Here is a 144179-nt window from a genome sequence, read left to right on the forward strand (position 1 = left end):
CTTTGTTGCAAAAACTTCTATATATCCTGGCTCCTTCCTTACCTCTTTGTAGCAATCTCTCAGAGCTATCTGAGAGGCTGAATCCTGGGCTTAAGTCCTCCGTTGTGTTCACCAAATAAAACATAATTCTCAAGTTTTAGGTTGTGCAATTCTTTTTCAGTCGGCATAGTCATTAGGGAGATGAATATCAAAACCATATATACTAGGATGGCTATACTAAAAAAGACAGATAACACATGTTAGAGAGAAAGTAGAGAACCTGGAGCTTTCATATAACACTGGTGGGAATGTAAAATGGTGCAGCTACTCTGGAAAACAATTTGGCAGTTCCCCAAAAGAATAAACATAGAGTTATGATAAAGACCCTGCACATCTACTTCGAGGTATACTCCCTAGAGAAATGAAAACCTATACACATATATTCATAGCAGCATTATTAATAATAACCCCCAAATGGAAACAACCCAAATGTCTTTCAACTGATGAATGGATAAACAAAATATAATATATCCAAACAATGGAATGTTATTTAGACATAAAGGGGAATGAAGTACTGATACATGCTACACCATGGATGAACCTTGTAAACATTATGTGAAGTGAAAGAAGTCAGTCACTAAAGACTGACTTTATATTATTCCATTCATATAAAATGGAATAGACAAACATTTGTCCAGAAAATACAAATATTTAGAGAGAAAGTAGATTAGTGGTTCCCTGGGACTGGGGAGGTTGGGGAGAAATGAAGAGTGACTACTAGTGCGTATGGGATTTCTTTTTGGGGTGATGAAAATGTTCTAAAATTGACTGTGGTGATAGTTGCCCATCTCGGTGAATATACTAAAAACCATTAATTATGTGCTTTAAATGAGTGACTTGTATGGTATATTAATTAATCCTCAATAAAAAATACATATAAATTGAAGGGCATGTTCCTGGTTTTGCCAAGAGGCAGTATTTCTGTTTCACCTGAAATGAAGTAGCCCCATCATTCCTCCCAGATTTTCCTCCTTACAACTAAAAATCTCTGGATATAATACAACAAGCATAGGAAAACTGAAAGGTGAAAATAAGGTCGGCAACCTAAGGACCTCAGAACTTTAGGAATGACACAGTGGTGACTTCTCTGGATTTCCTCATTGCTTCCCATATATCTCAGACAGAGTATTGCAGAGGCCTCCAACACAGAACTGTCAAACACACAGACAAAAAGAAAATAATAATAAAATAAAAAGGCTCCAAGGAAATTTTTCCCTTTAGGCAAAGTACTGAAAAAGTGTGTTTTAACAATAGAAAATTGTTTCGGCAATACCCACCTTACTCTGGCCAAACACCAGTAGAAAAATCACCTTCCTGCCTTTCATGCTTCCGCTATCTCTTCCTACCCTCTGCCCTGAGGAAGTAGGCAGCATGCTCTGATTCCCCCGCTGTGAGCTGTTGGTGGGACCTAGCTGGAAGCTGTTCTTCCATCTCTGCCTGGCAGAAGCAGGCAGCGGTTATCTGATTCCCCTGCTGGTGTATTATTGGCAAGATGGAGGGGGTAGTTGATCTTCCATTCCCCATCAGGCAGAAGTAGATAGTCCTTTGATTCTCCTGCCCAGGTAGTATGAGTGAGGCTGCCTGCAGGAAGTGGCTCTTATATTCCTTACCTGGTAGAAGTATATGACACTCCGATTCCCCCTCTCAGGCTAGTGATGGCAGGGTCTAGTGAGTGAGCCGAACCCTACTCAGCAGCAACAAGATTTAACGAGGTAGTGTGAGGTGCCATCTCATGTCCGCAGAGCCTGGTGGGGAGCTGAGCCTCCACCCGCACAAGGCATTATGAGGTAAATGTGGTGGCAGGCAGTGCTAGTTGGCACTCTGTTCTCATCCTCTCCCTTAGTGTCAGTGGGGCCCTGTGTGGAGCTGAGTTTCTGACCCCACCGTGTAGCAACAGAGAAGTATGAGTCAGCCCTCTGTTTACTCTGTCTCTAGTGGCAGTGAAGTCCAGAGGGGAGGTGATCTTTTTTTTTTTTTTAACGTCTTTATTGGGGTATAATTGCTTTACAATGGTGTGTTAGTTTCTGCTTTATAACAAAGTGAATCAGTTATACATATACATATGTTCCCATATCTCTTCCCTGTTGCGTCTCCCTCCCTCCCACCCTCCCTATCCCACCCCTCCAGGTGGTCACAAAGCACCGAGCCGATATCCCTGTGCCATGCAGCTGCTTCCCACTAGCTATCTACCTTATGTTTGTTAGTGTGTATATGTCCATGCCTCTCTCTCACCCTGTCACAGCTCACCCTTCCCCCTCCCCATATCCTCAAGTCCGTTCTCCAGTACGTCTGTGTCTTTATTCCTGTCTTACCCCTAGGTTCTTCATGACATTTTTTTTTTCTTAAATTCCATATATATGTGTTAGCATACAGTATTTGTCTTTTTCTTTCTGACTTACTTCACTCTGTATGACAGACTCTAGGTCTATCCGGGAGGTGATCTTAAAAGCCCCTTCAGAGCCAACAAAGCAGTGCAAGGCAGTGCTACACTTTTGCTGGCATGACGTTGGAAGAGCCCAGAGAGAAGTTGATCATATACACCCACCCGAGCCTCACACTATACCTAAAAAGGGGGACTGCCTACTGAAAAAAGATTCAATAGGACCCAGATTCTCATAATATAATATGCAAAATGTTCAGGGTATAACAGAAAATTACTCATCATACCAAGAACCAAGAAAATAACAACATGAGTGAGAAAAGAAAATCTGTGGACACCAACACTGAAGTCGATCAGATGTTGGAATTATTTAACAAGGATTTTAAGCAGCCATAATAAAAATGCTTCAAGAAGTAGTTATGAATTTTTAAAGAAAAAGAAAAAAATAGAAAGTCTAGATAAGAAATAGCAATTATTAGAAGGAACCAAATGGAAATTATAGAACTGACAAATATAATAACCAAAATAAAAACTCACTAGGTCACCTTGATAGTAGAGTGGAGATGACAGAGAGTAGAATCAGGGATCCTAAGTGCAAATCAGTAGAAATCACCCAATCTGAATGATAGAGAGAAAATAGACTGACAACAAGAACAATAACAACAGAATGTCAGGGAAAATAAATAAATAACAATAAAGCTAACATTTTATCATAAGATTCCCAGAAAGAGATTAGAGATTGAACCTGAAAAATCAGTTAAAGAAATAAAGGCTGAAATTTTCCAAATTTAGTAAAAGACATAAGCTTATGGATATAAGAAGCTGAGTGAAACCAGGATTGGATAAACCCAAAGAAATACATGCCAAGATGCACCATATTTGAACTTCTAAAAACTAAAGACATTAAAAAGTCTTGAAAGCAGCTTGAGAGAACAACATATTACTTATACGGAAACACCAATTTGGATAACAGTGGATCTATCATCTGATACTATGGAGGCCAAAAGGAAGTGGCATAACATTTTTTCAAGTACTGAAAGAAAATAAATGTCATCAGTGAATTCTATATCCTGGAAAAATATCCTTAAAAAATGGAGGGAAATAAAGACATTTTCAGATGAAGGAAACCTAAGAGAATTTGTTGCTAGCAGACCTACATTCAAGAATGACTAAAAGAAATTCTTTAAATAGAAAGATGGTAAAAGAAGGTCTGAAACTTTCAAAATGAAAGAATATCAGAATAAATAAAAATAGAGATAAATTTAATAGACTTACTTCTCATGAGTTTTGTAAATCATATCTGATGGTTGAAGCAAAAGGTATAATGCCAAGTGATCTGGTGCTTAATATATGTAGAGAGAAATACTTAAGACAATTATGTTTAAACAGTAGTTGGGATAAAGAGGCATAAATAGAAGTAGGTTTGAAGTGGTAAATTGTTGATATCACTAAAGCGTGATCAGTTGTGTATGTATGTACAATATGTAGAACCTAGAGCAACCACTAGGAAAACTACACAAAATTATATACTCGAAAACTATAAATAAATCAAGATGGAATCCTAAAATACGTTCCAATAACCTACTAGAAGATAAGAAAACACAACAACTGAAACAAACAGAAAACAAATAATAAAATGGTAGACTTAAGCCCTAAGAAGTCAATAATTACTGCTGTGGACTGAATGTGTCTTCCCAAAATTCATAGGTTGAAGCCCTTATGTAATGGTATTTGGATCAGGAGACTTTGGGAAATAATAAGGTAAGGAGGGTGGAAGCCTCGTGATGGAATTAGCATCCTTATACAAAGAGGATGAACACCCTCTCTTTCTCTTTCTTTGCCATATGAGGATACAATGAGAAGGTAGCCTTCTGCAGAGCAGGAAGCAGATCCTCATCAGACACTGGATGTGCCACCAACTTGATCTTGGACTGCTCATCCTCCAAAACTGTGAGAAATAAATGTTTGTTGTTTACACCACTCAGTGTATGGTATTTTTGTTATAGCAGCCTGAACTAAGACAATGACCTTAAATGGTAGTCTAACTGCACCAGTTTAAAAGCAGAAATTGGCATAATGGATTAAAAACAAACACCACCCCTCTAAACATAATCCAGTATGTCTCCTACAAGCTCACTTTAAATACAACCACATAGGTAGGTTGAAAGTAAAGGATGGAAAATATGCCATGCAAATGTTAACCAAAAAAATAAAAAGCAATAGTGGCTATTTAAATATCACATAAAAAGTAGACTTTGGAGCACAGAAAATTTCTAGAGATTAAGAGGGAGAATATATAGTGACAAAAGGATCACTCCACCTAACACTAAATAATAGAGCCCCGAAAAACATGAAGGAAAGACCACAGAGCTTTAAGGAGCAATAGAGGAAGACACAGTTATAGTTGGGAACTTCAAGACAACTCTCAGCAATTGATAGAGCTACTACACAGAAAGTAAGCAAGGATATAGAAAAGCTGTACAATAGAATCAACCAAGAGGGTTTATTTGACATATGTAGAACATCCCACCCAACAGCACAATAAATATTTTTTTCAAATGTCCTTGAAACCTTCACCAAGATACACCGTATCCTCTGCCATAAAACAGACCTTAATAGATTTAAAAATAATTGAAATCATATAGAGTTTGTCCTTTGATTATGATGAAAGCAAACTAGGAATCAATAACAGAAAGATAAAGGAAGCTCTCCAAACATAAGGAAATTAAACAACACAACTCTAAATAATCCATAGGTCAAAGAGGAAATCTTAAAGGAAATAAAAATGACATAAAACTGAATAAAACTAAAACACAACATATCAAAATATTTGAGATACAATTAAAGCAGTGCTGAGGGGGGAATTCCTAGTACTAAATGCTCACATTAGAAAAGAGAAAGATCTGAAATTAATAATCTAAAACTCTACCCCTGGAAACCAGAAAAAGAAGAGAAAAGTAAACATAAAGCAAGCATAAAGATGAAATTACAAAGGTTAGAAATCAGTGAAATTGAAAACAGAAAAACAATAGAAAAAATTAATGAACTAAAAAGATGCTTCATTAAAAACAGCAAAATTGATAATTTTCTAGTAAGACTAACAAAAATCCATATCAGGAATAAAATATGTGATATAATGTCATATTATGCAGGCATTAAATGGATAACAAGGTATTACTGTTAATAGCTTTATTTTCATAAATTCAAAAACTTAGAAGAAATAGACCAAAAAAATCTGAAAAACCATAAATTACCAAGCTTCAACTAAGAAGAAACGAGTAACCTAAATGGTCTTATCACCATCAAAGAAATTAAATTTGTTACTAAAATCTCTTGAAAAAGAAATTAGGCCCCGTGTTTTCACTGGAGAATTCTACAAACGTTTTAAATATTTGACACCAATTTTTACACTATTTATCCCTGAAAAAAGAAGAGGAGAGGAATCTTTTCACTCATTTCATGAGGCTAGTATTACCCTGACAACAAAATCAGATAAAGATGGTACCAAAAAAGAAAACTACAGACACAATATCTTCCATGAATTTAGACACAAGAATCCTTAACAAAATATTAGCAAGTGAAATCCAACAATACATCAAAAGAATTATATACCATAAACAAGTGAGATTTATTCCAGGAATACAAGGATAGTTCAACTTTTGAAAATCAACCAATTTAATCTACCCTATCAACAGGCTAAAAATGACAAATCATATGAATATGTCAATTGATACATAAAAAATATTGGACAATATCCAACAAATATTTATGATAAAGACTCTCAGCAAACAAAGAATAGAGGAGAACTTCCTTAAACTGATAGAGGCATCTACAAAAAAACGTATAGCTAGCATCATATTTAGTGAAGAAACACTGAATGTTTTCCCTCTAAGATCAGGAGGAAGGCAAAGATGTCTGCCTTTATCACTTTTATTCAACATAGTATCAGTAATTCTAGCCAATGTGATAAGACAAGAAGAAATCCAAGGCATACAGATTAGAAAGAAGGAAATAAATTTGTCTATACTTGTAGATGACATGATTGCCTATGTAGAAAATCCCAATGAATCAACATAAAATCTTCTATAATTAATTAGTTAGCTCATCAATTTCACAGGATACAATAAATCAATCACATCTTTATATACTATAATAATAATGGCTGTGTGGAAACCAAAATTTAAAATACAATACCATTTACAATCACCACAAAGAAAATGTAATATTAGATATAAACTTAATAAACGTGTAGGATCTATATGCTAAAACTTACAAGATGCTCATGAAAAAAATTGAAGACAACCTAAATAAATGGAGAGATGTATTATGTCCATGGATTGGAAGACTCAACATAGTAAAGGTGTTACTCTTCCCCAAATTGATCATTGGGTTAATGAGATTCTTATCAAAATCCAAGGAAAGTTTTTTGTACACATAGACAAGATTTTCTAAAAGTTATATGGAAAGACACAGTCTCCAGTGTAGCTAAAACAATCTTGAAATAGAGCAAGGTGGAAGAAGTCATTCTACTGATACTAAGGTCTCTTATATAGCTACCACAATCAAGACTATCTGGTTTTGGTCGGGGGATAGACACATAGATCATTGAAACAGAATGAGAATCCAGAAATAGATCCACACAAATATGCCCAACTGATTTTTGATGAAGGTGCAAAAGGAATTCAATGGAGGAAAGACAGACTTTTCAGCAAACGGTGCTGCAGTAACTGGACATCCATAGTCACAAACAAACAAAAAACCCTTAAACTAAATCTCACGCTTTTTTTTTTGTAATTAAAAATTTTTTTTGGTATCAGGATTGTGCTAGTTTCATAAAATGATTTGGTAAGTCTTCCCTCCCCATTTATTTATTTACTTATTTATAATTGAAGTAGAGTTGAATTACAGTATTATATTAGTTTTAGGTACACAACATAGTGATCCAGTATTTTTATAGATTATACTCCATTTAAAGTTATTATAAAATATTGGCCATATTCCCTGTGCTGTACAATATATCCTTGTAGATTATTTATTTTATACATAGTAGTTTGTACCTCTTAATCACCTATCCTTATCTTGCGCCTTCCCCCTTCCCTCTCCCCACTGGTAACCACTAGTTTCTTCTCTATGTTTGTGAGTCTGTTTCTGTTTTGTTATATTCATTCATTTGCTTTATTTTTTAGATTTCCCATATAAGTGATAACATACAATATTTGTCTTTCTACCTCTGACTTATTTCACTAAGCATAATACCCTCCAGATCCATCCATGTTGTTACAAATGGCAAAATTTCTTCCCTCCCCTTCTCTTTTCTGAAAATATGTAAGGTTGTTATTGTTTCTTTCTTAAAAGTTCAACACAGTTCACCAAGAATGTTATCTAGAGTGGAATTTCTTTATGGGAAGATTTTGGAGTATGAATACAATTGCTTTAGTTTGCATAAGACTATTTAGGTTTACTATTTCTTCTTGTTCTTAGTTTTGGTAATTTAAGTTTTCCAAGAAATCTGTCCATTTGACTAGGTTGTTGAATTTAATTTTCATAATTTTTCCTTATGATCTTTTTATATCTCCAGGGTCTTCAATGATGTCTTCTCTTTCATTCCTGAAATTGATAATCTTTGTGTTTTGTTTTCTTTTTCTTTAGAAGATTAGCTAGGAATTTATGAATTAAATTAATTAATAATTTAATTTTATTATATATTTCAAAGAACTGATTATGGCCCTATTGAATTTCTGTTTTCCTTTTCTTTTTATTTTATTGATTTTGTCTCATTTTACCGATACCTTCATTCTATTTTTTTTCAAATGATATGTTGTAGACCCTAGACACCATTATTTTTCTCTGAACAAGGTTGAGTTTTGTTCTAGCAGGCAGCTAAAATACTGAGAAATTACTTTAAGATGGTGAAGGCTTGGCTTTTGCCTTTGTTAGGTAGGTCTTTACTTTTATTTTGCTCTTGACTCTCAAGTCATGGTTCATTTTTGTTTCAATGGAAAGTCACTGTAACTTGGCAAGACCTGAACTCCATACCTCTTGCTATGGGAAGCTGAGGAAATTTTTGCTCAGCTTTCTTAGACTTTCGGCTGTTGATAACCCCCCTTGGGTCTTTGGAGTCTTGCTACATCATGAGCTGTTTTGCAGTCAACCAAGGATTTGAGGGGAGTTTCTACACAGATTTTGGTGTTCTCCACTGTGGGTCCCTCAATTTCCAGGGGCTCTAAATATGTTCTAAATGTGTCCTCTGACTTCTCAGGGAAATAAAAATGCAGCTTTCTCCTTGATCTCCATTTACGTACTTGGGTTGGGGAAAGCCTTAGGGAAAAGCCAAAAAATGTGATCTCACCTAGTTTGGTTCCTTTCACTCAAGAGTTGAATCCCCTCCAGTTTCAATCTGCTTTTGGTGGCTCTCCCGTGCCTTTCCACAGTTGCATTTTATACTTCATTTACAGTTTGTAATCGTTTGGGCAGGAGAATGACACTGATAACAAGTTACTCCATCATTACCCTTGGAACACAATAAACCTCATTTTTACTGTTAATATTACACTAAGAGAATTTGCATGTTTTTATCTTATTATTATTATGAACATTTATTATTACCAATTTTACCTCTGTTTCTCCTTCATTATCACTTTGGCTTTGATTTAGTAAATGTAATTGTGCTTTTATTACTAGAAGTGTTTTGGCATCATTCTTACTTGTGGACAAAATAGGTGTAAATTTATTATGGATAGTTTATCCATCCATTTTTTTATTACCAAAAGTTTATCCATAGGTGAGTTTAAAAATAAACCATCAAAAACAAAAGTCTCAGAACTCACAGGTATTTAATTCCTATGTCTATGAATGCATATCAGTAACTTGATGATTATCAATAGCAGTACTTACATAACGTCTTACAATTATCACTATGCATTCTTTGAGCACTGTAGTTAAGCAGCACTGGACTTGAAGATGTCAGCGTGATAGTTGAAATGGGGTTTTCACTTTGTTTTCCTTCTTGCTTTGGCTTCATAATCCCATGACTACTCCTGGTTAGGATATTTTTGTCTTCAAGCTTCAGTGAGCTGTGTTCATAAAGAAGCAGAACAATGGTGGACGAATGAGGAGGTAAATGAAGAGGCCATGGAGGAGGAGAAAGTCTATACTTGAATAATTATAAATTGTTCATGGGGAATGGTTGAATATATATTAGTGATCTTGACTTTTGGCAAGACATTTACTGAGAAAATAACTCCCATTGCTCTACAATGAGAGTGTTCAGCAAATAACAGCTCAGGGCTCCACTTCATTTTCCTTTTGAATTAATCTCCTCAAAGTCTTTCTTTAAGAATCCATTAGTAGGTCAGAGGGCTTAGCATCAGTTTCATTCTCCTCTATTCTTTTTCCTCTCATGGCTTCCCCCCACCCCCTGCTTAGACTCTATTTTTCCTTCTCCTTTTAGAAGCTATAAAAATATGTAAGTAATAAATTTTTTTTTCTCCATTGGTCATTACGTGCATATGGTACTTAGTGAAGACATGGTTATTTAGCAGAATGGATGTTTATAAAATAAAAGGAACATTGTTAATAACTAACATATGGATTTTCTAAGTAATTTACTAGTATAATGTAAATGTAAATATTTTAGGTGGAAGAAATGCAAATTTTCAAGCAACTGCCCATCCATCAGGGTTGCTGTAATTTTCATTAGGCTTGTGAAAAGTTAAGGAATGTAAGACTGTGCATTGTAACTTATGAAGTTCAATACTCAAGGGCAGTATTTTTATCCACTTGAAAACTGAAGAATATTGAAATGGCCCTAATTGCATTTAATTGTTTGTAAATGTTATAAAGCAAATCCTTTATCAGTCTCCATACTAAGTGTTCTAATATTTCCCATTTTCAACAAATGTAAATAGGACTTTGAAAACTTTGTCTGTCTAAAAGAAGGCTAGATGTTATTGTGCATACTAGTCACATGGACCTGGCTGAGAGCTTTAAGCTATGAGTTTTGAGAGTGTAAGCAGAAGATAAAAGTCTTATCAAAAACTAAAATTATAGACCCAATAAGTGGTATGAGCATCTATGCAACCAGATAAAAAGAGCACCACCAAAGAGGCTAGCTAGATCCTCCACCTGGCTCTCTGTATCTTATTCTCTAGTTGCCTGGCAATGGACAAGCTTAAGTTAGATTTTAATTGAAAGAGAAAGAGTTTCCTCAGATCATTTTATTCTTATAATATTCTATTTCTTTCAATTTCTCTATTAGTTTGTATTACTCTTTTTTATTGATATATATATATATATACATACATACATATGATTTATAAGCATTATTTTTAAATTATTGTAAGTGACATAAAGACCAAGATACAAGGATGATATAGCTGCAGCGGTGGTAAACCCACTGACAATTTGATCGATTTACCTAAGTGGCTGCCTTCCTCCCTCACTAGTTCCCCTGGATTCCTTTCAAAGAAGTAAATTCAAATGAAGAGGACTACCCTTTCAGAGCTTTTCTTTCATCAGTGGTTTGTGGTAATTGCACTCTTATTGCTAGAGGCTCAACGAGCACAAAATGTTTAGTTTTCTAGTTACTAAATTTGAAGCATATTTTTTTTAGGATCATAAGGTGAAAATTCTAGTTTTATATAACAGTTAAAATTTGAAATTGTGATGAGGTGAACCATTCACCAGAAAGTCCTTATCAGGAATATCTTATGAGAAAGACAGTCATACTGAAGGGAAGCGAGTAGTGAGGATGTACCAGGAGAGCCCAGCGTAAGGGGCAATTCTGACCACCCCTAAGCTGCTAGTGGGCAAGTATGGGTTGGGAGCTGAAGTCCTTTTGGTCTCTTCCAGTTCTGGAAGTAATGTGAAGTGAGACAGGGGAAATCAGAAAGTGAAATAGAGAGGTAAAACAGAAAAGCAGAGTGCCTGGAGAATTTTAGTAATAGCATTAAAAGTTTTTCTGGATTGACGGGTGAGACAATAGAGAATAGTTGTAATGCCAAAGAATGGAAGAGAAGAAAAACATGACTTGTATAATATTGCTGTTGTTTATAAATTAAATCACTAAAATTGTATTATATGCAAGTAAAGACTGTAATTCCTTTTAAATTCCTCTTAGTTGCTCAGTTGTGCTGCTTTGAATGTGACTTTGAGTTGAGCCTGAGCCACATGGGGTCCCAGATTTATTTTGTTCACAAAATTCCATGGTTTCTAAGTGTGAAAAGGTACATTAAAAGCTGATTTATCTTTTAGAATAAGAGGCACAAAACCAGGCATAGAAAGAACAATAGAGTCCTTGAGTTCTTACTCTGCTCTTCCACCAACTACCCGGAGGATTTGGGGGAATTTTTAACTGTTCTGGGCCACATTTTCTTAATTTGCAAAATAAAGGGCCAGGTGAGGTAATTGAAAGGTTAGCTTTTGCCTCTGAAAATCTGTGTTTTATTAGTTAAAATGTCAGCATGAGCAAATGGAGTTATTTTATTACTAATGACTATTAATACATTTATAAACAATAATGCCAACAATAAGACTAGCTGTCCCTTAATGAATCTTTTTCTCTATGTCAGGAATTATCTGTATATTATCTAACTATGTCTTATTTAATTTTGACAATAGTCCTTTAAGGTGGGTATTATTATCCCCATTTTATAGGTGAGGAAACTGAGACTCAGAAAGTTTAAATTAGCTGAGACCTCAAGCTTGCAGCTAATTGATGCTAGAAATGAGATCTGAACCCAGGTCTACCTGACTCTGAGGTCAGGATGGTGTCAGGAAATATGTCTACAAAAGAAGGCTTGAGCCCCCTGGCCTGAGTATCAGAACCAGCAACTCCCAGAAGGTATCACAGCAATTTCCAGCATCCCCAGAGCAAGGCTTGACAGTGAGCTGTCATCATTCAGTCAGCTAGCACCCCAGAGTGCCATCACAGCTAATCTTTTTCACTAGCTTTGTAGCATTCACTAGGTGAAGAATTGCTGCTGTTTCCTTCTCTCCCTAGAAATACCGCTATCCATATTCAAGGTGAACCTACAGCTTGTTCTGTGCAGGGTGGAACCAATGGATGGGTCCTGTTGGGTTGGCCAAAAGGTTCGTTCTGTTTTTTCCATAAGATGGCTCTAGTAGCACTTAGTTGTCTTTAACTTCATTTGAAACAATTTTGTTAGATTGTATGTGACAGTTGTCCTATCTGAGTGCATTTAAAAAAAGACTTATCAAAACTGGTGAAATTTTTGTAGCCATTTTAATATTGAAAATGGAAGAAAAAAAGCAACATTTGCAGCATATTATGCTTTATTATTTCAAGAAAGGTAAAAATGCAACCGAAACGCAAAAAAAGACTTGTGCAATGTATGGAGAAGGTGCTGTGACTCATCGAACGTGTCAAAAGTGGTTTTGGAAGTTTCGTGCTGTAAATTTCTCACTGGATGATGCTCCATGGTTGGGTAGACCAACTGAAGTTGATAGCGATCAAATCAAAATATTAATTGAGAACGATCAATGTTATACCACGTGGGAGATAGCCGGCATACTCCAAATATCCAAATCAAGCGTTGAAACTCATTTGCACCAGCTTGGTTATGTGAATCACTTTGATGTTTGGGTTCCACATAAATTAAGCAAAAAAAACCTTCTTGACCATGTGTCCGCATGTGACATACTTAAGCCTAATGCAAACGGTCCATTTTTGAAACAAATTGTGATAGGTGATGAAAAATGGATACTGTACAATAATGTGGAACGGAAGAGATCATGGGGCAAGCGAAATGAACCACCACCAACCACACCAAAGGCCGGTCTTCATCCAAAGAAGGTGATGTTGTGTATATCGTGGGATTGGAAGAGAGTCCTCTATTATGAGCTCCTTCTGGAAAACCAAATGATTTATCCCAAGTACTGCTCCCAGTTAGACCAACTGAAAGTAGCACTCGACGAAAAGTATCCAGAATTAGTCAATAGAAAACACATAATCTTCCATGAGGATAACACAAGACGGCATGTTTCTTTGATGACCAGGCAAAACCTGGTACAGACTGTCTGGGAAGATCCGATTCATCTGCCGTATTCACCAGACGTTGTACCTTTGGATTTCCATTTATTTAGGTCTTTACAAAAATCTCTTCATAGAAAAAATTTCAATTCCCTGGAAGACTGTAAAATGCATCTGGAACAGCTCTTTTCTCAAAAAAATTAAAAAAGTTTTGGGAAGTTGGAATTATGAAGTTACCTGAAAAATGGCAGGAGGTAGTGGAACCAAAGGATGAATACATTGTTCAATAAAGTTGTTGGTGAAAATGAAAAATGTGTCTTTTATTTTTACTTAAAAACTGAAGGCACTTTTTGACCAACCCAATATATTGAGAGGTGCAGAATGGCATTCTTACAGACTCCACGCTACTTTTTTTTTTTTTTCAAACTTCAGGCCTAAAGCATATCTGCTTGTGCCATAGCTACTCTTGAAAGATTCTGTTGGGTTTTATGTAATAGTTGCTCAGAATCTCAGTAAGTTTCTTAGGGAAAACAATTCTGAGGGTTCTGACTCTTTTTGTTAAACATAATTTAAAAATCAGTCCTCAGGCCAGGCAGGCTGTACATACACTATGATTGTCATCTTCCTCTCCTCTGTCCCTCTCCCCTAAAACAAACACATTCCCTCTTTCTCTAGTTAGCAAACTTAAGCCCCCATGCCTATCTAAGTATACAGACCCAGATGGGGAATGGAGAATGATGTATGGAGCTGTCTGCATCCATTTCAGCCAGACAACATGCCATCTTACACCCAAACCAAATTTATGGAGGAAACATCTTAGTTGAGTCCTAGACAGAAAGAGCAACAATAGGAGCTTGTTGTCCTGACCTATAAATAAGGTTGTAAAATTTTAGGGAATGCATCACGGTCTTCTTCCACATAAATTTTAAGGCATAATTGTGAGCTTTCCAGGTAGAATTAATTGTTCTCTCTTCTGTGGTCCTAGACCACATTTATTTATATCTCTATTATAATATGGATCCTACTTTTTTCTTGCATTACTGTGATTTATGTATGTGCCTTATCTCTCCTCCTAGACTGTAAACTTCTTAAGGCCATAGACCATATTTATAGACTCAAACTGAATATTTAAATGCTTAGAAACATAGCTTAAATCTTTCTGATATTCTCCTACCATATATCTGTGAAACATCTAAAATTTAAAGTTCACAATAATGACTTGAATTCAGAATTCAAAGTTGGTTAGAATGCTTAGGATTATTTCTTTGTAGAAAAGAAAATGTTAGTAAAGAGGATTATCAAGATATATAACATGTCCTTACCATTTGGCCAAGTCAGATCTTAACAGTAGGAGAAATTGTGTGAAATAGAAAGAAAAGGCATAATCCTTTTTCTATTGACAGACAATCTCTCTTCATAAAGCCAGGCTAGTTTCTCAACAGAGGACAGTGCTCCTAGGACCGTTGGAGGTTTGTGAAAGATTCAGTTTTCATTTCTGTCCCAAATTCTGTCCCTAAGAGGGTAAAGATATATAGGATAAATAATACATTTCAATCAAAGAGAGATAATGGCTTTGTCAGATTGTATGTTGTTAAAATTCTAAATGTTATTTATTTGATTCACTAGAGATGATCAGTTATATTGCCATTCCAAAGCCCTTTGGAGCTACAAAGCCACTTTTCCTACTATTTGCCTTTTTGAATTATATCCTTTTTCTGTCTCTCCATAAAGATCAAAATATGATGTTTTAGAGATTTTCACTGATAAATTCTGCAAGGTCAATAAAGTGACATTTTGCCCAGAGATCCTGATAATCAAGATTGTATCAGGGCTTTTCACTTGCTTATTATCTATTTATTATCTTTTTTAATCTCTGTCTAACTATCATTTATTTATCTCTCATCTATCCATCCACCCATTTATCTACCCTCTTTCTTAGTCCAAATCTGCCTTTGATAAACAAACAGTCCTCTAATTTTACAAGCATATTTTTCCTCCTCTCCCATGTTCCCTCTTTCCTTATCTCTCTTCCCTCTTTCATTCCATCTTTCCTTCCTTGAGATCCTACTTTAGGCCAGGCATTGTATATAAGGGAAATACATACAACCCATGATAACAAAGATTAGAGGACTTTACACTATGGTAGTGACACAGATTGGCAAAGAAGCCATTTTACAAAGCAAGAACAGCAGCTCTCATGAATATATTCAAAGCAAAATGAGAGTAGAAAGAAAAGAGCAGGTAAGAAAAAGGGATAACAGTTGAGTCAAAATTTGAAGGATGAGTGAGTAGGAGTTTTTATACAGACATTTCAGGCAGAGGGAATTATATATGCCAAGACAGAAGAGAGGTGTGACTCAACAGGACATGTTCAGAGCATTAGAGACATTTGATACTGCCTACAAGGCAAGTGTGTAGGAAGAGTTGGGGATAGGATGATGGGAGACAATGATCTTGGCTGCCATACCAGGCGGTTTGTCCTTTATCCCAAAGGCTCTAAGAGCCACTGGAGGATTTTGAGCAGAGAATGACAAGCTCTAACTTGCATTTTAGATGGATGCAAGGCAAGACTGGAGGAAGGGAACCAGAAAGGAAAGGTGGCCTTCCTCCTTGTGTCCTTACATGTCTTTATATCTCACTCCAGGTGAGCGATGCTGAGAAACTGAAAAAGGGTAGTGGCAATGACAGTGGAAAGCAAGGGAAAATGAAAGAATTACATAGGAGATAAAATTAACCTAGTGATTGGATAAGGGAGACAGTAAGAAAGACTCTATAGTCTTCTAGCTCTTACTGCACTCCTTGTATATTTCTCATTTGAATTGTAACATTTTACACACTGAACTTTTATTATTATTTTTTTTATTGAAGTATAGTTGATTTACAATGTTTCAGTTGTACATCAAAGCGATTAAATTATACATATATATATTCTTTTTCGAATTCTTTTTCATTATAGGTTATTTCAAGATATTAAACATAGCTCCCTGTGCTATATAGTAGGTCCTTGTTTTTTTACCTGTTTTATATATAGTAGTGTGCATGTGTTAATCCCAAATTCCCAATTTATCCCTCCCCCACCACCACTTTCCCCTTTAGTAACCATAAGTTTGGTTTCTGTGTCTGTGATAGACATTGAACTTTGCTATTTCATATGCTCTCCAGTAATCTATTGGTCAGAAAAGTCTATCAGCATTAGTTGAAAAAGCTCCATTTTGGGGCCTACCATCAAATTATAGAGTTAGACCTCTACTAAATTCCTGCCTGTCTGAGATTTTAATTTTTGAATGAGAGATTTCTCTGGAATACTTTGTAGGTCTATATTCCTAGTAGACTTCTCTGAGATGACTTGTTTTTTTAAAAGAAGTTTTGACCCTCACGCGGGTAGCTTCTACCTAGTGCTCTTAAGCTAGGTTGAGGTCGTCTTATTCATAAGTGTATAAAAATGCCTGATTCATCAAAGCAATCACTATCAGGAATCACCATGGTCTTTACAGTGTACTATAAAGATGTATGTTACCTCTGACAGGGTTGGAGATATATATTGGTTAATTTTTAGATATTCTGATCTGACATAATTAGAGCTATTAGATTCCCATAATTATCAACATATGAAATTTTTGGCAGTTTTAAAAGTTTTTTTTGTGGAGAAAATGTTGTAGTTGGCATGACTCCTGTTTTTAACTTGTGTTTAACATTCTCCTTTTGTTCCATTCTGAATAGTTGGAGGAGTGCATGATTGAGCCTGTCAATTTGAAATATGGTTTTTAGATTTCAAGATATTGTAGAGATTTTTTTTTACTCTTCTTTTCTTATGACTGAAGGAATTAAGTAGCTATTTTGGAAGATATTTTTGTTCCCATTTTGTGAGGCATTCCACCCAGGACATTCATTTCTTTTCCATTCCTTTAGTAATAATGGTAGTAAAATAATAATAATAATAACAGCAATTATAATAGCTAACAATTATAATACCTAACAATTGTTGAAATACAGGTATGTGCTGACACTATATAAATTGGTTTATATGAATTATCTCATTTATACTTCACAATAAGTCTATGAATCAATGTTTTTATATCCATTTTGCAAATGAGTAAACTGAGGCATTGAAAGTTTAGGAAACTTCTTTAATGCTAAGTAGCTTAAACAAACAGAGCTGGGATTTGAAACCAGTCTGTCTGAGGTAATCACTTTACTATATCAGAAGACCCTTTATATTCTTCCTTAAATATATATGTATATGTAATAATTATATATATGTAATATATCTATAAAACTTCAAAAGGAACATTGTCAAGACTGGAAATTAGAGAATTTCATGTTGGACTTTGTTTCTTGCTAAGTGTGTGATTTTAAAGAATCATTGATTTGCTTAAGCAAAACCTCTGGTAGCTGAAAATAGTAACAAATGAATATACACATGACAAACAGGTAGGGTCTGTCTTAAGAACATAGATTCAAGTTTTGACTTTTACAGAGTTCGGGCAGAAAAGAGTTCTAAAATGTGCATTCAACTAAGAGAGAACCTTTTAACAGTAAGAGGTCTGAAGTTTTTGACTTATAACCACAGCTCTATTAAAAACCTCAGGCATTTTTCTCACTTCAGTTGGTATTGAATAAATTTTTTTTTTAAAAAAGTGGGTATCTCCTGATTGGGGGACTTGCAAATACCCATTTTTATTCAAAAACTTTAGTTACAGCTTTACAAATGAGAAATATATCTTAATTCAAGAAATTTCCAGAAATATACAAACTCATATAGTGGAGAACATCACTAAAATGCAGTGAAATTAGGGATAGAAATGGACTGCAAGCAAAATTGTAAAGAAGACAGGTTGTGCTCTCGGTTACCAGCCTTCCCAATGATCATCTCTCCTTTTCGTCCTAGGATAGCAAGTGTACTAGGGTCCCATATCCACCAAGATTGTCTTCCTGATCTTTCATTAGATCTGACTTGCAAATGATTGAAATGGATACCCTTCCATAGATATTTCCATTTTAGAGGTATCAGAGATTTTACCTGAGGAGATAAATACATAACAAAATTTTAGGCAGGAACCAGGAAATAGAGGTAGTTACTTAAGCTCCTGGGAACTTTGTAAACTCTCTAGAAAGTACAGCAGTATTTGTCTGTATGCAAAGCTGGTCCTGTCTCTTTAGCTAATGTTATCTTTTTTCAGATTGAGCTAAGTCTGAGATTCTCTCTTCCTTGATCAATCAGTCAGTCAACCACATTCAAATGTCCAGTGTATACAAAGGAGATTATGGCAATGACTCATGTCTTTTAATTTCAGCTCATGGGAGAGAAACGAAGTACAGATAATAAAAACCACAATTAACTTTTGTTTACTGTGTCACAGTTTGCAAAACGCTTTTTACATGCATTATCTCATTTAATTTTCACCATATTTCTAAAAAGTAGGCATTTTCATTATATCTGTTTTACAGCTAAAGACACTAAGTTTTAGAGAGGATTGGAGCCAGTCTCAAGTCATCTGGCTTTTAAACTGCAAAGCGAGGGCTTGAACCCATGTCACTGCTTCCTGCAATTCTTGGGACATGGTTAGCTAGATAAATATTGATTTTCTTTCTCATTTCTTCACTTGCTCTCTGCCCACCTGCCCTCACTCATTGTTCCCTCCCTTCTTTGAATCTGTCAACTCACCAATTTCTCCTCATGGAAATAAATCACATAAATATGAAATATCATCAATATCATAAATAAATTTTAATAATAGCTTGTTGAGTAAAGGTATGTGTGAAACAAATATGTATAACCCTTAAACAACAAATATTAGTTGAGGGAATGCATTGTGAATGAATGAGTAAATCAACAAATTAGAGCAGTAGAGAAATCTGGGCAAGTTGAGGGTTTGTCAGCCCAAGAGAAGTAATTGTGTGAGTATCTGAAAGACTTTCTGGCCTTCCCTCTCTATTAATACAGGTCTAGTCACCGTCTAGCAAGGATCCCATTTACTTTGTCCTTAATGAGTTATTTACTCAAAGACAGTTTTCGCAAACAAAGCCTCTAATTTAGAACTGAGGCTTTTTCATATTTTGGTTGTAAGGAGTCATGAAAATTAGAGCACGATCTATACAATCAGAAATTGGTCATTTTTTATTTGACCATTTGCTTCACTCTGCTATGTGCTTCACTGTGCTGTGGAGCCAGGAAGAGAGAGGCTTGCTGCTGCTGCTGCTTCTGCTGCTGTGTGTGCATTGAAAAGAAGTCCAATCTCAGCTTAGGGCCTGGGAAAAGAGATGTGGCAGCTTGGTTCTCCATGTGGAGCAGGAGAGTGGGGAGAAAGAGATGAGTGTGCAGACTAAGAGGGCCAAGGCTACAGCTGGGAGTTGGGCAGGAGCAAGGTGAGAATTTTGTGTAGACACAGAAAGCACAAAGAGGTGTGCCAAAGGCAGGCAGGACAATCAGATGTGTCACAGTAGACCTAAGAGGACACAGCAACTAAGGCAGGTAAGAAGGAAAGGGTCAGATGACCTGAGTCCAAGGCTCAGCTCCACCATTCACTTTCCATGTGGAATCTAGTAAGTCACTTGTGTGTTATAAGCCACAATTTCCTTGTCTGTCCAAAGAGGGTATTGGCATCTTTGCTTTTTAGTCATGGTGATGGTCTTAAAGTTAAAAGTGTGTAATGCTGTACACACTTGTTCACCAACACCATTTGAAATGTAAGAGAGGACAGTTCCCAAAGGAAAATTAAGGTGTCTTACCAGTAGAATTGTGGAAAGATACTGTGCAGACAAAACCAAGAGATGTCCATCAAGGAGTTGACAGTATGCATCTCTTTGATACATTTTCCTTATTTATAACATAAGAGAGTTATGAAAGTGGGGTGCTGGCAACTGTTTAATAACTGGCTCCCCTTCCACTCCTCCTAAATACACATACACACACACACACAAGTAACTATAATTTTATAATATAAAGAATATGTAGCACAAACTTTTCTAATAGTATAACTTACAATACTCTTTGTTGGGAATCTCATATAGCCAATTGATCGTCATAAAATGTTTTCATTGATTTTTGTCATACTTTTATATCTGTAGCCAACCTATGATTGCAATTGCTGGATAAGCATAGCTCCAACAGGAATGTTTATGTTAATAACTAGGATGAAAGAGAAACAATGAAAATATATGCTGGAACTTCACTTGTCCTTAAGTGACATGAATGAGTTCTTTGCTGAACTAGGTAATAGCTTTCAAATAGTGGAAGAATATTTTCTCACAACATACTGGCTACAGACATAACACACTTTTAAGTTTAATCTGCTTTAGTAATGTTTTCTCTATCATTTTTTGCTATGGACTGAATTGTGTCCCCGGAAAGTTGGTATGTTGGAGCCTTAGTCCCCAGTATGATTGTATTTGGAAATAGTATCTATAAGGAGGTAACTAAGGTTAAATGAGGTCATAAGGGTGGGGCCCCAACACTTATAGGATTAGAGTCTTATAATAAGAGACACTAGGGCACTTGTTCTCTCTCTCTTTCCACTGTGTGAGGACATGGAAAGAAGGTCATTATCTGCAAAGGAGGAAAGCTCCCACTGAAAACTAAACACTGACAGACTTGATATTGGACCTTCCAGCCTCCAGAATTGTGAGAAAATAAACTTCTGTTGTTTAAGTCACCCAGGCTATGGTACTTTTTTATGCCAGACTAATAACACTTTAAGTTTAGTTCAAGGTTCAGCAAATTACGACCCTCAGGCCAAACCTGGTTGGCCGTGGGTGAAATCTGGCCATGTCTATTCATTTACATGTTGTCTATGGCTACTTGCAGGCAACAATGGTAGAACTGAATAGCTGTGACAGAGATTATATGACGTACAAAGCCTAAAATATTTCTTATGTGGTGCTTTACAGAAAACATTTGCCGACCCTGGTGTAGCCAATCTACAAATAATAAGTCAAGACTTGTGACATTTGCTGATTTCCTTGGTGTTCACACCATGGCTGATTTCAAGATGCCGATGTGACATCACTGAACACAGAGCTGGGAAGAGATGTGCAATAATAGATTTCCATCACAGACACAATAGATGTAATTTATAACCTTAAAAACACATGATGGTAAAGTGTTGTAAAATAACTGGGAATTGATGACTTTTGAATATTATTACCTTAGTTCTAATATAATTTATTTACTTGTAAATTTATATAATATAATTTTTAATAATGGCTATCTTAACACTCAGCTTGCAAAAATTCCTAAGTATTCAACAATCAACTCTCATGAGCCAGTAGGAGTCAGTTCTAGCTCATCACAGTTCACCTTAAATTCCAGATAGTATTTAAGGTTCCTGTTAGTTGCTACATTGTGGTAACCTCAAATATTGATGTCTAGAAGTTTCCATAACCTGGGTTTTGCAAAAAAGAAGAAAAATAATAATTTAAAAACAAAATTCCATTTGGTCTCTTATAGATACAAATAACTTTCACATGTTTCTTCTAATGATTTCCCAAACTTTCCTGATTGTAAGTATCATTTGCAATGTTTCTTAAGAGATATAGATGCCCAGACTGCTTTCCTGGAGAGTCTAATTCTGCAGGTCTGGGTTGGGACCTGGACATGTTTATTTTTAACTAATCCCTCAGTTGACTCCTATGAATGTTGAGAAACCTTGATTTTGGACTGTGGCTTTAATAAAGGACTGTTGGTAACTATTATCCATTTGTAAGAAAATAAAGTTGTATCCTTCTAACACCAAAATAAATTTAAGTAAATTGAAGATTTAAATGTAAAATCTTTAAAAGAAAACATGACTACTCCAAATGTTGGAGAACATCCAGCTTTTCTAAGCAAGAAAAGAACAATGCATTTTATAGCATAAATATGTTAAATGTACCTACAATTAAAAAAATGATTAACTGGGAAAATATTGTATTTCATGTGATAAAGGGTTGATATTGCTGATTTAGAAAGAGCTCTTTGAAATCAATCAGAACGTGCCATCACCCCAAAAGAAAATGGATAGAAGACCTGAACAGGCAATTCAAAAAAGTAGAAATATGAATAACCAATGAATTTATGAAAAAAAGTTGAATTGCATGAAAAAATAGAGATAAAATTTCTTCTTTCAGATTAGTGAAGATAAAAATAATATCAAAACTTTAAGTCAATAAAGGTATGTGAAAAACTTCAGATTTATGGACCATTAGTGGGAGAGTAAATTGGAAAAACTCTTCCAGAGGGTTTCAAAATGCAGAATGTTCATGATTTTAGATTAAACAATTCCATCTTATTAAATTTTTTTTCACTTTAAAGAGATATTTATATACAAATGTGAACTCAATGGGGTTGTGTTTTAATAGGACAAAAATTGGAACAAACTTAAATGCCAGTACATAGGGCACATAGATACCAAAGAGCCATTACAACAGATAACTCACATTATAACAGATACCTTTATTGTAATGAAGTAGAGCTTGCTTCTGGTTATTAACAGCTGCAGGTAGAATCTAGTGCTGGTTGTAGAACTTTTGCATAGGGAAGGTGAGAACAGCAATAGTTGGAAGTTGAGTGGTAAGGACTTGAGAGAACACTCCAGTTTTTCCTAGATTGTTTGTTTATTTAGGGTGGTTTTGGGGAGGAAGAGCTTATGGAGATTATAAGTGTTATTGACTAATTTATCCAGCACTCTCTAGATCCAATTTTGCAAATATAAAGTTTACCATGTTTTGCCTTCTTTGTAGGCCAGGACTCCTTGAAAGTTAATCATATTTTACAGGCTTCAGTTAGGCTAGTACCTTTTTCTTTTAAGTATTTTAGATTCTAAACTGAGGTCGTACTGTGTGTTGTATTTCTCTAAGACTGATCATATTTTATTTAGTTCCCATGTATCTCAGCCTGACACTCAAGGAAAAGTGCCCTCTAGATCACTTGAGCAGACTTTTTCTACATTATGTCAATTTTTTTCCCCCCAAAACATGTTATTAAGGAGAAAATCAAACCACTGATATGTCACCTACCTCACACTTTTTCTTAAAGACCGAGTCCAGAGGTTAGAACCCTGCTTCTCAGATTGGCAGTGGGTTACCCTTAGTGCACACAGAATAAACAGGCAAAGTTTATTTTGTGGAAAACAATTTTCGAATGACTTCATATTACAACCAATAAAGATTCATTCCAGGGCATGTTACTTATTTGTATTGATTTTTAAGTTAAACCAGGAGAGTTCAAAGATATTTTGAACTTGTTGCTAATAGATTTAGGGCTCTTTCATAACTCCCTGTCTCCATAGCCCCACCTAGACTATGGTCGGTTCCCATTGTCATTCTTTTCTGCCACTTAGGGTTTTGTTTTATGGAAGTTTTAGAAAAGTGCTGGGTTAGAGACTTGATTTCTGCTTTCTAGGATGATATGGTGCAATGTAGTTTGCATTTGGGTTCCTTTTTCTTATACTTGGCCTGCCCTCCCTAGATGACACTCAGGCATGTATAGACTTAATCCCTGACACCTCCCTGCAGCCACAGAGCGTCCTTAGAATTCACCTGTCAGACCTATGCACAGTGGTGCGTGCTGATTCCCCACCTGAAGCTTGTCCGCATACCGGTTTTGGCTCTACGAGGTCCTAAAGGCAGACATTTCCTTCATGGCTGGTGTCCTCCAGCCCTATTAATTTCTGTAGTTCAAATAAACTAATGTAAACACAGGCCCCCAATTCACATTGTTTCCTAATCCTTGTTTCATGGATACTAAAGATCAACTTGGAAAGTTAGGGTCACAGCAGAGGAGAAACCAATAGAAGAAGCTGTAGTATTTCTCCGGATGTTTCCCTCTCTGTAGATTGCTCAGCTTAGAGAGGACTTGAAGGGCATTAGAACTCGTTCATGATTACAGATACCTGCAAGAGACTTAACCTGCCATCTGTGACACCCACACAAGTGACAGTCTTATCCTTACTCTCATCATACCAGCAACAATTTTTTCTTGATTTTTTTCATGGTTCAGAGAATAGAGTTTGACTATTAGACTTATCTCTGTCCTAGTGTTGCTAGGCTATTTGGATTGGAAGTCACAGGAAAAGAACTTGTTGGTAATGTTAAAAAAAGTTTGGTTAGCTTTCAAGTATTTTACTCAGTAGGTGAATCAAAAAATCATTTTGGATCTGAAGGTTACTCATGTAATAATTAAGATGACACATTTCGAGCTCACCCTTCCTGACAAATGTTTCTTTAAAGAGACACTGATACCTCGTGGAAAACCTGCAAGATGTGACACATCAGCAGAAATTGTTTCTGCACAGAATGTTTTTTCAAGGATTTTTCCTGAGTAATCACTGGCATTTCCCCCCACCTTTTCTATAGTCTTTACAAAACCTTCTGTTGCTCCATGTTTGTTATTTTTGTGCTGTTAGTAAAGGTTTCAGTTTTGAAACAACTTCTAAAACCACAGTATATGTAAAATTGGGTTTAAAATAAGCCAAACACTCTGATTTGAATACTGATTAGGATAAAGCACACTCATCAATAAACATGGAGCCACAGTGACCTCAGGAGGGCGAGGAGCTTGCGATGTGCATCAATTGTGTTTGGGAAATAGCTTTTACTGTGACTCCAAAGTCTGCTTAAATTCAGGTTCTCAGATGCAAAGGACATAAAGCGTCTACCTCACCTGCCAGCACTGCATTAGGCATGGCTTCTATTTTAGTCAGCAAGTCAGGCAGCATAATAACAACATAGTCATTTCTCTAGGCTATCCTTTTCTTTTTCCTATCCCAAATTGCTTTTCGGGGTTTTGGGAGTGGCTTCGCATTCTGGACAGGCACTTGGGAAGGTTATGAATCATTATTCCTCAGGCTTGCTCTGATTCTATTGCACAGATTTAAAAACAAGAAAAAAAATTAAAATGTACTCATTTCCTGTCAGAGGAATAGGATGGTTTCGTGCAGTATGACTAGATTCTGATCCTGTAACAGGCTGGTGGAGGGCAGCAGCTGGGAAGTCGATGCCATGCACATGATTGTTGCAGGAGGGGCCTGTCTGGGGAAGGAGTCAGGGAACATCTCGTCAGCATCCATTTCAGCCGCTGTTTGGGGAGCTGATGGGTACATTTGTGTAATGTGTCCCGTTGGGCTTCATTGGCCAGTAGGGTGAGGTCAGCTGGAAGCTTTCTCCAGCCTGAAAGCCCAGTTCCAACAGCCTAGCACTGTATGTTCAGGGATGGGGTGATTCCAGCCCAGCATGAAGAGGGACGACCGTGACGGCTCCATTCTGCCCCATTGCTAACACTATGTGGCCAACTGGATCCCATGGGGAATGTGTGGGTGGCAGGTGACACTAAATTAGTGCAGAGGGAAAACCTGTCTCAATATTTGTGCCTGCAGGGTGCTACTCCCCTGCTCGTGCCCCCGCTCCACTCTTCTTACCCAGGCTGTTCCCCTCGTCTTCCCAACCCTCCAGATTCTGAGCCTTACTCCTCGCAGGCGAGCTAAGACTCGGAGCACAGAATTTCCTTGTTTATTTGCAGAGAAACCTTTCCACAATGCAGAGATTTCACACTAGTTTGAAACTGAAGAAAAATAAAATGGTGGTGGGGAGGGGGTAGAAAAGAGAATGGAAAGACAGAGAACAAGGGAAAGAAGCCACACACTAAACCAGGAGAAATCCCTGGAAGCAGCAACCCTGTGGGGACTTTACAACCTACTGATGGCTACTTAGTCACGAGTCTGAAAGATCCCGGGAAGGTTAATAAGCTTTGACAGCTGGTGGCTCCATCTCATTTTTTTTCACGGCTTTATGAAATACACTACAGACCCCACCTTATTGCTATGGGTATGGTAACAGCTGCACGGGCTCACCTGGTGTGTTATCAAACGCTCTGCACTCAGCCCTGCCGTGTGCTGTACGCAGGTCCACCTCGCAGGAGCTGTCCTGAACCTTCTGTGGATGTCTGCGGGGGCGGCGGGCAGAGCTTTCTGCACAGGTGTACTCTGTCACTTCCAAATGGGGATCCTGGTGAGATATTCAGATTTGACACAGTTTGGTAGATTTTAAGGTATAATATGTCCTGAATTACAGGTGCTATGGAAAAGATGTGCTTTGTGTTTGTCCCAGAAAGCTTTTTTGGCCTCAGTCTCACTAGGGAAGCAACTCATGGGAAAATAATTCAGTGCGTCTGCCTCTTTCAGAAAGGGAGAAGTGACTATCTTTTTTTAGCAAGTTTGATAGGCATGGTTGGGATGCATGAAGTGAGGTTTCACAGTATAAACACAGCCCTGAGAAGTACATTGGCTTACTTTTAAAATTTAAGCATTTTTCAAGGACTGGGTTTATCACTGAGGTCTTAGGAAATAGCAGATTATATTGGATTTACCAAAAATCACTTATAAGGAGTGACAGTGCAGAGGACATAGTATTCCTAGAGAATGATCTTAATACTGATTTCTGTTTGTGTTTCCTAATGGAAAATAGCTGCAGTAAAATGCAATAAATATTGATGGGGACAAAAAACTAGTATTGGAAAGGTCATTATAGCTTAAGGGTACTATAATAATAAATTAGTGATTATCCCCAAACATCAACAGTAGCCCATACAAAACAATCATGTGGAGAGCTAATAGTGACCCCAGATGGGGCACTGTGGAGGTCTGGGATCATCTTGATCTTTTCTGTTGAACCTTCCTTATTGTATGACATCTTTTATACAAATGTAGTGTTTTCACACAGAGGTGTGAAGACATTTATTTACATCCTGTACAGGAATCTGCACTGCAGGTACTGTGAATAAAAGAGAATCTAGAAGCTGAAGCATAGCTTGAGAAAGATGGCAAAATGATGACATACCACACATGCTGTTGGGAAGAGCAATGCCACAGGAGAATGTATCCTCCAAGAGGAGCATATCTGTTTTTGTTCTTGCCCATGCACTGCAATTCACTCTCCCATGATGGAACTTGGGGCAGGTCATTCCACCATTTGTGTTGAGTTATGCATCTGTAGAATGGGAATAATCATATGTACTCAACTTGTGTATGCAATACAAATAAGATAACATGAGGAAAAGCTTTTGAAAAGTTTATAAAGCCTTTTATAAACAACAGGGACCCTTGAGTAAGACAGTAGCATGAAAGTTACCTTGCACGTGACACTCTAGGATGGGGTGGGGCAATAGGAGAACAGACATCTCTTTTAGGGTTAGAGCAAAGGCAAAGAGGCGCAAACAGCAACATGCTTTGAATGATTCACTGATCATGGAATAACAGGTGAATGGTTTGCTGAGGTCTGGGAATATTGGTCCTTGAAGAATAAATAGAATTTTTATCAGGCAGCTAAAGGAGGCAAGAAGGGGCAGCACAGTGGAACAGTCACTTATGTTTTCAAGGCTCTGGGATACCTCTGCTACAAAATCTCTCCCTACTTTTAGTAAAATTGACTCCTTCCACTTTTCTGCCCCATTTGTACCCTTTGTAAGATTTTATAACAGTACTTATACCATATTTTAGAACATACTATTTACATATGTCTGATGAGTTCTACTAAATTGAGCTCCTGAAAGTTCGGGGGTGTGATTTAATTTTAAATGGCAAATTCCTACTATCAATACAATGCCTGCCATGTGGTGAGTACCTAATATGTATTTCTTGGATAAATTAATAAATGAGGTCAAAGGAGTGGGGGTCTAAAAACCAATATGTGAAATTGGCACATTTATGAAACTGTGCAGTGCAGTGAGTCTAATTTATAGGCCGCTTGGTTTGGGGAAAACAGAGCGTTATATACAGGAAGTCATGACAGGTACGATTAAAGAACGAGGATAGACACCTTGATCTTAGACTTCTATTTTCCTGAACTGAGACAAATTTCAGTTGTTTTAAGCCACCCAGTTTTTGGTACTTTGTTATGGCAGTCCTAGAATACTATGAAGACTTTGGGAAAGAAGAAACTTAATACCAACTCCTTGAAGTAATTGCTATTAGCATTTTGGTACATTTTCTTCAAATCTTTTTAACGCTTCTCCCAGGAGTAAATGACAGGGCCTGACTCACCACATTCTGTCTAGCGTCGATCATCATTACTTTGCTAATTTTATAGGTAAGAATAATTTGTGTCCTTTTCCCATTGAGCCCCTTGTGTAGAAGATTTTGAAGTATTACAGGAGATAAAGATCCCTTTTCCTATGCCAGTCACTCATAATCCCACACTTTTGTGTCACTCTCAGTATTTTAAAAGATTTCCTTTCAGCTTCCTACAAATTTTTTCCAGTTGAGTTCATATTATATAAAAATTTTTGAGTTCTACTATTGAAAGGAAACATTACAATATATTTACTTTCTCATGTCATTGGAAACCTCAGAAACTTGATATTCCATAATACATTGTAGTATCCTATCAGCAGATGTACCATGACATATTTAATCAGTTCCTTAATGGTGGACCTTTGTGTTGGTTTTTGTTGTTGTTGTTGTTATTAGTAAAAACACACTGAAATAAATACTCTTTTGCTTTCAGAATGTTTCTACATTTCTGATTATCTCCTTGGGATATTTTCACAGAAGAACAATTACTGGGTAAAAAGGAAATGAGCAATTATAAGACTCTTGATACATATTGCTACTTATTGCTTTCTGGGATAGTTGCACCAATTTGTACTCCTACAAGCAGTATATGAAGGAGGTTATCTCATCTAAGATCACTTGGAGGCTTTCATTTAAAAAGTCTTAGTAATTTGATAGGAAAAAACCCCATTATATCATTGCTGTTTTAAATTACAATTCTTTCATTGATAGTGAGTCTGAATATTTCCCCGTATCTTATTTAGACATTCATATTTCATCTTTTTAAATAATTTGTTCACATTCTTTACCTATTTATGCATTGGGTTTTTAGTGTTTTTCTTATCAATTTGAATTTATTATAAATTTAAAATGTTAATGCTCACATACATAATTTCCTTTAATTCTTTTTTTAAATGCAAAGGAGCTAATGATTTTCAGAATTTTTTTTCATTTTTCTATTTCTTCTTTTTAATGTATCCATGTCTTAAATAAATGCAGTAGGGTCTCCTAGGTAACCTAAGCTAAGATTCTGAGTTTGCCTGTTCGTGGAACTTGTGGGTGGAGCCACCTCATTTACAGAGAATGTAATTATTAGAGATGATATTTATTATAATTCACGGAAATGGCTAGACAAAAAATGAGAAGGTCGTTTTTGCCAGAGATGCTGGCTCACTGACTAGTCTGGCAGAGAGAACTGAACACCACAGGTTTCCTCCTTGACTCTTTGAACTGGGTGGTAGTTCTAGGAAATGAAGCATGAGAAAAATGATGGGGTGGATTTCTGAGAGATGCTGTAAGAGCAGTAATTCTGCTCCCAGACCAGGAGACAATATGCAGCCTGAGTGGGTTGACACTCCCTGATGTCCCAAAGGGAAACTTGTGGGAGAACCTTCTAGGCGGCCTCATTTATTTTGTAACTTTGGGCACCATTAGTGGCAATTATGAAGCACCTAAGGGTGGCATTTTGGGCAGGCCTTGTACTTATTAAGGGAAGCTAATGCAGAGAGAACAAAAACTGCAGGTGGTTTGTGAGCACATGTAAGTCTCTCGCTTTGCAGACTGGGGATATCAGAGGCCCACATTTACAGGTTGTAAAGGGAAAAGGAACATGGATTATTTAAGTAAGTGTGATTATACCTACAGGTGCTTGCTTGAGTCTTAGCATATATAGTTAACGTTTAGAAAACCTTCCACTCTCCAGAAATTTGAAAAATATTGAGAGATATTTTGAATGTAGAATTGACTAGATTTCGTGACTGACTAACTCTGACATGTAGGAAAAGAGATGCTTCCCTGGGGCCTGACTGTGCTGGAATTCCCAGCTTGGGTAGCTGGGTGGATTCTTGCCTAATTCTTTATTGTGGTCTCAAGATGTATCTAGGTAGAAAGTATTCGAAAGCACCTGGGAAAATAAGTGGTTGAGTTTAGGAGAGAGAGAGTTCAGGAGATACTTTTGGAAATTGTGAAATATGGGTAAAAGTTAACGCCATGAAAGTAGATAAGATCAATTAGGGAGAATATTATCTATTCATGCATTCATCCTGTCTTTTATTCCATGATTCATTCCTTGGCTTTTTCAGAAAATATTTAAATCTGTGAAACTCGGAGCATTTAGGAATCTTGGTTTCATGTGTGAGAGATGTTTCAGTGAAGTGATGGGGGAGAAGCCAGATTGCAGTGGGCTGAGGAGTAAATGAGAGGGGAGGAACTGTGGGCACAGAATTCAGGGTCTGGAAGGAAGGGAAGGAAAAAAAAGATGTTGTAATTAAGACTGGGAAGCAGAGTCCTTAGAACTGAGTCTGTTTCGGATGGGGAAGAAAAAGAGGAAAGGAAGTATATTTACTGAGTGAGCATATGTGTCAAGCATTGGGCTGAGTGCTTTATGTGCAGTATCTCATTAATCCTCCTCCAAGCTCTTTTGAGACATGGATTATTACTTCCATTTTGTAGATGAGAAAACTGAGGTTAGAGAGCTGGTCCATGGTTACATAGCTTGAAACTGATGACACAGATCTGTTGTCTTCAAACCTCTCAGTTGAGACATAAAATGAAGAATGAGGTGCTTAACTGATGGAAAGAAACCGTGGAGCGTATTGAAAAGGAGAAAATCCATTCATAGGTGGTTCACATTAAATGGAATATGACATTTTCCTCTGAGAAAGGAAAGAAGAAAAGAGAAAAGGATGAGTATAGAGTTAAAGAGGTAGCAAGGAGGCAAAGAAGAAAGAAATGGAAGAAATTTGTACATGATGGTCTCTATTTTTCAGTGGGGTATTATGACGTGTGATGGCAGTCAGATTCTGGAATTGGTTTTAGGGGGATTAGGAGAAGATTAAAAATTTGAAATAGCTGCATAAGAGATGGAGATAGGCCAGGGAGTGGAAAAAGTGATAGAATTGCTGGGTATCACCATAAGCCCCTGAGGTTGAAAACCGTGTTTAGAATAGATCTAATTAGCATATGTGTATGATTATTCATCAGTCTTATCAAGTGACCTGGGAGCAAGAATAGATGTTTTAGCTCCTTCAGGTTAAGGATCCACAAGGAAATACCCCCAATCCATTCATTAGACATTTATTGAGTACCAGAACCTGTGCTAAATGCTGGGGCATATGCACGAATAAGTCAAGGGTCTGCCTTTTGTGAGTACACTGCCAATGGAGGCATCTAAAAGCAGAATCATGTTATTGGGATTTAAGAAATATGATGAACAACACTGCAGTGGAGGAAGCTATCTGGGAAGTAGGGAAAGATCTCAAACAGGTGCTTATTTAAAGTAGGCCTTGAAAGCATTCCAAGTCTCCATTATTTCTGGCTCTGCTGTAACTCTGTGTGTCTTATATGACTTTTTCTTCTGTCCTGCAACAACAGAGGCATTCCAAGTGGGCTTCTAGTTTCTGGCTGTTCCTTGATCAGCCAAAACACACAAAGCTCTTCTAAGTACAGTTTGTCTTAAGAGGTGAAGACTCTTCCTTCATGTACTCATATCTTGTGACTTGCACTGATTATTCTCCAGAAAGCATGAAATAGAACAGGTAAGACCTGCCCCAGGATGTGGATGGTCTAAAACCAAATAAATTGCTCATTGTTTTTGAAAAACAGGGAGACTACCCAAGGGTTACCCTGGAAACTGGAATGGATTTTCCTCCACTCTCTTCCTGGCACTTTGCTTCTAGCTGGCTCCCCAGCTTCTTAAGAGGAGGGAGGCCACTGCTGCCTCAAGTAAATGCTGTGTGGGAGCACGCTGGGGGAGGAGATGTGTTTGCCTGCACGGTGGACAGCTAATGTCCTTCAGCCATTTTGATAGCATTCAGTCAGTGCATTTTAGGCAGAAGCTACAGAACTGGGAATTAACATGCTTCTCTAGGTCAGACAGGCAGAAAGCATTCATTCTGTTTCATAAGAACAAAACCTCCTTAAAAGGTGGCCTTGGAATGATGGAGGGAGGCATGGAGTTGAATAGCTATTTCTTGCTTCCCTTAAATGCAGTCCTAATATTCTTCTCAAAATTTTCTGTATAAAGGCTACAGTGTATTTTTTTTTCTCCTCTTTTCTCTGAGAATGAGTATTTTCCAGAATAGCTTTAATGGGTAAAAGAGACTTCAAGCTTCTCATTTGCATTGTGGTATTATGTTCTTTCATAGTTTCATGAACAATAAACTTCACCACAGGCTGATGGGATAATTTGCTCTGCTGAGGAGATGAAAACCAAAATGCAGAGGTTTTTTTTAAAGCATGTGGTTCAATGGAAAAGCTTCCAGCAGCGCCAGCAGTGAAGTTTCAGGTCTTTTAGATTATAGGCTGGGATAAAAGGTCTTCTGGTAAGGAAGACTATGTACAATTCATGCGATTGATACATTTAGACTTAAAATCCTTTAACAATATAGCTGTTTCTCCTGTGGTTTCCTGGTACTGATGCTGGGAGAGAGAAACATATCTAGCAGGCTTGGTTTCAACTTTGCCCGCCGAGGGTAGACCCCCTTTGTTCTTCATTTATAATCTGGGGTTTCCTTTATGAATTGCAGTCTTGGTGGTTGGGAAAAGGTAGATTGTGGAAGACTGCCCTTGAGAGATCAATTTAGCCCTGAGAGTCTTATTTAGGGTCCTGACTTTTCCTTTGGTGCCCCCTGTTGGTGGTACATTTGAGAGCTGCAGCATGCAGTTGCGTCCATTCATACTTTCCTATGAAAGGTACATTCTCAAGGAGGGCCGTGAGAGCAGAGAGAAAAATCTGTGGATTTTTCTGATTTCCTGCCTAGAGATACTCTTATTACACTACTGGCTAGTTAAAGGACTGTTCCACTCAGCTTTTGCCTCTGAGACTATTTAAGAACAGCTGATGGGAGACTGTTTGTTCACCCTGCACTTTGCTTAGTAACTGGGGGTTGGTCAGGAGAACCTTTCCTTCCTTTCTCTAACACTGTGTCATTTGAACTTCGCCCAGGGAAAGAAAAAGTTATGATGCCCACTAGGATACTTTTGTTAGTGCTCACAGGAGAGTCTAGGTAACCCTAGGAAAGCATAATGCCAAAAGCAGTAATAAGTAATCTACTTTAGATTAATCTTGGGTGTTTGTTTGCTTCTGAGTGAGGGACTCATGGGGTATTATAATGGGAACATTCCATAATCATTACTGTTGTGTTTGCTGTAGAAAATGCCATTATCTTAACAGATGTTATTCATATTTGTGGAAATGTCTAATGCTTTTTTTGACTTTCACTAAAGCCTCATACTTCATAGCAATGAAATCTGCAGTAAGCATCGGGCACAGCTGACTTCCATGCTACTTATCCTCATTCACAATCCACCCACACCTGTATCCATAGGAGAAATGTTGCCATCAGTTTGACACCTCAAAACACCTCCTAGGAAGGCCAACGGAGTAGATGAGAGGTACGTGTGGCTGGTGTGACAATATACTATATTTCTTTCTGGAAAATCTTCTTCTATACTCAATACCTCATTTTCTCCAGAATTAAACAAGGCTTCTTGCTGAATGAAATCTGCTGTGCAGGGATTTCAGTTAGAGTAGTAGGCTGTGGTAACAAATAACTCCCGTTTTCCATTTCTTCTGGTGGTTGTAATGATGCTTGTTTGTAAGTTTTGAGGCTGTATTATTAGGTATTTTACAATGGTAAAAGTGCAAGTCCAGGCTCCCCATTCTGATTTTGCTGCCATGGGTCGGGCCCCAGTTTTTTCCGTGGCATTTGTCTGAAAGTTTTTTTTCTTGCTCGATCTTATTTTTGGTCCTTTGGCTAGAAAGAGCAGGGTTTTTTCTGGGGTTTTTCCCTGTTGGTGTTTCTAGGTTGCCGGCTTCTTCAGCAACAACTCTGAGGTCTGTAAAGCAAAAAGAAAACCTGGAGACACGCCACTGTGTTGTTTCTTAGGTTTCAACGTTCCTAGCTGGTCTGCCTTCTTCCCTCTACTTTTCAGGGTTGTCTTATGTTTGTTTTATATATGAAGTTCCAATTATTAGTTGTACTTAGAGGGAGGAGTAGGGAAAAGTTAATTTCCTCCATATTCCTGGAAGAGGAAGTCTCCAGTGTGTCCTTCTCCAATGTGTAATTTTCTTAACACACTTAAATGTGTTTCTGAAAAGCATTTAGCTTTTCTTTTTCAAAAATCCATTCTAAAAATATCTGTCTTCTAAATGGAGCATTCAGTCCTTTTACATTTAATATAATTCTTGATACAACTATATGTACTGAACTGTCTTGTTATGGGCTTTCAGCTTGTTACTCCTTTTATGTTTCTTGTTCTTTTTTTTCTTAGGTTAATTTTCTCATTTTTTTCATCTATCTTTTTAGAAATTATACTCCATTTCTATTTTTTATATTGATAATATGCATGTTTAACGTTTCAAAGGCTACATTTAATAAATACTTTTGCTCTCTCAGATAACATAAATGGTCTTAGACTCCTTAACTATATTCACCCTTTCTTTCAGTTAATTTATTTTTGGTGGTTGTATATTTTAATTGTCTTATTTGTTCTATAATACATTGTTATTATAGGTTTGAATAGTTAATATTTATTTAACTGTGCTAATCAATTTATGTGCTATTCATTTCTTCTTAGAGCTCAGGCTGTCCTTCTGGGATCACTTGCCTTCTTTCTGAAAGGTATCCTACCAACTTTCTTTTAGTGAAAAACAGCTGAGTATAAATACTCTTAGATCCTGTTTTTCTGAAAATGTCCTCTTTTGTATTTGTTCTTGATAGATATTTTTGCTAGGTACATAATTGGATAATTTTACCTCAACATATTAAATAATCAGTCTAATTTCTTTGCTTATGTAATTTTTTTCACTTTGTTTATATCTCTTAACCTTCTTTCTTATTTTTCGTCTCTTTGTCTATGCTGTCTACAATCTGGATCATTTCTTCATTTTCCTATATCTATTTTCCAGTTCACAAATTCTCTCCTCATTTATTTGTTTTTAAACCTCTCCACTTTGTTTTAAAATTTCACATCTAGAAGTAATGTTTGTTTTAAATATGCTTTGTCTGTCTTGCATATATTTCCTAGCTTTAAAAAGTTTCTTTAAAAACATTAAACAGGGGAGGTGGAGTCAAGATGGCGGCGTGGGAAGACGGTACAGTCTCCCCACAACTAGGGCACCTGCTGGCTGCTGGTGGGGGACTCTGACACCCAAGGAGATGGGAGGAACCCCAGAGTGAACCGGTAGGATGTAGGGGGACTGAGGGGGGAGGAGAAGTGGAAACCAGACAGGATCTGTGCCCCTGAGGCTGGGGAGATCAGGAGAGGCAGGCGGGAGGGACTCTGGGAAGAGAGGGAGAGGAGCAGGTGGCGATCGCCTGGCCCACTATGGCCGGGGAGCCTGCTGAGCTCCCAAGCCAGTTGCCCCCCCACTCCAAAGCCCCATCCAGGCCGCATGGGTCCTGGGGGCATAGGAGGGAGGCTGGGGAGATCAGGAGTGGCAGGGGGGTGGGGCCATCCAGGAGGAGCGGGAGAAGAGCAGAGGGAGATTGCCCTGCGCATTCGGGGCGGGGAGCCTGCTGAGCGCCCAAGCTGATCCACTGCCCTCCAAACACCCCGCCAGGCCATGTGGGTCCTTGGGGGCATAGGAGGGAGGCAGGGGAGATCAGGAGAGGCAGGCAGGAGGGGCCCTCCCAGACTCCAGACGGGAGGAGCAGGAGAGGGGAGGAGGGCGTTTGTCCCCCCAACCGGAGCCCAGGAAGCCTGCTGGGCTCCCAGGTGAGGTACCCTGCCCTCTGAGACCAGGGGTGGGGGGCACGCCTGAGCCCCTTCTGTTCCTTGAGCCTAAGCCTCACTCCCCACAAGCTCCAGAACCTTTTCCAGCCCTGTGGGTCCTGAGCATCGGCCCTGCCCACCGCCCAGACCTCACCCTTGCTTAGGCCCCACCCTCCACAGTCAAGACCTTCCCCCGCCTTCTTTTTTTTTATCTTTTCCAGCCTCCTCTTTTCTACGACTGTGGTACTGATGTACCTTCCGGTTGTTGATTCATCTATATTTTTATTTTTACATTCTTTCTAACATACCTTTTAGTTTCCTAGTCTAATTTTATTTTTTACTTTGTTATTTTCTCTCTCTTTTTTTTTTTCCACCCCACACGGCTTGTGGGATCTTGGTTCATGATCCCGGGGTTGGGTGGAAGATCTTGCAGTGGGAGCTCCGAGTCTGAACCACTGGACTAACAGAGAACCTCGTATTCATCGGAATAAGGTCTCATGGATGTCCTCATCTCAGCACCAAGACCCAGCTCTACCCAATAGCCTACAAATTCCAGTGTTGGAAGCCTCACACCAAACAACCAGTAAAACAGAAACACAATCCCACTCATTAAAAAAAAAAAAAAAAATTGTCACAGATGAAGGAGCAAGGTAAAAACCTACAAGACCAAATAAATGAAGAGGAAATAGGCAATCTACCTGAAAAAGAATTCAGAGTAATGTTAGTAAAGATGATCCAGAGTGTCAGAAATAGAATGGAGGCATGGACTGAGAAAATACAAGAAATGTTTAACAATGATCTAGAAGAACTAAAGAACAAACAAACAGTTGAACAACACAATAACTGAAATGAAAAATACACTAGAAGGAATCAATAGCAGAATAACCAAGATGGAAGAACGAATAAGTGATCTAGAAGACAAAATGGTGGAAATAAATGCTGAGGAGCAGAATAAAGAAAAAAGAATGAAAAACATTGAAGACAATATCAGAGACCTCTGGGACAACACTAAATGCACCTACATTCGAATTATAGGGGTCCCAGAAGAAGAAGAGAAAAAAAAAGGGTCTGAGAAAATATTTGAAGAGATTATAGTTGAAAACTTCCCTAGCATGGAAAAGGAAATATTCACCCAAGTCCAGGAAGCACAGAGAGTCCATACAGGATAAACCCTAGGAAAAACACACCAAGACACATATTAATCAAACTAACAAAAATTAAATTCAAAGAAAAAATATTAGAAGAGGCAAGGGAAAAAAAAATAACATACAAAGGAATCCCCATAAGGTTATCAGCTGATTTTTCAGTGGAAACTCTGCAGGCCAGAAGGGAGTAGCAGGATATAATTAAAGTGATGAAAGAGAAAAACTACAACCAATATTACTGTACCCAGCAAGGATCTCATTCAGATTTGATGGAGAAGTCAAAAGCTTTTCAGACAAGCAAAAGCTGAGAGAATTCACCACCAAACCAGCTTTACAACAAATGCAAAAGGAGCTTCTCTAAGTGGGAAACACAAGAGAAGAAACCCACAAAAACAAAGCCAAAACAATTAAGAAAATGGTAATAGGAACATACATATCGATAATAACCTTGAATGTAAATGGTCTAAGTGCCCCCACCAAAAGACACAGACTGGCTGAATGGATACAAAAACAAGACCCATCTATATGCTGTCTACAAGAGACCCACTTCAGACCTAGGGACACATACAGACTGAATGTGAAGGGATGGAAAAAGATATTCCATGAAAATGGAAATCAAAAGAAAGCTGGAGTAGCAATACTCGTATGAGATAAAATAGGCTTTTTTTTTTTTTAACATCTTTATTGGAGTATAACTGCTTTACAGCGGTGTGTTAGTTTCTGTTGTATGACAAAGTGAATCAGCTATATGTATACACATATTCCCATATCCCCTCCCTCTTGCATCTACCTTCCACCCTCCTAACCCACCTTCTAGGTGGTCACAGAGCACCGAGCTGATCTCCCTGTGCTATGTATCTGCTTCCCACTAGCTATTTTACATTTGGTAGTGTATATATGTCCATGCCACTCTCTCACTTCGTCCCAGCTTACCCATCCCCCTCCCAAGGACCTCAAGTCCATTCTCTCCATCTGAATCTTTATTCCTGTCCTGCCCCTAGGTTCTTCAGAACCATTTTTTTCTTTTTTTTAGATTCCATATATATGCGTTAGCATACGGTATTTGTTTTTCTCTTTATGACTTACTTCACTCTGTATGACAGATTCTAGGTCCAACCACGTCTCTACAAATGACCCAATTTCGTTTCTTTTTATGGCTGAGTCATATTCCATTGTATATATGTGCCACATCTTCTTTATCCATTCATCTATTGATGGACAATTAGGTTGGTTCCATGTCCTGGCTATTGTAAATAGTGCTGCAATGAACATTTTGGTACATGACCCTTTTAGAATTATGGTTTTCTCAGGGCATGTGCCCAGTAGTGGGATTGCTGGGTCGTGTAATAGTTCTACTTTTAGTTTTTTAAGGAACCTCCATACTGTTCTCCATAGTGGCTGAATCAATTTGTATTGCCACCAGCAGTGCAAGAGGATTCCCTTTTCTCCACACCCTCTTCAGCATTTATTGTTTGTAGATTTTTTGATGATGGCCATTCTAACCACTGTGAGGTGAAACCACATTGTAGTTTTTTTTTTTTTTCTTGCGGTACGTGGGCCTCTTACTGTTGTGGCCTCTCCCATTGCGGAGCACAGGCTCTGGACACGCAGGCTCAGTGGCCGTGGCTCATGGGCCCAGCCGCTCCACGGCATGTGGGATCTTCCTGGACTGGGGCACGAGCCCATGTCCCCTGCATTGGCAGGCAGACTCTCAACCACTGCGTCACCAGGGAAGCCCCACACATTATAGTTTTGATTTGCATTTCTCTAATAATTCGTGATGTTGAGACTCCTTTCATGTGTTTGTTGGCAATCTGTATATCTTCTTTTGAGAAATGTCGATTTAGGTCTTCTGCCCATTTTTGGATTGGGTTATTTGTTTTTTTGATATTGAGCTGCATGAGCTGCTTGTATATTTTGGAGATTAATCCTTTGTCAGTTGCTTCGTTCGCAAATATTTTCTCCCATTCTGAAAGTTGTCTTTTTTGTCTTGTTTATGGTTTCCTTTGCTGTGCAAAAGCTTTTAAGTTTCATTAGGTACCATTTGTTTATTTTTGTTATTTCCATTTCTCTAGGAGGTGGGTCAAAAAGGATCTTGCTATGTTTTATGTCATACAGCGTTCTGCCTATGTTTTCCTCTAAGAGTCTGATAGTGTCTGGCCTTACATTTAGGTCTTTAGTCCATTTTGAGTTTATTTTTGTGTATGGTGTTAGGGAGTGTTCTAATTTCATTCTTTTACATGTAGCTGTGCAGTTTTCCCAGCACCACTTATTGAAGAGGCTGTCTTTTCCCCATTGTATATTCTTGCCTTCTTTATCAAACATAAGGTGACCATATGTGGGTGGGTTTATCTCTGGGCTTTCTACCCATTTCCATTGATCTGTAGTTCTGTTCTTATGCCAGTACCAGACTCTCTTGATTACTGTAGCTTTCATCTGAAGTCAGGGAGCCTAATTCCTCCAGCTCTGTTTTTCTTTCTCAAGATTGCTTTGGCTATTCGGGGTCTTTTGTGTTTCCATACAAATTGTGAAAGTTTTTGTTCTAGTCCTGTGAAAAATGCCATTGCTAGTTTGCTAGGGATTGCACTGAATCTGTAGACTGCTTTCGGTAGTAAAGTCATTTTCACAATGTTGATTCTTCTAATCCAAGAACATGGTATAACTCTTCATCTATTTGTATCATCTTTAATTTCTTTCAACTGTGTCTTATAGTTTTCTACATACAGGTCATTTGTCTCCTTAGATAGGTTTATTCATAGGTATTTTATTCTATTACTTGCAATAGTAAATCGGAGCATTTCCTTAATTTCTCTTTCAGATTTTTCATCAGTAGTTTATAGGAATGCAAGAGAGTTCTGTGCATTAATTTTGTATCCTGCTACTTTACCAAATTCATTGATTAGCCCTAGTAGTTTTCTGGTAGCATCTTTGCGGTTCTCTATGTATAGTATCATGTCATCTGCAAACAGCTTTACTTCTTCTTTTCCGATTTGGATTCCTTTTATTTCTTTTTCTTCTCTGATTGCTGTGGCTAAAACTTCTAAAACTGTGTTGAATAATAGCGGTGAGAGTGGGGAACCTTGTCTTGTTCCTGATCTTAGTGGAAATGGTTTCAGTTTTTCACCACTGAGAATGATGTTGGCTGTGAGTTTATCATATATGGCATTTATTATGTTGAGGAAAGTCCCCTCTATGCCTGCTTTCTGGACGGTTTTTATCATAAATGGGTGTTGAATTTTGTCAAAAGCTTTTTCTGCATCTACTGAGAAGATCATATGATTTTCCTCCTTCAATTTTTTAATATGGTTTATCACATTGATTTGTGTATATTGAAGAATCCTTGCATCCCTGGGATAAATCCCACATGATCGTGGTGTATGATCATTTTAATGTGCTGTTGGATTCTGTTTGCTAGTACTTTGTTGAGGATATTTGCATCTATGTTCATCAGTGATATTGGCCTGTAGTTTTCATTTTTTGTGACATCTTTATCTGGTTTTGTTGTCAGGGTGATGATGGCCTCGTAGAATGAGTTTGGGAGTGTTCCTCCCTCTGCTATATTTTGGAAGAGTTTGAGAAGGATAGGTGTTATCTCTTCTCTAAATGTTAGCTCTTCCCTAAATGTTTGATAGAATTTGCCTGTGAAGCCATCTGGTCTTGGGCTTTTGTTTCTTGGAAGATTTTTAATCACAGTTTCAATTTCAGTGCTTGTGGTTGGTCTGTTTATATTTTCTATTTCTTCCTTGTTCAGTCTCAGAAGGTTGTGCTTTTCTGAGAGTTTGTCCATTTCTTCGAGGTTGTCCATTTTATTGGCATATAGTTGCTTGTAGTTATGTATCATGATTCTTTGTATTTCTTCAGTATCAGTTGTTACTTCTCCTTTTTCATTTCTAATTCTATTGAGTTGAGTCTTCTTCCTTTTCTTCTTGATGAGTCTGGCTAATGGTTTATTAATTTTGTTTATTTTCTGAAATAACCAGTTTTTAGTTTTATTGATCTTTGCTATTGAAGAGATTATTTTTGAAAACTTCCCTAATATGGGAAAGGAAATAGTCAATCAAGTCCAGGATGCACAAAGAGTCCCATACAAGATAAATCCAAGGGGTAACTAACATGCTAAGACACATATTAATCAAACTATCAAAAATTAAATACAAAGAAAAAGCATTAAAAGCAGTAAGGGAAAAGCAACAAATAACATACAAGGTAATCCCCATATGGTTAACAGCTGCTCTCTCAGCAGAAACTCTGCAAGCTAGAAGTGTGTGGCAGGACATATTTAAAGTGATGAAAGGGAAAAACCTACAACCAAGAGTACTCTACCCAGCAGGGATCTCATTCAGATTCAATGGAGAAATTAAAACCTTTATAGACAAGACGAAGCTAAGAAAATTCATCACCATCAAACCAGCTTTACAAGAAATGCTAAAGGAACTTCTCTAGGCAGGAAACACAAAAGAAGGAAAAGACCCACAATAAGAAACCACAAACAATTAAGAAAATGGTAATAGGAACATACATATCGATAATTACCTTAAGTGTAAATGGATTTATACTGCAACAAAAAGACATAGACTGGCTGAATGGATCCAAAAACAAGACCCATATATATGCTGTCTACAAGAGAGCCTCTTCAGACCTAGGGTTACATACAGACTGAAAATGAGGGATGGAAAAAGATATTCCATGCAAATGGAAATCAAAAGAAAGCTGGAGTAGCAATTCTCATATCAGACAAAATGGACTTTAAACTAAAGACTATTACAAGAGATAAAGAAGGACACTGCATGATGATCAAGGGATCAATCCAAGAAGATGATATAACAATTGTAAATATTTATGCACCCAACATAGGAGCACCTCAATACATAAGGCAAATGCTAACAGCCATAAAAGGGGAAATCATAGTAGGGGACTTTCACACCCCACTTACACCAGTGGACAGATCATCCAAACAGAAAATAGATAAGGAAACACAAACTTTAGATGGCATGATCGATCAGATAGGTCTAATTGATATTTATAGAACACTCCACCCAAAACTGGCAGTTTACACTTTTTTCGCAAGGGCACACGGAACATTCTCTAGGATAGATCACTTCTGGGTCACAAATCAAGCCTCAGAAAATTTAAGAAAATTGAAATCATATCAAGCATCTTTTCTGACCAACACACTATGAGATTGGAAATCAATTACAGGAAAGAAACTATGAAAAACAGAAATTCATGGAGGCTAAACAGTGCATGTAAATAACCAAGAGATCACTGAAGAAATCAAAGAAGAAATAAAACAATACATAGAAACAAATGACAATGAAAACGCGACAACCCAAAACCCACAGCAAAAGCAGTTCTAAGAGGGAAGTTTATAGCAATTCAATCTCACCTCAAGAAATAAGAAAAATCTCAAATAAACAAACTAACCCTGAACTTAAAACAACTAGAGAAAGAAGAACAAAGGAAACCCAATGTCAGTAGAAGAAAGAAATCATAAAGTTCAGAGCAGAAATAAATGAAATAGAAATGAAGAAAACAATAGCAATGATCAATAAAATGAAAAGCTGGTTCTCTGGGAAAATAAACATGATTGATAAACCATTAGCCAGACTCATCAAGAAAAAAGGGAGAGGACGCAAATCAGTAAAATTTGAAATGAAAAAGGAGAAATCACAACTGACACTGCAGAAATACAAAAGATTATAAGAGACTACTACAAACAGCTATATGCCAATAAAATGGACAGCCACGAAGAAATGCACAGATTCTTGGAAAAGCACAATTTTCCAAGACTGAACCAGGAAGAGTTAGAAAATATAAACAGACCTATCAGAAGTAATGAAATTGAAACCATAATTAAAAATCTTTTAACAGACAAAAGTCCTGGACCAGATGGCTTCACAGGCGAATTCTATCAAACATTTAGAGAAGAGCTAACACTGATCTTTCTCAAACTCTTCCAGAAAATTGCAGTGGGAGAAAAACTCCCAAATTCATTCTACAAAGCCACCATCACCCTGTTACCAAAACCAGACAAAGACATCACAAAAAAAGAAAATTATAGACCAATATCACTGATGAACATAGATGCAAAAATCCTCAACAAAATACTAGCAAACAGAATCCGACAGCACATTAAAAGGATCATACACCATGATCAAGTGGGATTTATCCCAGGGATGCAAGGATTCTTCAATATACACAAATCAATCAGTGTGATACACCACATTAACAAATTAAGGAATAAAAACTGTATGATCATCTCAATAGATGCAGAAAAAACTTTTGACAAAATTCAACACCCATTTATGATAAAAACCATCCAGAAAGCAGGCATAGAGGAAACTTTCCTCAACACAATAAAGGCCATATATGATAAACTCACAGCCAACATCGTTCTCAGTGGTGAAAAACTGAAACCATTTCCACTAAGATCAGGAACAAGACAAGTATGTCCACTCTTGCCACTCTTATTCAACATAGTTTTGGAAGTCCTAGCCACAGCAATCAGAGAAGAAAAAGAAATAAAAGGAATACAAATTGGAAAAGAAGAAGTAAAACTGTCACTGTTTGCTAATAACATGATACTATACATAGAATATCCTAAAGATGCCACCAGAAAACCACTAGAACTAATCAATGAATTTGGTAAGGTTGCAGGATACAAAATTAATGCACAGAAATCTCTTGCATTCCTATACAGTAATGATGAAGAATCTCAAAGAGAAATTAAGGAAACACTTGCATTTACCATTGCAAGAAAAAGAATAAAATACCTAGGAATAAATCTGCCTAAGGAGGTGAGAGACTTGCACTCAGAAAACTATAAAACACTGATGAAAAAAATCAAAGACGACATAAACGGATGGAGAGATATACCATGTTCTTGGCTGGGAAGAATCAACATTGTGAAAATGACTATACTACGCATAGCAATCTACAGGTTCAGTGCAATCCCTATCAAACTACCAATGGCATTCTTCACAGAATTAGAACAAAAATCTTACAATTCATATGTACAATTCACAAAAGATCCCGAATATCCAAAGCAATCTTGAGAAAGAAAAATGGAGTTGGAGGAATCAGGCTCCCCAGCTTCAACTATATCACAAAGCTACAGTAATCAAGACAGTATGGTACTGGCACTAAAACAGAAATATAGATCAATGGTACAGGATAGAATGCCCAGAGATGAAACCACCCACATATGGGCACCTAATTTACAACAAAGGAGGCAAGAACATACAATGGAGAAAAGACCACCTCTTTAATAAGTGGTGCTGGGAAAACTGGACAGGTACATATAAAAGAATGATATTAGAACACTGCCTAACACCATACACAAAAATAAACTCCAAATGGATTAAAGAGTTAAATGTAAGACTAGACACTATAATACTCTTAGAGGAAAACATAGGAAAAGCACCCTTTGACATAAACCACAGAAAGATCTTTTTTGACCCACCTTCTAGAGTAACAGAAATAAAAAGAAAAATAAACAGATGGAACTTAATTAAACTTCAAATGTTTTGTACAGCAAAGAAAACAATAAACAAGACAAAAAGACAACTCTCAGAATGGGAGAAAATATTTGCAAATGAAACAACAGATAAAGGATTAATCTCCAAAATATACAAGCAGCTCATGGAGCTCAATATCAAAAAAGTAAACAGTCCAGTTAAAAAATGGGTGGAAGCCCTAAATAGACATTTCACCAAGGAAGACATATAGATGGTGAAGAGGCACATGAAAAGATGCTCAACATCACTAATTATTAGAGAAATGCAAATCAAAACTACAATGAGGTATCACCTCATGCTGGTCAGAATGGCCATTATCAAAAAAGCTAGAAACAATAAATGCTGAAAAGGGTACCCTCATACACTGTTGGTGGGAATGTAAATTGATACAACCACTATGGAAAACAGTATGGATATTCCTTAAAAACTAAAAATAGAACAATCATATGACCCATCAATCCCACTACTGGGCATATACCCTGAGGAAACCATAATTCAAAAAGAGACATGTGCCACAATGTTCATTGCAACACTATTTACAATAGCCAGGACATGGAACCAACCTAAATGTCCATCAACAGATAAATGGATAAAGAAGATGTGGCATATATATACAGTGGAATATTACTCAGCCATAAAAAGAAATGAAATTGAGTTATTTGTAGTGAGGTGGATGGACCTAGAGTCTGTCATACAGAGTGAAGTAAGTCAGAAAGAGAAAAACAGATACCATATGCTAATGCATATATATGGAACCTAAAAAAAAAAAAAGGTACTGATTGAGCTAGTTGCAGGGCAGGAATAAAGAGGTAGACATAGAGAATGGACTTGATGATATGGGGTGGGAGGGTGAAGCTGGGGCAAAGTGAGAGTAGCGTCGACATATATACACTAGTGAATGTAAAATAGTTGGCTGGTGGGAAGCAGCAGCATAGAGAGATCGGCTTGGTGCTTTGCAATGACCTAGAGGGGTGGGATAGGGAGGATGGGAGGAACGCTCAAGAGGGAGGGAATATGGGGACATGTGTATGCATATGGCTGATTTGCTTTGTTGTGCAACAGAAACTAACATGGTATTGTGAAGCAATTATATGCCGATAAAGATCTATTAAAAAAAAACATTAAACATAATTATTTCAGTGTTTTTGTCTGAAAATTCTCTTCCTTATCTGAAGTCCTTTTAGATTCTGTTTTCTTTCTGCTGATTCTCAATCATGGTGCCTTTTTCTTTTTGTTTTTAGTTTCTGTTTGTGAACTGATGATGTTCTTTGAAATGAGAGGAGTTTCTTTTGTGAGGATTTTCATTTGCTTTTGTCTGGCAACCAGGGAGAATTCATTCCAGAATATCTAGTTTTCATCCTTAATGCTTTCCAAACACTGAGGCAATGTATATTGTCCTGTGGACACTGGTGAGGATTGGCTTGTGGTTCCAAATTCTCAGTGATGATTTTTCCCCTTCGTTCAGCCCTAAGTTTTGAGATACATAAATTTATTTTCAGGTCTCTATGGATGAAGGGCAGAGGGTTATATTTGTTTTTTTTTTCTTTTTTTAAATTTAACTATAGTTGATTTACTATATTGTGTTAGTTTCAGGTGTACAGCATCAGATTCTTTTCCATTATAGGTTATTAAAAGATACTGAATATAGTTCTGTGTGCCGTACAGTAAATCCTTGGTGTTTTTCTATTTTATATATAGTGGTGTGTATCTATTAATCCTATACCACTAATTTATCTCTCCCCCCTTCCCTGTCCCTTTTGGTAAACATACATTTGTTTTTTATGTCTGTGAGTCTGTTTTTGTTTTGTAAATAAGTTGATTTGTATTATTATGTTTTAGTTTGCACATATAAGTGATATCATATAATATTTGTCTTTCTCTGCCTGACTTCACTCAGTATGATAATCTCTAGATCTATCCATGTTGCTGCAGATGGCATTATTTCATTCTTTTTTATGGCTGAGTAATATTCCATTGTATATATGTACCATATCTTCTTTATCCATTCATCTGTTGATGGACATTTATGTTGTTGCTTCCATGTCTTGGCTATTGTAAATTGTGCTGCTATGAACACTGGTGGGCATGTATCTTTTCAAATGAGAGATTTTGTCTTTTCCAGATATATGGCCAGGAGTGGGATTGCTGGATCATATGGTAGCTCTATGTTTAGCTTTTTAGGAACCTGCAGACTTTTTTCCATAGTGGCTACACCAATTTACATTCCCACCAACAGTGTAGGAGGGTTCCGTTTTCTCCAGTATATTTGGTTGACTGTTCACTGAGGGTTTATCTCTTTGGTGTTACAGGCTCCAAAATCTCATGAGTGTATGAAAATTGAAGCTTAATTTTACCTAGTTAAGCAAATGATCTCAGGGTGAAAGTTGACTTTAGTGTTCTACTTACTTCTATGGATTCTAGTTCTGACTTTTTTCACTTGAGAATTTGTTTTATTCTTGCCAGCTTATTGTTTCTGTTAAGGATATTTAAACATTTATTATATTCAAGATTATTAGTTATTTTCAGTAAAAAATTGTTCCAGTTACTTAGCCTGCCATGTTACTAGAAACAGAAGTAAAACCATATTTGAATCTGAGCTATAGTAATTATATTGGCCCTATTTGGAGCACATGTATATTTTTCTTTTAATTGGTCAAGATTTTCTTTATTGTCTTGTGTCTTAGCTTATGGTGATCCCTTCCATTATTTTTCTTTTTATTCTCCTTTGTCTATTCAAAGACAGCAAATTCTAATGCATAAATGTTCTACATGTGTATTTCTGACCTCTGGGAATACGTTGTAATACCTGAAGAGTCAGGGCAGTTAGTTTGCCTTTTTAATTCATTTTACTTAGTAAAAATAAAGTGTCCAATGAGTCTTTGATTTAATATGTATTTGGCTGAGTAGTGTTTCCCATAAGGTTTTTTTTTTTTTTTTTTTTTTTGCCGTACGCGGGCCTCTCACTGTTGTGGCCTCTCCCATTGCGGAGCACAGGCTCCGGACGCGTAGGCTTAGCGGCCATGGCTCACAGGCCCAGCCCCTCCGCGGCATGTGGGATCTTCCCGGACCGGGGCACGAACCCGTGTCCCCTGCATCGGCAGGCGGACTCTCAATCACTGCGCCACCAGGGAAGCCCTCCCATAAGGTTTTAATAGTATTGTTTAGCAGTATTCCTAAGCAATGATAGCATTTACTCAAATAAGTTAGCGATACATATTTTTAAAGACCAAAGTAGAGTTGATTTAGTTTCCTCACTCAAGAAACTGAAAGTGTTGATTAAAATCTTAATTTGAAAATCTCTAAAATCTGTTTCTATATAAACACTGGAAAGAGTAAGTTTTACTTCAGTGTAAGATTTTATAGAGGCGTTAGATTTGTTCAAAAACCTGAAGTATGAGCCACTTAGAACTTAAATGCTTATGTTACTAGAAACTTGATATAACTTCTGAAAGGATGGTTATTCAAAAACTCATTCATCACTTAATGCTCAGAGTTCATTCATCATGAGTACTTTATGTCATTCTTAAAAATAAACTTTATCAGAGATTCAAATTTCTGCAAGGCGCATTGTGATATGTCCATATGGTACATTTTGCAACTAACAAAAGGAGAAGGAAATAACATCCTCATCTGTTTCATTCATTCATCTGCTCCCTTTATTTCATTTGGGAGGATTTTCAACAGAAAGAGCTTCAGTGATGGTGGAAGCTGCAGAAATAATGTCGGGAATGCATTATTGGATGCAAATTGTGGGAAAGAGTGAGGAGCCTAAGTAATTCTTCCTGTTTTGCTTTGCATAACTGAGCCTATGTTCCTATCAGAAAGAGAGAGAGGTTTTCCTATAGTATTTTCTGTAGGGGGAAAAAGAACCCGAGAGTTTTATTTTTTGCAGTGGGAGATTCAGGTTAAAGCGTTAACTTAGAGTGTTTGGGGTAAACTTTTACAGAGAATGATATAACTCAAAGTACACCAAGGCAACTTAATGAGCAGTTTGTGTAAGCCAGCACTGTCCAGTAGAAATACATTTCAAAACAGATGTGTAGGGCTTCCCTCGTGGCGCAGTGGTTGAGAGTCCGCCTGCCGATGCAGGGGACACGGGTTCATGCCCCGGTCCGGGAAGATCCCACATGCCGCAGAGCGGCTGGGCCCGTGAGCCATGGCCGCCGAGCCTGCGCGTCCGGAGCCTGTGCTCCGCAACGGGAGAGGCCACAGCAGTGAGAGGCCTGCGTACTACAAAAACAACAACAACAACAACAACCCCCCCAAAAAAAAACAGATATGTAATTTTAAATTGTCTAATAGTCACATTAAAAAGATAAAAACAAACAGGTGAAAGTAACTTTTATGCTGTATTTTATTTTACACAATATATCCAAAATATTATCATTTCAGGATATAAAGAATAAAAAATTATTGAGAGTTTTTACTTCTTTTTGATACTGAGTCTTCAAAATCCAGTATAAATTTTATACTTACAGCACACCTTAATTGGCAAACTAATATGGAAATATTTTATCTGTATTTAGAATTCATAAAACATACAAGAGAAAAAGTAGATTCATATCTAAGTTGTCCCAAAATACTTAAAATTTTCCGATAACTGAAATGAATATGTTTTAAAATTTACATCTAAATAAATTAAAATTACAGAAAATCCAGATCACGCTAGTTATATTTCAAGTGTTCAATAGCCTCATGTGGCTAGAGGCTGCTGTATTGGACAGCACAGCTCTAAGCCAGAGTTAGATTTGAAAAATGAAATCTTATTAAATACATACAAATGAGGTTAGCCTCATGTTACTGATGATGACTTGGCAAACTAATATAATTTATATAAAGTTGTATAAACAGCAATTTTTATAGTGATCTTGTCCTCAAGACTAAAAATTCTATGCTAATTTTGGCAGAAACATAGATGCAGTCACTTGTTCCAGATTTGCTATTTCTAGGCTAATCAGAGTCACAGCTCATAGTCAGCAACAACAAAGCAAAATCTAGGTTAGGTGCTGGGCTTGGGTCAGAACCCCAGAGTTCAGAGTTAAGGGTGGGGCGAGGCAGTGGCAGCAGTGTAACAGAGAAAAGGGGTTTGCCTCTCACCCCAGAAGGCTCAGAGGCTCAGTCTTGTTAACCTTTGCTGCCCAATCAGCCTTCTGTCAGGTCCAGGGAAACATCTGCAGCTGATAAGAAACCAAAATAACCAAATAATTGCACCATTCATCTGTCTGTCCATCTATCTATCTATCTATCTGTCTATCTAGTGAGTCATCTACCTACCTATCTAACGAAGAACCATACTATGCCTTCTAGCCTTTGTGTTAGAGGTGAGTTATCCAAGGTCACCAGAAGAGGTATTTTGATATTGCAGCATTACAGGTAGGGTTTTTGAATGGGCAAGAAGAGATTACACACACGCCTGCTAAAATTCCCAGTTTGTTTAGCCGTGCTACAGTTTGTAACAAGAGTGAGGTTACTTTATGCAGCAGGAGCAGAAGCCAAGTATCTTTGCATAGCTTTTCCCTTCTCCTTGTTCCATGTGGGGCAAGCTGTAGCCTGTGACAGTTTCTTCTCAGCTAAGATCTTGCCAGAATAAGAATGAAGATGGGTTTTTTGTCAGGCACAGCTCTTTTTACTGGCGCTTATAGCACTGTTTTAGAAGAATTACGTGAACAATGTTGGTACTCCATTTAAAGGAATGTCTACAAACATTAGAGTTTTTCAGTTTGTGAACCAGTTGAGGCATCAGCAACTGGCCATCCTTGTCAGTACACAGGTAACCCTAGACACACCCCTGACTCTAGTTTCAGTGACCTGGAAAATCTATTTCTCCATTGATATTTGCCCAATTTTGTTGATGTTGTTTCTCCAAGTAATTTCTTTGTACCCTTTGACCAGAATGTGCAGTAGAATCTGGGGGAAAGAAGGTGAGAGAGGACCTGAATTGACTTAAGATTTTTTTTTATCACCTAGCAAATCCAGCACTCAAAATGGAAATTAAATTCAACCATAAAATAGAAAATTACTTTTCTTAAACACCTGAGTTGGGTGACCTAAGATTATTTATACTTGTTTCGAGTTGGGACTGTCCAGAATTTTCAAGAATCCTCATGATCACCCATCTCTGCACCATATTGATTATAAACCCTGGTCGAAAATCATCTAGAGGCAATGGGTGTTATCCTGTGAGGGATCTGGTGTGTAGAAGTGAAAGGGACTCAGAGGTTACTAAAGATTTCAGTGAAAGTTTTAGTGTGAAAGAGAACTATATGATGTCTTAAATTTCCCTGTTAGAAGAAATCTCAGATAAAGGAGAACTGGCAAAGGAAGAAAGGGAGAAAAATGGAAGGTGATTTTTGAAGCTGTTAGGGACTCTGAATTTCTAAAATAGCTAAACTTCTTCCTGGCCAAGGAAGAGTCCTTTCAGCAACATCAACTAAACCAGCCTACCCTTCAGTCTGCCTGCATATATGGGAGATGCGTCTACTGTAATTTTTTTTCATTGCCAGGAATTATTTTTCAACTTGTTGTTCTTCCTCCATTTAAGGTAGAATTTGTGAAGCATCCATTGTCACAGGTCAGAGTTATTGTAACACCAAAGCAGAGAAAGGGATTTTGGGTTTTGAAAATCTAGGCTGTTGAATGTCAAAAGAAATGATCATAAGGGAACTGGCTAACAACAGATTTGGAAGAATATATATTTTATTAATAAGAATATGTTTCCACTAACTCAAAGTGGACACATTTTTTCCCAAACCAGAGGCAAAGGAGCGAAAACTCTATACAACCACAAGACAATTTAGGTTCTGTTGAGTCTCTGTGAGGGGACATTGTATCTCCCTGTGTTGAACGAAGACCTGAGAGACGAGATATAACAAGATGACAGTGCCTTGAACAGTATGAAAGCAACGGAGGTGGTGGGAAAGGATCAGGTACTGAATATATTTTTGAAGTAAGAGAAAACAGGGTTTGTAGAAAGATTGGATGAATGTTATAAAAGAGGAGTCAGAGTGGCCTGAAGTTTTTGAAGAACTACTGTTATCTGTGATAAGAAACTGCAGGCAGAGTAGATATTTTGGGGAGCGTTGAGTGTGAAGATCAATGATTTAATTTTAGGCAAGGTAAATATGAGATGGCGATTAGGCATCCAAAGAGAGTAGTTAAAGAGGCAGGTGGTGAGGTGGGGATTAGAGATGTGACTTTGGGAGTTATTGCTGTATAGATGATGGGACTGGATAAGATCACCAAGGAAGTGAGTATAGGTAGAGGAGAAAGGAGGTCCAAGGAACAAATGCTTTGGGAGTTTAAAGTTTTGATGTATGTTGAAGAAAAGGATAAGTAGAGAGGATTGGGGAGCAATCAGTGAGGTAAAAGGAAGACCAGGAGTCCTTCTAAATACACAGCAACTCAACAACCCCACACCCTAACGCATTTGTGTTCTGGTGAAATCTACTTGAAAGGAGGCCATTCTTTAGAATGGGAGGAAGAAGAAAAATGGAAAAATATTGATAGGACCCTCCTTCTTCCTTCCCCCACTTTCCATGCCTCTTGGTTTCCCATGAAGATATGGGGCTTTGTGGGATGATTGTATTTTACAATACCCTCAGGTTTGGTTCAGCATCTGCTCTTGACAGATCCAACTTTTTGTTTCCTGCTTGACCTCGCCATGAGTCACGGGTACAATTTTCTGTGGATTAGCAGAGGGTCTCTTGGAATTCAGGTCCAAAACATGAATACCTCAATCTTTCTGTTTGTAATTGTCTCATTCCACCATTTCTGGAAATTTTTGCAGCTCTTGAACTGTTTCTTGTCATGAAGTTTTCTAAACGTATTTCAGAGAAGAAAAATCCATTCTTGATGGATTTTCTGCTTCTGGAATGAACTTGGTTTAGTTAAGACAGATAATGTTTCTCATTCTTTTTTCCTTATTGTAACTTCCTATTTAGGAATGCTTGAATTCTATATATAAATTGCTCATGTTAAGAGATTATTATCCAATCTATTGACTTAGTATCTGGATTGAACAATCATTTAGATGAGATAGGTTATTTAGGAAGTAGATGAGGAGTAGAAGGCATGCCATTTTCTAGTGTATTGAGGAAGAGTACTTTATCTGAATAAAAGAGCTCTTGGGCCCAGCGACTCAAGTGGATGCATCATAAGCCTTAAATGTAATTATATGGATTCTGAGACTTGTGAGAAGATGACTTCCAGAGGACAGACCATCCTTCACTGGCTGACTGATAAGGCAAAACTGGTAAATGCCGAAGGCATTCCCTACCTTGCAGTCCTTTGGATTTCCTCTGTGCTTCATTTTGACCTTTTCGACATTGGAAAATAGTAAATTTAAGAGCTAACATTTTACATAAGAATAAATCCTTTTCTCCCCTTCTTATGTACAAATTTAGTGATAAATATATTCAGAGCACAAGTAACTGGCTCTGAAAATAATATTTTATATCTTTCCTAGTGTTATTTATTTGTATATTGTACATTTGTGTCTTCCAGTCCATATAACAGTGTTTTCCTTTGAGCTCTGGAAAGGAAAGGATTATGTCTTTTTCATGTGATTTGTACAATATCTGAGCCCAATATTCTACTTACACTTGGATTAAAATATAACTTAGGGCTTCCCTGGTGGCACAGTGGTTGAGAGTCCGCCTGTCGATGCAGGGGACACGGGCTCGTGCCCCGGTCCGGGAAGATCCCACGTGCCGCGGAGCGGCTGGGCCCGTGAGCCATGGCCGCTGAGCCTGCGCGTCCGGAGCCTCTGCTCCGCAACGGGAGAGGCCGCAGCAGTGAGAGGCCCGCGTACCGCAAAAGAAACCAAAAAAACAAAACAAAACACAATATAACTTAATGATGATATTATGCTTAGATAAATTAATGATATTTAATATTGCATAGAGTATAATACATATTTATTGGTCAAAAGCAGAGAAGTTTTCCTTTTTTTAATCAATATTTCTATACAAGTATATAATTCGAATGATTTCTATATCTTTGCAGAACTGCCTTCAAGTCTTAGTTATATCTTTAGCTGTATGTTGTGCACTGTGACATAGTCTGTGGCACTGGAGTCTGACCATTATGGTATTTGCCAACCAGGCACAAAGGTTAATTGAAAATCTGTAATAGCTACAATACTATACAGCAAAATCCTCATAGCAGTTTTCTTCCTTTATAAAGGCTTGAGCCTGTCTTACCATTAATGTCAGAAGCACAAATGATGCCTTTGAGTGGGATTTTAGAGCACGGAATTTGCAAAAGAGGAAGGAGCTGATGCATGTGGGTTGCTTTCCAGGCGGTATGCAATTCCTTTTATAGGCTTACTTTAAAATGCCTTCTTTATATCTACCTAAAACATACAAGTACGTACTAGTGGTGGAGTAAGAAATCAGTTGTAAAACTAACATGAAGTATAACTGAGTCATACAATTTGGGTTTTTTCCCCCTGAAATAACTAACTTTTAATTAAGACTTCCAGATGATATTGTAATACAAACATTCTAATTTTTGCATAGAAGAATAAAAATTTTTGTGACAAAAAAATGGATAGAACTAAACCCAGAGCCCACAGATCTTGAGCCTTGATGCTATCAGGTGATTTTCTCACATAATACTCAGTGAATTGACCCTCTGGGCTGGAACTGTCAATTGAGACTTGAAAGACTCTGATTTTGAGATTGTTTGCTTTACTGACATTTGATCTTGGCTAAATCACAGAACCGTCTCTGCTTCATTTTCTCATCGGTAAAAGAAAGATGATCCTTGACACCTACTCAGCTCGTAAGATGTTATTAAAGTACCTTTGGTTAACGTGGTATGAAAGAGAAGTTTTGGTATCTTAAAAGCAGATTGTATCTAACTCAAAGTCTCTATTACTGTTAGGTCATTGCTGTTGACTTTTTGTACATATGGGAAAAATTCATGTTGCCTATACTTTCTCTTTAGCTCTTTGAAACACACATAAACAACAATACTCTCTTTGTTTTGTACAGAACAACTGATGTGGAATACATAAATTCAGGCAGAATTGCTACTTGTTCCATTCCATTAATTAATTAAGGACTTTTCTTGCTCTTCTGCTGAAATTTGAAACATATTTGCTTCATTTAAGAGCCCTGGCTGATTCCTGTCCTCAATTTGAATTTTGAAGTCTAACTTCACAGCAGAGAGCCTGCCATATAAATATGTTAAGTCATAAGTTCCCATCTTAAGCTAACAGGTGATTATCCTTCACAGTAGAACTACAAAAGGAGTCTAAATTAATGAACGTCTTAAGTGTCTTTTCCTATTGCTGTGATATAAAGGTAGAAGGCCTAAACAGGTGAGGTAATCACTCAGATTAAAAAAAGGGAAAGCAAATAAAACACATCTGACTACTCTTGAGAGTTGTCAAGACAGTTCCTCCATTATTCAACTCACCTTGCAATTTAAAACATTGAAATGCCTTTGTGCTATTATTGCCTATTTTGAGTGTTTCCTAAGATTTTCAGTTCTTCGTTACTGCTTTACAGCTGAGAATTGCTTGCTTCTGGGATATTAAGATTATTTCTCATTGTGCTTTTCCTTACAGCTTCATAACTTGAAGAACTTGTTCCTCTCAGCAGAAACTAGTTCCTTGTTATTTTCGCATCTTCACTTATTTCTGATACACTAGCCAGCCAGGAAACCAATAAAATGAAAGGCCTGTTGGCAACATTATGTGTGAGATTTTCTATGGGTAAAGATTTATTTTACTCACTTTTTTTTTTAAGGTGTCTGAGAGGAGGACATGAGGCAAAAAGCTCGAATTGGATTTTTAAATGTAAAAATATAGGAAAAGGCACTAGGTCAAAAACAGGAGACTAAAATGCCATCTTAATTCTAAGAACTGAGTATAGCTTTCAGATTGAATTCTAGGGGTTCTTCATTTTGGGGTCAGCTTAGCTTAGAGAACAGAAGGCACCATATAGAATGGCCTCCAAAGTAATTACACCAATAAGAGTTTGTAATGCGACGGTTTAGAAATAATAAAACCTAGATTAACTAGGACCTAGTTAACTGGAACTTTCAATTATCCATATTTTAGTCCCTTTTTCTCTTTTAGAAGAATAGCTAAATGATGATAAAACTTTTGAAGTTAAACATCCCTTTTTTATTTTTAATTAATTTTTTTATTAGTTATCTATTTTATATACATCAGTGTATACATGTCAATCCCAATCTCCCAGTTCATCACCCCCCCCACCCCCCACCGCTTTCCCCCCTTGGTGTCCATACATTTTTTTCTCTACATCTGTGTCTCTATTTCTGCCTTGCAAACCGGTTCATCTGTACCATTTTTCTAGATTCTACATGTGTTAATATACGATATTTGTTTTTCTCTTTCTGACTTACTTCACTCTGTATGACAGTCTCTAGATCCATCCACGTCTCAACAAATGACTCAGTTTCATTCCTTTTTATGGCTGAGTAATATTCCATTGTATATGTGTACCACATCTTCTTAATCCATTCGTCTATCGATGGGCATTTAGGTTGCTTCCATGACCTGGCTATTGTAAATAGCGTTGCAGTGAACATTGGGGTGTATGTGTCTTTTTGAATTATGGTTTTCTCTGGGTATATGCCCAGTAGTGGGATTGCTGGGTCATATGGTAATTTTATTTTTAGTTTTTTAAGGAACCTCCATACTGTTCTCTATAGTGGCTGTATCAATTTACATTCCCACCAACAGTGCAAGAGAGTTCCCTTTTCTCCACATCCTCTCCAGCATTTGTTGTTTGTAGATTTTCTAATGATGCCCATTCTAACTGGTGTGAGGTGGTACCTCACTGTAGTTTTGATTTGCATTTCTCTAATAATTAGTGATGTTGAGCAGCTTTTCATGTGCTTCTTGGCCATCTGTATGTCTTCTTTGGAGAAATGTCTATTTAGGTCTTCTGCCCATTTTTGGATTGAGTTGTTTGTTTTCTTAATATTGAGCTGCATGAGCTGTTTATATATTTTGGAGATTAGTCCTTTGGCCGTTGATTCATTTGCAAATATTTTCTCCCATTCTGAGGGTTGTTTTTCATCTTGTTTATAGTTTCCTTTGCTGTGCAAAAGCTTTTAAGTTTCATTAGGTCCCATTTGTTTATTTTTGTTTTTATTTCCATTACTCTAGGAGGTGGGTCAAAACCTTTTTTTATTATATTGAGGAAAATGCGGCCCATGGCCTAAAGATTAGTGCCTATTTTTCTGCCTAAAGTTGGAGCTCTAACAACCATCTTTTAAAAGAGATGTGTTAACAATAGGAAGCCCCCTAATTTGCAGATATCAAAGATCATTATAAAGTCAGTCTACTTTTCTGTAGTTTACATAGACATATCTACTGTACTGCAAAAAGGGGACTAGATTAGGTGTCAAGACCTGATCCAAGGTCTGCCACTATCTAAGTGTGTGGCCCTGGACAAGTACCTTCTGTCCTTTATATCTCAGTGTCTTCATGTGTGGAATGAGGAGGTTGGATCTGTCCCCTTCAAGCACTAAAATGATTTTTAATCTGGTAATCACTGAATTGTTAGAATGATTGTCCTGAGGCACTGCCAGATCTTCAACTAAGATGAGCAATTTTGTTGTTGCTACTGTTGTTCACAATAGTTGTAATGTATTGTGAACTAGGGAAATTGCATGCCTACTTTCAGAGAAAACAGTGGCTTGGAGAAGTTAGGTAACTGGCCCGTGGTCACATTATCAGAGTTGCAGTATCAGATTGGGATAAGAACCCAGGACTCTCTGACTACAGAGTTTATGTGTTTCCACTACTTCAGTGGGTATATCCCAAAGACTGTTGAATTTGGGATTTTGAAATGGGAAATACTGATCCCACTCATTCTATAAACTGAAGGCAGACCAGAAATATCTAGAAATTCTCATGAATTTGCTCTGAAGACTAGGAATTGCAGAAAATAGGGAGATGGGTTCAATATGAATCAAAGATACAATATAATGAGATAAGTGTAAAATAAATGTTTATTTAATTTCAAATCAACAGTTTGGGCATCCAAATAGATATTACTGCCTCTGTTGAATTAGGAATGGTTGCTTCGTTGTTGATTAGAATAATGTTTTATTCTACAATTCTTTAGAGAATTGTATCTAAAGCCAGCAACACATTTTTTTTCAAATGTGTCAGCCTTGATGATGAATTCTCATCTTTTGAAGATGAATATTTTGGAATTGGTAAAATGTCAATAAACCTCTTACGAGAAAACTGTTTATCTTCCTTATTTTGTATCTCACAGTGCCTATCCTAGTATCTTTTACTTAATGGACAGTCAATAAATAATTTTTTTAAAATTTGATTTATTATTTTTTACCATAATAAATGTAAGTGAGAATTTTGTGAAATTCTTACTTTTAATAGGTGTATTAGTTAGGGTTTTCTAGAGAATCAGAAGCAATAGGATATATAGAAATATTTATTTATTATAAGATATTGGCTCAGGTGATTATGGAGACTGAGTTGTCTGCAAGCTGGAGACCCAGTCTGGTTCTGAAGGCTTGAGAAGCAGGAGCACCAGAGACAGGTGAAGGTGGGTGTCTCAGCTCAGCAGTCAGAGAATGAATTCAACTTCCTCCACCTTTTACTTTCATTCAGGTCCTCCTTGGATGGGATGATGCCCAGCCACATTGAAAAGGGCCATCTGATTTACTTAGTCCACTAATTCAAATGCTAGTCTTATCTAGAAACACCCTCACGGACATACCCAGAAATACTGTGTAACCAGTTATTTGGGTATCCCTTAGTTCAGTCAAGATGACACATAAAATTAACCATCATAATGGGTTTATACGGCAGAGGAAGAGGAGCCATTTAGGATAAGACATTTTACTTGTTGTTTTGATTGTATCCAGGAATACTCTTAAACCACTCTTAGAAACTACTAAAATTGAAGTATGTTGTAGAGTCTGATATTTCTCTTGGGATCCATAGAGGCAGGTCTCAGAGGCAGCAGCAAAGGTTTGCCTCATAAGAAATTGCTTTTGTGTTTTTTTGGGAAACATTCAGATGATACATTTCACTATTTATAGTGTTTTAGGTCATAGGTGCAGAGTAGCCCTTCACATTTTTCATGTGGTGGCTCAGATGAAAACTGTGCAATGTAAAATTAAAATTTAAGATGCCTGTTTATGCCAGTTCCACTTAAGGATGACTTGCCTTGGGAAAGCTGTACTGTGGGTTCTACACCTGACATCAGACAGGCAGTGACTCTGTGTATCTGCGCTGGAAGGTATTTCTCAGAAAAAACCTCATGTAAGGCATAGAACACTCAAACAATTTAAACTTAGGCAAGTGGGAAAAGGCACTTTCCTTGACTTTGTTTGATGATAGTCCCCTTTCATTTTCTCGTGTGAAAAATAAACCCAACCATATATTTTCCATGACGGTTTTAAGCATTTCAAATTATTTGTTTCAGGCCTGAGGGATTTTAAGCAAAGCTACAACCTACACAAATCTCCATGATCCTAGAAGGAAAAGAAGAGCTTTCAGGGATAGGGGACACTATGTTTTTTTGCTGCTAAATGAGAATCACACAGTTATCTTGCCAACTGGAACGCTATGCCTATTTTTCCTCTGGAAGAGTCCAAGCTTGTGTGTAAAGGTTCCCATTAAGGCTGATCTTTCAGAAATGGAGTTGGAAGGGCCAGGATTGCTGTAGCAGACAGGCAGCTTCTGGGTTTTATCCCTCCTGCCTGTGAACCAGCACATCCTATTATGTATGTTTCAAGGAATCACATTTTGCTGCTCCTTGCAGTCTTGCAGCATTTCTAATTAAAAGTGCCTGCTCTTCTGAACAGGTTTTGTAAGCTTTTAAAAGACACTTTTGTGTTTATTTCCCTTTATTTGTGTTTTTAGTGCCATTTTTTGATATCGCCTTTAGCAAAGGAGGAATATGGAATGCTTAGATAGAGTGCTGTTAAAGTACTTATAGCAGTAGTATGTGGTTACTTACATAAATAGATATGAAACATCTGTTGGGGTATAGGAAGTTTCAACTGGACCAATGGTTTCCCAAGAGCAGCCTTTGAAGTGAAAGTATATAAGCTGGCTTGAAAGTTGATCTAAGATAAATTTTTTAAGGAATTGGAAATATTTAAGTTTAATTCTGGAGAGAATAAGAGCTGAAGTTGGAGAGATTGAAATAATAGGAAATAGGAGTAGAGAAAGGAGAGTTTGAAATGGCCAGACTGGAACTGAAAAGACCAGATTGTGGGGAGACTCAGGCATCCATCGGTGAATTGAGACATCTGGAGACTGCGGTCTGGTCCTCAGTCACTACACCCCTGTTCCCAGATGTCACAATGAAACACAAGGAGATTAAGCAAAATTCCTGAGATCATATGGCTAGAAGATGATGGATCTGGGACTGAAAAACAGGAGTTCCGAAACAATATTACTTTTACTATTGAAAATGCCTTTGTGATTTGTGTCCTACATTATACAAGCTCTATTTTTGATATCAGCCCCCTCTGATAACACTTTTGTTCATGCCCTTTGCCACCACCAAAAAATCTTCATTAGCTCTTTGTGTTTGAAACCATCTCTTAATCTTGAACAGAGTGGACATTTTGTCACCATGTTTCTGTCTTCGACCCTACCTGTACCACGGGATGATGTATCATTGATGATGGTTGTACATATGACTCAACGTTCTACACCTCCTTTCAATTGAGTAATTAACCTGAGACCTTGCTTTTAAATTTAAACCCATGTCTTTCTTTATTTCTCCTGTCCCATTGCTGCCTCAGCCCCAGCTCTGACAAGAAGAAAATATTACCAGAGGAGCAGTGGGAGCAAGAATTTGAATACCTTAAAGAGAAGGAAATAACCTTATTTTCAGGCAGAGTAGGCTAAATAGATGTTGGGGAACAGAACTGTTTCCCTGAGAGATAATTTTCATTTGCTTAACAGTCTTCATGCATAGGACTGTTATTCAGTTTGCCTTAGGATACCCCCGAGTACTCTTTCACCTTCTTAGTCTATTTGTTTGATTATATTAACTTGGCAGGAGAAGGTATTTGAACATGTTAATGTTTAAATATTCTTGTTTGAAAGCAAGCCAGAAGAAAAAACTATACCCCACTTGTGTTACCACATCTGTATATCTCCTTATTTTGAAAGTCAAAATATGTTCTTCACTAGTACCTCTTGATCTCACTCCAAGCTTTTATGAGAATATAAACATTACTATATGTTAGATACAAGAGAATGCCATACTATTTATTTGTTTCATCAATTTGCTATCATAAAATGAAAAATATTAAAAGAAAATTGATGGTCAACAGTGAAGGAGTAGGAGTAGATTGTTGGTATAACTGTCTTGCAGATAATAATTATAAGTTATGAACAAAATTAAACACACACACACAAATATGTGCACAATTATTTAAAGTCATGTAGAGCAATCATAAGCAGGTGTAAACGAGAGGTTTTGGCCAAAAAAGGTAAGTACTTTGAGTGGAGTCTATATTTATGGGGCTCCTTCTCCTGAGAGCATACTATTTAGTATGGCCTGCAGGGAGTAGAAAGTTACATCTGACTAAATTCAACATCCATTCGTGAACAAGGAGTAGAAGGAAGCTTCCTTAATCTGGTAAAGGACATCTACAAAACATTACAGCTAACTACATACTTAATGGGAAAAACCTGAAATATTTATCCTTAAGAGTGGGAATAAATACAGTTTTTCTGCCTTTACCACTTCTGTCCAACATTGTACTAGATAGGTATAGCCAGTGCAATAAGTAAAGAAAAAAGAAAGAAATGGTATATAGATTTGAAAGGAAGATGTGAAACCAAATCTATTCACTGATTGTCCACAGAAAATCCTATCAAGTCATCTACCAAAAACACCCAAACAAACAAAAACAACAAAAAACTAACTTTAAGTTATAAATGGATTTAGTGATTTCTCAGGATATTAGGCCAATAAAGATAATGAGCTGCATTTCTACACACTAACTGCAAACAATTTTAAAATTAAATTTAAAAAGGTTTATTTAATATAGAATCAATAAATATAAAACATCTTAGGAAAATGTAACAAATACATGCAAGACCTTTCTACACTGAAAACCATGAAACTTTGCTGAGTGAAATTAAAGACATTCTAAATGAATGGAAAGACTTAACCATATTCATGGATTGGAACACTAGTAGATTCAATGTAATCCCTATCAAACTCTCATCCAATTTTTTATAGAAATGGACAAGCTGATTTAAAATTTATATGGAAATGAAAAACTGACAATAGCCAAAACAATAGTGAGAAAGAACAAAGTTGGAAAACTTAAGAATACCTGATATTAACTCTTACTATAAGCTATTGTATTTAAGACAGTGTGGTACTGGAATAAAGATAGGCAAATAGATCAGTGTAATAGAACAGAGAGTCCAGAAAGAGATCCATAATTATGCAGTCAAGTGATTTTCAAAAAAATGTACCAATACAGTTGAATGAGGAAGGAAAAGTTCATACATACAACTGGGTGTATGTATGAAAACAAATGAACACTGATTTCTACCTCACATCCCACATAATAATTGATTCAAATTGGAGTGGGATTTAAATGTAAAACTAAAGGTATAATGATTCTAGAAAATACATTGGCAAATATCTTTAAGACCTGGGGCTAAACAAAGGTTTTATAGACACAAAATGAGAAGTACTAACCATGGGGCTTCCCTGCTGGTGCAGTGGTTGAGAGTCTGCCTGCTGATGCAGGGGACATGGGCTCGTGCCCCGGTCCAGGAAGATCCCACGTGCTGCGGAGCGGCTGTGCCCGTGAGCCATGGCCACTGAGCCTGCGCGTCCGGAGCCTATGCTCTGCAACGGGAGAGGCCACAACAGTGAGAGGCCCACGTATCGCAAAAAAAAAAAAAAAAGTACTAACCGTGAAATTTAAATTGATAAATTTCATCAAATTTTAATATGTTTGCTCATCAAAATACACTAAGAAAGTGAAAAGTCAAGCCATCAGTTTGGAGAAATATTCTCAACACATATTCGCCAAAGGACTGTATCCAGAATATGTAAAGAACTCTCACAAATCAATAGTATAGAGAGAAGAAAAATGGGTAAGAAAATTGGGCAATTAACAAAAGAAGATATACAAATAAAATGAATCTATGTAAAGATACTCAACAATATTAGGTGACAGAGAGATGCAAATTAATCCAACATGAGGTATGATTTCATGCTCACTAGAATAGTTACAATAAAAAGGAGTGATGATTGAAATGTTGTTAAGGATATAAAACAACTTGAGCCTCATACTTTGATGGTGGGAGTGTAAAATGGTACAGCCCCTTTGGGAAACTGTCATTAAATCATCTAACCCAGCAATTCCAATCCTAGGTATTTGCCCAAGATAAATAAAACCATAAGTTCACAAAAAGAATTGTACAAGAAAATTTAGAGCAGCTTTATTCATAATAGTCCACCAGAAACAACCCAAATGTCCATTTGAGTGTGAATAAACAAATTATGCTGTATATAATGGAATACCACACAGCAATAAAAAATAATAAACAATTATACATGCAAACAGCATCTCAAAAAGCATTATGTTAAGTGAAAAAGTCAATATGATTGGAAAGGGTACATATGGTGTAATTTCATTTATATGCATTTCAAGAAGTAGCAAACTGAGATGCAGTAATAGAAATTATGGAGGAGGGGATTGACTGGAAGGCACATGTGAATTTTATGATGTGAAGGAAATGATTTATATTCCTGATTTGGGTGGTGGTTAAATAGCTGTATACGTTTATCAAAACTAGTATTTTGGGGCTTCCCTGGTGGCGCAGTGGTTGAGAGTCCGCCTGCTAACGCAGGCGATACGGGTTTGTGCCCTGGTCTGGGAGGATCCCACATGCCGCGGAGCGGCTGGGCCCGTGAGCCATGGCCGCTGAGCCTGCGCGTCTGGAGGCTGTGCTCCGCAACGGGAGAGGCCACAACAGTGAGAGGCCCGCATACCGCAAAAAGAGGAAAAAAACCAAAAAACTAGTATTTTGTACACTGAAGATCCAGTGTATTTTACTATATATAAATTTTTAAAAATTACTAGTTTCTTGTATGTGTCTAGAACAAGCTCTAGACCTACATTTGTTTCTTTGTCTATCCAATCCTCATTTCCATCTGTAGTTCTGTCTCATGTTTAGAGACCACACTTAGTACTGTGCTAAGGGCTTTATATGTATTGTGTAGTTTAATCATCACAACGTTACGAGGTAGGCATTGTGGGAGCTTGTCCATCTGACTATCTGTCCACACCTGTCGCCTCACTTCAACCTCTATCATGTAATGCCATTTCTTTTTCCAGCTTTACTTCATTCACGGACACTCTAAAATCTACTGAGAGCCAATCAGATAAAACTTGTTTTCATTTTTGGTCCAATCCCAACTAACGCCAAACTTCTTATTTTAAAGAGCTCTCTCGATCAAGTGCCGACTTATTCCTGTCCAAATCACTTCATCTTGCTGTACCTTACCTATTCTGCTTTTAATGAGGAAGAATACATTCTTATATCACCTAATATGTGTTGAACAGAGAAGCAATGGCTTTCAATGGCGAGATGAAAGTCATATCAATATCTACGGAAATATGTATTTGTATTGTTTATTAATAATAATGATTTAGTTCATGCTGTTTAATGCCAGTTAACACCAAATTCATATAATCTAAATATTTAGTAAAAAGGGAAGACTGTCCTCAGCACTATATTTGTAGGAAAATCCAAAAAGACTATATGTTTATGAAATGGACTGCAGCTTGATGGGCTGATTTTTCTGCAAGCCAAATCCTAGGAAATTGTTAAGGAAAATGGAGATACTCTTGATAAAGATTACAGCTGAGCAGCAGGATAGAAGCAGGGCAGCCATCTCCACACTAATGGTTCCTGACACACAGAGGAAACTAGCAATTTTCCCTCTCATTGAGGGGGGGAACAGGCAAGTGGTATTACATTCTCCTGTGTCTAATCAGGAAACCAAAATAGTAAAACATATATTCTCATCAGGGAAGCTGTTGGGTGGTGTGTTTGGTGAAGGACAGACTGTGACTTTCACAAGAGGGAGATTTACAAATGTAGTAACACAAAGGTAGTGACAGATGCAGAACTGAAGAACCATAGGGTAGAGGAAGGCTTTTTAGCTGTTGCTTATTAAAATACTGTGTGGGAAGTGAGAAACTTTTCATTCTGCACCAACACATTCATCTAACGGTATTTGTCTTTGTGATGTGAAGGAAACAAAATCCTGTGATTCTTAAACTTTTCTACCAAAGTGCCTTAATAGTGGATGAAATCACAAGTTTACCTGGGAATTTGAGGTGAGAAAATAGAGGGAGAGAGGAGGCTTGGCAGAGGCAGAGGGTATAGACTATAATGGTCCTATGCAAGCGGGAAAGTTTCTTGAAATCTTCTGTTTTATCTTTTAATAAATATGTAAATAGAACCCACTTTTTATAATGCTTTTGATTTTTCTCAATTGAAGTTATTTACCCACAATTTGTCATGTGAATTTTTTTGTGACCTAGCTTGGGAAGTTGGATGAGTACATTATCAATGATCTTGATCTTTCTGTTAAGCTTTCCTTTTTCCTTTCAGAGGACCAGATATAAGTAGTCTTATGTTGTTCCCCTTTCTACTATTCCCTGGTACGCCCAACCCTGGACAGGTGATGGTGGTGGGTCATGGTAAGGGTGGTAAGAGGGCAGGCAAGCAACAGAGAGTGAGCATGCACCTTCCTCCAGCCGTGGATCCGTGACTTCTGTGGTTTCCTTCCCAGCATCAGCCTTGGCAAGAGGGCCAGTTGAGAAAGCACGGAAATATATCTCTGGGATTTATTGCTTAATGCTGATGCCAGGAAGCCAACCAAAGTACTTGGAAGGAGCTAGAGATGAGTAGTCTCAGGATGCTAGCAATAGGCTGAAGTTAACTAACCTTTTGTAATATGTCATACTCTTCTTTTTCACGACACCATTCTTTGTCAGAGATACAAATTCTTTCAAGAGCTCTTCTCAGATGGTTTTTGAAGACACCACCCATGATTACACTTCACATGCATTTATATTTTATTATTCTAGTGTGGGTATCATAGGTGTGGGTGCCATTGCAGGACCAGCAATGGCACATGCAGAGAGTAGCTTGTCCTGAGCCTTTATCTGTTCTAGATCCTGTTCTCATCATGATGTTTTCTTCCCTCAGTCTGTGATTTAAAATATTTAAGTCATTTCACTGTTCTCTCCTTTTCCTCCCCTTGTTCAGTCTCAATACCTCCTCAAGGCCTGTCTGGAGATCTCTCTTTTCCTCTCCCAGTCCACCTCAAAGATTACATAATTTGCAAAATTTTCCCTGAATTTACTAATTTAACTTCTATTTCTATAATCTAACTTGATGCTCTCTCCTTCTTGCACTAATTTATATTTGCTTCTCTAATATTTCCACATAAGTTTCACATGGGTTGCGTTGGTAGCAATACTTTATTTGTAAGCCTTTTCAGGCACACAGTACTTGCGTGGATAATGATAATAGTCAGTATATATTGAGTGTTTGCTATATGCCAGACACTCATTGCATGCACTTATTTAATGCCCATAATTTTTGAAATTGTGATAATTATTATGGCATTTTGCAGATGAGGAAACTGAAATACAAAGAGCTTAGCAATTGGTACAAGGTCCCAGTTCTCACAGCAGTAAAGATAGAGCTGAGATTTGAACTCATCAGTTTGATTCAATGTAGTATGCTATGTTGCCATCAGCACTAATTCTAAGAGTATTATGATGGTGTCCACTTCGGGCAATCGCTTTTATAAGGCTTTGATAGAATAGTCAACATTAGATATTGATATTTAAGTACATTGTAATTTCCCTGTAGATTTCTCATTGTAGTGAACCAACAGTTTAAAAGTTAGAAATCATCCTCAGGAACCCTGATTATGTTAACAGGCAGGCAGATAAATGATCAGTTCAGTGCTAAGTCTTGAAACAAGGGTATGTGTTCAGAGATTGATGGAGCTGTTGAATATGCTGTCATAGAATATTGATTTTTAAAACTAAAAGGGATCTTAGGTGGTAATAATATTAGTAATAAACTAACAACTACCAGGCACACCAAGCTTTCTATATCCTAGATCTTTTACTAAGATCATTATATATGTTATTTCATTAAATCTCAGAATTACACTATGAGATAGGCTATCATTTTGTACTATGATATTTTACAAGTGAGAAAATAAACTTGTTATAGTTTGGTAACTTGCCCAGGTGGTAATTGGCAAAGTTGAGATTCAAATACTGTGTGCAGAATTCATGTTCTTAAACGTTCAGTTATTTAGTAATGTTTATTATATCCACAGATTTCTACAAATGATGAATTCTTGTTTAGAGAAACTACCTGGCTTTCCTAGACCCTACAACTAGTCAGTGATAGAGTTGAGGATTTTTGTTGAGCCTTCTTCCCATTACTGGTTACATTTTCTTTCATGTCACTTTCCTTTTTATACAAGGTTTTAACTATTACCATTCTTTTCTTCAGACATTATTTCATTCAATGCAAAACTGAAGATTGAGCTTAAGCAGAGCAAAAGTACAATGAAGGATACGAAGATGAATATGTGTTCTAAGCTCTTATAACCTCATGAGGGTAGAGAAGAAAAATATACATGCATCTGATTATGTTTCAAAGCAGAAACAATTATATACTAAAAGTATAAGCAACGTATATGATAGTGCAGAGTAAGATACAGTCTTAAGTTGGAGTTGGAAAGAATACTTAGAGAATGTGGAGTTTGAAATTAGCCTTGAAGGAAGGGTAGGGGATTTGAAGGCAGGGTATTCCATCGAGGTCAGTGTATATGAGAGCCAGCTAGGTTCTGTGAGAGGTACAGAGGCAGTTCAGAGAATAGTCTCTCATCACAAGGAAGTGACATGCTACCTGAAGATGCTAGACACATACATGTGAAGTGAAGTGAACAGTGAAGTGTTCAAGAGTTGTAGGAGGTCATAATTAGAGAAATATCTGAGAGCTAGAATAATCAGGGAAGGTGCCTGGATGGAGCAGAGCCTGAATAGGGCCTTGAAAGATGGGCAGGGCTTCTGGGGAGAGAAGAGGCAGTGCAGGTAAGGGGAGGGTCCCAGGCACAGCCACATGGGAATGCACAAGGGTGTTTGTGGCTTAGTGAGGAGGTATACAATAGTACGTGTGTGTGTGTTCATGTGGTGGTTAAAGAATAATTGTGGCAGACAAGAGATGCCATCAGGCAGTGAGATGGCATGTACCAGTCAGAAATGAGGGACCTAATACCATCTCCTGTAGACTACTGAATAATGACAGACCCTGGAGAAGGTTGTTATATAGCCCTGAGTGATTGCAGCTCATGCATCAGTCATGTGAGTGCCCCTGGCTGAGAATAATCTTGTTAGCAGCTTCATCTTTAAATATGAAGAGCAAAAATAGTCCACAGCAGACTATATAAATATACAAGTGGTGTATATTTAAAGTTTTTTTTAAACACAAACAACAATACTCTGTTATGTGCAAAATTTTACAAATGCTGAAGAAGTCTGCATCAACCTACATTGCTTTTCCATAATATTCATTAGAGTGGTCTCTAATATACTTGTATGAAAATCTGAATCAATTGCTAGTGATAAAGACATTTGAATTCTGGCATATGAAAGTAGTGGAGTGGGAGAGGGAGCAGAGAGATGAAACTGACTTAGGTGAGGGATCTGTTACGAGGAGAGTAGAGAGCTGATAGTCTCCATCGGCCACGCTTTTGGGATGCAACACGTTGAGGCCGTGAGATGCTTCCCGCTGATGCCCAAGCATTGGTGGGGAGGTGACAGGGACTGGAGACTTCTGCCCAATGCGGGACTCCTCTATGATTGATCTTGGCATTGAAGTGCGTGGTGGGCAGGCCAAGACTTTCTCAAGCTTGTGCTGTTGTCTGAGACTCTTCCTAATGAATCCTCCGTCCTCCTTCCTTTCCTTTTGTAAATGTCAGTCTTGTATCTTGGTCTGAAAGCTTTCCTTGCCTACTCTTGCTCCCTATCCACCCCCCCCCCCCAGTAAATCTCTTGCCCTTGAATTTTTTCTTGATATCCGTTTCCTGGAAGTCCCACACTTACAAACATCTTTATGATGATTGAAGTCTAATTATAGAACTATAGTCCAGAATAGAGGTCAGTAAACTTTCTGTAAAGGGTCAAATTGTAGGGGCTTCCCTGGTGGCGCAGTGGTTGAGAGTCCGCCGGCCGATGCAGGGGACACGGGTTCGTGCCCCGGTCCGGGAGGATCCCACATGCCGCGGAACAGCTGGGCCCATGAGCCATGGCCACTGAGCCTGCGCGTCCGGAGCCTGTGCTCCGCAACGGGAGGGGCCACAACAGTGAGAGAGGCCCGCGTACCGAAAAAAAAAAAGGGTCACATTGTAAATATTTTAGAGTCAGTGGGCTGCATATAGCCTCTGCCACACAATTCTTTGCTTTTTCTTACAACCTTTAAAAAATGTAAAAACCATATTTAACTTGCAAGTTGTAAAAAAATTGGCCCTAGTTTGTCTATTCCTCCTGCTCTAGGATATAAAAGATCTAATTTCAGAGGTGTATTCTTATTTGCTGCATGTTTCTATTTTATTATCTGTAAGAAAGTGGCTAATTTCTGCCCACCAAGCTCACAGGGATATTTGTTAGCTTTAGCAGTGACATTAAATAATTTCAAAATGATTTGGGGGTCTGAGGGAGCAGTATTCTGAGATGTGGTAGAAATTTAAGAAATGGAGGTGAATGCCAGTGAATATATATAGGTCTCAGGCAATTAAACTGATAAAGAGAAAAGTACAAGAACAATAAAAGTGGCAGCATCAGAAGCCCTTCCTTACATAACTTCTGTAAGCCAGCTGTGCACGAGAACCTTGAGGAAAAGGAATGAAAGAAGAAAGCTGGAGGATAAGAATAGATGGAGAAAGAAAGTAAAAAAGACAATGAGAAGAAGGGCAAGAACATGGAAAGAAAGCAGAAATTCTTACTTAATCTTTTTTATTCCACATGATAAAATGGTTAAGAAAAGATGGAATGTAAAAGGGAAAAAAAGGCAGTCTATGGGAGTGGAGCAGATAACCTAAAATTTGATTGAAAGAAGTAGTTGTCCAGAAATTATGTTTTACATTGCATAAAGGTAACTCTACAGGAAGAGAACTGTGTAATGGAACCCTGATTAGAATCAGTTAAGATGAACCCAAGGAAAACATTCTTAATTGGATTTCTGGAGTCTGATGAGAATGCAGAGAATTGCTGTTATTTCAATGACTGTATTAGAAGAAAATGTTTTAGACCACTTAACAGAACAGTTGTACAGGTTCCCTCTAGGAAAATATATGGTTTGGGATGTAGGACTCATTGTTCTGCATTAAATGTCATAGTAAAAGGAACATTCTGGTGTGGTTTTAGATTAGAAAATGTAAATATTGGATGGAACTAAAGTGAGGGTCTAGATGGCATTAACCGTCTGGGCCCAATATGTGCTGTGCTTCATCACACCATTCCCTTTTTCTGGGCACACCTTGCAGTTAGGTTGGGGCAATACCTCCGAGTTTCAGCCAGTGAGATGAAGGCAGAAATCATACAAGCCACTTTCAGGCCTGGACCATAAAATATTTCTCTTTTCCGTCCTTCCAGCTTTCTCTTTTGTGGCAGTGACCCTGGAGGCCAAATGCTGCAGTGGGAATAGCTACAAGTTGAAGGAGGGCAGCCCAATTTTTACCATGCTATGCCTGGTGAGAAGTAAACTGTAATTGAGCTAACCCGATGATATTTGGTGGTTTATTTGTTATTTTACCCGAGTGTGGTCTATATTGATCAGTAGAGATTCCACAAGTACCAAGCCACAGTCAATGGCTTGCTGCAGGTAGGGCTCAGGAAAACATCTGAATGTTAAGTTTGGTTAGCCAATGTCATTAAAGAGTGGCATACAGAAATGCCGTCTGTGGAAAAGCAGATTAAAAGGACAGCAGATGTTGCTGGAATCATTTCAAGGGTACAGAATTCTAAACAAGGAACAACAGCAAAAAAAGCGCTCAGTGAACGACCCTGCCCAGATGAATTCAAGCAAGCCTTTTAAAGCTAGAGGAAAAGAGGGAAAGTCAGATATGACATGTACCTTCTGGAGATGTCAACACTGAGGCAGAATACGATGGGAATTGCTGGCGTTGTTAGTGCTGGTTGAGTGTAGGATCAAATTCTCCTTCCTAATGTTTAAAAACTAGTGACAAGGGAAAGTTCTCCTGAAGAGAAATTTTTGTTGCAAATAGGAGTTAATGTATTAAAGGGTAGATATCTGTGCTGTGGAAGGCTGATGTGGTAATTTACCTGACATAAAGAGCTGATCTGCCCAGACCCCTGCCTAAAACTGCAGGGCTCCCTCTGTCTCCTCACTTGAACACCATGCATGCTGAATTATTGTCTCCCAAATTAATCTTCCATTCTCTCACTTTAATGCCTTTACTTATCTCGCTCCCTCTGGTGAACTTGATCTTCTTGGCCACTTTTTTGCCTGCTGAATTCTAGCTCCTTTTGAAGGCCTACATCAAATGCCATCTTCACATAAAGGATTTCCAGATGACTCTTGTGTATCAGATTCTCTCTCAGTTCTTTCACAGAACCTAATAACTTTCTGATGCCACTTTCTTTCTACTTGTACTATAGTTGTTTGTGTTCCTGTCTGTTCTCTCCCACTGCTTGTAAACTTCCTGAGATCTTGTCGAATTTATTTTTTGTACACCTCCTAGGACAAATCAAAATCTCTGGTCTTAGGATGGAATAAATGAATGAACAGATAAATAGATAGATAAATAGATGTTCAATTAAATTGAAGAAAACTGAAGAATGAAAAGAATACGTATTTTTGCCATTATTAGATAGTAAAACATATTAAAAGTGATCATTAAATTAGCAGAGTATTATTATAAGGAATGGGAAAGTGGGAGGAAGGGAAATTTTGGTAGCCAAACAGTTCTTAGTAAATACAGGTGATATAAGTAACAAATTATTATAAATCAATGATGCTAGGACACTCAGTTTGCTATTTGTAAAAAAAAAAAAAGTTGGTTTAGAGCTTACCTTATACTCTATCAAAATAAATAGGGCTTCCCTGCTGGCACAGTGGTTGAGAGTCTGCCTGCCGATGCAGTGGACACGGGTTCGTGCCCCGGTCCCGGAAGATCCCACATGCTGCGGAGCGGCTGGGCCCGTGAGCCATGGCCGCTGAGCCTGCGTGCCTGGAGCCTGTGCCCCGCAACGGGAGAGGCAAAAACAGTGAGAGACCCACAAACAAAAAAAAAAAAAAAAAAAAAAAAAAAAAAAAAGGCAGTTAGAGCTAAACATTAAAAAAAATCAAGCCATAAAACACTGGAAAAGATTAATATTTATCTTGTGTCTAGACATGGAACAAGATAACCTTAAAGCACTGGAAGAAATTTTTGACAAATGTAATTGACTTGAAAAACAAGTTCAAACAACTTTGATTCTTCAAAGCAGTATAAACATAAAGACAGGCATTAATTTGGGGGAAATATTTGCAAGAAATATGACAAAAACAGAATTTACATCCTCTAAATACAGAGCTTACATAACTTAGATGGACAATAGGACTACAGTAGTACCTGAACTGAAAACTGATAAAAGGGCAAATAAAATGTTAAATCTCATTAGCAGTTAAAGAAATGCAAGTTCAAAAAACAATGAGATACATTTTTTTTTTTTTTTTTTTTTGTGGTACGCGGGCTTCTCACTGCTGTGGCTTCTCCCACTGCGGAGCACAGGCTCCGGACGCGCAGGCTCAGCGGCCATGGCTCACGGGCCCAGCCGCTCTGTGGCTGGCGGGATCCTCCCGGACCGGGGCATGAACCCGCGTCCCCTGCATCGGCAGGCAGACTCAACCACTGCGCCACCAGGGAAGCCCATGAGATACAATTTTTGACCTATCAGATAATATTAAAGATTTAACAATCGATAATACTGAGTGTAATGTAGGTCAGTGAGTCATGCATTTATACTTACGGGAGTGGAAACTTTCTAGAAGTCAATTTAATAATATGTATCAAAAGACTAAAATATTTATCACTCTTGGCTCATTAATTCCACTGCTAGAGATTAATACAAAAGAAATAGTGTATAATATAGACAAAGTTTTAGGCACAATGATGTTTGTAGAAATGTCACTAAAAATGGTGAAAATTAGAAACAACTTAGATATCTAGCATGAGGGGAATGGTTCAGTAAAATATAATATATTTAGTGAAAAATATGCAGCTACTAAAAATTTTTATAGAGTTTTAAATGATATGAGGAATTGCTTATATGATGTTGAACAAAAGCATATGATACATACCTGTGTAAAATTTTATATAGAGAAAAATTTGTCAAAAGGTTTACTGTACTTATTCCTGGTGATAGCATTATAAATGGGTTTCTTCTTTGTAATTTTCAGAATTTCTACAATAATCATGCACAGATTTCTAAACAGAAAATCATAAGCAAAATCACAGATTTTAAAAAGACTGATAACTTGAATGAAAAACTGGAAAAGTAAGATGATAAAACACATACACATACAAAATAAATTCATGAATTTGAACGTCAGAATGTTTTTAAAGGTCTTTAAGAAGCTATAGCATTTAGAAGCACATTCAATTAGGTAGATTGAGGGAAGTCTGATAAAGGGATCACTCACTAGATTGTACAAGGTGCTAAATGAAACTAACAAGAGATAGTTCAGAATCCCAGGGTTAGCAAAATGAGGAGCTGTTTCTACCTCTGGATCTGAAGTGGAAACAAGACAGTGGTTTCCAGCCCCGGGAAATGGTAGCCATATGGAAAAGGGTCTCTGGCAGAGGCTGCCGATACAGGGACATCAGGATATAGATTGGGAGGACAATGACCTCAGCTTTACTGCCCTCTTGTCTTCCAAGCTCCGGCCTATGCTCCCCCTTGGGTAACCTCTGAACTAGAAGCCAGAGAGCAAGGGAGCCTGTTGATGAAGAACAGCTTCTCACTGCACAGAGCAAGGTGTAAGGAGGAGAGTGGATCTGGAGGATAAATAGAAAATACAGCACAGATGCTATAGGAAAAAATCCTCCAGAAAATAAAAAACAACCCAGAGCTTGTCAGATCTCATAAGAAATTCTTTACATAATGAATTGTTGGTTCAAGTCAATATGAATTGGAGGATTGTTTGATACAAAATCTTCCAAATGAAGGAGAAACCTGGTTGATCAAGGTTTGGGCATGTCACAAGTAGCAAAAGGATTTTTGGACACAGCTAATATTACAGGAGAAAGAAAATAAGCTATAGAAACAAAAAAGCAGTATATGGAGTCTCATTAAAATAAAAGCTGAACAACAAAGAATCATCAATTTAGGGATAAAAATCCCCTGGAATAGGAAAATGCTATAGTTCACAAGTATGTGAGTGGGGATCAGGGAAAGAGCTAAGAAGGCTGGGACAAATTAGAGTAAAGAGAATACAGAAACTAATGAGAAGAAAATGATGATAATTTAAAAAATTGGAATATAGGAGAGGTTTATATACATTGCATACATTTTGGTATATTTCTTTATGGAAAAAAGTATAAAAGTGAAAGTTTGAAAATAGGATTTGAAGTTAAAAATTACAATTTTGTTATTAGTGATTATTTAAAGCTAAATTGAATAATTTTGCAATTTTCCTGTCTGCTTTATTGAGTGTTGCATTTTCAATGATGTTTAATTCGTTTGAAACACATTTTTGTGAATTACTTAGGAGTGAGGTCATGTTATAAAATTCAGAATATGGTAGCCTGCCAAAGTTTTTGGATAATTGTTTTAAGTGGTAGTATTAACCTTGGAAAATAAAATATGGCTGTTTTGGAAAGATAGCATTTCCTTCAAAGGTTAAAAATATATTGACAGACACTGAGACTCAGTAGGAATTCATCTTTAAGGTACAGCCCACATAAAAATTTTACATATTGCCTGATGGCAGAGAGATAAATGGTTGTCAGAAAATGGGAGAGACTCATTTACTAAGTCTGAGTGGCAATTTTCCTATAGCCCTGTCACATGGATAAAGTACTTGCCTTTCCGAAGCAGGTTGCCTGAAGGGAAGGAAGGAATGGCCAAGATGAATGAGATAAGCCAAAATAATATTTATTTTCTGAAGTACACTATTAACATTTCAGAGTGGGTCTGCCAGAACCTTTCTTCCAGTGTCGTTATGTGGATGACATAATTAAGACATTTGTTAAGTTAACAGAGGTGGAGAAGAGAGACGCTCTGCAAAAGCATATTTGTCAAAAATGAAGGCGTCTGTTGCAACTCTGCCTTGTGTCTGTTGCTCTTCTTTTGCCTGATCCTATCCCCTGTGTGCTTGAAATTTGTTCACTGTTCTTCCCTTCTATTTAGAGCTAGATGAAGAAAACTTGGAATGGATATTGTGTCATTTATAACTTTTTTTTTGAATTTTATTTTATTTATTTTTTTATACAGCAGGTCCTTATTAGTCGTCAATTTTATACACATCAGTGTATACATGTCAATCCCAATCACCCAGTTCATTACACCACCACCACCACCACCCTGCCTCTTTCCCCACTTGGTGTCCATACATTTGTTCTCTACATCTGTGTCTCTGTTTCTGCCCTGCAAACCGGTTCATCTGTACCTTTGTTCTAGGTTCCACATATATGTCTTAATATACGATATTTGTTTTTCTCTTTCTGACTTACTTCACTCTGTATGACAGTCTCTAGATCCATCCACGTCTCAACAAAGGACCCAATTTCGTTCCTTTTTATGGCTGAGTAATATTCCATTGTATGTATCTACCACATCTTCTTTATCCATTCGTCTGTCGATGGGCATCTAGGTTACTTCCATGACCTGGCTATTGTAAATAGTGCCGCAATGAACATTGAGGTGCATGTGTCTTTTTGAATTATGGTTTTCTCTGGGTATATGCCCAGTAGTGGGATTGCTGGATCATATGGTAATTCTATTTTTAGTTTTTTAAGGAACCTTCATACTGTTCTCCATAGTGGCTGTATCAATTTATATTCCCACCAACAGTGCAAGAGGGTTGGTTCCCTTTTCTCCACACCCTCTCCAGCATTTGTTGTTTGTAGATTTTCTGATGATGCCCATTCTAACTGGTGTGAGGTGATACCTCATTGTAGTTTTGATTTGCATTTCCCTAATAATTAGTGATGTTGAGCACCTTTTCATGTGCCTCTTGGCCACCTGTATGTCTTCTTTGGAGAAATGTCTATTTAGGTCGTCTTCCCATTTTTGGATTGGGTTGTTTGTTTTCTTAATATTGAGCTGCATGAGCTGTTTATATATTTTAGAGATTAATCCTTTGTCCGTTGATTCGTTTGCAAATATTTTCTCCCATTCTGAGGGTTGTCTTTTCGTCTATTTCCATTACTCTAGAAGGTGGGTCAAAAAAGATATTGCTGTGACTTATGTCAGAGAGTGTTCTGCCTATGTTTTCCTCTAAGAGTTTTATAGTGTCCGGTCTTACATTTAGGTCTGTAATCCATTTTGAGTTTATTTTTGTGTATGGTGTTAGGGAGTGTTCTAATTTCAGTCTTTTACATGTAGCTGTCTAGTTTTCCCAAAACCACTTATTGAAAGACTGTCTTTTCTCCATTGTATATCCTTGCCTCCTTTGTCATAGATTAGTTGACCATAGGTGCGTGAGTTTACCTCTGGGCTTTCTATCTTGTTCCATTGACTTATGTTTCTGTTTTTGTGCCAGTACCATGTTGTCTTGATGACTGTAGCTTTGTAGTAAAGTCTGAAGTCAGGGAGTCTGATTCCTCTAGCTCCGTTTTTCTGCCTCAAGACTGCGTTGGCTCTTCGGGGTCTTTTGTGTCTCCATACAAATTTTAAGATTTTTTGTTCTGGTTCCATAAAAAATGCCATTGGTAATTTGATAGGGATTGCATTGAATCTGTAGATTGCTTTGGGTAGTAGAGTCATTTTCACAGTATTGATTCTTCCAATCCAGGAACATGGTATATCTCTCCATCTGTTGGTATCATTCTTAATTTCTTTCATCAGTGTCTTACAGTTTTCTGCATGCAGGTCTTTTGTCTCCCTAGGTAGGTTTATTCCTAGGTATTTTATTCTTTTTGTTGCAGTGGTAAATGGGAGTGGTTCCTTAATTCCTCTTTCAGATTTTTCATCATTAGTGTATAGGAATGCAAGAAATTTCTGTGCATTAATCTTGCATTATTATTATCCTGCATTAATCTTGTATGCTGCAACCAAATTCATTGATTAGCTCTAATAGTTTTCTGGTGGCATCTTTAGGATTCTCTATGTATAGTATCATGTCACCTGCAAACAGCGACAGTTTTACTTCTTCTTTTCCAATTTGTATTCCTTTTATTTCTTTTTATTCTCTGATTGCCGTGGCTAGGACTTCCAAAACTATGTTGAATAATAGCGGTGAGAGTGGACATCCTTGTCTTGTTCCTGATCTTAGTGGAAATGGTTTCAGTTTTTCACCATTGAGAATGATGTTTGCTGTGGGTTTGTCATATGTGGCCTTTATTATATTGAGGTAGGTTCCCTCTATACCCACTTTCTTTAGAGTTTTTATCATAAATGGGTATTGAATTTTGTCAAAAGCTTTTTCTGCATCTATTGAGATGATCATATGGTTTTTATTCTTCAATTTGTTAATATGGTTTATCACATTGATTGATTTGGGTATATTGAAGAATCCTTGCATCCCTGGGATAAATCCCACTTGATCATGGCGTATGATCTTTTTAATGTGTTGTTGGATTCTGTTTGCTAGTATTTCATAGAGGATTTTTGCATCTATATTCATCAGTGATATTGGTCTGTAATTTTCTTTATTTGTAGTATCTCTGTCTGGTTTTGGTATCAGGGTGATGGTGGCCTGATAGAATGAGTTTGGACGTGTTCCTTCCTCCGCAATTTTCTGGAAGAGTTTGAGAAGGATGGGTGTTAGCTCTTCTCTAAATGTTTGATAGCATTCACCTGTGAAGCCATCTGGTCCTGGCCTTTTGTTTGTTGGAAGATTTTTAGTCACAGTTTCAATTTCATTACTTGTGATTGGTCTGTTCATATTTTCTATTTCGTCCTGGTTCAGTCTTGGAAGGTTATACCTTTCTAAGAATTTGTCCATTTATTCCACGTTGTCCATTTTATTGGCATAGTGTTGCTTGTAGTAGTCTCTTAGGATGCTTTGTATTTCTGCAGTGTCTGTTGTAACTTCTCCGTTTTCATTTCTAATTTTATTGATTTGGGTCCACTCCCTCTTTTTCTTGATGAGTCTGGCTAATGGTTTATCAATTTTGTTTATCTTCTGAAAGAACCAGCTTTCAGTTTTACTGATCATTGCTATTGCTTTCTTTGTTTCTATTTCATTTATTTCTGGTCTGATCTTTATGATTTCTTTCCTTCTGCTAACTTTGGGTTTTGTTTGTTCTTCTTTCTCTAGTTCCTTTAGGTGTAATGTTAGATTATTTGAGATTTTTCTTGTTTCTTGAGGTAGGCTTGTGTATAGCTATTAACTTCCCTCTTAGAACTGCTTTTGCTGCATCGCATAGGTTTTGGATCGTCATGTTTTCATTGTCATTTGTCTCCAGGTATTTTTTGATTTCCTCTTTGATTTCTTCAGTGATCCCTTGGTTATTTAGTAACGTATTGTTTAGCCTCCATGTGTTTGTGTGTTTTACGTTTTTTTCCCTGTAATTCATTTCTAATCTCATAGCAGTGTGGTCAGAAAAGATGCTTGATATGATTTCAATTTCCTTAAATTTACTGTGGCTTGATTTGTGACCCAAGATGTGATCTACCCTAGAGAATGTTCCGTGCGCACTTGAGAAGAAAGTGTAGTCTGCTGTTTTTGGATGGAATGTCCTATAAATATCAATTAGATGTATCTGGTCTATTGTGTCATTTAAAGCTTCTGTTTCCTTATTTATTTTCATTTTGGATGATCTGTCCATTGGTGTAAGTGAGGTGTTAAAGTCCCCCACTATTATTGTGTCACTGTCGATTTCCTCTTTTATACCTGTTAGCAGTTGCCTTATGTATTGAGGTGCTCCTATGTTGGGTGCATATATATTTATAATTGTTATATCTTCTTCTTGGATTGATCTTTTGATCATTGTGTAGTGTCCTCCCTTGTCTCTTGTAACATTATTTTAAAGTCTATTTTATTTGATATGAATATTATTGCTACTCCAGCTTTCTTTTGATTTCCATCTGCATGGAATATCTTTTTCCATCCTCTCATTTTCAGTCTGTATATGTCCCTAGGTCTGAAGTGGGTCTCTTGTAGACAGCATATATATGGGTCTTGTTTGTGTATCCATTCAGCAAGCCTGTTTGTGTATCCATTCAGCAAGCAAGTTTGGAGCATTTAATGCATTCACGTTTAAGGTAATTATCGATATGTATGTTCCTATGACCATTTTCTTAATTGTTTTGGGTTTGTTTTTGTAGGTCCTTTTGTTCTCTTGTGTTTCCCACTTAGAGAAGTTCCTTTAGCATTTGTTGTAAAGCTGGTTTTGTGGTGCTGAATTCTCTTAGCTTTTGCTTGTCTGTAAAGCTTTTGACTTCTCCCTCGAATCTGAATGAGATCCTTGCTGGGTACAGTAATCTTGGTTGTAGGTTCTTCCCTTTCATCACTTTAAGTATATCATGCCACTGCCTTCTGGCTTGTAGAGTTTCTGCTGAGAAATCAGCTGTTAACCTTATGTGGGTTCCATTGTATGTTTTTTTGTCGTTTTTCCCTTGCTGCTTTCAATAATTTTTCTTTGTCTTTAATTTTTGCCAATTTGATTACTATGTGTCTTGGCATGTTTCTCCTTGGTTTATCCTGTATGGGACGCTCTGCGCTTCCTGGACTTGGGTGGCTATTTCCTTGCCCATGTTAGGGAAGTTTTTGACTATAATCTCTTTAAATATTTTCTGGGGTCCTTTCTCTCTCTCTTCTCCTTCTGGCACCCCTATAATGTGAATGTTGTTGCGTTTAATGTTGTCCCAGGGGTCTCTTAGGCTGTGTTCATTTCTTTTCATTCTTTTTTCTTTATTCTGTTCCTCAGCAGTGAATTCCACCATTCTGTCTTCCAGGTCGCTTATCCGTTCTTCTGTCTCAGTTATTCTGCTATTGATTCCTTCTAGTGTAGTTTTCATTTCAGTTATTGTATTGTTCATTTCTGTTTGTTATTTAATTCTTCTAGGTCTTTGTTAAACATTTCTTGCATCTTCTCGATCTTTGCCTCCATTCTTTTTCCGAGGTCCTGGATCATCTTCACTATCATTATTCTGAATTGTTTTTCTGGAAGGTTGCCTATCTCCACTTCATTTAGTTGTTTTTCTGTGGTTTTATCTTGTCCTTCACCTGGTACATAGCCCTCTGCTTTTTCATCTTGTCTGTCTTTCTGTGAATGTGGTTTTTGTTCCACAGGCTGCAGGATTGTAGTTCTCGCTTCTGCTGTCTGCCCTCTGGTGGATGAGGCTATCTAAGAGGCTTGTGCAAGTGTCCTGATGGGAGGGACTTGTGTTGGTAGCTGACTGTTGCTCTGGTGGGCAGAGCTCAGTAAAACTTGACTGCTGATGGGTGGGGCTGGGTTCCCTCCCTGTTGGTTGTTTGGCCTGAGGCAACCCAACACTGGAGCCTACCTGGGCTCTTTCGTGGGGCTAATGGCATACTCTGGGAGGGCTTACGCCAAGGAGTACTTCCCAGAACTTCTGCTGCCAGTGTCCTTGTCCTCACAGTGAGACACAGCCACGCCCTTCCTCTGCAGGAGACCCTCCAACACTAGCAGGTAGGTCTGGTTCAGTCCCCGCTGGGCTCGCTGCTCCTTCCCCTGGGTCCCAGTGTGCACACTACTTTGTGTGTGCCTTCCAAGAGTGGAGTCTCTGTTTCCCCCAGTTCTGTCGAAGTCCTGCAATCAAATCCCACTAGCCTTCAGAGTCTGATTCTCTAGGAATTCCTCCTCCCGTTGCTGGACCCCAAGGTTGGGAAGCCTCACGTGGGGCTCCGAACCTTCACTCCAGTGGGTGGACTTCTGTGGTATAAGTGTTCTCCAGTCTGTGAGTCACCCACCCACTAGTTATGGGATGTGATCTTACTGTGATTGCGCCCCTCCTACCATCTCATTGTGGCTTCTCCTTTGTCTTTGGATGTGGGGTGTTTTTTTGGTGAGTTCCAGTGTTTTCCTGTTGATGATTGTCCAGCAGCTAATTGTGTTTCTGGTGTTCTCCCAAGAGGGAGTGAGAGCATGTCCTTCTACTCTGCCATCTTGGTTCCTAATCCATTTTTAACTTTTAATAATAAAGATAAACTACAGTTTAGCTGAAGCACCAATTTCAGCAATAAAATTATTGCTTATATCAGAGAGAGAGAGAGAGAGAAGGAGAGACAGAGAGACTTAGGGAGAAGATTTATTAGTATAAGTTGTGACCTAAAACTTCAAAAGCACTTTTAATTAGCCAGGTACAGTGTGTGTTTGCCTGTTTTACCCTTTTACTTTCTTGTGTATTAAAGAGTATTTCCAAGTCTGGCTGAGTGGCCTTCTCACATTGAGGAAAGTAATGCTTAGGGGAGATAGTGTTGCCAGATATCCAATTTATGACTGATAAATTTGTTAACACAGAGTATAACTCAAATTTGGGTAATTTCTCCCTCATTTGTCCCAAATGCTAACCCTCTGGTGCTAGTATAAGATGTGAGGTAATCTTGAGCTTGTATGTTATTTCCCTGCAAACGAAGTTATTATATCATGAAAGTGCACAAAGCATCTAAAGATATCTTATGCAAAGTGCACTAATAAAAGGAGCAAGAGCATGTGTGTGCCCGCATGGGCGTCTTTCCTTGTCCAGCATATTCTTTTGGTTGTTTTTAGTCCAATCCTCAGATCTGCATAATTGTGAGAGATTCTCAGTGGCCCATTAATCCCACTCTCCAGAGACAAACTCTGTTATTAGTAAAATGTTTATCTTTCCAGCCTTCTGCAGTGCACATTTAAATGTGTATATTTTCTATATTATGCATACTGAATTGTAATTTGCATTTAATGTATGGTAAGCCAATACTTAGCAACTACCTGATCCTTCCTAATGGCTGCATAGTATTTGGCTGTATGGATATTCTCTATTTTAAAAACTTTATTAGACAACATTTACATTATTTCAAATTTTACTAATGAAACAAATGCTCCCAATCCCCCAGTGGACTTCACAGTAACATGTATCTTTGCATTTTTGCTTTTCTTGTTCCTGTAGGATAAATCCGAAACGTGGAATTGTTGTGACAATAAACAGTTAGATTGCTGCGGTGGGTGCATTGCAACATTGCCATCCAGAAGCTTGTGCAATTTATATTCTGAGCGTAAAAACTCTATTTCCTCACACATTCTGCCTTGGAATCTCTAGCTCTTTTTAATTTTTGCAGGAATGATAGGTAGAAAGTGATATTTTATTGCTTTGTTACATTTCTACTAGCTGAAAGGTTGAGTAAAATTTTTAAAAGTTTAATGCCATTTGTAACAGCATGGATGAACCTTGAGGGTATTATACAAGTGAAAGAAGTCAGACAGAGAAAGACAAATTCTGTATGGTTTCACTCATACTTGGAATCAAAAAAAACAAAACAAACAAGCAAAAAAGATAAAATAAATGAACAAATCAAACCAAACAAAAACAAACACATAGAGGAAGGGGTGTGGGGAGACTGCAAAATAGGTAAAAGGGGTCAACTGTATGATGACAGATGGAAATTAAACCTTTGGTGATGAGCATTCTGTAGTGTATGCAGAAGTTGAAATATAATGTTGTACACAAAAATTATGTTAAAAACCAATTTAAATAAATAATAAAGCTTTGGGGTCATTGACCCTTTGCTTCAGCTTTGTGCAGCAGCTCAAAAAAAAAAAGAAAAGTTTAAAATCCAACTAACCAAAAAAAAAAAAAGGGGTAATTTTTTTTCCCAGAATACACTCATTTTCCTCATTATGGGAGCTTTAGGAAGCCTTTGTGTTTGCCAGTGTTCTTCCTGTAATGTTGTGACTGGAGTTACTGATGCTTATTACAATTTGTGTGGACTCCTCTCTTTCTGGAAGAGTGCATTTCTCTCTGCAGTATTAACTGAGAGGGAAGGTTCTCTGTTCTTTGATGAGATTGATGCTGATCCTGACACGACTCACTAAGTGGATCCTATTTCTTTCTAACTTAACGGTGATTTTCACAGCTTTGAAAATAGCTTCTATTTAAGATTTGCCTATTACTTAGGGGTTTATTTTTTCGTGAACAATTTCCTGTGTATAGCAGTGTATATGATTTCTGGTTGTATATATTACAGCAATGGATCAGAATTTTAGTATGGATCAAAGCATAAATGTCCAAACTGAATAGTCATTAGATATTGATAGCTATTAAAATTTCCACCAGACACATTATTTCTCTGTATGTTCAAACTTGGATTTCACAGTACTTATAGAATACTTTTTTTGCTTGTTTTATTTAAGAAATACATTGAACTTTATGAATCTTGTAAAAGGAATGTACTTGAGATTTAAAACCTTGTGTATTAACATTTCAATGATGTAATAGTATGTATTGAGGTGGTAAAAAGAGGCACTTGCTCTGTCTTTGTGTGAGATTGATACTACAATATATATGTGCATGGGAAGAACTGATGAGAAAAGGAACTGTGAGTAAAATTTTCCATATCAGTTATGCCTAAGACCATGAGAATATGATTACCTAGAATAAGAATTTTTGAGTTATTGTCACACATTGGTTTCTAAGTCCAAGATCTTAACCTGTAAGCGGTTTAACCTCTTGGAACAAAGGTTACTTAATCTGGAAAATTAGGATAATAATATTATTCCTGTCCCACATATAAAACAATGTATTTATAGTAAAACAAATCTGTATTTGAAATGAAATCAAATATGCATCTAGTGTTATCTTTTCTAATCTTTATTATTACCTAGATCCTACGTTTTTGCTGCTAGTGTAAAAGGTTAGGAATTTTAAATGGCTGTTTATGATGCTTCATATTAATTGCATAAATTATTCAAGTGCATAGTTTATGGGCTCATCTAAAAAAAAGGATCACTTTCTATAGAGAGAAATAGGGACATAAATGAGGGGAGAAAATCCAGGCAAATATGCCTCCATTGTACTTTCATTTCATTTTGCATTGTTTTTTTCCACATTCTGGATCTGATTTTTAATGCAGTGTCAAACATATGTATTAAACTAGTATCTGAGACTCTGCATTAGACACTTTTAAATAAAAACAATTTCCATTTTACAGATGAGGAAACAGATTCACAGAGAAGTTAAGTGGCTTGCTGAAGCTCATACAGTTAGTAAGTAAGTGAGCTGGGCCTGGAACCCAGAGTTCTTTGGTACCTGAACATTGTTCCTAACTTCAGTGTTCCTTGTCTCATGGGGCACTTGTCTTTGTATACCAATATTGTGTAAATTTGTATTTCATGAGTACCAGCTAAGAGTAGTAGAAAGAATGTTGCACTAAAAGCCTGGAATCTGGGGTTCTAGATCGACTTTTTCATCTTATTAGCTCTCTGGTCTTGAGTTATAATTTAAATGTCCCCTGAACTTCCATTTCATACCCTGGAGGATGAGGCTAGTAATACCATCTACTTCTTCCTCCCCGTTTCACAAGAATGATATATGTGCATAATGAAAAATTTATGTAGATACTGTAAAGCTTTGTGATAAACTCTATTACTGTTAAAAATTTTCACTGTCCCTCCCTATGGAAGGATTTATACTCCTTTTCCTGCTGATATCAGATTGGGCATGTGTTTTGCTTTGGTCAATGAAATATGAGCAGAACTGATATGTTTTAAGTGGAAGTTTTTGATTTCTTTTCCCTGACTCTATTCCCTTTCATCTGTGCTTGCAAACAAGCCACTTCTTTTCAGAGTTATCTCTTTTTTTATAATAAGTTGTTGAACATAACCAAGAGTAGCCCATACATAGTATTAAACAGGTTCCAACTGTTAGAAGATAAAACTGTGAACATCTGGTAGCAACTTAGGCTAGTTAAAACTGAAAAAATGGCTTGAATAAAAGAAAGAGTGTGGCTATAAATCCCATTGCTTAAGATCTTCAAATTGACTAAGGTGATAGCCAAATTCCTTCAACTGGATAAAATTTCCCAGGGAGATGAGACCAAGATCATGGTTCTCTTATAGAAGCCTGACAAGCTTAAACTAGAGTGGAGGCATGTTCCAAAAAGAATTGCCATATTGTCGTTCTGGACACATGGTTCTGGTTTCAGTCAAACAGATGAGAAACTATGTTTTTATAGACTAGTGTGACTCCAAAATCCACTAGGCTCAGTTTTCAAACTTAATATGACCCTTAGGCTTCCAATCTTTTATGGGTAGAAAACAGGATGTGAAATTTTCTCAGATTCCAAAAAGATCATTTGCTCTAATGTCTTCCTAAAGAAGTCGAGGGAGATGATGGAAAAAGACTTTCTAGAGGGTTGAGCCAAAGGCTACTGGTAACAATGGAATAGAAAGCTCTTCCTCCAGGCAGAAACATGGCTTAATCAAGAAACATGCTCTACTGTATTGGTCTGCAAGGGCTGCTGCAACAAAATACTGCAGACTGATGGCTTAAACAATAGAAATTTCTTTTCTCACAGTTCTGGAGGCTGGAAGTCTGAGATCAGGGTGCCAGCATGGTCACTTTTGGGTGAGGACTTGCAGACAGCTGCCTTTTTACCATGTAATCCCATGGTCTTTCTTTGGTTTGGAAAGAGAGACTAAGCTCACTGGTGTCTCTTCTTGTAAGGATGCTAATCATATCAGATCAGGGTCCTAACCTTATTGCATCATTTAGCCTTATTCACTTCCTTAGAGGTCCTATCTCCAAATACAGCCACACTGGAAGGTTAGAGCTTCAACATATGAATTTTGACGGTACACAAACATTAAGTCTGTAATACCTACCTTCACGGTGAGGTCCTTATGATGCCTGTTAGCAGGATTTTAGAATTACTATGGATCAGTGGCCACTTGTGTCTATCATTCTTCCTGTTTCTGAATGGGTGTGATTATTATGAGGCAGGGTGGGGTAGGGAGGGCCGATTAATTGTTCTTTTAGTTCTGTCTGGGTCTTTGGATCAAGAGGATCCACATATGAACCTAGTGTTGAAACCCTCATGTGAGTGCGAGCCTCGTGCCTTGATGAGATGATGGGACTTTCAGATTGCTTCCTTTTGGAGATAGTATGGGAATGATATTTTAAATATGGAAAAGAGGATATTAAATATTTGTGAATAAGAGAGCAGACTGTTATACTTTATACTATGGTTTAAGTTTTTTTTTCCTGCCCTCCTTGCAATGCCCCTTCTTGTCATGTATCTCCCTGTGGAAGGGTTATATAGTTGAATCCCACTGATGTTAGACTTGGCAATATGACTTGTTTTGTTTGGCCAAGAAAATGTGAACAAAAATAACGTTTGTCACTTTTAGTGGAAATGTTAAGACAGAGTGTGCTCGCCATGAGATGGACAACATCTTAGATGGAAGCTACTCTATCAGCCTAAATGCTGTTGAGAAGATAACATTGAGCAGAACCATGTGGTATGAATACGAGGAAAAGTACAATAAAACAAAACTTTTGTTGCTGTGAGCCATTGAGAGTTTGAGATGGTTTGTTATCACATATAACCCAGCCTAAGCTAACTGATAGCATCCTACGTATATATGGGGAATTAATGTTACACTTAGTAAGTTCCAAGTTCATCCAAATTGACCAAAAGATTAAACATGCTATTTTATTTAATTTGCTAGAATCTTGAGGTTAAGGCCGAACTATAGAAAGGCACATTTTCATATTGAAAAGCAGCCCAAAGAAAAATTAAATCATTTATTTTACTTCATTGTTAGTATTATAAGATCCACTAAGCTGTTCTTAACACAAGTTTGGTGAGTCTCAAAATGAAGAGTAGAGATTCTGGAAAATCTCCTAGGGAGTGTTTCATGACTCTAGCTCCTTTTCCATATCATGATAGGGGTATTGTGCACTATTTCTATTTCCAGGATGACAAACTTGCTGACTCATCCAGTCCCATTTCATTATAATAAATTTAGGATGATTTCAGCAACATTTTCTATGAACTGGTCAAACCTACTAAGAGGCCAGTTCTGCTTTTTCCTAATTTAAATTCAATTGATGCTCCAGTGTGAGATCTCTAGCTTATCTGGTCTTCATTAAAGGCCTATTAAACTATTTTAAAAAGTATTACATTTTTGGAAATTTACACCATTACATACAATATTAATTGCCAAAGTGTACTAATTAGCTGATTAGAATAACTGTTCTTTGTATTTATATCATTTCACTTACTATAGCGTCCACATTCTGAGTAACATTAGGAGTAAAGAGAGAATTTTTATGTTATAAGGGAAAGGGTCACCCAAGTATTCCATGATCATCAGTATTCTTTTCAAAGTTGTACCAACTAAAGCTCCTTTAGTCACCACCTTGCTTTCAGTCACTTGAAGGGACTGGGCCCTCATTAGTAAGCTTCTCCATCCAGTTTCTGGTGCTGAGCATAGTGTTGAAGGAGGGAGATAAAATAGGCTTACTCAGCACTGCAGATAGAGTCAGTTGATCTTCCAGGCAGCAAATACTTGATCAGCTCTTCTCATACTTACCAGCATCTCTACATGGAGATGTCTGAAGTCAGTGAACAGCAGCAGCTTAGCCAAGTGAGATACTAACAGGATGTGCTGTAATTGTAACGATGTTCTGTCTGCCTACTTTAAGACCCATAATAATTTGTGGGCATGAGAGCCCAGGCTAATTAACAAGACTTTTTTTTTTTATCCTATAAACGCTCTGTTAAGTTTTTATTAAGTGAATATAAAATACTGTCCTAATACAAAATCTTAATTTTATAGATGTGAAGTATGAATATTTCCTTAAGATCATATCATGTGAAAAAAAGAAAATCAAAACAGAATGATTCAACAGGACTATTGCGTATAACGTGATCACTGATAATAGCCCAAGTTGGAGAAATCTTGGTAGAGAGAAAGCTAAGTATTCTGGGGTCAGGCTACGAAGTCCTGCAATGAGAATATCTGAAAAGAGGTGACTTTAGGAAAAGAGAAAAGCTAGTTCTAGCATCAATAGTATGTTATTTGAGAAGTCCATGTCTATGTTTTCTGAATAATGGCAATAGAAATGCTAATAAAGTTCATGGAATTTTCCAAATGTTGTGGTTCCCAAACTTCTAGTACTATGTATTGCTTACTTACTTTCTTGTTTTGCTGTTTATTTAGCGTTCACTTTATTTTCATTTTAATCAGTTTATGCTTTCCAAATATTTGGAGAAGGTAAATCCTTATTGTCAAAACTTCCTGCAATGTAACAAGGATAATTTAATGTTCTTGTTCATATTTATTCAATACCTAGTTCTAAGTGCTTATTTAGTTTTAACATTCAGCTTTTGTGATGGCAACAGATTTCTATTGATCACTCACTTGAGTGCTTTCTTATACAATGGCTTGACTGAGGCCTATATTATTTTGATGCACATATTCAGCATTGACATTCCCTGCTGTGTAAATAAGACCATTGTTAAGGAAGAGTATGGTTTTTCATAAGTATATGTTCAAGAAAGGTTAAGTATTTACCATTGGGAAACACCTTTTAAGAGACCATTACCCAAGAAATTGCTCATCTGTGTTGCTATTCGCCTACAGGATATAGTGTCTAGTGCTGGATATATATCTAGTATGGGATCTAGTGTAGCAGTCTGGGAAAATACTGAGAAATAGAGAAGCAAATATGAAGATATTTCTACATGGTCTCAACTTGGTTCAAATATTGAGAATATTTAATAACACTAGAAGTAATTTAATAACATTAGAAGTAGAGTATGAAACTTTCAAACTGAAAGAGCCCTCAGAAATTACTTTGTTCAGCTCCCATGCATAGAGACGAAAAAAATGATCCAGGTATATCCAGTGCCATAGTGCAAGAGAGTGACAGTTTTAAGGCTTGAATAAAGGACTTTGTGACCAATCACTGCTCTTTCTCCTGCTCAAAGTTGACTCCTTATGGTCTTAAAAATCACAACTTGGTGAACTTATTAGGGAAAAGTCAGGGCACAATTCTCCTATCAGTGTGTTGGTTTTTTGTGTTTTTTTTTTTACCAGATCAGATGGGCATTGTTTGCTGTTATGACCCAAACCGTAAAATGATGATTCGCATTGAACTGAATTCTAAAATTCATGGTTTCTGGAAGAATTAGTGATAATTAAGAAATTTAATTGTCCAAAGATAGATGTAATTTCCTAAAGTTTTTTTTAATCTGGCCTGTAACTCATCTTTTCTTTCTATGTGCAACTTCTTTTTCTCCATTTACTGAACTAAAGGCCTGGATAAAGGATCTTATCAAAATTCTGTTATTCTATTGTTTGTGATATGTGGGAATGTCTGTTACAATAAAGTGAGGAGCAGTTATTTTTCAAACATGTTCTTGCGAACCCTGTAAGGTGGGAATGTGACTTCCTTACGCCATTATCTCTAATATAGGTCCATGATAGGAGAGCTTGATGAGTATAATGCTCCCAGAATCTCTCCTTTTGTTTACTTGCTCCACTCCTGGCAAGTAAGGGTGACTTACCTGATTGAAGCATTTGGTAAAAGTAAACCTATCGTGTTTGTCTTAGTTCTGCTTTTTTTTTTCCTCTCCTGTTGGGGTCTAGCTGTCCCAGGAAGCAGGAGTTCTGCAACCTTACCACCCAGAATAAGGAGATCATCTGCTATTTAGTTTTTCCTGTAACAAGCTGGTAAAATCTACTGAATTATTGGGCTTAGTTATCAGGGTTGTCATGGTTCTCACAGTAAGTTATCTTTCTCTAATGGTCTTTATGGCTAACAAATATGATATTTTGATCTATAGCCCTTTCTTATCTAAGTTTTCAATTTGTTTGAAAAAAAACAAGGACCCTACAGACCTCAACCGATGCTTCTGGCATAAAATAATTAAATGCATAACCCACGAAAATATAATATTTAAAAATTAGCTTAAGAGCATGGTGGGGAGATGGAAAACTCCAATTTTTTTCCCATTTCCCATCAACTCTATCCGTGAACTCCTGAATGAGTGACCACTCCTAGGCCAGTCTTAAACAAGGGATTTCTCCTTCTTGGTTTTGTACAATGAGATCCTCCTCTTCCCACCTTCTGGGTGTTGGTACTGGGCTTTCTCTCTCTTGCTTTCTCTCTCTCAGCAATCCATCAACTTTGCACATCCAGTATTCCGTGGAATCCTGGCTATCTCACACCTGTAAGCCTCCTTCTGAAAAGAAGCTCATGTTTCAATTTTTATTTATTTTTATGTCCATATTTTCTCTTCTTCCCCTAAAATTCTGTTCTCCTTGGAGTCTCTCTTTTTCACATAATTCCTGCAACATTCCTTCCCCTCAGTCCCCCACATGCACATGTAACTTACATATATATATTTCTGTATACTGTATGTAATCCTTACATTTTGTACTGTAGGAAAATGATGATTGATGTTTAGTGACTAATTCTCCTCTACTTTGGCACTCATGGTATCTATATATCTGATATTACTCTCCAAACTCACCAAAGAGGAGTTACTGGAACTGACAGTGTGAGAAAATCTACCTGACTTCACTTACAACCCTCGAAGAAGGGGGTTCCTTCTTCCTTGAAGAAGGAAGTCAATAATGTATATCGAGTGACCACTGCAATCTGCTGAGCTAGATACAGTGCTTGATGTTGATGTGCATTTGCAAATTTGATTTTCTTGAGAAGGAAATATGTGCTACTGAGTATTAAGGGAGCTTCAGTGAAGAGTCATTTTTTAAAATCTATTGCACTTTCTTTCTTCTGATTACAACTTTAAATATTTCATATCCTACAAATCTTCACTTGGAACACAGTGAAAGGAAACAATTGAAATTTCCTTCTTTTGGAGCCATACGGTTAGAAGAGGAGCGATTTTTTTTTTTTTTTTTTTTTTTTGCGGTACGCGGGCCTCTCACTGTTGTGGCCTCTCCCGCTGCGGAGCACAGGCTCTGGGCGCGTAGGCTCAGCGGCCATGGCTCACGGTCCTAACCGCTCCGCGGCATGTGGAATCTTCCCTGACCGGGGCACGAACCTGTGTCCCCTGCATCAGCAGGCGGACTCTCAACAACTGCGCCACCAGGGAAGCCTGAGGAGCGATTTTTAAAATATTAGAAAATGATCAGTGCCTCATTTGACAAAACGGTATAGAGTAATATGTACTTAGGAAATTTTTCCAAGATGCCAAGGCTAGGGCACATTTAACTAGTGTTGCAAGAATCTTATCCATAAGGGCTTGAAATTCAGGTCAGCTATTGAAGCGAAATTAAAGTACTTAGCAAGTTTTATCTATGACACTAGAAATACATGGATTCATGGATCAAGGCTAAAGTTACTTAAAGACTGAGGCAGAAGCTGTCACTGTTTGCAGATGACATGATACTATACATAGAGAATCCTAAAGATGCTACCAGGAAACTACTGGAGCTAATCAATGAATTTGGTAAAGTAGCAGGGTACAAAATTAATGCACAGAAATCTTTGGCATTCCTATATACTAATGATGAAAAATCTGAAAGTGAAATCAAGAAAACACTCCCATTTACCATTGCAACAAAAAGAATAAAATATCTAGGAATAAACCTACCTAAGGAGACAAAAGACGTGTATTCAGAAAATTATAAGACACTGATGAAAGAAATTAAAGATGATACAAATAGATGGAGAGATATACCATGTTCTTGGATTGGAAGAATCAACATTGTGAAAATGACTCTACTACCCAAAGCAATCTATAGATTCAATGCAATCCCTATCAAACTACCACTGGCATTTTTCACAGAACTAGAACAAAAAATTTCGCAATTTGTTTGGAAACACAAAAGACCCCGAATAGCCAAAGCAATCTTGAGAAAGAAAAAAGGAGCTGGAGGAATCAGGCTCCCTGACTTCAGACTATACTACAAAGCTACAGTAATCAAGACAGTATGGTACTGGCACAAAAACAGAAAGATAGATCAATGGAACAGGATAGAAAGCCCAGAGATAAACCCACGCACATATGGACACCTTATCTTTGATAAAGGTGGCAGGAATGTACAGTGGAGAAAGGTCAGCCTCTTCAATAAGTGGTGCTGGGAAAACTGGACAGGTACATATAAAAGTATGAGATTAGATTACTCCCTCACACCATACACAAAAATAAGCTCAAAATGGATTAAAGACCTAAATGTAAGGCCAGAAACTATCAAACTCTTAGAGGAAAACATAGGCAGAACTCTCTATGACATAAATCACAGCAAGATCCTTTCTGACCCACCTCCTAGAGTAATGGAAATAAAAACAAAAATAAACAAATGGGACCTAATGAAACTTCAGAGCTTTTGCACAGCAAAGGAAACCATAAACAAGACCAAAAGACAACCCTCAGAATGGGAGAAAATATTTGCAAATGAAGCAACTGACAAAGGATTAATCTCCAAAATTTACAAGCAGCTCATGCAGCTCAATAACAAAAAGCCAAACAACCCAATCCAAAAATGGTCAGAAGACCTAAATAGACATTTCTCCAAAGAAGATATACACACTGCCAACAAACACATTAAAGAATGCTCAACATCATTAATCATTAGAGAAATGCAAATCGAAACTACAATGAGATATCATGTCACACCAGTCAGAATGGCCATCATCAAAAAATCTAGAAACAATAAATGCTGGAGAGGGTGTGGAGAAAAGGGAACACTCTTGCACTGCTGGTGGGAATGTGAATTGGTTCAGCCACTATGGAGAACAGTATGGAGGTTCCTTAAAAAACTACAAATAGAACTACCATATGACCCAGCAATCCCACTACTGGGCATATACCCTGAGAAAACCAAAATTCAAAAAGAGTCATGTACCGGGCTTCCCTGGTGGCGCAGTGGTTGAGAGTCCGCCTGCCGATGAAGGGGACACGGGTTCGTGCCCTGGTCTGGGAAGATCCCACATGCCGCAGAGCGGCTGGGCCCGTGAGCCATGGCCGCTGAGCCTGTGAGTCCGGAGCCTGTGCTCCGCAAGGGGAGAGGCCACAACAGTGAGAGGCCCGCGTACCGCAAAAAAAAAAAAAAAAAAAGAGTCATGTACCAAAATGTTCATTGCAGCTCTCTTTACAATAGCCCGGAGATGGAAACAACCTAAGTGCCCATCATCGGATGAATGGATAAAGAAGATGTGGCACATGTATACAATGGAATATTACTCAGCCATAAAAAGAAACGAAATTGAGCTATTTGTAATGAGGTGGATAGACCTAGAGTCTGTCATACAGAGTGAAGTAAGTCAGAAAGAAAAAGACAAATACCGTATGCTAACACATATATATGGAATTTAAGAAAAAAAATGTCATGAAGAACCTAGGGGTAAGACAGGAATAAAGACGCAGACCTACTGGAGAACGGACTTGAGGATATGGGGAGGGGGAAGGGTGAGCTGTGACAGGACGAGAGAGAGTCATGGACATATATACACTACTAAACGTAAGGTAGATAGCTAGTGGGAAGCAGCCGCATGGCACAGGGATATTGGCTCGGTGCTTTGTGACAGCCTGGAGGGGTGGGATGGGGAGGGTGGGAGGGAGGGAGACGCAAGAGGGAAGACGTATGGGAACATATGTATATGTGTAACAGAAACTAACACACCATTGTAAAGCAATTATACCCCAATAAAGATGTTAAAAAAAAAAAAAAGACTGAGGCAGGGTAATTCCCTTGTGCCTCAGTGGTTAAGAATCGCCTGCCAATGCAGGGGACAGGGGTTCGAGCCCTGGTCCGGGAAGATCCCACATGCCGCGGAGCAACTAAGCCCATGTGCCACAACCACTGAGCCTGCGCTCTGGAGCCCTCTAGCCACAACTACTGAGCCCAGGCGCCACAACTACTGAAGCCCGCGTGCCCTAGAGCCCAAGTGCTCTGCAACAAGAGGAGCCATTGCAATGAGGAGGCCATGAACCACAACAAAGAGTAGCTCCTGCTCACCACAACTAGAGAAAGCTCGTGTGCAAAACGAAGACTGAAAGCAGCTAAAAATAAATTGAATAATTAATTAATGTAAAAAAAAGACCGAGGCAGGGTTCACTGAAAATCAACTGTGTTGGGAGGATGTTGAGTAAATGGTTCTGTGATGGACTGAAGAGGGGGGACTCTGTGTAAGGGAGGACCTCTGCTAAGGAGAGCTCAGTCCCAGCTTGCAGCATCTTTGAATACCGAGAAACAGCTCAGGTCACACTGATGTGAAGATGAGAGGGTGATCAGGAAAGACATCCAATTGATTGGGAGATGCATGCAGAGCCCAAAGCAGTGTTAATCCTAATGGGAAACCGAGAGTTTTAGAAATAAATCTTTGGTTTCATTAAAAAAAAATTAGTTCTGAAAGATCAACAGGAAATGAGGTATTGACTGTGTGTTGACATTTCAGGCCATAAAGGGACTGGAAGGAATATAAACATACCCTTCAAATATGCTAATGCATTTGAGCGACATTTATACTGGAGAAAAATATTAAAATCGTATTTCCCCCACTCTTAAGGCTATGTACCAAGGTTAGGGAATTAAACAACTGGCCTTTTCTAAGGAGTTTCTAATTTATAATGCCTGGTTTTGCTCCAGTGGCTTGTTGGGCATTGAGACCAATATTCAAGTTGACCCCAGGTCCTGATAACTTTCAGGTCCTCTCTGATTACAAAGTGTCCTCTTAGGGTGATTTTGTGTATCTTTTCTCCAACATTAACCAAAAGTATAAGGTAAATTGAATCATATCCCAGAGGTAATGATAAAAAATAGTTTCCAAAGTTTTGTTATATTTTTGTTAATATTAGCTGAATTACGGAGCAAACCTTTCCTTATATCATGTAGTTATTTCCTTCTAGAATAGAGGCCACATATAGCAGAATTTGAGTTCAAAATGGCTTATGCATAATTTTTGTTTGCTTTCAGTTTGATAAAAATTGAGAACATTAACACAACCATCCAGATCTTCAGATTCTCTTGAAGAGAAATTAAAAGATCTGGGACCACTTTTTCCACTTCCTTCATGGCATTGCCTTGATACAGTAGAATAGTACTGCATATCCAAGCAGAGCAGGTGTTTTCTGATATGGCACCACTCCCTATGATTTTATGTTAGACCAGCCTCATTACTTACTTTACCCAAGTGGCCTTGTAAGTTTTTGAATTTGTGACTTGGATTTTGATAGTCTAGCCTGATCCTTCTTCAAATTGCCTCCTGCAGGTCTTTTAACTTACCTTGCCAATAACATTATTTTCCTAAATATTTAAAAACCAAAATATTAGAACAGCCTTGGAAAATCAATCCTTATCATCCTTACCAGCAATTTTGTTAGACTTTCCTATTTTGACCATCCTTTATTTTTAAAAATTTACTGCATCAGTCATACTGATGGGGTGGATGGTGGTGGAAAAAGATGAGATATTTAACAAATAAGTAGAAGTTGATAAATAGAAACATTTCTTTTGTGCAAAACAAAATTCTTATTGTCCTTTGGGTCCCTATCTCTTATTCTGACAGGACTTTGATATGTTGTTTTTTCTCCTGAGATCTAACTAATCTATGTCACCTTGCTACCTTTCATCTCTCTGGCAATGTGCTATATTAATGATTAAATTTCAGTGGGTGGATGTGTGAACACGTTAGGCAAACTGCTTTGTGGGGAAGAAAACTCTCCTAGCAGTCTTTTATTTTTCTTTGACTTACTGTGTAGCAAAACCCTAACTTGTGGCCCTGATTCAGTGAGTGGAATAAATTAGGGTTGGACAAATTTGTATTGTAATTCCAGTTATGGTGCTGACCCAGTGTTAAATGGGTTTCAACTTATTGACTGTAGTAGTACATTACGCTTAGTTTTAAGGTTTTAGTTGAATCTTCAACTAAAGATTGAAGCTGGACATTGACCACCATGACCCTTTTCCAATGGATGTAGAGAAAATCAGTTACCTTTTCTTTTTTTGTACAAGTGCATAAACACACCAGGATTTGTATTCAGATTACTCTGTCTTCCATGGCTTCTTTAGTTAGTGTGACCTGCTCATTGATGAGAACACCTGTGGTAGGCAAGATCCTAAGATGGTCCCCAAGATTCCCTGCTCTAGTGCTCAGGCCTTGCATAATCCTTGGGATGGTAAATATGATGGATTTTCTCCCATGGTTATGTTGTTATATGGCACAGTTGATCTTAAAATAAGATTTATCTAAAGACCCAACCTAATCACATGAGCCATTTAAAAGTTGAGAGTTTTCCTGGCTATTGGCAGAAGGGGAAGTCTGAGATTCAAAGCATGAGAAGGATTTGATGCCCCATTACTGATTTGAAGATGGAAGAGGCTACATGACAAGAAATGTGGGCAGCCTCTAGCAGCTGAATGTAGCGGCCACTAATAGTCAGCAAGGAAATGGGGATCTCAGTCACACAAAAGACTAGGAATTAAATTCTGCCAACGAGAAAGCAATAGATTTTCCCTCACAACCTCCAGACAAAAACTCAGCCCAGCTGACACCTTGACTGCAATCTCGTGAGCCCAAAGCAGAGAACCTAGCATGCCATGCCAGACTTCGGACGGAAAGAACTGTCAGCTAATACAGTTGTGTTGTGTAATGCTGCAAGTTTGTGGTAATTAGTTATGCAGCAATAGAAAACTAATTGCACTGTAGGTCCTTTCATCATCTTTGATGTCTATTATCCCCTTTTTTGTATTTTTCTGTTTTTTTTCTTTGTGCACCATTTAGGATATATTATTTTTTGGCTTATTTCAATATTTCAGTTCAATGATTCTTTAGCTGTGTTTAATCTGCTGGTACAATGATCCACTGAGTTCTTAATTTTGGCTCTTTTATTATATTACTTTATTGTCTAGAATTTCCACTTGGTTAATTTTTATGGTTTCCAGTTCTCTGCTGAAATTTCCAGTCTTTTCTTTTATCTCTTTATGTAGAGTAAGAACACCCATTTTAAAGCCTGTGGACAATAACCTTAATTTGTATACCCTAAAACTGTGTTTCTCTTGTCTTTTATTGCTGTTGCTTTTAAATCATATCCTCTTGTTCACATATGTACAAGATAACTTTTTATTTTGAGCCTGACATTATATTTTTAATATTGTGTGAAGAAATGATTCAATGCTTAGAGTGATGTCATCTTCCTTTTGAGAGAACTTATATTTATTTCTCCCTGGAGATCTACCACTCTGGATGCTAGAGCCACTTGCTCTCAGATCACCTTAATACAATTTCAGGGATTGATAAGATTCAAAGTTGGGTTACAGTTTCTGTGAGATCCATTTCCATTTCCAGTTCACCTTTATTTGTAGGTTCTAGCCCTTTTAAGTCCCAATCCATAGTAAGGTGGATTCACCAAGAACCTCCTACATGGTGAATCCGGGACTGCAGTCACTGTCCCCCATCTTCATGAGACCATCCAAAGCTCTGCTCAATCTTTTAGTCTCTCAACCACTCCCTCCACAATCAGTCAATGCTCTGAGGGAAAAATTAGCCCGCAAAGTGAACTCATCTTCCTGGGTCTCTCTATTTCTTTTGACGGTGTTTTAGAAATTTGCTTTTAATACCTTTAGGCAGCTTTAAAAATGTATATTCTGTCCAGCTTTTTTAGCTATCCTCAACTGGAGAGTTGGCTCAAATTACCTACCATTACCAGAAATAGATGTCTTCACAATCCTTACTTTACAGTTTCTATCTTATTAAAATGAGTACTCATGACAAAAACTTTATATGAACAGAAGAGTGTATTTATGTTGATAGATCTTTTTGAATTGAGTATCACATTAGTCCCCTCTTGAGTGAAAACTTTTGAATTGCTTTTCCCTAGAAAAACATTCTCCTTGAGGTGATAATTGCTTTTGCTGCCCAAATCTGAAATAAACTTCACTGTTTACCCTGATAATAGTACTTTTAAGCTACCTAGAGCTCTAGTTTTGGCTTCCTTTTTTTAGGGTATTATATTAAAAACTTTAGACAGATTTGTTGACATCCTTTTAATGCCTACCCAGTGGCTCTGGAGAGACTCGTTGGTCCCTGAGCTTACATTTATTGTATTATTTTTGGAGAGCATCCTGTTTATACTATAACTTTGATATTTGCACATTAAATTTTTTGGTTTCATTTCTTCATAATTAAACTGAAAATTGATGACAGAAATTAATTGTGATTTTGCTGAGGCAAGAACTTGACTTATGAACTCTTCGAGGCTGGTGTGGTGATTGGGAAAATCAGCTGTTAGCCAGTGATTGAGCCCCACTGACAATCCAGCACTCAGCTATACTGCTTTCTATGCAGAGTTTTGATTCTCTATGGTGATATTTTAAAATTTCAAGATTGTGGAAGTTCCTGGAACTGTCTGATATAAATGTCAAGGGCCTAGTGTATTTCATTTTAATTAGTAAAGAGAATGTGTTTTCCTCACTTAAGTTTTGAAATCTTACCACAGCTTTCACAGAAAAACAGTTGGAATACGGGGTAGCAAAAACGTCTTGAAGAAATGAGATTGTGAGCTAAAAATTGTTTGAGGAACTCTATCCTAATCACCTTTGGAAGCCAACCACATTAGACTATTTGTAAACATGTGCAACTTTATCTAGAAATATCTCAGCATTCTCCCTTTAATATATCAAAGTAAAGCAGAAGTGACTCAATGTCCTTCAGAATATGCAGATTGACTTTTGGAAGGTCAAAGTCGTTCTGATTTTGGGCACTGAAATCTAAGTTCTTAAAATAGATTTTGATAATTTAGTTAAAAAACCTTTACTAGTATGGTATAGTGTAATTATTGCAAAGTTATTGAGCTATTTTAATTTTCTTTTTTGTGTTATTTCTGACTTTTTATAAAAGCTTAATAAAATTCTTAGAGGACAGGTGTTTGGGGTTCACTGAATTTTCTGATTAATTTCTGCTCAAGCTTAGAATCTTTTTATGTTGATGGGAATAAAAAAATTGCATCCACTTGACTGACTTAGTAGAATATACTGAACATAATTGAATTTCCTTTTTTTTGATTATGACACTTAATAAATGATTCATGGTGGTCATTCAGAACATCAGAGTTTCCTGTGTTGTTTAGGAAACAAAACTAAATTTCTTCTGACTTTTGGACTCTGCGGAAATGATTTTCTCAAACTGCATGATATCAGCTTGTTTTCTTGCAATTTGACTTTGTTCCTTAGGGTTGTAGACCATGAGAATGTAATCGCATCCAAATAATGGTTAATGGAGATAGTATATTGGGAATGGATTTATTTATATTAATTTTGGAAGGTGGAATATTCTTTTTCTTGGACAAGGATTAGAGAATCAAGCTAAAATGTCTAGATATACGTAAATTAGAATTTACATCATTTGATATGATATTAGTATAAGATTGGCATCATTTCTGGCTTGGTATGATTGATACTTAATCTGTAATTGGAGAAGCTATGGCAGCAATTTCCTGTAATGGCTTACAAGCTGTATCTGATTTCTCCTTGGGGGAGAATTTCAATTGTGCATTACTCCCCACATATGGACAAATTTGGCTGCCAGCTCTTTCTTGAATCTGGTATTAATCTTTCTGGTGAGCCTGCAGTTTTATATTTATCACAATTAATTTTGATGTGAAGAAACAACAAAACCTTTGATATTTTCATGACCAGGAGTTAACATCTTGGTTCGAGAAAAATTCACAGCAAACATGAAAATGAATCTCTTTAGTAGAAGTCTCTTCAGTGTTAACAATCATAATCATTCAATAAAGAATTATTGAGAGCCTGCTGTTCTGCTATATGTGAGACACTGTGATAAGCAGTCCTATACATAAATTGTGGAGCATGGTTAAGTAGAGCTTTAGATCTCATCTAGATTGCATGTATTAGCAATGATACCATTTTATATATGCATGTGCACATACACACAGGTTTTCTATGTTTCAAAAAGCTTTTAGCATCTTGTTTGATGGTGAAGCCACACTCATTGAAAAGATGGAGACCCTGAAACAACAGAAACCTGTGAAAGGTTATGAGATTTCTGAGGATGCCTATTTCTATGCTGATAGTCATATGAGGAAATGTAATCATTTGGAAATGTCATTGAGGCGGGAATCAGTTTTTTTTCTCCTTTTAAATTACCTCAGTGAAAGACAGAATAATAATATTGTTCTTGTGGTTATAGAAGTTGTGCTCATGGACTGAGGAGTCAAGGGTAAAATCCAGAGTTTAAATTCTGACTTCAACTTTATATTGGCCCAGGTTATCACATAAAATGTTTACACTAGGAAACTGTTGTCGGTACTTACCATCTACTTACTTTCCCATTTAGGTATGATTATGATTTCTGTTTCCCATTGCCACATTGCCCCTCGTTTGAATGTAGATTCAGGAGTTAATTAATGGTTTGTGAATTCACAAATATTCTATGTGTCATTTATTGCTCCAGTTTGTGTCATCTCATGAGTCAAGCTTATATATTTTAATACGACATAAGAGGACAAGCAATTTAGGAGAAAATTTTGTTTTCTTTGACCTTCAGAGAAAAATTTAATATATTTGTAAGAGACAGAAGTGTAACCAAGGCTTTAATTCTGCTTCACTTGTAATGGTTATTTTACCACAAGCAGATATCATTGTATGCATGTTACTGTCTGACCCAAAGAGCTCCTTCCAGGACTATCATTTATTTGTTGGGTATTAAGTTCACAAGAAAGCAATATAAAGCTGCTCTCAACCATTAGCTGGGGAGAAAAAACTCCGTGTTTTACATCAGTGAATTTCAAAAGGGTAACATATTTAGTTACCTGTGTGTGAGGTGATTATACAGTTGCTCTGTGTCTTTTTATGTAGTGATCAATTGAGAAGGCTTTAAAAACTTATTTGAATTTATGGCTGTTGCCTGGCCCTCCTCTGGTTTTATATCAAACAAGGTAAACAGGGTGAATTCACCCATGCAGGCTCAGTGTTTGGCAACTTCCTGGGGCTTGCAGTCACTGTTGCACGCTCTCCAGTCACTCCACACGAAAATCCTTATTAACAACATGGTGAAAGCTTCACTGTCCTCCTGGAGCTTCTTCCTAATCAATGCCTGTGGCCAATCTCTTTAGAACTCCACAGCCTGCAGCCTGAGACATGCTTGGCAGCCAAATTCTGACTCACAGGTACAGTAGTTTGCAATGAGATTGTGAACATGCCAGGTGAAGAGGTTGGCACCCTGCCCCCCAGGCTGTTTCTCTTAGACAGCTGAATGTTATTCTGCAAAGTAATCTGAAGCATTGATTTCTTTTTTCCCCTATTCTAAAAAAAGGTATTAGACACAAAAAAAAATGTTTTTCATTTTACCCATGTGGGACAATATTGGTGTTTTATATAAAAATAATCATATAAATAAGGTCATTTTTGTTGCCGGAAGCAAGAAGAACTCAGCGTGTTAGTATTCTTGGGACATTTTCCTTAATTGTGAGACTGAGTCAACCAAGTAAATAGGATCTTACAACCTCTAACATTTATTGTATAGATGTCTATATAGTTGTTCACAAAGAGGTCAAGTCTCTGACATAAAATAACTACAGGAATTGTGAAATGAGGCTATAGAACCTCCTTTGTGTCACTATTCTAAATAAGACATGTTCATGTAGGGTCTCTGGACCAGAAGGATGAATAAACCTTGCTTTGGAAGCAAGTTTAAAAAAATCTTCTGACATTTTTCACAAGATTTCAGAATACATTTTTCTGGCCTATTAAATCTATGTGCATTTTAACATCTAATCTCAAATCATTATATCTTGAATCACTCCAATTTTAAATCAACCATAAATAGTAAACAGTGCTATCCTACTTCACATTTGAGGAGATATAGGTTCCAGACCACATAGCTAATGAGTAAGGAAGCCATTCTATCTATAATGAATGATTGTTTTTAAACATTTATTGAGTTCTATCAGGGTGTTTTTAAAATCGTAGACACAATTCCTTTCAGATTTTCTCTTCCTTGTTTTGGGTAAGTGACCTTCATGACTTTGTTCTAATTTGTCAGAGGATGTGAGATGTTTCTCTTTGTTATGATTTTTGTTTTATGTTCAATTCTGACTTTTCTTCATAATGGTAATCTAGGCTGCTTTGGGGAAGAAAGAGAATACCTGGGATTTATATCAAAGACATTGTCAGATACTTTTTTTTTCTCTTTGCTTTCACTGCTTGCCCCATCCCAGAAAGATGTGTCATGAGAAACAAAGAATTGGAAGTTTTCAACTGACCCAAGGGGAAGGAACAGCTCATTTACTGTGCTACATGGTATCATAAATCAGCAAGGATAATACCCGTGTGACTGTAATCTGGTATTAATTATGGCAATAAAATTTTAATGCTTCCCTGGCCAACCCTCAGAAGTATTGGGGGTTAATAAGGGATTTTAACTGGGGGACACTGAGTTCCTCTGGAGGTAAGTATTTGGGAATTTGGAGAGTCTTCCTAAAAGCGAGCTTTATGAGGTCTGTGTATTAATACAAATGGCATCAACAACAAGCAAGCCAGGGCCTGTGGTAATGGGGGGTTGAGTATCTTTAACAGTTCATTCTTTATTATTATCTAGATGCTGAGATCAACTCTGCTCCATTGGGTGTATAATAAACCTTAAAAACGAGAATGTTGAACTGTTTATAAAAATGTACTCTTCTTCATGGACAAATATTCATCGCCAAATGAACCAAATCAATTTTTTTTTCTGCAAGTTCATTAATTTAGACTTGTCATCTGGGTGACTATTCATAAGGCTGGACTACATATTCTGAACTGCATATATTAGACTTAATATATATTTATTCTTCTCACTGCCTAAGCTGATACTATAAACAGTGACATCCTATGTGGAAAATGTTTCATAGAAGAGGGGCTGACTAATAAAATCTGTATATTTTGATAAGAATGCAAAAATATGGAAAATTACTTTTGGCTGAGCCCGTGATAAGAAGTTTCAAAGCGAGGTGCTAGACCCCCTCAGTAGGATTGTAAAGAAGGCAGTAAGAACCGTAACTACCCTCATCCAGTGTGAAAAGGAGAGAGAACACAGTGGTATAGAACTAGTTAACAACTAAGATAGCCACCTGGAGTTTGACCCATCTATGGGAGTGTTAAGGGACCTCTGGGGAATTGGGACACTCGAATAGCAAGAATTTGATTGGAGGCCTACTTCCTAGACTGGGGGCCAAGGGGGACTCCTTGGTGTTCAGAGGGAGGGTGAATATTTATGTCAGGGAACTGCCAGGGAGATTGTGGTTTTGAAGAATCCATAGGTGTGCCCAAGAAAGAGAGGAGAAGAGAGAATTTAAAATAACTGCCAGGACCAGAGGAAACCAAATCCCAACAATACTGGCACCGATCTTGGAAGGTTTCTCCTCATTTTTTTCTCTTCTCTCCTCCTCAACAATGGAAAGGGCTGGAAGCTGCAGCAAGGAGGAGAGAGTGGAATGGCCAGTGGAGGATGGGTAACTAATGAACATAGAAAGAACCTGCCCATGCCTTCCTTTCCTACCATAGAATTCCTGCCCGCAGCAGGCCTAACTGGGCAGAGATATTCTAATGTCAGTTGAATTTCTGAGTTTTTATATTCTCTGGGACTGGATGTGTCAGTTACTGATTTGTGACTTTTGGGGGAATCAGGGTACAGTTCTTCTCTGAAGCAGATTGTTTATATAATCCTATAGACTTTGTAGTTGAAGATTTTATTTCACATCAGTATATTTCTGTGGCATCAATTTATGTAAACATCAATCAGATAATCAGATAAACAAGAAAAATAGAGTAAGTGCTTTTCAGTGAATTGAAATACAATGACTTGGAAGCTTCTTTGGATTAGAAACAGTTCTCTGAGGGACAGGAGCCACACAAATACTGTATGGCATTTTTGCATTTCAAGCAAAAGAAATAGCTAGTGCAAAGACTTTCAGGATGGTATGAGCTGGTGTATTTGGGGAACAGAGAGAAGGCCAAAGTGGCAGAAGATAAATTCTTGAAGTCGAGAGTGGTGTGAAGTTGGAGGGGTTAGCTGGGGCACATCACATGGAGCTTCCTAAGCTAGAGTAAGGCAGGGAAACATTGGAGGGCTCCAAGCAAGGGAGTGACATTGTCTGAGTTATGTTTATAAAATTCTCTCTCTAGCTGACATGTGAAGAATGGGTTGTAGGAGGGCAAGAATGGAAGCAGGAAGACCAATTCAGAGATCGTTTCAAAGTTTAGGCTAAATATGATTATGACTTGAATAAGAGTCGTAGGGATACATATGGAAAGAAGTAGTTGGATTCTGGATATGTTTTGAAAGTAGTTACCTTAGTGATGTTCTGGATGTGGGATAAGGGAAAGCGTTCTCAAGGATGTGCCCTAGAATTTTTACTGGAGCAAATAGGTTGGTGTTTCAGCCATCTGTCAGTCCACCACTGAGGAGACTTGTCTTGGTTCTACCATAAGATGGATACAATAAAAGATTCATAGGAGCCATCACCAGAGCCATGATACAATTAACACTGGACCTCAGAAGAGTGGTTGTTGTAATCCCAGCACTGGCAGCAGTAATGGCTGCAATGCTTGCTGCCTTTACGGCAGTTCCCATGGGCCTCTGTAGCACTGGGGGCAGTAGTGATTAGTATAGGGTTATAGCAATGGAGTTAGTGGATGGGGCTCTAATATTAGTCATCATACATGGCATGGACTTCAACATCATTTCTGATGCTGAGAAGAGCAACCGAAAGAGCAATGCCTATGGCTGACATCCGCAGCTGTGGTGGTCCTGTTCAACAATGATGGTGGTCCTGCCTTTGAAAAGCTGAAGCCATGTAGCTACCACTTTTGATGTTGGCTATACAACACATAAACAATAAAGACCTAAAGCAGGACAGGAAGATGGTGGTGGCCAAGAGAATTAATTCTTTGTTTACATCAGAAAAAATCCTATGTTGATTCCTAGACATTTTCCCAGGAATTTGTATGATGCTTGGGTTCTCAAAGAACAAGTAGGAGAGGATTAGAAACATTTTTGTTTTGTGGTTATGTGCTTGAATAGCCTGCAAAATATAGATCACACATAAGTATAGCAACTCTTGAGAGAGAGAAAGTGTATAACTGTGATGCTGTGTAAAAGCACACAGGTAGAATATAAATGGCTTAAAAATGCAAGCTATTAGTTATACAAAAATTATGGAGTGGCATCCAGAGATGCCATATGAAGTTTTTTGGGTGGGAGTGAACAAGTTATTTTGGTTGCAGTGGAGATTTTAGTTCTGAGCTGTGATTTTGGTATCTAATCCCAGTGGAATTTGAACTTTTAAAATGCTCCAAGAGCTTTAGGACTTCCTGCTTCTGCAGAGGATTTTAGGGAGATAACTCACCAGCAGAATGATGGTTTAGATTCTGAGAAATGAGGAAATACAGCTTTAGAGTAAGTCAAGGTTTTCTTAGGGTGTGATTTAGTGGACTGGCCATAACATTTGTTATCGCCTGGTTTTCTGGGACAGAGTCTATTCCCAACAGGGCTGTGACTCAACCTTTCAGCCAACCAAATGGAATACCAGAAGGATGAGACCATAGAAAATGATGCTTTACCTGGACCTTGTGGGGATTTAAGAGCTCATGGTCTTTTCTGTAATGTGTTTTGACCAAATGAAATTGGTCCAAAGTATTCCCTTTCCTTTTTCACCATTAGGCTCTTTGCTTTTTTTTTTTTTTTTTTTTTTTTTTTCTGATTTTCTTCTATTCCTGAAGGGTTTACATTTCTTTTGTGAAAATGCATGTGTGGGATTTTGAGAAATACTTCAGGATGAAGTGCTATCTATCAATCCAAAACTCTATCAAGAGATTTATTTGTTGATTGCTGTTCTTCCCCACAGGCCCACCTCTTTGCTTCCTAATACGTTTCCTTCCATTTCTATTTTTCTTCCATCCACAGCAGAAGGGCTGCCTGAAGCTTTTCCCCAGAGCAATTCAGCAGAACAGTCTTAGAGAGGAGTTAAAGTCTTCAGTGTCTCCCCTGACAGGCACTAGAACATTTTTTCTTTAGCATCACTGATTTTTGCCACCAAATAGCCACCACTCTGCTCCTCTGCCTAAAATAAGACATTCTTACTGATGGTATGTGGATGGCAAAGAGCACTATTAGCCAGACAGTTTTCATGTTTTTACAGAGGAGGAAGTTGCCTTGCTAGACGTGTTCTTAGGAGGAATTAATAATACTATTCACATGATTTAAGTTGGCAAAATAACTTACCTGGCAAATTTTGGCTGGGTAGGAAAAACTACTGAAGCCCAGTCAGCTTAATTATGACAAGGGTGATTAGTGTATCTGTCTCAGTGAAAGACCATTGCAATTATTAGAAAATCAATAACATATAGAATCACTGCCACTTTGCCCTACAAATATGCCCCTGCCCGTGATGCTTTAGGATGTGAACATCCATGGTATGCTAGCCCTTCGTTGTCATATTGTATACGCTCTACCAAGGAAACTATATTAAAAAGCTTTTGCTCAGAACGACTGCACTTTTTAGGTGCTATCCTGTCCAGATTCTTAAAACAGTCAATAGTGTTAGGAGAGCTTCACTGATTGAAGCTCTGACCTGATTATAAGAATCAGAAAGCTTTGGTGATTATCTAAAGCCTATAGGAACTTAATCACATTGCTTTAGTTATGGAAATAAGCCAAGATTCCACAATCAGCTTTACAAATAAGATATCTGTAGATCAGGGGTTGAAAGAGAATAATGCCATCCCTCTTTTTAAATCAGACCTTCCTTTTAGAGCAGGCGGTGATGAATTTGTGTTGCACCAAGTTCAGGCAGGATATAAGGGGGAGGTCCTTGCTGCTATCATTAACACTATTTCACAATTTCTGAGAGATGATACTAGATGAATCATGGTTGAGAATGTAAAATATCCAAATTACTTCAATACAACTAAATATTTCTTTCGTTAGGGTCTTATAAAGAGCCATTTAGAAACATCTGGGTTCACTTTTAAGAGATATCTCTATATAATTTAAAAAATTGAATTTTTATTTTAACTAATTGTTCAAGGTTTTAGTTAATGCTAATCTAGCCTCTACTGACAGGTGTATATCACTACGCCTTTATCTTCTTCTTTTTTTTTTTTGGCAGTGCCATGTTGCTTGTAGGATCTTAGTTCCCCAACTGGGGATTGAACCCAGGCCCTTGGCAGTGAGAGCACAGAGTCCAAACCACTGAACAGCCATGGAATTCCTGTCCTTTTGCTTCTTGTTTAAGGCCAAGATTTGCTATGGATCCCACCCCTTCTGTCTGCCTGAGGTCATTTAGGGACCAGCAAACTATGGCCAGAAGGCCTGCTTCCACTCTTTTTGGTAAATAAAGTTTTATAGAAACACAGCTATATCCATTAGCTTATGTACTGTTTCTGGCTGCTTTGTGCTCCCATAACAGAGTTGCATAGTTGCAACAGAGACCTTGTGACCTCTGAGCTGAAAATATTTGCTATCTGATCTTTTAAGAAAAAAATTTCCAAGCTCTCTTTCAGCCAAGAACATGCAAATCTCTTTCTACCTCACTAGCCCTTTGACTCTGTAGAGCTTCTAGACCTTTCTAGTCAATTTCAATTCTCTTCTCTTCAAACTTCTTGGAAATTACTAGCCACTCACAGGACTAGCCAGACACTCCCTGTTTCCCATTCACTCCTCAATTCTGCATTCTTGTTTCTGCTCCTACTGTATTGCAGTTGCTGCTGACTAGGCTAAAAAAGTTTCCTTAATTACTGAATCAAATGGCCACATTTTTGGTCCTTTTCTATGACATTTGATTCTGGGGTCAATGGTCCTCATGCTGGACTCTCTACACTCTAGGTTTCTGTGATGATATAGTCTCCTTTTTTAACTCTGACCTCTGTGGTATTGCTTCTTGGGCCTCTTTGAGGCTACATGTTAAACGCTATGACTCTATTTCAGGCCCCCATTAGCTGTCACTTGGACAACCTCAGCAAACTTCTAACTGGTTTTACCCTTCTGCATCACTGTCCTCTTTAAATCTTTTCTCATATAGAGTGATCCATATTGAAACCCAGAATCACCACTTCCCTGTTTACAAAACCTTAGAAATTCCCATTGCCTACAGCTACAACGAACAAGTCAAATGGCTGCCTTACCCAAGGTTTCCGTCTGAGAATTGCCCGAAACAACTATTTTATGACCTGATTTATATCCCAGTAAGAGCAAAACACATTGTAAACATAGAGTGGTGATAGAGAACGTTGGGTGAAGTAGTTCAGTATTTCACAGGGTTCCTAAGGAAGATGGGTAGGAGATGAGGAGGGAAGCTGAGTAGGGAGAGGCAATGAGGAACCTGGTGTGCTATGTTAGAGAACTTATGTCTTATTCAGTAGGAACCACTAATTTTAAGTCAAATAGCATTGTCAGTTTTATAGTAAAGAAAACCCATTCTTAAAATTGCATAATATATCTGGAAAACAATTTTTATAATATGTATTAAGATAATTAAGGAATTACAGGGCTGAGCCCTTGTTACTTTAAGTAGGAGAGATTTGAACATACTTATGTAAACTACTAAACATGAAAAGGCTGAATTACAGGAGAGAGATGGAATAATTGATGGAATGACTTACCAGGGGATAGGATGCCAGTTAAACGATTAGTATATATAGAACAAGGAGCACCTAAATACTAGGTAGGAAGAAAGGAAGGGAGAATAGTGGGAATGTCTGTGATATCAAGATGGGCAAAGGAAATTGAAGGAATTCTCATGAGCTTTACTTAACTTGTGAACTAGGAAGCAATATGGTCATCTGAGAATGATGAAGGAAGTAATGGCAGACGGTGCTTAAATGAGATTTTGGAGTAACAGTTGAGGAAAATGGGAGCTAGAGATAAATGTGGAAAGACAGAAACAGAAGGATTATTTGGTAGTGTTAAAGATCACCTGAGATGGGATGTCGTCAATTTCTAGTGACTTCAATAGAAAACTCTTCTGCTGATGACCCTCAGCCAATCATAGGAGACTAAGGAAAGTGGGAGGTGGCCATTTGGTTGGTACAGGCCTGGAATTTCATCATGTGAAGAGGCCACAGGTAAAGGGTATTGACAAGTATCATTTTTTTTTTAACATCTTTATTGGAGTATAATTGCTTTACAATGGTGTGCCAGTTTCCACCTTACAACAAAGTGAATCAGCTATACATATACATATATCCCCATATCTCTTCCCTCTTGCATCTCCCTCCCTCCCACCCTCCCTATCCCACTCCGTAGGTGGTCACAAAGCACTGAGCTGATCTCCCTGTGCTATGCGGCTGCTTCCCACTAGCCATCGGTTTTACATTTGGTAGTGTATATATGTCCATGCCACTCTCTCACTTTGTCACAGCTTACCCTCCCCCCTCCCCGTGTCCTCAAGTCCATTCTCTAGTTGCTCTGCATGTCTATTCCTGTCCTGCCCCTAGGTTCTTCATGAACATTTTTTTTGATTCCATATACAAGTGTTAGCATATGATATTGGTCCCTCTCTTTCCTACTTACTTCACTCTGTATGACAGACTCCAGTTCCATCCACCTCACTACAAATAACTCAATTTCACTTCTTTTTATGGCTGAGTAATATTCCATTGTATATATGTGCCACATCTTCTCCATCCCTCCATCTGTCAATGGACACCCAGGTTGCTTCCATGTCCTGGCCACTGCAAACAGAGCTGCAATGAACATTGTAGTACATGAATCCCTTTGAACTGTGGTCTTCTCAAGGCATATGCCCAGTAGCAGGATCACTGGGTCGTATGGCAGTTCCATTTCTAGTCCCTTAAGGAACCTCCATACTGTTCTCCATAGTGGCTGCATCAATTTACATTCCCACCAACAGTGCAAGAGGGCCCCCCACACACACACACCCTCTTCAGCATTCACTGTCTGTAGACTTTTTGATGATGGCCACCCTGACCAGTGTGAGATGACACCTCACCACAGCTTTGATTTGCATTTCTCCAATAACTAATGATGTTGAGCACTCTTTCACGTGTTTGTTGGCAATCTGCATATCCTCCCTGGAGAAATGTCTATTTAGGTCCTCTGCCTATCCCTGGACTGGGTCGTTTGCTTTCTTGACATTGAGCTGCATGAGCTGTCTGTAAACTCTGGAGATTAATCCTTTGTCAGTTGCTTCACCCGCAAATATTCTCTCCCATTCTGAGGGTTGTCCTCCCCCCCGTCTGTGGTTTCCCTTGCCGTGCAAAAGCTCCCAAGTTTCATCAGGTCCCACTTTCCCATCCTTGTCCCTATTTCCATTTCTCCAGGAGGTGGGCCAAAAAGGATCTTGCTGTGATTTATGTCATAGAGTGTTCTGCCTATGTTTTCCTCTAACAGTTCCACAGTATCTGGCCCTACACCTAGGCCCCCAATCTGTCCTGAGTTCATTTTTGTGTATGGAGCCAGGGAGTGCTCTAATTCCATTCTTCCACATGTAGCTGTCCAGTTTTCCCAGCACCACTCACTGAAGAGGCTGTCTTCTCTCCACTGTACACTCCTGCCTCCCTTATCAAAAATAAAGTGACCATATGGGTGTGGGTTTATCTCTGGCTTTCTATCCTGTTCCATTGACCTATATTTCAGTTTTTGTGCCAGTACCATACTGTCTTGATTACTGTAGCTCTGTAGTATAGTCTGAAGTCAGGGAGCCTGATTCCTCCAGCTCCGTTTTTCATTCTCAAGATTGCTTTGGCTATTTGGGGTCTTTTGTGTTTCCATACAAATAGTGAGAGTTTCTGTTCTAGTTCTGTGAAAAATGCCATTGGTAGTTTGATAGGGATTGCGTTGAATCTGTAGATTGCTTTGGATAGTATAGTCATTTTCACAATGTTGATTCTTCCAATCCAAGAACATGGTATATCTCTCCATCTATTTGTATCATCTTTAACTTGTTTCATCAGTGTCTTACAGTTTTCTGCATACAGGTCTTTTGTCTCCTTAGGTAGGTTTATTCCTAGGTATTTTATTCTTTTTGTTGCAATGGTAAGTGAGAGTGTTTCCTTAATTTCTCTTTCAGATTTTTCATCTTAGGTGTATAGGAATGCAAGAGATTTCTATGGATTAATTTTATATCCTGCTACTTTACCAAATTCACTGATTAGCTCTAGTAGTTTTCTGGTAGCATCTTTAGGATTCTCTATGTATAGTATCATGTCATCTGCAAACAGTGACAGCTTTACTCCTTCTTTTCCGTTTTGGATTCCTTTTATTTCTTTTTCTTCTCTGATTGCTGTGGCTAAAACTTCCAAAACAATGTTGAATAATAGTGGTGAGAGTGGGTAACCTTGCCTTGCTCCTGATCTTAGTGGAAATGGTTTCAGTTTTTCACCATTGAGGACAATGTTGGCTGTGGGTTTGTCATATATGGCCTTAATTATGTTGAGGTAGGTTCCCTCTATGTCTACTTTCTGTAGGGTTTTTATCATAAATGGGTGTTGAATTTTATTGAAAGCTTTTTCTGCATCTCTTGAGATTATCATAAGGTTTTTATTTTCAATTTGTTAATATGGTGTATCACATTGATTGATTTGCGAATATTGAAGAATCCTTGTATTCCTGGGATAAACCCCACTTGATCATGGTGTATGATCCTTTTAATGTGCTGTTGGATTCTGTTTGCTAGTATTTTGTTGAGGAGTTTTGCATCTATGTTCATCAATGATATTGCCCTGTAGTTTTCTTTATTTGTGACATCTTTGGCTTTGGTATCAGGGTGATGGTGGCCTTGTAGAATGAGTTTGGGAGTGTTCCTCCCTCTGCTATATTTTGGAAGAGCTTGAGAAGGATAGGTGTTAGCTTTTCTCTAAATGTTTGATAGGATTCGCCTGTGAAGCCATCTGGTCCTGGGCTTTTGTTTGTTGGAAGATTTTTAATCACAGTCTCAATCAGTGCTTGTGATTGGTCTATTCATATTTTCTATTTCTTCCTGGTTCAGTCTTGGAAGGTTGTGCATTTCTAAGAATTTGTCCATTTCTTCCAGGTTGTCCATTTTATTGGCATAGAGTTGCTTGTAGTAATCTCTCATGATCCTTTGTATTTCTGCAGTGTCAGTTGTTACTTCTTTTTCATTTTTAATTCTATTGATTTGAGTCTTCTCCCTTTTTTTCTTGATGAGTCTGGCTAACGGTTTATCAATTTTGTTTATCTTCTCAAATAACCAGCTTTTAGTTTTTTTGATCTTTGCTATTGTTTCCTTCATTTCTTTTTCATTTATTTCTGATTTGATTTTTATGATTTCTTTCCTTCTGCTAATTTGGGCTTTTTTAATTCTTCTTTCTCTAAAAGAAGAAATTGAAGAAGATACTTGATATGATTTGTGGTCAAAAAAGATACTTGATACAATTTCAATTTTCTTAAATTTACCAAGGCTTGATTTGTGACCCAAGCTATGATCTATCCTGGAGAATTTTCTATGAGCACTTGAGAAGAAAGTTTATTCTGTTGTTTTTGGATGGACTGTCCTATACATATCAATTAAGTCCATTTTGTTTAATGTATCATTTAAAGCTTGTGTTTTCTGATTTATTTTCATTTTGGATGATCTGTCCATTGGTGAAAGTGGGGTGTTAAAGAACACCATTATGATTGTGTTACTGTCGATTTCCCGTTTTATGGCTGTTAGTATTTGCCTATATATTGAGGTGCTCCTGTGTTGGGTGCATAGATATTTACAATTGTTATATCTTCTTCTTAGATTGATCCCTTGATCATATGTAGTGTCCTTCTCTGTCTCTTGTAATAGTCTTTATTTTAAAGTCTATTTTTTCTGATATGAGAGTTGCTACTCCAGCTTTCTTTTGATTTCCATTTGCATGGAATATATATTTCTATCCCCTCACTTTCAGTCAGTATGTGTCCCTAAGTCTGATGTGAGTCTCTTGTAGACAGCATATATAAGGGTCTTGTTTTTGTATACATTCAGCCAGTCTATGTCTTTTGGTTGGAGCATTTAATCCGTTTACATTTAAGGTAATTATCGATATGTATGTTCCTATTACCATTTTCTTAATTGTTTTGGGTTTATTATTGTAGGTCTTTTCGTTCTCTTGTGTTTCCTGCCTAGAGAAGTTCCTTTAGCATTTATTGTAATGCTGGTTTGGTGGTGCTGAATTCTCTTAGCTTTTGCTTGTCTTTAAAGGTTTTAATTTCTCCATCAAATCTGAATGAGATCCTTGCTGGGTATAGTAATCTTGGTTGTAGGTTTTTCCCTTTCATCACTTTAAATATGTCTTGCCACTCCTTCCGGCTTGTAGAGTTTCTGCTCTAAGATCAGCTGTTAACTGTGTGGGGATTCCCTTGTATGTTACTTGTTGTTTTTCCTTTGCTGCTTCTATTATTTTTTCTTTGTATTTAATTTTTGATAGTTTGATTGATATGTTTCTTTGCATGTTTCTCCTTGGATTATTCCTGTATGGGACTCTCTGTGATTCCTGGACTTGATTAACTATTTCCTTTCCCATATTGAGGAAGTTTTCAACTATAATCTCTTCAAATATTTTCTCAGTCCCTTTTTTTTTCTCTTCTTCTTCTGGGACCCCTATAATTCGAATGTTGGTGCGTTTATTGTTGTCCCAGAGGTCTCTGAGACTGTCTTCAATTCTTTTCATTCTTTTTTCTGCTCTAGGGTAGTTATTTACACTATTTTATCTTCCAGGTCACTTATCTGTTCTTCTGCCTCAGTTATTCTGCTATTGATTCCTTCTAGAGAATTTTTAATTTCATTTATTGTGTTGTTCATCATTGTTTGTTTGCTGTTTAGTTTTTCTAGGTCCTCATTAAACGTTTCTTGTATTTTCTCCATTCTATTTCCAAGATTTTGGATCATCTTTACTATCATTATTCTGAATTCTTTTTCAGGTAGACTGCCTATTTCCTCTTCATTTGTTTGGTCTGGTGGGTTTTTACCTTGCTCCTTCATCTGCTGTGTGTTTCTCTGTCTTCTCATTTTGCTTAACTTACTGTGTTTGGGGTCTCCTTTTCACAGGCTGCAGGTTCATAGTTCCCATTGTTTTTGGTGTCTGCTCCCAGTGGCTAAGGTTGGTTCAGTGGGTGGTGTAGGCTTCCTGGTGGAGGGGACTAGTGCCTGTGTTCTGGTGGATGAGGCTGGATCTTGTTTTCTGGTGGGCAGGTCTGCATCTGGTGGTGTGTTTGGGGTGTCTGTGACCTTATTATGATTTTAGGGAGCCTGTCTGCTAATGGGTGGGGTTGTGTTTCTGTCTTGCTAGTTGTTTGACGTAGGGTGTCCAGCACTGTAGCTTGCTTTTCATTGAGTGGAGCTGGGTCTTGGTGTTGAGATGGAGATCTCTGGGAGATTTTCACTGTTTGATATTACGTGGAGCTGGGAGGTCCTTGGTGGACCAATGTCCTGAAGTCGTCTGTCCCACCTCAGAGGCACAGGCCTGACGCCCGGCCAGAGCACAAAGCCCCTGTCATTCACACGGCTGAGAATAAAAGGGAGGAAAAAAAGAAAAAACGAAAATATAAAATAAAATAAAAAATAAGTATTAAAATAAAAAAATAAAGTAATAAAATGAAAGAAAGAAGAGAGCAACTAAACCAGAAAACAAATACACCAATGATAACAAGTGCTAAAAACTATACTGAAAAAAACAAAACAAAAGAAAACAAAAAAACAAAAAAACAAAAACGGACAGATAGAACCATAGGACAAATGGTAAAAGCAAAGTTATACAGACAAGATCACACATAGAAGCATATACATACACACTCACAAAAAGAGAAAAAGGAAAAAAATATACATATAAAAAAAAGTAAGAGAGCAACGAAATCAATAAACAAATCTACAAATGATAATAAACTCTAAATACTAAACTAAGTTAAACATAAAAGCAGAAACCAGTCAGTTGCATACAGCAAACCCCAAGTCTACAGTTGCTCCCAAAGTCCACCACCTCAATTTTGGCATGCTTTGTTTTCTATTCAGGTATTCCACAGATGCAGGGTACATCAAGCTGATTGTGGAGTTTTAATCCGCTGCTCCTGAGGCTGCTGGGAGAGATTTCCCTTTCTCTTCTTTGTTCGCACAGCTCCTGGGGCTCAGCTTTGGATTTGGCCCCGCCTCTGCGTGTAGGTCACCTGAGGATGTCTGTTTTTCGCTCAGACAGGGCGGGGTTAAAGGAGCAGCTGATTCGGAGGCTCTGGCTCACTCAGGCCGGGGATAGGGAGGGGTACGGATGTGAGGTGAGCCTGCGGCCGCTGTGACCTATATGACATTGCAACAGCTTGAGGTGTGCCATGTGTTCTCCTGGGGTAGCTGTCTCTGGATCATGGGACCCTGGCAGTGGCGGGCTGAACAGGCTCCCAGGAGAGGAGGTGTGGATAGTGACCTGTGCTCGCACACAGGCTTCTTGGTGGCGGCAGCAGCAGCCTTAGTGTCTCATGCCCGTCTCTGGGGTCCGCGCTGATAGCCGCGGCTTGTGTCTGTCTCTGGAGCTCGTTTAGGCAGTGCTCTGAATCCCCTCCCCTCACGCACCCCGGAAAAATGGTCTCTTGCCTCTTCGGCAGCTCCAGACTTTTTCCTGCACTCCTTCCTGGCTAGCTGTGGCGCACTAGCCCACTTCAGGCTGTATTCACGCAGCCAACCCCAGTTCTCTCCCTGGGATCCGACCTCCGAAGTCTGAGCCTCAGCTCCCAGCCCCCGCCCACCCTGGCGGGTGAGCAGACAAGCCTCTTGGGCTCACCAAGTGCTGGTCGGCACTGATCCTCTGCGAAGGAATCTCTGCACTTTGCCGTCCGGACCCCTGTTGCTGTGCTCTCCTCCGTGGCTCCGAAGCTCCCCCATGCCACCCCCCGTCTCTGCCAGTGAAGGGGCTTCCTAGTGTGTGGAGACTTTTCCTCCTTCACAGTTCCCTCGCAGAGGTGCAGGTCCCGTCTCTATTCTTTTGTCTCTGTGTTTTATTTTTTCTTTTGCCCTACCCAGGTACGTGGGGAGTTTCTTGCCCTTGGGGAGGTCTGAGTTCTATTGCTGGCGTTCAGTAGGTGTTCTGTAGGAGTTGTTCCCCATGTAGATGTATTTCTGATGTATTTGTGGGGAGGAAGGTGATTCCCACATCTTACTCTTTGGCCATCTTGAAGTCCTCGGACAAGTATCATTTTTGAAGCCCTGAATCACAGTGCCTAAGGCTGGCTGCAGATGGAGTTAACTTTCACAGTTTCAGAATTATGATTGGTACACGAAGCATCAGCCGATCATGTTAATACTCTTCAGTGGTTCCTAATTGCTTTGCATGTTAATACAACCTATTGGTGATCAGCTTTAATGTCCTCCAACTGTTAGCTCTCTTTTGTCTTAACAGTTGAGGATGTTTTGGAAGGGAGTCTCAGGCAGAATTGGAATGAACTATGAGGAATGCCCCAGATTATGGAGGCAGCCAGCCTAACACTGTGTTCCTTCTTTTTTTCTTCTGAAAATGTTTCCTTATCGTCCACAAACTTCCTTCATTCTCTTCTACCTCAGAACCTTTTGTTGTTCATACTTAGTCAATAAATATTTGAGTGATGTGTTCCAGGCACGGTCATTAAAGTTCAGTCACCTGAGTTGTAGTGTTTAGTCTTAGTATTTTGGGACATGGAAGCATTTGAGAATTATTCTTGGTTCTAACACGTTGGGAGCAACCAGTTATACCTGGGGCTTTTTCAGAGCTAATGGGTCATGCAGTATAACAAGGTGCCAAACACTCACAAGGAGAAGTAAGTTAATTATATGACACCACTAAGGGCACACATCTCCTACTTGGAGGGAAAAGACTCATATGCACTTTTAATCTCTTCCTCTCTCATAATCTCTCTACTGTGTATTATTAGATTTGGTGGCTGTGGTGATGGGGGTTTTAATATATATAAAACTTTCTTAATGTTTATTTATCTGAGCTAGACTTGAGAGAGCCCATTCCTGCCTCTGCTCCCTCCAGACCACAAGTCCAGGAGGACAATGAGTGGCACAGAGTCCTGCTCAAAAATACTTGTTAAATGAATTGATGAATCACGCTAACAGGTACCATGAGTCTAGTAAAGTGTTCTAAGGCTCTGCAAGCCAAGACTGGGTTCTGTTAAAATCCAGTGACCCCCGCCCCGCCCCCCCAGGGGAACCACGGCTCCTGGGGAGTGAGGTTCCTGAGATGATTAACACAAATTACCAGAAACTCTCTGTGGTGTAACTTCAGACGGGTCAGCCATTCTCACACCCTCTAATGTGATTGGCTCCCTGTTCTTTCTCCACTTTCCATCTCAAATGTCCTCTACGTAAATTGCGTCTGAGAAACCCATCTGAAGAATCCATATCCTTACAACTTATTTCCTGCCTACCATTACAATCTCTGTTAAAGGCTTTGCCTACTTCTTTTACTCTGTTTCCTCGTTCCCCAGTGCTGTCAAGTTCCGGGGAGAAACAGAATTGTGTGATGATGTGTTAATTATATTTTTATGCCTTAAATATCTAGTACTTAGGACACAGCTTGGTTTCCTGCATATGTTAAAACTAAGCAAATGAACAAAACAAAAAGCAAGTAAACAAATAAAAATTACCAAGCGTTACTATATTCAGATCTTTGGAATACACAAAAGCCATTGTTCAGCTGCCTATGTCTATAGCTATATCATACCTTTCTTTTTTATTTTTCCTCTCAATAAATGTAAGTCAAGAATTGTTACCTGCTGGGACTTTCCTGGCGGTCCAGTGGTTAAGACTTGTGCTCCCAGTGGAGGGGGCATGGGCTCAATCCCTGGTTGGGGGACTAAGGTCCCCCATGCTGGGTGGTGCGGCCAAAAAAATAAAATGAAATATCAATAGAAAGGTGTTATTAAGGATAGGGAGCATTTATCGAAATGCTCCCTATCCTTAATAGGGATAGGATACGAAAGTGTTTCAGAACTACAAAATTAAAATCTACTGGTACCAATGTGAAAACTCTTAAAAAAAAAAGAAGTTACCTTCTAACATTGTATAGTTTTTTACTCAGTGGGTTTTGGTAAATGATATAGCTTGGGGAGGTAATTTTCTTAGAGACCTTATTTAATTTTCATCCTAAACCTATGAGATTGTTATTACCTACATTTTGCAGGTGGGAGAGCAGGTTCTGAGAGGTTAAGGAACTTGATAGTAAAAACAAGTATTTTGACAAAAGAGTAGCATTCAAATATATGATAATGCAGACTCTAGGCCAGGTAGGTATTGTCATCACCATTTTGAAGACAGTTTAAATTCAGGGAGAGAAAGTATTCTGCCTAAGGCCCCTCAACTGTACTAGTGTGTGACAGAAGCTAGTGTTTCAGCTCAGTCTGTCTGACCGCGTAGCGTGTTTTCCTGGCTGAGTGGCTTGTTTAACTCAGGGCTTTTCACTCAACAGGGGACCATTCGTGAGCAGATACAGCTTCTTCCCTGTAACAGGAAATTACTGGATAAAATTGTATGCTGTCTTGTCCAATTATAAGACAATCAGTGCTGGGAACACCTTACTGGCTAAAAGTGAGTGTTAATGCCTCTGTTCTTTTACTGTCATAGTTTAGTCTTGGTCTCAGGAAAGTAAAACATGATAAACAAAAACAAGTAAAAATTCTATTGCTGCTTACTGCCTTTGCCTTCTTCCGTCTTTTATGCTTAGCTAGTGCCAAAGTAATCACCTAATACACAACCCCCAGAAGCATTATGTTGACAGATCCTGATGTTCCATTTCTGTGTTTTCATTTGAGCTGTTCAGTCAAATGGAGATATGTTGTGAGAGGTGCTGAATGGAATTTTTCTAAAGGCAGTGAGGATCACAGCAACTACTTCTTGCTGACTTTCGGTGGGGTGGGGAAGGAATAGCAGGAAAATAAAATAAAAATGAAAAATTGTTGTTTCTTCCATATTGCCACGTAAAGTTACTTTTCTAGCTGTGTTCTGTATACATTTACTCACATCAATCTAGCTGATAAAATAAAAGCTCTCCTCCTTTGGCCCCATGCTAATTATTCTTGTTAAGTATTTTTTAATTATCTTTCTATCACTGCTTCTAGAACAACTGTCATAATTTCTACCTCAGAGGCTCCAGACATGACATACCTATAACCGTGGTATAAAAGATGGTGGCTGGTGTGTGAATGCTTTAAAGGAAACATAAAGGGAAATCAAATCCAATTGCATCTCCTACTGCATTAGTGTGGTGAGTCTCTCAAATTGCTTCTGTTAATTATTCATTATAGGAACACATACACACTAAACCCCTTAATTATTTGAGGGTTCATGTTGCCTAGTTCATATCTCTGTATTTGTCAGGTGTATGACAGCATGTTGGGCAAAGCAGAGCTCAAATAGCCTGGTATGTTGTCTAACCTTACTTCTGGAAATAAAAAAAACAGGTTAGGCACCAATTAATTATGCAGACCTTTGAGGTCTGCCATGTACTAACTAGTTCTTTTGTGTTGGAGTGAAGCCATTAGCACTATGCTAGGCACTCTGGGAGGGTACAAAGTCATTTGATTTCTGTTCTCTATTCTTTTTTTTTTTTTAAAGTAACCCTTGAGTTGAATCTTTATTTATTTATTTATTTATTTATTTATTTATTTATTTATGTCTGTGTTGGGTCTTCGTTGCTGTGTGCGGGCTTTCTCTAGTTGTGGCAAGCGGGGGCTACTCTTCATTGTGGTGCACGGGCTTCTCATTGCAGTGGCTTCTTCTCTTGTTGCGGAGCGCAGACTCTAGGTGCGTGGGTCTCATTAGTTGTGCCACATGGGCTCAGTAGTTGTGGCTTGCGGGCTCTAGAGCGCAGGCTCAGTAGTTGTGGTACACGGGCTTAGTTGCTCTGCGGCATGTGGGACTTTCCAGACCAGGGTTCGAACCCATGCCCCTGCGTTGGCAGGTGGATTCCCAACCACTGCGCCACCAGGGAAGCCCCCCTGTTCTCTATTCTTAAGTAATTTAAAATGTCAATAGCAAGGTAAAATATACACATGTGACGTTAAAAAAAATTAGAGACCAAAGGCGTGAGAAAGAAGTCCAGAGGAGACTATCAGGGCAAAGTTTTCCTAAAAGACGTTTGGGTGGGAGGACATCATGAAGCATGGATAAATTTTAGAGGGTTTAGTGGTGGCAGTGAACATGGGGTCTTCGGTAGGTAGCTGGCGTGATTGAAGACTTTGTGTAAGAATCTTATAGGTAAGGTGAACATATAGCATATATATCATATAAAGTTATTATCCATTTGCTCAGAATATCCTTGGTCAAATTCCATTTCAGAGGCCTGAAGCCCTGCAGTACTCACAATATAGTTATTCTTATAACTATATTCTTATACAATATAAGTTTTTCTTCTCTGGTATGAGATTAGCAAGTTGTACATCAAGTCAGTCCCATCTGTGTGCTTGTTTTTTAGAAAGATAAATTTTGTATCATTGTCACAACTGGGATATATAATATTTATAAAGTTTCATGCAAACTCTTTGTCGAAAAATTGAACCAACCTACTTGTTTAATTAATGTGAAAGATCAGGGAGGGAACTGCTGCTTAAAAATATTCCATATGAGATCATCATGTTTGCTTGAATGTCATCTCTGCTTATCATTTCTAAGAGAGATTATAAGGAGTTTGTTTCCCCCACTCCAATAAAGCAGACAGTCAATTGAAGGCAAGCCTAGTGCTTACTCTCAAAGAGTTGGAGTATCTTGTTATTCTTCAGTACTATGAGAAAATTGATCATCTTTAAAGCACAGAGTCCAATACAGTGCTATAATCCCTAAATGTCTTGAAATGGTTGAACAATGAAATAACGCTGACTGGCCTCCAGGTTTGTGCATTTTCTAAAGATACAGCTTCATTACCTTTTTTCCCAACAAGAATTAGAAGCCAAGCTTAGAGAAGAGTTACTCCTGATTTTGATAATGGTATAAATCATAGTTCATGTGCATTATCATATTTAATTCCCACTTAATTCTATGAGATAGTTACAATTATCACAATCATTCCTGCCCTTAGACATGAGTAAGAGGTGTACCCAGTCAATGCTCTGAGCCTTAGCAAACACTGCAAATCACAGATATTGATACACAAAGAAAGTTTTTCCATTTCAAACTAAGATTTTCTTTTATTTTTTTTCTCTTTTATGTTTGAAATTAATTTGACTACACAAGAATTATGGGAAATAAATGCATTAGCCAAAATGGCTGTCCCAGGCCAGAGGATGCTAGGCTGAGTGTGTGTGTGTGTGTGTGTGTGTGTGTGTGTGTGTGTGCGTGCGTGTGTTGTCACATTTTCTGCCCTGGGAAACTAGAGAAAGAATTGGTGCTCTTGGTTACATCCAGCTGTCCAGACACCAAAGTGGGTGTCTAGGCAGACTAAGATCCCCACATAGCTGCATTCTCTTCCTCCTTATTTCACTCCCTCTCCTTGGATGGTCTAGTTTTGGTAGATGCTTAGAGTCTTCTGTAAATCCTGAGTCAGAGTCTTCTGTAAATCCTGAGTCTGGCACTCCAATCATCAGCCAGGAGGCCTGGGAAGTTTCTACCTTTCTGGCCCCAAAAGATCTATACTCCCACCCAGACTTTCAGGGAGGCAGGGGCAGGCTCAGGGAGAGCAAAGTGCCTCTCTGGCCTCTGGGTGGTGAGCACATTCTAGAGGAGCAGACTTGAGGAGTAGTGGGGAGGGGGATGCTGAGTGGAAAACAGGCAGGTAGGGGGGCATAGTCTATCTGATAACTTTTAGGTATTTAGACATATGCTATGTTGGCCCTCATTTGTCCTTTTGCCTTAGGCTGTGCTAATATTAGGGAAAACCTGTTCTCACTTCTACAGAGGAGCAAACTGAGGCTAAAAGGGATTAAATTAATTGCCCAATGGCTGGTAAATAACAGAGCTGGGATTTGAACACTGATCTGCTGACTTTAGGATATCACATTTTGGGTAGAGTGGAGGCAGTTTATAGGGGGAGCAGCTTGAAAAATGTAGGTTTATGTAATAAATGAAACTTCTTGTAGAAGTCTGAGGAGAAAAGCAACATGAGAAAATCTTGTCCTGGAAAGATTTGTCCCCTGGTCTAAAGGCTATTAATCTTAGATGCATAAGAATTGGCCTTGGTTCTTAATCTAAAAATTTCCAGAGGGTTGTCTCTTGAAGCTTGATTCACTAAACGTTAATAGTTTTTACACATGTGCACAACACAAAAAATGATCTCAAATTAAGAAGAGTAGGAAATTCAAATTTAAACCAAGGGGAATAACATTCTTTATTGCAGTGCTTCTCAGAGTCTTAGATTTCCTTATTTGGATTTCTATGGAGTAAATAACATACATAGCTTCCCCAGACTGCTTGCTGATTGACCTGTTTTTGTGGAGCCCTTTACTGCTGCGGAAGTACTAATTCATAGCCCCTCTCCTGCTGACTCTTCCACCGGAGGCAGTAGAGGGGAGCAGCCCAGTAGCTGCTCTGTCTGACCCATCGTGGCCAAAATTAATGGTTCCCACATCTGACTAGCAGTCAGGCCTCTGGCAAGTGAAGGAAAGACTGATCAGCACAGTTCTGCCATGAAACTAGTTTTCAAGTTACAGTGATGGTGCTGATAGCCAAGAGAACTGATCTGAACAAAAATTTAAGAATGCTTGCTTTTGTGGGTTAAGCTTCTAGGCTTTCCACATAAATGGAAAGTAAACTGAAAATGCAGTACCTGTATTTACTTTTATATTTCTGTTTTGGGAAAAATAGGAGAAGAAATGATCATCCAGATAAATTTGGACAAAGTCAGACAAGAAAAGGAAATGAAAATTATTGAGTGTCTGTGCCTGTTGGCGAGTAGTATTAGAAACAAAACATCCACAGCATGGGTGACAGAAGAAAATTATGAGATACAAAGATTTTATATTAAAAAAAAAAGCAGTCTTACTGCTGCAGGATAGCAGAAAAGTCTAGAACATGTTATTATGCAATGTGCTTGCAAATGGAAAGGGTAATGATGGGGTATAAATGGGAGCGTTATTGACTAATTTTCATATAAGAATTAGATTAAGAGAATAAGTTACTGCTTCTCTAAAAGGTTTAAAAATAAAGCTACTAGAAGTAGGTATACTACAGACCTCTGGGACAAGAGATAAAGCAAAGAAATATGTGAAATAAGAGCAAGAGAAGATAACAAGATTAGGCTTATGGGAGATTTCAGACTCCTTGTTGTGATGTGTGATTTGTGAAACTTTGAGACAAGGTTAGAATGAGGGAAAAGGACATGATGGATTTTCTAAATGGAGATCATAGATTTTTGTTTTTAACTTGCCAAGCCCCAACTGATAAGGGCTGCCCAACAAAGTTTGGGTAGCGTAAAATTTTCAGTCCAACTATAAATAGGTGTGTAGAATTCCCATATACATCAGTAGAAGTATAAATCAGGACAAACTTTTGTAGAGTAGCATCTGTCCCCCCAAAATATTCATTGTGTTATGCAGATGTACAGCAGTAATCTCTGCCACAACAATCCCCTGAAGAGCTCCCTAACATTCAGTATTATTTTCCAAGTAGTATTAGCTGGCATGCCCAAAGTTCCTCATGGCAGCTGTGAAGAAGATGAATTCATCCATTCTGGGGAAATCCCTGCTTGGGCATCAAGGTTATGGTCAGTAGGCTTTCCACAAGCTCCTGGATATTAGGAAACAAAGGAATCAAATTAAAAGAACAATGTAAATAGCTTATAAAGTAAGTAGTTAACCTTGGTATGTGTATATATGTGTAATTATGAATATACTGCTGATTTTTATGTACCTTTTATACAGGTAAGCTTGTTTATTAACAATTCTTTCAGTACAGACTGGTCACATCTTTCAGAATCCTGGGTGGGTGGGAGCCAAATTGCAGCCATGGTTCACAAATTTATGTCTTCCTCAGCCTCCTTGCATTTTGTTTCTGCTCACTGAGTTGGTTGTCTTTTTCCCTAAAAGATCTAGCTCTGGAAATATCTTGACTCTGTAGCCCTTCAGACTCCTTTTTCATTTTATTTAAGCCTTGATTTTATTGTACAAGTGTTTCTGCTTTTACCACCATTGCTGCTAGACTATTGCTACTGCTAGTCATTTTCATTGAGCTCTGTTTATGCCATTTACTTGTGTTATTCTGTGGAGTTAGAGATATCCTTGTTTAGTCAGGAAAAACGGGAACTTCTGTCTGTTCCACTAAAATTTTTCTGGCATAAAATTATGAGCTATCAGTGTAACACTTTTTTCACTAAACAGCAAATTCAAACATTTAATTGCAAACCACACATGTTCATTGACTGCTTGCTATGGGCCCAATACTAAGTAAAATGCAAGAAGAAAATATGTCTGCCTTCAAAAAACTCATAATCTAGCAGAGAAGCTAGGAAAGAATCAAATAGTGTGAGGGCTATCATAGAGGTGATTGAATGCTCTCCTTGTCCTCTTTGACAGAACACTCTCTTGGTTTTATCCCTGTTTCTCTGCCTTCTGTTTATTTTTATTTTTCCACTGCAAACTTGTACTCTATGACCAACAATTGGGAGTTCCTCTAAGGTTGGTCGTAGCCCTCTTCTCTTCTTACCCTATGTATTCTCTTCCCAAGTTGTTTCTCTGTATCCATGTCTTTTATTTTAATTTGTATGCAGAAGACTCATACGTTTTCCCTTTACTAAAAACTCTACTCTGAGTTTCAGACTGATATATCTTAATTTTTGTATTTGACATCTCTCCAGGGAACCTCAAACTCAATATAATAAAAGACTGAACTCAACATCCAATCCTCCCCCCCTCAAAATCTGATCACCCTCCAGTACCACAATGTCAGTGAACGGGTACCAACATCCATTTCCTTGTTCAAGCTAGAAAACTAGGGACTATACTTTGACATCTCTTTTTATTTGTCTCCAATACTAAATCTATAATTAAGCTCTATTGGTTTTCCTTTCTAAATTTCTCTCACTTGTATTATTATAATAGCTTCCTTTCTCTACTCGCAGATCTATTTTTTCACACTGAAGCCAGAGTGATCCTTTTAAAACTCTAATCTTATCAGAGAATTCCCTTTTAAAATCTTTAATACTTTTCCACTGTTATTATTTTAATAATAACAGTATCAAGATATAATTTACATACCATAAAATTCACCCTTTTTAAAGTATGTAATTTGGTAGGTTTTAGTATATTCACAGAGTTGTGCAATTATCGTCACTATCTAATTTTAAAATATCTTTTTCTTCTCAAAAAGGAAACTTGTATCTATTGGCAGTCACACTCCATTCTCCTCTTCCCTCAGCCCCTGACAACTGCTAATCTACCTTCTGTCTCTACGGATTTGCCTACTTTGTATATTTCATTAAATTAAATTATACAGCCCCATTGCTTTTTGGATAAAGACAAAACTCATAAACCTTGGCTTTAAAACCCTGCAGAGCCTGGTCTCCATTTCTTCTTATGTCTCATCTCAAACTGTGTTCTCCTCCATCTCTTGAATCCATCACATTGGGCTTCTTTCTTTACTCCTCACTTACCATGCTTGCTTCCTACTGCTAACGGTTTTTGCATGTGTTGTTTTCTCTTTCTCTTCTTATCTAGTAAATTCTGCCTCATTGTTCAACCAAAGCTCAAATGTTAAACTCTTTCAGGATGGACGTTCCTGACCCTTCTGACTATATCAAATCTCCTAAGTATAGGGTCTGATGACACAGGGTGCTTCTACTTTACAGCATTTGTCACAGTTGCAGTATTCATTTTTCTTTTGTCATTATTTGATTAATGCTTTTTCTTCACTAGTCCAAGCTCTGCTTTAGTATCTAGCACAGTCTGACACATGGTAGGAGTTGATTAATGTTTACTTAATGAATGAAAGAAGTTTGGAATAAAAAGATTTGTAGAAAATAGGTACTGAAGTTGAGTGGACATTAGAAAAAGATGAAAAATGGAATGCAAAATTTGGTAGTGGGAGTATGCAGAAAATATTATCAGAATTGGCTCCTGGAATCCTGGGATATAATTGTAGTTCGTCCTTCTGCACCTTCTTGCCTCACCTCCTCAATCTGTAAAGTGAGAATTATATTTTCCTTTTTATGTCCCAGACAAATTCAAAGACTCAAGTGAGGTAATGTATTTAAAGAAGGTTTGTAAACCATATATCAGAGTTATTAAATTAAAAAATGTTCTTATTAAATAATCAGGAAATATATACTCGATAATCTTGGTTATTTATAGGATATAAAACTAGATTGTGTGGACAATAGGAAGAATGATAACTTTTCTCATTTGTGTATGTAATATTTGTCAGTTATAAAGATTAAATCTGTTTTCTTGATTGATGAAAATGTGAAAGACATTTTGCATTTTTATGAAAAAGAGAAGTGATTGGATCTAAAGTAAGAAAGATGACCTATGTGACAACATGACTAAAAGTAGCAAAACAATGAATACTGGCAGAGATCTCTAAGATCACAACTATACCTGAACGAATAAGATGTTCAGGGTGAGTTTGCTGAGTTGGATAATGTGAGATTTAGTTAGGAAGAAAAAACAAAAGCTTTACATGAAAATGGATGTTTCAGTTGAAAACCCTATTTTTGTTTCATATTGTTGATTAAATATATTATACACTGTAATTCAAGTATTCCTCTGAGTTCTATGTGATTAAAAAACATCAGTAGGTTGTGTGGGATAAAAAAATGTTTATGTGCAGACCAATCAGAGTATCCTGGAGAGGAGAAAAATTGGTGTTAGCACTAAATACAGTGCCTGTTTAATAAATGTGTATATAGATATGTTATATATGTTGATATGTCATTTCTATGGTGTTAATGTTTGATTTGGTTATACATCCTAGGAGCAGAAAGACCATTTATGAACACTTAAATTCCTACTATTATAGAATTTTAGGATAGGTAGGGCCTCAAGCATTATCATGTTACAATCCAAGAAGTATATGGCTCTCTTACAGGTTTATAGCTAGTTGTTAGTGGCAGAAGTAGGCCTAGAGCACAGGCATTGAGATTTCCAATCTAATGTTGTTACTTTACTACTGTCACTAAGACAGTAACTTAAATTATCTTATTGGTTCCATCCTATATATGGCTATCTTTATTTCTAACTCTACATCCAGAGATTGGCTTGTTTACATTTCCACTGACAGGCCATTGTGTAAGGGCATCTAATCTAGTTCCAGCATTATTACCCTTTGAATGTTAGGACTATCAAGATTAATGCCCATTGCGTAATTATTCAGGGTTTTCATGTCTAAGAATTTATAAGAAGCTAGTCTTTAAGTTCACAGAGAAGCCTCTTGGAATGGCAGCACTATGAAAAAGTTAGGGGAGCCAATGTTTAATGCCTGTAAGCATAATAAATGATTTATAAATACAAGTGGGAAATCAAGAATGCACATATATTTGAGTAAAATAAAAAGCATGAAAGAAGAAGACATGGATCAATACAGAGAAAATACTAATGCTTAATCTTTTTCAAGTGAAAAAAAGATAACTTAAAAAAGTTTTAATTTGTACATTTGGAGTATTCCATAAAATAGCCCCTTCATAGAATTAAAATTGGCTGGTATGTAAAATAATCAACCAGAGGACAAGTGTTTATTCTAAATTAAAGGTATGATCAGTAAAATAGAAATCAAATAGAAGGGTTAAAGGATAAAGTTGGTAAATTGTTGATAAGGTAGAAGAATAAAGGCAAAGAGAAAAAGGGAGAGGTATAGAGGGCAATCTAGATGGTCTGATATTTATCTAATAGGATTTACATTAAGAAGAGAACAGAGACAATGGGTGGGAGGGAATAATACAGAAAGACTGCAGGAAGAGTTGTCAGAGATGAAGAACTTTTAAAAGAGTTGATTAATGACCAAATGGAATGAATGAAGCTGTATACATTCTAGACCTAACTTAATGAAGGCTTACAATTTAGAATATAAAGAAGACATTCAAAGCTTCCAGGGAATATGAAACAATTTACAAACAGAGGGATGTGAATCTGATTGTTGTCAGACTTCTCACCAGCAATATATATTAGAGGCCAAGAAGTAAAATTTTGAAATTCTGAACAAAGTTATTTTGAACCTAGAAATCTTACCCCAGCTAGTCTGTCAGTTGAGTGTGAGGGCAAAAGGAAAACATATTAGAACATGAAAGAATATTACTTACCGTCAACTTTAAAAATAGAGTTAAGAACATATGCCAACAAAACATAAACAGAAATGAAGCAAGCAGACAGCATGGAAATAAAAAAAAATGGGATTGAACTTGGAATACTATAAAAAGAAATGTCAGAATGAAAAATGTGTATCAACTTTAGAAAATATAGCAACAGGCTTCTTTGTGTAATTAATTTCTAAGTTCATACCATTGTGGTTGGAAAAGATACTTGATATGATTTTAATCATCTTAAATTTATTGACTTGTTTTGTAACCTAACCTATGATCTCTCCTGGAAAATGTTCCACATGCACTTGAGAAGCATGTGTACTCTGCTGCTTTTGGATGGAATGTTCTGCATATATCTGTTAAGTTCATCTGGTCCAACGTGTCATTTAAGACCAATATTTCCTTATTGATTTTCTGTCAGAATAATATATCCATTGATGTAACTGGGGTATTAAATCCCCTGCTATTACTGTATTGTGTTTATCATGTACTTAATTACACAAAGCAAATTGGAAAATTCATAAATACGTGGAGATTAAGCAGCATACTATTGAACAACCAATGGGTCAAAGAAGAAACCAAAAGAGAAATTTAAAAATACCTTGAGACAAATGAAAATGGAAATACAGGTTTCCCCCAGTTTTCAAAAGTTTACTTTATTCCACTTCACTTTTATGAAAGACCTACATTAGTTTTTGTTTCACTAACAGAAAGAAATCTGAAGAGGATTTTTGCTCTTACAAAAAAAAAATAATTGTTTCTTTGCTTTATGCTGTTTTAGCATATGAAAACTTTCATAGGAATGCTCTAGTTTTGAATAGCAGGAGAAATCTGTATAATATACCAAAATTTGTGGAATGCAGGAAAAGCTACATTTTAAGTTCCAAGAGGGAAGTTGATAGTAATAAATACCTACCTCAAGAAATGCCTCAAATAAACAACCTAAACTTACAATTTACAAGGAACTAGAAAAAGAAGAACAAACGAAGCCCAAACTTAGAAGAAGGAAGGAAATAACAAAGGTTAGAGCAGAAGTAAATGACATAGAGACTAAAAAGACTATAGAGAAGATCAAGAAAACTAAGAACTAGTTTATCAGAAACGATAAACAAAGCTGGCAAGCCTTTAGCTAGACTCACCAAGAAAATTAGAGAAAGGACTCAAGTCAAATCAGAAATGGAAGAGGAGATATTACAGCTGATACCACAGAAATACAAAGAGTGATAAGAGACTTCTATGAACAATTATATGCCAACAAATTCGACAACCTAGAAGAAATGGATAAATCCCTGAAAACATAGAACCAACAAGACTGAATCTTGATGAAATAAAAAAGTCTTAAGAGACTACTTACTAGTAAGGAGATTGAACCAATAATCAAAAACCTCTGAACAAACAAAAGTCCAGGACCAGGCAGCTTCACTGCTGAATTTTACCAATCTTTACAGAAAAATTAATACCAATCCTTCTTAAACATTTCCAAAAAATAAAAGAGGAAAAAATGCTTCTGAACTCATTTTATGAGGTCAGCATTATCCTGATACCAAAACCAGTCAAGGACACCACCAGAAAACAAAATTACAGGCCAATATCACTGATGAATATAGATGAAAGAATCCTCAACAAGTTATAAGCAAATTTTACTGAATTCAACAATACAGTAAAAGGATCATGCATCATGAAAAAATGGGATTTATTCCAGGGATGCAAGAATGGTTCACCATCTGCAGATCAGTCAGTATGATACATCACGTTAACGGAATGAAAGATAAAAATCTTATGATCATCTCAATAGTTGCAGGAAAAGCACTTAACAAAATCCAATATCCATTTATAATAAAAACTCTCAACAAAGCAGGTATAGAGGGAATATATCTCAACATAATAAAGTCCATATATGACAAGCCCTCAGATAATATCACACTTAATGGCAAAAAGCTGAAAACTTTTCCTATAAGATCAGAAACAAGACAAGGATACCCACTCTAGTCACTTTCATTCAACAGAGTATTGGAAGTCTTAGCCGCTACAACCAGACAAGAATAAGAAATAAAGGGAATCTAAATTGGAAAAGTAGAAGTAAAATGGTCACTGATGACTCAATCAAAAAGCCTTTGGAAATAATAAGTGAATTCAGTAAGGTTGTAGGATACAAAATCTATACTTAAAAATTTGTTGCATTTCGATACACTAATAACAAACTATCAGAAAGAGAAATGAAGAAAATAATTTCATCAAAAAGAATAAAATACCTAGGAATAAATTTAGCTAAGGAGGTGAATGACCTGTACATTAAAACTATAAGGCATTAATGAAAGAAATTGAAAAAGACACAAATAAATGGAAAGATATTTCATGTTCATGGACTGGAAGAATCAATACTACTGTTAAAATGTTCATACTACCCAAACAATCTACAGAGTCAATGCAATCTGTATCAAAATTCCAGGGCTTCCCTGGTGGCGCAGTGGTTGAGAGTCCGCCTGCTGATGCAGGGGACACGGGTTCGTGCCCTGGTCTGGGAAGATCCCACATGCCGCGGAGCGGCTGGGCCCGTGAGCCATGGCCGCTGAGCCTGCGTGTCCGGAGCCTGTGCTCCACAATGGGAGAGGCCACAACAGTGAGAGGCCTGCGTACCGCAAAAAAATAAATAAATAAAAACAAATAAATAAAATTCCAGTGGCATTTTTCACAGAGATAGAAAAAATAATCCTCAGATTTGTATGGAACCATGTAAGAACTTGAATAGCCAAAGCAATCTTTAGAAAAAGAACAAAGCTGGAGGCATCACACTCCTTAATTATTTCGAACTATATTTTAAAGCTATAGTAATTAGCTTTACTATGGTGTTGCATAAAAACAGACACATAGGCCAATGGAACAGAATAGAGAGCCCAGAAATAAACCCATTCGTATATGGCCAATTAATTTACAACAAAGAAGCCAAGAATATATTATGGGGAAAGGACAGTCTCTTTAATAAATAGTGCTGGGAAAACTGGACAGCCACAAGCAAAAGAATGAAACTTGACCATTATCTTACACCATACACAAAAATTAACTCAAAATGGATTAAAGACTTAAACCTGAAAATTTAAGACTCCTAGAAGAAAACATAGGTAGTAAGCTCCTTGACATAGGTCTTGGTGGTGAGTTTTTGAATCTGACATCAAAAGAATAAGCAACAGAGTAAAAAGAAACAAGTGAGACTACATCATACTAAAAAGCTTCTGCACAGCAAAGGAGACCATCAACAAAATGAAAAGATGACCTACTGAATGAGAAAAAATATTTGCAAATCATGTATCTGATAAGTCGCTAATATCCAAAATATATTAAAAACTCATACAACTCATTAGCAAACAAACAATTAAATTAAAAATGGGCAGAAGATCTGAATAGATATTTTTCCATAGAAGATACACAGATAGCCAACAGGTACATGAAAAGATGCTCAAAATTATTAATCATTGGGGAAATGCAAATCAAAACCACAATGATATCACCTCACACCTGTTAGCATGGCTATTATCGAAAAGACAAGAAATAACCAGTGCTGGCAAGGATGTGGAGAAAAGGGAATTCTTGTGCACCGTTGGTGGGAACGTTAATTGGTACCACCACTATGGGAAACAGTGTGAAGTTTCCTCAAAAATAGAACCACTATATGATCCAGCAATTCCACTGCTAAGTATTTATCTGAAGAAAACAAAAACAATAACTTGAAAAGATACATGCACCCCAATGTTCATTGCAGCATTATTTACAATAGCCAAGATATGGAAACAATCTAGAGTCCATCAATGGATGAATGGATAAGAAATTATATATGTATCGTATATATATTATAAATATATTGCATACATATACAGTATATTATATTGTCTATATAAAAAATGGAAAAAAAATGAAATTTTCCACTTGCAATATATGAATGGACCTCAAGGGCATTCATTATGTTAAGTGAAATGAGTCAGACAGTAAAAGACAAATACCATATGATCTCTCTTGCAAGCATGCTGAATCTAAAAACAAGCAAACAAATAAAACCCAAGTTTATAGATATGGAGAACAGATGGGCAGTTGCCAGAGGCAGTGAGTGAGGGGTGGGAAAAGTGGGTACAGGGGGTCTAAAAGTAAAAAAAAAGACAGATGAGGTTCTGTCAGGATTAAAGTTTATCATATCTTTAATTTCCATGTATAAATACATAGGGAGAAACAGGCTTTATACCCAATGGGGAAAAGAAATAAAGAATTTTCATTACTGAAACATTATTAATCTGGTCTCTGTGTGAAGTGAGGCTGCAGTGATACCACACAGGGCAATACCATGTGGCCTCATCACATGAGTGAAAAAAGAAAAGATAGCAGTAGGATTCTAAGAATATTGTTTTCAAGAAAAAAAATTCATTCAACATATTTAATTGATTAAGAAGCTGGATGACTTAGTTGTTTGGCCAAGGAGGGAGACATTTATTTGGTAAACAAGAAAATAGATGAGAGAGTGGGTGGGGAGAAACATTACACTTTCAAAGGAAATCAAGCAAAGGGCTAACAAAAAATTCACCCTAGATATAGAAAGCAAATTGAGTAACTAAGAGTTTAAAATAAATAACTCATTTGACCACGAGCCCTTAATATTTTCTTTCCAGAGGCAGTGGCTTTCTGAATAAAATTACTTGTCTTTTTATAATTTACCCAGTCACTATACTGGGTTCTGTAGTGAATAATATTCACATAATGATAATATTAATGGTTTTCAATTTTTAGAATTGAAACTTAATTTTAGTTATAAAACCATGAGATTTAATTATAGTCGTATAAAAGAATATAAATGTTATAAACTTTGATAGTGGAAAAGCAATGGTATATGATGACAAAAGCTGGCCGGTTGAAGCATGGGAGGGACAACTAGAGAGTGATGTAGCAGTGATGATTTCTTCATTGTCTAGAGTAGAGAGCTAAATGAGTCTGTCTTAAGTTCTATCTCGGTTCAGGGGCTAGCTTGGTCATTAACTACTTCAAGATTCAGATCAGGTAAAAATCACTCTGTGATAACATTTCAAGCATAAAATAAAGATTTTGGAGTATATAATACCCATAGTCATTGAAATAATATCTCAATTTTAGACATATACTTTTAAATAGCAATCTGAGGTGAAAAAGAAAAATCTCTAAATAAAAATTTAAAGCTAACAAACTGACTAGTACTCCTAAAAATACTGGAAAAATACTTAAAATGTTACATATATATACATATAAAACAGTGTGTATGAGACTGATAACAAAGTGTACTTGAAGTATTTATCAAAGAAGACAATATTATAACCATAGAAGCTAACATTCATTGAGCATCTGGGTGCTAGGTACGTTGTAAGTAAATAATATATATGGCACAGAATAAATGCACGTTCATAGTTATCACCAGAATTTGAAAGAATGGAAGTGAACACCTGTAGAGAAGTGGTGTATGGTTTATGCAAGGTGTTTATGATTCAGAAGAAAATGAATTTAAAAAATAAGTTGGAAAAATATTGACTTTGTGGGAAACCCTTTCCTTGACAGCATAAACACAATAGGAAATATTCAGGAGGATTATAGGAGCAGAGAAGAGAAGTGACACTACAGAAGCACACCAATGAGATGACAGATAAGGGATGATGGTAGGATCAAATTACCATAGTGTTTACATTCAGATTCCCTCTGGCTATGTTTAAAAAAGTTAAGTAACTGTTTTTTAAAATGTTTTTAATGTAAATATTTATACTGTGACAGAAATTACATCTTTGGTAACCATTTAAAATTCAGATAGAAAAAATTAGAAGTCAGTTTCATGTTTGAGGGAATATGAAATTATTCAGTATTATGTGGGGTAACACAGGCAAATGTGTGAAGATCAGTTCAATAGTTAACCTTTAATCTCTCTTCCAATTCTTAAATTCTGTGATTCAAGGCGCATTTATTTAAGAATACATAAACAAACTCTTAACAGTTTAAAAATGTATATTTTCTTCTTTGATCTCGTATTTCCATTATATTTCTCCAATAAACTTTTACTCTAATATAATATACTTTTATACTTCTGAAAGTCTTGTATTTGTCACCTATCATATTTCTCTGCAACAAGCAAATTTGTCTGTATAAATTAGAATTTAATTATTTTTTATTTTTCTGGCCATAAGGCTCTAAGTGTTAAAAAATTCTTCTAGATTGAATTTCATGAAAATTATTACTACCCAATTGATCAAAAAAATCATACTATAAATTTTAATACTTATTAAATGCAAAAAAGCAAAATATTACTGAAAATTAATCTCTTAATAAGAATAGCTTATTTTTTCCTGGATGAATATTAGTTTTAATGTAATTGAGGCAAAGTTCAACATCAATTATATTTATATTTTTATATTTTATATATATGTAAACACTGAGAAAACATTATAAATAAGAAGATAAAAATGGAAGTTTTAGTATAGTAATGTCACTCAATTCTTTGAGTTCTTTCTGAGTTCTGTGCCAAAAATTCATATAGTGATCTGTCATCAAAATTGTTTATATTAATCTACGAGCTGACAATTTAATTATGTTCTCTTCAGTTTTGATCCTGACTTTCAAAAGGATTTGTCACCCTGTCATTAGAGTCATTTTCTTTCTCAATTTATAGCCAGTACACCAAAAAGGCTTTACTGAGATGTATTCAATCACTATTATTATTAATTCTGATGCACATTTACCAATAAACAGTTTTGATAAAACACTTTCTTTTCATGCACTTTAAATATACTATTGTTAAAATCTCAGAGCTACAGAATTAACTAATTTATGGGAAATATTTAAGTTGCTTATTTGGCAAAGCCAGTCCTGAAATCAAATCAATCAGCCGAATCAGATTTACTGTCAGAAAAAGTCTGACTTCACTTCTCAATTCAATTACACGTGTTAATACATGTCTTCATGAAATCCTCTCACATCTGAATTCTAATTCTGAGAGAGATAGTCATAGCAGTGAGCCCTACCAAGACTTTATTGCTTGGATGGAAAAAAATGCATAAAAAAGTAGAAAGAAAAATTTACTGGTCCCAGACAAGCATACCTCTAGAATTTATGGAAGCCTGGCTCCAAGAGTTGGGAGAAAAAAAAGAGATAGGCACATCACAAAACCAGATACTCTTAAAGGGAGATGAGGTCCTCTAGAAAGGAACGATGTGAAAATCTGATAGTAAAATTGCTAATTATCCTTAGAAGAAAAATAAAGGGGAGACAACCAAAGAAATCAATGACACTTCACAGAAAATGCTGTGATGATTCAGGTTCTAAGGGACCCCGAAGATGGAGTGCCACATGCATGTTAAAGAGTGGCAGAAGTCTGAAAGAATATGAAAGCAGGCAAAAGGCTAGAATAGTAGAGAATTATAAAAGACTGCTACGCAGGGAGCGAGATGGACAAGGGTGAGGCAGCCCACTGTTTTCCTAGGTGGTGTGTTACTCAAGATGGTAGATACTTCTCTACTCAACATATTCAAGATTGCTCTTGAAAATTAGTTTTCCAACTGGAAAAGTAGAATTAAAGTCTGAAATATATGATGAAACAATAAATGACACTGGTCACCTTTATACAAAAATCATCTTAATTCCAATAAATGACCTTATAGTCTATTGAAAGAACTTGTAAACATAGTTGCAGAATATCTATCAGCAATATTTAACAGTCATGATTAATTGGGAGACAACACACGAAGAGACTGATACTTTTCTAAAAAAGTATATCAAAAAGTCTTAAAAAATGGGTGTTGATATACTTAATGTCAATGCTAAAAGCTGTCTACAGGGCTTCCCTGGTGGCGCAGTGGTTGAGAGTCCGCCTGCCGATGCAGGGGACACGGGTTCGTGCCCCGGTCTGGGAAGATCCCACATGCCGCGGAGCGGCCGGGCCCGTGAGCCATGGCCGCTGAGCCTGCGCGTCCGGAGCCTGTGCTCCGCAACGGGAGAGGCCACAACACTGAGAGGCCCGCGTAACGCAAAAAAAAAAAAAAGAAAAAAACAACTGTCTAGAGCTAAAAACTATTTTAAATAGTTTACTAAAGATCTCTTAGAAAAATGCTCTTCTCTCTCTCCCTGTCTCTTTCTCTCTCTCTCTAGGACTAGTCAGAATCTCCAGGTAAAAAACAAAGGGAAACAGATGTCAAGTCAAAATAAGAAAAATTTCCGTAAGATTTACAGTGGTCCAAACCTGAACCAACATCACAATCATGCTCTCAATGCCTGCAGTGGAGAGACTGAAGCAAGGTCATCATCATAGTCAGAAGGGCAATTGAGGGGATTCTTTTGGGGTGGGATTGGATTTAGGTGATCTCAGATTTTGGCTCCAATTGTTAGTTCCTTAGAATTCTATTCATCTGTCTTGGGTGAATGGAATAGACCTGCTTAAAAAGCACACATTTCTTTGAATGCTTTCTAGGTTTCTCCATTAGCACTTAGCAAGAGATGGTGTGAGTTAGTAGTTCCAGAGGAGTGTGGAAGAACACATGTGCATCATTGGTGAGGGTAGGGATGGAGAAGGAACTGCTCTCTACTAACCTGGGCTGTGTGGATCATCAGTGGGATCTACAGGGAAAACCAATGGGCGGCAGGGCCTAGATTCTCTGGGGTTAAGATTTATCTGCCTCACATATGGTCTCTGGCAGGACCCTGCTGTTTTTGTGGATTTGGAGGCCGAGGACAGTTTGGGAAATACCTGAATCATTGACAAAATCTCCCTTTTTTCGTTTGCTGCTATTGTGTTTACCCCTCACTCCAGCTGAAAAGAAAAAGTCAGTTCTGTGTTTCATTGGCCATTCCTCGTGCAGAGAGACCTATATTGGCCTCATCCCCACTATGTTTATGGTCTTCAGTTTCTGCCTTTTGGGAAAAGAGGGACTCTCCAGCTTCCCTCCACATTTTGATTATATGAGTTGTAGAAATTCATTAGTTTTCCATGGGAAAAATTATTTGAAAATTATAAGCCTTGTTAAAAGCAGATATGGAGTAGCTTATAAGAGAGCTCTAAGGGGTGTGTGTGTGTCTGTGTGTGTCTGTGTGTCTGTGAATATTGAGATGAATAGTTTCAGGCATCCATTGAAGTGAAGCTGCATTTTTGTGTGTGCGACAGACCCTACTCAGCAATCTCTTAGCTTCCTTTTACTTACAAACCAAAAGCTTCAGCTGTTTTATTAAAGACTGGGTGTCAAAGCTGAAGTGCTTTCCCAACACAGACATCAAAGGGTCCTAAGTGTACTTTTCCCCATATGTTTTAGATAGTTTTTCCCTTCATGCCTGATATCAGTCAGAGAGGGTGCTAGAATGTGGTACCTCACACCTTGAAGATTAAACACCTTCTCAGCTGGTATTTCTGTTTCGACTTCATTTCCTGCCACCTTCTGTCATAAGCACCTTGCACCATGTCATGGTTCTGTCTGAACAATGAGACTATGTTTTTCAAAAGCATTTTTCTGCAAATAAGTAGTCTCTGCCTTGCCTTTGACGTGAGCTTAGTTGCTGAATGAATTGCTTTGTTGGACAGTGAGATAAGATTATAATAGAGTCTGTAATAACGATGCCAATCACGAATGGCAGGAAGGCTGTTATTCTTGGACTGTTGTATTTGTAAATCATGCTAGATTTCCCACGCCTTAATCTAAAAATGCCACCTTGTCAGTGGTAGAGGCTTACATTTTTAGTTCCCAAGAAAAGTATTTCATAAAGAACTTTCTTTTCTTCTTCATTGTGTAATAAAAAAGTTCCAGGAAAGATTCATATTATCTAAAGAAACACTCAGGTGGCATTTTCACTTCTGTACCTAACCCTGTATGAGTCAGGCAGTTACCACATTCTCTTATGTGTAGAATGATTCTTACTTGTATTGGAGGTTGTTGTTGTTTTGCTTTAGTTTTCTTTTTGCTTGAATTGGAAGCACATGTTCTAAGATGGGCTAAGGAGTGTGTTTGGGAGCTCTATGGCCAGGGGACAGACCTCTAAGGAGGAAGAGGCAGGTTGGAGGACTAGTTCGGCGTGAGGAATCAGCCCTTCAAAATAGGAAGACTTGAAGTTAGGTATTAAAAAAGAAAGAAAAAGGCAAGTGTTTCCAAACATTCTATACATCTTCATGGAATTGATGTGTTCTTAAGGGTAAAACACCAAACAGAATAAATCAGATTTTGTGTTTCATTTGCCTTATATTTTCAGACACGTTTCATTTTTTTATCCTGAGAAAGGTAGCTTCTTATATTTTGGTTTAAAATTTTTCTGTCCCTTTGCTAAACACCCCAGTGACTAAAAAGCAGAATAGTCACCACTTTGTAGCTATAAAGGGACTGTGGACTGTTCCTCTATAAGAAAATGACCTATTTCAAAGTATGTTCCTATGTAAGGTCTAATTGTGAATTTAAGAATCTAAAAACCAGAAATAGTAGCTGATATTTTGTAAATAACCACTTAAATGAATCCATATTTAAGGGGACACTTTAGGAAAATTGTAAGGAAATTATAGGCAAATTTGGATTTAGAAAGAACATCAGATTATTTCACTCTATCATGGCAGTTGAAAGATAAACAAAATGAGGCTGAGAGAAATTAAAAATGTGTCGTAAATATTGTTGAATGAGCTAGCTGTGAAATCCTGGTCTCTTGAATGTCATTTCTGGAGCTCTCTTAAATATGCTTGGTATCTCCTGTAATACAAGTATTCATAACCAAATCTACCTATTTTGAAATACAAGATTTTTTTCCAAACCAGAAATATGTCTTTAATCGTAAATTGTCAATTGTAATAAAGTAGCAAAAAAACCTAAAATATGACTAATGTCCTAGATCAAAAAAGAAGTTCCAGGGCTTCCCTGGTGGCGCAGTGGTTGATAGTCCGCCTGCCAATGCAAGGGACACGGGTTCGTGCCCCGGTCCGGGAAGATCCCACATACTGCGGAGCGGCTGGGCCCGTGAGTCATGGCCACTGAGCCTGCGCGTCCAGAGCCTGTGCTCTGCAACGGGAGAGGCCACAGCGGTGAGAGGCCTGCGTATCGCCAAAAAAAAAAGAAGTTCCAAAAGGTTAAACTCATTTGAAAGAATAGCATGTTATAAAAGGATTTATTATATATCATAAATTTTAATTATAAAACACTTTCACAGATGTTTTATGTATCCTTTGTTTAAAAAAACCTGTGAGGTGATTGACTATTAACTGCGTTTTGCAGATAAGAATCCTGAAGCTCAAAATTGAAGAGGTACATCTGAGACAGCAGGATTGGGTAGTAGGTCCAGGTCTTCTGACGGCAAATCCCAGTGCTCTTGTCACTACCTCCTAGTTTGTTCCTCAGTGGATAATAGACCCACTCTTCTTCACCTGCATTCATTATCTCTCAAATTTCATTCCAGTTCAGGAAATAATAATGAGCATTTTTTAAAACCAAAGAGGTTGTAGTAGGGAATTTCCAAAATAATGTTGCAGCTGAGGAAATACACCTAGAAAGACTAGTTAGAAGGGCAGCATGCTGGACGTTGGGATGGGTAGGGGCAGCTGGCATGCTCCAGCCACCTCCCACTGGCTCTCAAGAGACAACTGTTAAATTTACAGTGATTTTGCTGTTTGTTAAATAGCCATTATTAAAAATGAAATTGCATAAACTTATAACTGAGCATTATGTTAAAAACAAATATAGTAAATATGAAAGACTTGTCACTTCTTAATTATTTTACTGCATTTTACTATTATCTATGTGGGGTTTGTTTTGTTTTTTGTGGTTTTTTTTGCGGTACGCAGGCCTCTCACTGTTGTGGCCTCTCCCGTTGCGGAGCACAGGCTCCGGACGCGCAGGCTCAGTGGCCATGGCTCACGGGCCCAGCCGCTCCGCGGCATGTGGGATCTTCCCAGACCCGTGTCCCCTGCATCGGCAGGCAGACTCTCAACCACTGTGCCACCAGGGAAGCCCTATGTTGTTGATGTTATTTACATGTCTGGTATCTGTATGGTGGAAATGCTGTGTAATGCCATCTGCTCTTCCCAGTCCTGCACTGGTAGTTTGGAATCAACTATGGTGGAAATATTTATACCATGACAATCACAAATGCTAAAAAGTTATTGATTTGTTCATTGTCTAGACTTAAAAATATTAATATTTTTCATATTAGCAATGCAGATTAAATTTTAAATTGTTTTGTATCTGCAGCTGTTACATTGTAAATAGCACATAAAATTGAGAAAATATTCTTTTAGTGTTTGAAAACTGCTATCCGATTTAGCAAAGAAATTACTCATGTCATTGAAAACGAAATGACGTCTGACAGACATCCTTGTTGTTTTACTTTAGACTCACTCTATAATATAAAAAATATATATATCAGCCAACATCTATGTCAGAACTACACTCATTTGTCAATGAGTGGACATTGACATGAGGACTTCTTTTTTGAATCAGATTGTAATCAAACATTTATCCGTAGTCCAATTTTGTGGCATTATTGTTGGGAACAGAATGAAAATGAAACTGATGGTGGATTTTATAGGAAACAGCAAGCCGCACTGAAGTCATTGGAATGGAATTTACGATGATGATTATATATTTTATCGTTATTTGTAAATCATGTTGCTATATGTTTTTAAAGCAGTGAAATTTATAATAATTTTTTTTCTTGGAGAGTCAGTTGTTGAACCCTTGTCAGCACACCATGGATAGAGGGCATGGTTTGTTGGAAAGATTAGTGCTCTTTGCAGACGAGAATGCAAGAGAAATCCATTCTTGTCCCTTTGTAGTTTTCCTTCAACACGAGCTCTAAGTCTAAATAATGATCCCAGTTTTATGTAATAGACCTCTGTGACCTTTTCCTATATTGTATGGGGAGGGTCTCTTTTCTATTTGTAGCATCACAACTTCAAATTCCAGAATGCATTTTACATTGTAAAAAGTAACCAACTTACACAGACAAATGGAGGACACAAAAGCTATCATTAGTTGTAGGGAAACTTCTGGTGTTGGCCCCAATATTCTATCTCAGCTCTGTCCTTTATTTCACTTTCCTAGTACCCAGTACCTAGTACAATGATTCTACCTTCTGGAAATAAAACCCAAAGCTCTGGTGCATTTTTGGTCCTTTACTCCATTGATGTGACTTCTCCAGAATCAGTCATAATTTATCTGTCTTTTATTCTATCCCCTTGGAGCTCTGCATTATATTATGTTACTGCAATAATAGTGGCCAAGGAGTTACTGCTATCCCATCTTCGAGTAATACATATTTACATTAACACATACTAATTCTCTGGGAATTCTTTAACCCCAATGGATAACTCAAGGGCTGGGATTCTAAGAATTGTGGCATAATGGTAGTTAGTGGTGGTGGATATTCAATAAGTAATTGTGGATTGATTGATAGGATTCCCTTCTAGACTCTTTCAGTCATACCAATTCCAACTTCTCCTGCACTGACAGGCAAATTAGTCTTATGATCCCTTCTTCTCCTTTTTATTGACTTTTGATTTCAAATTAATTTATATAAAATCTAAAATTACAGATTGAACATCTACTAGTTTTCTCATAAACTATCTTTGGTTTTAGAACTGGCTTGCTTTGCCATTCATATATGGGGTTTAGCTTGTACTGCAGTTAATCATACTTAAGTTCCATTTGTAAAGGCCTTGATGAGACAGCAGAAATGTCGAAAGAGAAGAAGAAATCATGAGATGCCACGGTCTTTTGATTTCCAGTTGAAGAGTGGAGGTTAGTTATAGGTGAAAGTAAATGAAGCGTTATTTTGTGGTCTCAAGAAGCTTGCTAAGGTAAAATAGGGGAATCTTACTGAGAATACATTTCTACTTTTAAAACTTCCATGGCTCCTGTAAGATTTAAATAGGAAAATCAGGGTGTTACATATTTTTAATACATGAAACAGGTAACTGAATATGAGCATTGCAGAGAGAGGTGGGTTAAGTAAAGTGCTTTGTAAACAGCAGCCTGATTTCCAATCCTAGCTCTGCCTCCTCAGTAAACTTAATTAGTTTCTCTTAACCTCAATTTTATTATTTGTAAAATTGGAGATCATTTACAATGTAACTACTTTATTGGATTGTTTTAATTATTAAATAAGATAATAAGTACAGAGTGCTTAGCAAAATTTCCACTCACAGATATTGATGACAACGTGTTGCCAAGAGGGTTTCCATGATGCAAAACCTTATCGAGGAGACAAGTTGGGGAACTGTTTCCCTTCAGAGAATCTTTTATTTCATGGACCGTATAATGACCTTCTCTATTATACTAAAATGGTGTTATTCCATGAAAATATTTAAATTAACTGCAAATAGATTTAGCTACTTTAAAGGTTATTTGTTGAGTTTTGAAGAATTGCTCAAAAATTTTTATTATGTGCAATTTGTGAAGGTGGAAATTATTGAATTTCGTTGAGAATTCTCTTTCTGTTACAGAGATCGTGAAGATCTGAGGACAGTGCATCACATCTCAGGGGAAGGTTATGATACAAAATGCTGTGGTCTGTCATGGTGCATGGTTTAACTCCAAATTCAGCCAAAGCGTTTCCATTTTATATCCATGTGTTCTGGGAATTCAAACTTTTTAAATCCGATTAAATGTTATTAATATTATGTTATATTTTATCATGGTGCATTCTGTAGCTATTCTTGAAAGAGTTATCTCTTCCTTTTACTAGAAGTAATTTTCTATATTATCAAGAGATAAAAGGTCACATAAATATAAAGCTTTTCCAGAATTTATTGCTTAATCTTAGCTATACTAACAGATTGTAATTGGGAAGTGAATGCAAAGACTAAGATTATCAGACCTCACTTACCCGGTCTGGTGAACTCTCCCCCACTTCCCGCCCCACTGGGACATTATTTTCTGCAGTTTGCTCCTTGGAAGTCTGGGGGTATGCCATTACAGAGGGTCACCTCGGAGGTCCAAGTAGTTATGGAAATACTGCTTTCGGAGATTTATGAAGCATGTCAACACATTAAAATCTCTAAGAAGTCCAGTAAAGCAAGTTGTTGGAGCCAGTGTTTGCCTCTTTGATTGCATAATACATATACCTTGTATTATTTGTTTGATGAAACATGTTTTAGGAAGCTTTACCCTGGATTACAATTCCTCAGCCAGAAGCACGAAAAAACCTGAAATTGCTTTTAATAAAGTCCTTAGAGTTGATTTGGAATGTGAAGAATTGAGTTTGAGACTTTATGCTGTAATTTTACAGCTAGGTAACGTTGGGTAAGTTATTTCATTTCTCCAAATCTCAGTTTCCTTTTCTTTAAAAGCATAAAATACCTAATACTTATGTACAGGTTTTTATAAATATTATGTAACAATGTTAGTGAAAATAATATATAAAACCAATGGATGATATTTACTGACTCAAATACTTCCCTTATAGATTTTTGGGGGCCTTATTTAACACACTTTGGGCCTTATGCACATGTTAATGAACTTAGGTCTCCAGTGTCTCAGCCCATGATAAACTAGAATTAGGAAAAATGACTAGAAAGCTACTGAGGCTGTTATGGAGCAGTGGCAATAAGACCAGCGATCCTCAAACTGAAAAGCAGACTGACTATATCGATACATGGCATAACAGCCAGTTTTTACAGTTCATCAAGAAATGGTTAAACGATGATAGGAGTCCTCCAATTAAAAAAGGTAGGGTATAATATTTTAGGAAAAATACCATAATGTAGCTCCTTTAGATGAGGATCTCTGTTATCCATATTTGAACATCTTGTTCTTGTTCAGAGGTCAGGACATACTGAGATCTCTAAATTTCTGCTTAAAAATTTTTTTCAGTATTAGTTGACATAATTATTTTTTGGAGCTACTCTTTCCCTGAAAATCCTAGATTGATGTTTTTTAAAAAAATTGTTGTCAAACATGCCTGATTGTTTATGTAGATTTTATATATATACATATATAGTACAATATATAATACAATATATAACATGTATACAATTAACAGTGAAAGTATAGGAATCATATTTATTCATATGAAATATATTTGTGATATTGAG

The 144179-nt window shown here is 37.5% G+C and overlaps 1 long non-coding RNA gene across 1 annotated transcript in view; it reads left to right on the forward strand.

Annotated features, from left to right (window-relative positions):
- The first annotated feature begins 143210 nt into the window (after positions 1 to 143210).
- Positions 143211 to 144179, forward strand: part of LOC114895862 — a 35742-nt gene continuing 34773 nt past the window's right edge. The window contains exon 1 of the long non-coding RNA XR_003793662.1: positions 143211 to 143388. This is a non-coding gene — a long non-coding RNA (uncharacterized LOC114895862). The remainder of the gene's footprint in view (positions 143389 to 144179) is intronic.

Source organism: Monodon monoceros, unplaced genomic scaffold (genome assembly GCF_005190385.1).
Source record: "Monodon monoceros isolate NGI ecotype Baffin Bay Population unplaced genomic scaffold, NGI_Narwhal_1 Super_Scaffold_15, whole genome shotgun sequence".
Lineage (NCBI taxonomy): Eukaryota > Metazoa > Chordata > Mammalia > Artiodactyla > Monodontidae > Monodon > Monodon monoceros.